At 39.0% G+C, this 129,192-nt stretch overlaps 3 protein-coding genes, 1 non-coding gene and 1 pseudogene across 9 annotated transcripts; 4 read left to right on the top strand and 1 right to left on the bottom strand.

The window, feature by feature from the left end:
- The first annotated feature begins 25,161 nt into the window (after positions 1 to 25,161).
- LOC100009728 (ubiquitin-like protein 5) lies at positions 25,162 to 25,414 on the top strand. The gene has a single exon (XM_001362082.4). The coding sequence runs from the start codon at positions 25,162 to 25,164 to the stop codon at positions 25,381 to 25,383; it is 222 nt and encodes a 73-aa protein (XP_001362119.1). The 3' UTR covers positions 25,384 to 25,414.
- A 16,825-nt stretch (positions 25,415 to 42,239) lies between these two features.
- TRNAN-GUU (transfer RNA asparagine (anticodon GUU)) lies at positions 42,240 to 42,313 on the top strand. Its single transcript has one exon. It is a non-coding gene; the product is annotated as a tRNA-Asn (tRNA).
- On the top strand, positions 46,986 to 47,221 carry VN2R507P (vomeronasal 2 receptor 507 pseudogene; annotated as a pseudogene).
- On the bottom strand, positions 50,879 to 74,561 carry LOC100010199 (zinc finger protein 501-like). Of its 2 annotated transcripts, XM_016432170.2 has the most exons (6): positions 74,474 to 74,561; positions 64,977 to 65,213; positions 61,498 to 61,592; positions 58,899 to 59,025; positions 57,842 to 57,931; positions 50,879 to 56,915 (listed from the first exon to the last, which is right to left on the bottom strand). In XM_016432170.2, the coding sequence occupies exons 2-6, from the start codon at positions 65,014 to 65,016 to the stop codon at positions 55,669 to 55,671; spliced, it is 1,599 nt and encodes a 532-aa protein (XP_016287656.1). In that variant the 5' UTR covers positions 65,017 to 65,213; positions 74,474 to 74,561; the 3' UTR covers positions 50,879 to 55,668. The 2 variants fall into 2 exon arrangements, with proteins under 2 accessions (XP_016287656.1, XP_056678391.1); XM_056822413.1 differs by lacking the exon at positions 57,842 to 57,931 and having other exon boundaries at positions 74,474 to 74,543.
- Positions 74,562 to 81,340: 6,779 nt separating this feature from the next.
- Positions 81,341 to 94,201, top strand: LOC100010291 (zinc finger protein ZFP2-like). Of its 5 annotated transcripts, none has more exons than XM_007489153.3 (6): positions 81,341 to 81,468; positions 83,480 to 83,894; positions 87,372 to 87,454; positions 88,539 to 88,665; positions 89,764 to 89,865; positions 90,683 to 94,201. In XM_007489153.3, exons 2-6 carry the CDS (start codon positions 83,642 to 83,644, stop codon positions 92,854 to 92,856), a joined length of 2,739 nt encoding a protein of 912 aa, XP_007489215.1. In that variant the 5' UTR covers positions 81,341 to 81,468; positions 83,480 to 83,641; the 3' UTR covers positions 92,857 to 94,201. The 5 variants fall into 5 exon arrangements, with proteins under 5 accessions (XP_007489215.1, XP_007489214.1, XP_007489213.1 ...); XM_007489152.3 differs by having other exon boundaries at positions 81,355 to 81,468; positions 83,477 to 83,894; XM_007489151.3 differs by having other exon boundaries at positions 81,368 to 81,468; positions 83,385 to 83,894.
- Positions 94,202 to 129,192: the final 34,991 nt, after the last annotated feature.

Below are 129,192 nucleotides of genomic sequence, written 5' to 3'. Positions count from 1 at the left end.
TCAGAACTTTGGGAAGGGAAAGATTTTAAAATCAAGCAAGACTTAGAAAGACTTAGAAAGAGTCACAAAATGTAAAATAAATAATTTTGATTACATCAAATTAAAAAGCTTTTATACAAACAAAACCAATGTAAGGAAAATTAGAAGGGAATAACAAATTGGGAAACAATTTTCATAACAAAAACCTCTGACAAAAGTCTAATTACTCAAATTTACAAGGAGCTAAATCAATTGAACAAAAAATCAAGCCATTCTCCAATTGATAAATGGCAAGGGACATGAATAGGCAATTTTTAGTTAAAGAAATCAAAACTATTAATAAGTACATGAAAAAGTGTTCTAGATCTCTTATAATCAGAGACATGCACATAAAAACAACTCTGAGGTATCAATTCACACCTAGCAGATTGGCTAACATGATAGCAAAGGAAAGTAATGAATGCTGGAGGGAACGAAGTTTTGAATTAATCCAACCATTCTGGAGGGCAATTTGGAACTATGCCCAAAAGACATTAAAAGACTGTCTGCCCTTTGATCCAGCCATAGCACTGCTGGGTTTGTACCCCAAAGAGATAATAAGGAAAAAGACATGTACAAGAATATTCATAGCTGTGTTCTTTGTGGTGGCAAAAAATTAGAAAATGAGAGGATGCCCTTCAATTGGGGAATGGCTAACAAATTGTGGTATCTGTTGGTGATGGAATACTATTGTGCTCAAAGGAACAATAAAGTGGAGGAATTCCATGAAAACTGGAACAACCTCCAGGAATTGATGCCGAGTGAAAGGAGCAGAACCAGGGGAACATTGTACACAGAGACTGATACACTGTGGTATAATCGAAGAGATCTATGAGAAAGAACACTATCCACATTCAGAGGAAAAACTGTGGGAGTAGAAACACCGAAGAAAAACAACTGCTTGATTACATGGGTCGATGGGGATATGAATTGGGATGTAGACTCTAAAGGAACATCCTAGTGCAAACATCAACATCATGGAAATAGGTTCTGATCAAGGTCACCTGTAATACCCTTTGGAATTGAGCATCGGCTATAGTAGGGGTGGGGAGAGGGATGGGAAGAGAGGAATATGATTTTTGTAACCAAGGAATGTTTGAAATTGACCAAATAAAAATTAAAAACAAAACAAAACAAAAAGTTCTTCCTTTGAGGGGAAAAAAGCTTTCTGTCTGAAGTTTCTAATCAATCTTTCTTTTACAAATATAGGATATAGGAGAATAAATATAGGATCATGATCTAGTTGGAAAGAAATTAGGAGGGCAGCTGAGTAGCTCAGTGGATTGAGAGATGGGCAAGTCCTGGGTTCAAATGTTGACTCAGACACTTCCTACCCTAGGGAAGTCACTTAATCCTCTTTGTCTAGTTGGAGTTAATACTTTGGTTAACAATAACTTAAGTACCCCTACTTAGTACCTCATTAAACCTAGCTCCTTCAGTACCTGAAATGTTAGCAGTTTCACTGCCCAAGCATTTCCTTTCCCTATTAGGACCTATAACTACTCACAGTATACCCTTCTAACATATCTTCAATGCCATTTTAGCAACCTCACCATTGAGTCATCCTTGTATAAATCCCCTCTTGTCTTTCTGTGGTTATTTGCACAATTATTCTTGGAAAGACTATTGCAAGGCATTAATTTCCACACTAGCCTCAGAAGGGGCAGTCTCTAGAGAGGGCCAAAAGTACTTTCCAAGTCCTGCTAGAGAAAGTGAGTGAAGTGAACAAACAGATAGTGTGAGAAGCAAAGAGCCATATAGAAATAGGTAATTTGGGCTTCTTGTTTGTTTGTTTGTTTGTTTTCCAACCAGAAGAACAATCTATCCACCCCTGCTTGTTGACTCTGCCCACTATCTCTCCCTACTGCCCCATCCTTCTGAAGAAAAGAGTCAGGACTAACATCAGCATGAAGCTGCTGCTCCCTCACATGGGAACTGAAAGAAAAGAGAGGACAGGAAAAGACAAGAACAGAGCCAGTCCTCTGTTCCCTCTTCAACTCTGCTCAACCGGAGCAGGAAGGAGACAAGAGGGAAAAGAGGCTAACAGAAGGGTAGGGCTAAGCTTTGACTCCTCTGCTCAGTCCCAAGGGAAGAAAGGGAAAAGGCTATTCCCTTGTGGACAAAGAGAAATGGAGTGGGAAAAGGTAAAGTTAATACTCTAGAGGGTTTGACTGATGCTTTAAGTCAAATCAGATACATGCTACTAGTCAACAAGTGCTATATTATTACTAAAGTCTAAAGCTTCTCAGCTTCTCCAAGGGTGAAGTGATACTTTAATATATATTTGTATATATGCATATATTTGACAGTAATAGTGATGTGTTACATACATGTTGTGACATATTATGAGAGTTATATAATCAATTTGGAATGAGAAAGCCTTATTCAATTAGGTCCTGGGGGCCATCAGACCATGATGCCTTGACAGAGTTATGGGTGGTAGCTGGGGAGACCACAGAGTGGTCCTTAGCAAGATGTGACTGTCCACTCTATTCCTTTTACATGACCTCTTTCATCAATGCCCCTTACCTATGAATTGACATGATTATTATTCCCCCTAGTCTCAAAAGAAATAATGCAAGAGCAAAACACCTGTACCCTAATTCTCCAAAACATCACCAAAAGAACAGACTGTCAAACCTAATTCCCAAAGGTTATCATGGGTTAACTTTTACTTAGGTACATAATTCCCAACAAAACCGCAGCTACAGGCCAAGCCCAAAACTTTCTCATGAAGTTAGCACACAACTCAATCATAGAGGCCCATACAATACATACAGGTACAGTACAGGTACACTAAGCTTCAATATGCCTCGGTGACTCAATTACACAAATCAGTAACTCAAACTCCCTAGTAAGCCACCGGTGAGGATCATTTCTCTTGTATTCTGCCTGTAATCACAATACAAAAATATAGAATGTTAATCAAGTGAGAATTGTTAAAAGTTAATGTATCACTTTTCTAATTACCTCTCTTTGAACATGTGTGTTAGGTAATGTGATCTGCATGCCAAGAAAATGGGTATAAAAATAAATCCCAGGCCTGGGAATGGGGAGCAGCTGTAAAGATGCAAAGCAGTCCCATGGCCATCTAAGCTGTCTTCCATTTGTTATTTATTTTATTTTTTTTATTTTGACTGATCATTTGCTACCTGTCAGGAACCCTGGAGGTGTGAGTGAGGCTGGACCATAACCGTGGCAATTAGGGAACAGGAATCTATCTTTTCAATTCTGTACACCACTGAGAACCTATGATATTCATAATAAAAACCTGTGTTCTCAATCTATGACCTAATGGTGACCATCTTAGATATACCAGCAATGGGGTAACCTTTTAGAGATGAAGTTCCTGGTCCAGCCCCCACCCCACCCATCTATTGTCACCTCTGCCATAGATTCACCAACACTGATCTATACTGATTGGATTTGCTTTCAAAGAACTAAAAGATAACAGTTTTTAACTATGTTATTCCCAAAGATAGAAGAGTTAAAGAAGCCTCTTTTCAGCTGTCCAGACCACTTGTGTTCAAATAGAAGTCCATAATATAGTAATAAGTCTTGGAAAGTTCTTTGTCATTTTCTTTGTGTCTGGAGACAGAAGCTGGCTATTGTTATTAGATGAGCAATATCTGACTCTACACCTCTCATCAAGAAGTAACCAACCACCACTGGGGTGAAAGGTATGTTCAAGAAGAACTAACACCTCTGGTGTGAGGGCTGGTTAAACTCTTTTCAGGGCTGCTCATCTACCTTTATTGCCTGCCTTTTACTCAACTTTGACTTGTGGTTTCAAGAAGCATGCTCAGCAGTGGCCATACCTAACTAAAATCATCTCTTCAATGGACTAAATACTGAGAGTCATCTTCCATAGAGAAGCCAATAAGACTCCCTTTTAAATAGGAGACAGGAATGATGGAGAGCCAAGGGAGTGGGGCTCTGCCAAGAGCCAATCTATTAACTACAGATGGTTAGTTGACATCAGAAGATGACCCATCTTGATTCAGTTGATAAAATAGATTGGTCAATTCTTGCAGAATGGAGTCCAACAATAGGATCTTAGTCTAAGGGACAGGTACCTACCTATTCCTGGACAGAGAGGAAGAATTGAGTCCTGAGACTGCATCTTTCCTGATTGATATTCCAACTATGAAACCCCTAAGGGAATGTAGATAATAGACATAGCCTGTCTTATTTGGGGTTAGGGACAATAGTTGTCCTCTTTGGCCCAGGATTGCAATAGCTCATTAATCTGAAATTTCTTTCTGGTCCCTTCTTTACAATATCTTCTCTCATTTAGGAAATAAAAGATCCTGAGTTCACACATTTTCTTGGGGAAAGACCTGGAATATTGTGTACAGAGGAACTAGAACAGTGTGAATTCAGTCCCTAAGGAGAGATGAGAATCTAGATTGCCCGTAACTTGCCTGGATTCACACATCTAGTATCTATCAGAGGCAGGATTTCATGTAAACTTTTCCACCTGGATTTGGATCCCAGCTCCCCAGCCCCCCAAATCCTATCTTCCATCTTAGAATTATTGATTTTAAGGGAGAAAAATAGTAAGGTCAAGACAATGGGAGTTAAGTGAATTGCCCAAAGTAACACAGTTAGAAAGTGTTTGGGGCCAGTTTTGATCATAGGACCTCCCATTTCTGGGTCTGGCTCTCAATCTATTGAACCACCAAGCTGCCCCCTCCCACCTGGATTTCTGAGGGGCTTTCTATTCTATCTATTACTCTGGGTGGTCTCGGATATATAAACAAGGAAAAACTAGGTCAAGTCTTTGTTGAAGACATCAGTAGGGAAAGAAAAACACAAGTTCACACTTAATCTGTGAGCATTCAAAGAGTTTTTTGTCCCACCTATTTCCACTTAATTACCTTTTGTGTTATCTTGATTGAAGGTCTAGGACAGGTATTTATAGGAGGATCCCAGAGCTTTTCCCCTACTTTAGTCTTCAGCTCAGTCTCAGTAACTCAGCTCTGCTCAGCTCTGCTCAGCTCCTGCTTCAACCTCAGAGCAAGTGAAAGATTGTTATAAAGGATGGACTCCAGCACCTCTCCTTCAAATTCAGGTAAGCATCCCCTGATCCTTCAGCTAGTAAGGACCCAAGTGTGGTGTTATATAATTTTGAAGAAGGGTCCTGGGACTCCAGAAGCTCAGAGCAAATGGAAGCCAGACTGGAGCAGTCTGGAGCTCAGGTTAGCATACTTGGGGGAAACAAAAGTGGGGAGTCTCCACACTCACTACACAATCCAGACTAGGGCTGATATCATAACCGGAGATGGCCACCTGGTTGCTCAAGGACACAACCCTTTTGGGAAAAGAATTCTATTTTTTCCTATTCCAAGTCTCTTTTCTGTCACATCCTCACTCCCTATCCAGGTCTGCAAAGAGGAATGTAAGCAGTAAAGGCTAAAGTTGGTGGCTGTACAGGCTGTTTCTTCAAGTGTGTGGATCCAGGTGGCCTAAAGATTTACTATGAACTTTGTAGTTTATAAAATACTTTTTGTGGGGGCAACTGGATAGCTCAGTGGATTGAGAGACAGGCCTAGAGTCAGGAGGTTCTAGTTTCAAATTTGGCCTTAGATACTTCCCAGCTGTGTGACCCTGGGCAAGTCACTTGACACCCATTGCCTAGCCCTTACCACTCTTCTGCCTTGAAGCCAATACAAAGTATTGACTCCAAGACAGAAGGTAAGGGTTTATTAAAAAAGAAGAAGAAGAAGAAGAAATGATGGGAATTCCATTCAAGATAAACAAGTATTTATGCAGCATCAACTCTGTGCCATTTACTAGGTTAAATTTTGGGAATGTAAAGACAAAAGTGAAGTAGTCCCGGTTTTCTAAGAACTTAAAATCTAATGAAGAGGAAAACATGTGTATGTGTGTATACGTATGCTATTGTAAAATGACCAAGCTTGATTTTGTTTTGTATATATATACATATTATACATGTATGTAAAATATAGCATAGTATAATATACATTCATGTATGGTGAAATAAATCCAGGTAGCCATGGCTGGTCATTATATATAATATATGTGATATATGATTTTGTGACTTAGTAGTGGGCAGACATTTCATCTCCAGGATCTTAGTTATTACTACATTTGATTTCTTATATGTTAAAACTTCTGGAGACTTTTAAAAAACATAATTTCTTACTTGGTATGTTACTGCAAAGATCATTCTTGGTTAAGAAAAAACCTAATTGGACAAGTATTTTACATGTTTTCAGTGAAGACAGGCTATGACAATGATGTGCTTGAATCCAAGTAGTTGCCATCATATTAGTAAAGACAAGCCTACTGGTCTACTGTTGTTGTTTCAGCCATGTCTGACTCTTCTGTGACTCTGGTGTTTTCTTGACCAAGATACTAGAGTGGCTTGCCATTTTTTTCTCAGTCATTTCTCAGATGAGGAAACTGAGTCAAAGAAAAGTTAAGTGGCTTGCCCATCCTCTCATAACTAGTGTCTGAGGCCAGATTGGAACTCAAATCTTCCTGACTTCAAGCCCTGTGCTCTATCCACTGAGTCACCCATGACAAACAGTTCTCTGTCAATTCAGCATATTCATTGTGTAGACTAGCATGGAAGGCAAACAGGTGAATCACTACTGCTGCTGCTCCTGGACTATTAAATTTTCTTCTTTGAATCAGCTCCTTGTATGAGCATCATAGAGCAGTTCTCCAGAAGCAGGCTGGAGAACAGAGGCATGGATTCACTCTCTATTCTTCCAAAAGCTTTAGCAAAGGTTTTTGATGCTTGATAAGTTCCACCAGTGCAAATATTCAAGTTTCTTTGGGGTAAGTAGCTATAAGACCTAATCTTAGATAATTTTATGTTATTCTTCTTTTCTTTTAGGTTCCTTATCCCCTACTGATCCCAATGAAGTCCCTTGCCATTCAACAATATCTTCAAGCAAACATTCATCCCCAGAATCCAATACCCAGTCCAAACCCTTGAGCAACATTTCCAATATGGAAAGGAAGGAAAGGAAGAGGATAACCTTCAACCAGGCTCAGCTTGAAGAACTACATAGCCATTTCAACAGGAATCCATATATACAATCCTCAGAGATGGAACACTTAGCTAAAAAACTGCGAATCACACATAGGTAAGTCAGCAGAAAAAATTTAAAGATTCAAACTGCAAAATTTTACAATGAAAAACAAGAAAGTATCTCAAATTCAGTTTATTTTGTTAAAAACTGAGCTTAAAGTATCTTCTTGGAGGGTCTCAGAGTACAAGCACAGGAAGGAGGTGGTCTAAGTGGATAGAAGGAGGTAGATAATTAAATGTCTTCCACTCTGAGACGTGTCTATTCAAGAAAACCTCTTGAACATAACTTTAAAAAACAAACAAACATAATTTATTTGCATAAAATTAACAAAAATGAGCTGACCTGCATATTACTTTTTTTCCTGAATGGATATCTGGACAACTGCCCTCTCTCTCTCTCTCTCTCTCTCTCTCTCTCTCTCTCTCTCTCTCTCTCTATCTATCTATCTATCTCAACTACAGCAGTGATGGTGAACTTTTTAGAGATGGAGTGCCATGCCGCTCTCCTCTTCCCCCAACTAGTACCAGGCACATCCTGCCCCTCTCCCCAACTTACCCCACACAGGGGAAGGGAGGAAGTGCTCCCACGGGGCTGCAGGTGAAGTGAGGAATGTCCTCAGCAAGGGTAGAGAGGAGGAGTGGAGTGACCTGAGTACTCTGCTCCCTTCCAACTCTGCTGCCTGTGAGTCACCCACCTTACACCCTGTGTGCTCCCATTGGACTGCACATTTCATTGATGTGAAAAAATGTCATCAGGCACAGTGGAGAGGGGGAGGGGAGCAGCTCCACCTGAGTCCCTCTGCCTTTCTAGTAACAAAGTCTTGAGGAGCATGGAAGGGTGGCCACAAGCTCACAGAGAGTACTCTGCATGTTATCTTTGGCACCTATGCCATAAGTTTGCCATCACTGAACTATAGCATCAGGGAAGGAGAGTGGATACCATTTGAGGATACAGTCAACCAATTCATTTGCTCTTATTTTACTGGGGCTACTTCAGAAAGCTAGCACCTCTGCATTTCGGGGCTTTTCTCTGTCTTCCTCTTATCCATCGAGAACTATTTTAATCTGAAAGTATCTCCATTGTGTCTTTTTCCTGGAACTGGGTTCTCTGTACAAAGACAAGGCTGGCTATAGTCCTCTTAAACAAGCTGATTGTTTCTGCTGCACTGCCAGGACACAGGTAAAACTACAGGAGAGCAGAGGGAAAGACTCATATAATATATTTTTTGCTGGATTATCAACTGCCTTGTTCTGGTCATCACTTGTCTCCATGACCTTGCACATTCTTTACTGTCCGTTAAGTCTTTTAAAAATCTCTCTCACATCCTAGGCAAGTAAAGAAATGGTTCCAGAATACGAGGATGAAGAAGAAAAAACAGATGGTTGCTTTATCTCACAAATCTCGTATACAAGAGGTAAGATTTTAGTTGATTTGAAGGAAGCCAGTGGGGAAAGATGAAGAGGGAGACACCTGTAGCCACAGGGGACAACAAATAAAAATATAGAGTAAGGAGATGGAGTGTATTATGCAAAAAAAAAAAAACAGAAAGGGGGCCAGTATCACTGGATTGTAGAATATGTGACTGGGGTACTAGAGGTGATTAAGTGTAAGACTGGCAAAGTTAGAAGGCGTTAGGTTATCAAGGGTTTAAAAAGCCCAACAATTGGGTTTTACATTTGCTCCTGTATGTAATAGGAAGGCAGTGGAACTTAGTGAGTAGAGGAGTGCCATAGTCAGAAATATACTTTAGGAAGATGACTTTGACAGTTTAGTGAGGGATGGACTAGAGTGAGGAGATACTTGAAGCAAGAAGACCAATGACCCAAAGGCTAGGTGTGAGTTGCTGAAGACCTACAGTAGGGTGCTAGCATTGTCAGAGGAAAATAGGGTAGTTTATAAGAAATGTAATGAAGGTGAAAGGAGAGAAGGAAGAAAGCCTTTACAGAATACTTAGTCTATGCCTGGCTTTGGACTAAGCATTAGGGATTTAAAAATGAGATACAAAGAGGGAACCTGTCCCTCAAGGAGTTTACTTTCTACTGGGGAAGAAAACACATCAAATTGAAAAGTTGAGGTTAAAGATAAGAGATACTCATGGAGGGCAGAGTTATTTGTTTATTGTTGTTGTTTTTGTTGTTGCTGTTGTTTGTTTTAATTTTAACCCTTACATTATATCTTTAAATCAATTCTGAGGCAGAAGAGTGATACAGTCTATGTATTGAGTTCTATGACTTGCCCAGGGTCACACAGATAAGAAGTGTCTGAGGCCAGATTTGAGCCCAGGCCTTCCTGACTCCAGGTCTGGTACTCTATCCACTGTCCTCCCTAGCTGCTCTTTAGGGCATAGTTTTAAAGTCCAAAAGTCAGGAACAAGAGCTGGTAGAAGAATGGCAAAAAAAAAAAGCAGTATTTGGTATCAAATTGGGTATGGGAGATGGATAAGAGAAATGGAAGGGTGACTTGGGTGACTGGGAAGATGATGGTGTCCTCTTAGAGAATAATAGGTCAGTTAGGAAGAGGGAAGAATTTAGGGGAGAAAGTTGAGTTCAGTTTTAGACATATTGTTTAATTTGCATATTAAATTTTTTTTTACATCAGTAACTACTTATGTTAAAAAAAAAAGCAATAGAGGCAATGTCAAAAGCTGAATATAGGTCAAAGAGGATGAGGACCAAACACAAGATTCCCTATGTGCATAAATAACAGAGTACAATGATATTATGCCCTCTGTACATGAAACCTTTCAAGAATGTAGAATGTATCTTTCCCCAAGTCACCCAAGTCACCCTTCCATTTCTCTTATCCATCTTATCATGAATGATTTCTATTTAATCCTTAAAACAGAAAGGCACACAATTATTCCTGGAAAGAAGATCATAGTAGACTACCTCTGCTAGGCCCAATTGGACATTTTTCAAATGGAGACAAGGAAATGAGGCATCATCTAGGTCTTACAGGGAGGAGAAACATATAGGATGATAACGGTGCAGCTGGAGGGAATACCCATGTGGATGAGATTATGGGTTTATTAAAGATGAGAGATGAAGAAGAGAGAGAAAGACATTTACAATAGATGAAATAACCCCGATTTTGCTTTTATCAGTGAGACTTTTTAGGGTTCAGGCAGGAATAGAGGAATAGTAGGGATGAATTCACCTAGGACTAAGATGTAACACATTGGAAATGGCAGGAATTTTAGAGGAGGAGAAAAGTAAAAGTTTTTGGATGGATGGAGGATGGAGTTTTTGGAAGGAGGATGACTAGGAAATGCTATTGAAAAGCAGTGTAGAAAAGGTTAGTTATAGATACAAATGAAGACTTGGAGAGAACCTGAGGGTTTAGTAATGTGATTTTCAAAAAGATGATGAAAGCATTCTACATTCTTTAAAGGTTTAGTGTGTAGAGAGGGCATAATATCATTGTCCTTTATTAGTCATGCACATAGGGAATCTTGTGTTTGGTCTTCATCCTCTTTGACCTATATTCAACTTTTGACACTCCATCTACTGACTCCATGTATTTTCTTTTCTTAAATCCTTACCTTCTGTATTAAAATTGATCCTATAGTGACTTGCCCAGGGTCACACAGCTAGGCAATGCAGGACTTCTCATCTCCAGGTCTCCATCCTCATCGGTCTTCCTGGCTTCCCTCAATTCTCAGTTTAGAACTCCTGTTTTGTAAGAAGCCTTTCCTAATACCACTGATGCTATTTCCCGTTCATCTTTTGTCCATCTTATGTGAACACAATCATGCACATGCCCTCCCCCCCCCATTAGAATGTAAAGTTCTTAAGAGGAGAGAAAGTTTTATATATATAGCCTCTTTTGTATCTCACATGCTTAGCATAGAGCTAGATGCATAGAAACTCCTTTAAATGTTTTTTGATTTGATCTGACTTTATTACCCTTTTTCCTGAAATTCCTTTTTTTCCTTAGCCTTCTATGACACTGCCTAGTTCTGGTTCTTCTCCCTGTCTGACTCCTCCCTTTTGGTGTTCTTTGCTGATTACTGTTCCCCTTCCTACTGTTTGAACGGGGTATCCTTCAAGTGTCATTATGCCTACTTGTCCACTCTCTACATCATGTCTCTCTCTTCCTACATTCATTCAATCATTTGCCAATTTGGTTAATTTTCTCTCCCTAACCTCATGGGTTAAATCTATTGCTACTTCCTACAAGAAGTCTTTCTTGATTTCCTCCAATTGTTAGTGTGTTTGATATTTCCTCATCTCTGTACATGTAGTTTCCTCTTCCACTTGATGGAAGAACTGTTTTCTGGTTTACCTTCAGATCCTGGTCACCAGGTAAGTGTTTAACATTCATTGAATTGAAAAAAAAAAAAAAGAATTATTTCCAGCACTTCTTACCCAAGCTTTTCTATCTGGAAAAGGGGAATGATTGTTCAGGTTTGTTGCTGGGTATGTAGGTCTTGTTATCACATCAGTTTTCCATATTGACATTGGAGAACTCTGTCAAAGTACCAACTAATGATATCCTCTCTTGAATTTTCAGAATTCTTTCCAGAGGTATGATCCATCAGTGCTGAATCCCAACACTACTCCAGGGATTGCCCAGTCCACTGTCAACTCACAACAAGATTCTTGGAGTAATTATCCTAATCATCAAATGATAAGGGAAAACCAATCCTGGAGTTTCTTCCAATACCAACAGAACTCAGCTGAGTTTCAAAATCATTATTACCAAGCAACTGTTCCTACCAATCCCAATTTTTCTGTTCAATCCAACTATAGAATGAACCAGTCACAGAATCGATGGTCATATGACAACTCAACACAGCAACCACATAGTGCAAATTACCAAACTGGACTAGCTTATGATCACCCTAGGACCAACTCAATGCCTGGAGGACCTCCATACCCCCTTGGATTTTAATACAATCATAAAGCCCACTCATGGTGCTCATATACTTCCTATCTCACTCTCCAATCTGCTCTACTGCCAAGGGCAAAGTCCACCCTTGCCCATGACTCCAGGGTATCCCGACAGGTGGCGAACAATCAGTCAATAAAAATAACAATCAGTCAAAAATAACAATCAGTCAATAAAAATAATAATTGGAAGCCAGCTTAATCATTACAGCCATGGGATTGCTTTGCATCTCATAGCTGCTCCACTATCCTGATGTCTGATCTTCATTTTTATACCCATTTTCTTGGCATGCAGATACACAATATCAAAGAGAGATAATTGGAAAGGTAATACATTAGCATTTAAGAAATCACTTGATTAACATTCTATATTTTTATATTGTGATTAAAGACGGAATGAAGTTTGCACACAAGATAAATACCCTGTGAGAAGTTTTGAGCTTACAAACAATGAAGGAAAATTACTTATTGCTTTTAATAAAATAGAATAATTAATCAGAAGTTCTTAAAAGACAATTCAACAATCATATCATCGAGACTGAGGGGTGCTGGGAACACAATTCAAATTTAGACTGGTGGCTTCTAGGGAGTTCTGAGTTACTGACTTGTGTAATTGAGTCACTGAGACATACTGAAGCTTGATGTACTTGTGCTTATCGCTTGGGTCTCTGTGATTGATTTGTGTGTTGACTTCATGAGAATAGGCTTCTGTGAGTGGGAAAGTTTTGGGCTTGTCCTGTAGCTGCGGTTTTGCTGGGAATTATGTACTTAAGTAAAAGTTAACCCATGATAGTTTTTTTGGGATTGGGTTTAAGGGTCTGATCTTTTGGTGATGTTTTGGGAAATTAGGGTACAGGTGTTTTGTTCTTGCATTATTTCTTTTGAGACTAGGGGGAATAATAATCATGCCAATTCATAGGTAAGGGGCATTAATGAAAGAGGTCATGTAAAGGGGGTTGGGTGGGCAATCACATCTTCCCAAGGACCACTCTGTGGTTTCCCCAGCTACCATGCAAGGCATTGTGGTCTGATGGCTCCTAGCACTCTACCACCCATATCAATTACCTTTTTCCCTTGAACTTTATTTGGAGGCTGTTTTGAACCAGTTCATCTTTTCCTGATCCTCTTCTCTGTAGTCCCTTGCCTGCTTATCCTATGGCTTTACTATGTCTTGCCAAGCCTCAGCCTTTTTGATTTTTAGATATTTTATTTTATTTTTTTATTTGGTCAATTTCAAACATTATTCCTTGGTTACAAAAATCATATTCTATTTCTCCTCTCCCCCTGTCCTTCACATAGTCATCATGTAATTACATTGGGTATTACATGTGACCTTGATCAGAACCCATTCCCGTGTTGTTGATGTTTGCACTACGATGTTTTTCATTTAGAGTCTACATCCCCAATCATATCCCCCTCTACTCATGTAATCAAGCAGTTGTTTTTCTTTGGTGTTTCTATTCCCATAGTTCTTCTTCTGAATGTGGATAGTGTTCTTTCTCATAGATCCCTCTGGGTTGTTCAGAATCACTGCATTGCCACTAATGGAGAAGTCCATTACATTTGATTATACCACAATGTATCAGTCTCTGTATACAATGTTCTTCTGGTTCTGCTCCTTTCGCTCTGCATCACTTCCTAAAGGTCCTTCCAGTTCCCATGGAATTCCTCCACTTTATTATTCCTTTGAGCACAATAGTATTCCATCACCAACATATACAACAATTTGTTCAGCCATTCCCCAATTGAAGGGCATCCCCTCATTTTCCAATTTTTTGCCACCACAAAGAGCACAGCTAGAATATTCTTGTACATGTATTTTTCCTTATTATCTCTTTGAGTTACAAACCCAGCAGTGCTATGACTGGATCAAAGGGCAGACAGTCTTTTAGTGCCCTTTGGGCATAGCTCCAAATTGCCCGCCAGAATGGTTGGATCAATTGATTTTTAGATATTTTAGCCAAACAATAAGACTAGATCTACCCTATGGAGGGGATGAAATGAAGGAGAACAAGTATTTATTAAATGCCTACTATGTACTAGGTACAGAGCTGAGCACTTTAGGAATATGATTTCATTTAATTCTCACATAATCCTGGGAGGTATGTGCTATGATTATAGACTGTTTATATAGACAGGCTTTGGGTTGTTTCTTCAGCATTGCCTAGGTAGTAAGTGTTTGATACTGGATTTGAACTCATTTCCTATGATGCCTAGTGGTACCTAGCCCAGGAAGGGCTGAGGCCAATTCTGAATTTGTCTATTTGTACCCTCTAAGAAAGGTGAGCATTGTATAGTTCAAAGAGCAGAAATGTGTTCTAAAAGTTGACAGATAGCAGCCACTCTGTATCATTGATCTCTTTGGATTTTTTGGTGGATAACTTATTGGGCAACTAGATGACACAGTGGATAAACTGTTGGACTGGAGTTAGGAAGAGCTGAGTCCCAATGTGACCTCAGACACTTATAAGCCATGTGACCCAGGGAAATCATTTAACCTGTTTGCCTCAGTTTCTTCCACTATAAAATTAACTGGAGAAAGAAATGTCAAACTTCTCCAGAATCTGCCAAGAAAACCCCCAAAGAGGCTTGTGGACATAACTGAAAATGACTAAACATCTCACTACAATGACTTTCTCATTTCTTTTTCATCTTTTACTGATCACTGCAATGTCAATAATTGTTCTAGTTTGGTAGTTGTCATAAAAGCTCAGCTGCCAGTGAGATTGGACCCAAGAAACAACTGTAAAACCCCTATTTGCTTCTTATTTTCCCCCCAGTTGTTTGCAGAACTTGACTCAGTGGGTTCCAAGATCTAATATCACTATTCCCCCCCACCCCCATCTACTAGTCTGGGCTGTTTTGGAGATGAATGGGAAAAGTAGTTTCTTTATAGCTTTGTTATGTGACAGTGTCTTTACAATACTCACTAGCCAATTTTAACAACCCATAATGGCATTTAAAAAATCAATCATCTGTTTCTATGAATAGATTTAAGAGGAAGTCTATCAACTTTGGAGCAATAGTAGAAACATTGAGAGAGAGAAATTAAGCTTTGCATAATTCTCACATTTCAAAGTGCTTTTCCATTCTTTCCTCCTATGATACAATTTGAATTTAGCCAGCACAGAACTACAAAGCTGACAGTACCTATAAGAAAAGAAGGGAAAACAGTCCAAAGGTTGCTAGGTGAAACATTCCCTAGTGAGCAGTTGGGTTACTTTAGCAGTGGGGAACATCCATACTGGTACTCTCTCTCTCTCTCTAAGATTCTTACCTTCCATCTTAGAATCAATACTGCATATTGGTTCTAAGGCAGAAGAATGGTAAGGCAATTGGGGTTAAGTGACTTGCCCAGGGTCACACAGCTAGGAAGTATCTGAGGTCATATTTGAATCCAGGACCTCCCATTTCTAGTCCTGACTCTCAATCTCTGAGCCACCTAGCTACACTCTTGTAGTTTGTTTGACAGCACTTGACTGGTGGCTTCAAGTCTGGGTTACTTGGTGGTTAAATTATATACAATATTGAAGTGTCCACATTTTAGTTTAATTCAGGATAAAATAATTTTTGCTTTGCTTAAAATTTTTTTCATCCTGTATTTAACTTGCATATCGTTTGTATATCCTATACATTTGCCTTGTGTATTGTTCCATCTGTATATTGTAATTAATAAAAATTAATCTTGGAGATATTATACTAAATTTCTAAGTATTTATTAATAAAGAGAAAGAAATGTGAGAATTAAAATTAATATGCAATACCTCAAGTATTATATTTATAAGATTTATTAAAATAAAAAAAAACAGAGTTAAAAGGGAGCTAACTCACTTAAGCCATGAGAAGGAAAGAGATGGAGAGGGTGGAGACACCAAACTATATACAAACCTGACCATACAACATGGTGGAGAGAGGAGAGGAATTCTGGGAAATACTGAAGGACTTCTGGGGAATGAAGTCCAAGGGTTCAAAATTCTAATTAATACAAAAGAAAGCTAGAAGTAAGATTTCCAGCCTTTTTAACTTAAAGTCCACAGATGAGTTACTTCTGCTCCCTCAGGTCTGAGATTCTCCATGTGCCCTGGTGCATTTCATAAGCTGGGGCATGGAGGCCCAGATACCCATATGGTCAGGCTGGACAAATTAAGGCCAGTCAAGGTATGGACTTGAGTTCAAGAAGGGACAGGAGCCCAAGAGACCCAGTCCTGGGATTCCCAGTCCACTGTGGTCCAGGCCGGCTGCTACTTGCCAGAGATGGCCATGATGGCTACAAGAGAGCTCCTTCACAAGCCCAAAACATGGAAGAGAGAGTAAAATCATTGTGTGTACTGTCTTTTCAAACTCAGTCCAAAACCCTCCCCCAAGATCCTCCAAATGGCCAAGATTTCACCTTAGTTCCCATATGTTACATCCACTGACTTCAATGACTTTTTCTGGTCAGGAATCTCACCCACCACACTGGCAAATTAATACACATAATTCTATGATGTCATAAGATTTATGGGCCTGGTAAATGAAAGGAAAGGGATATGCACTTTCTAGACTTTCAGGTCTATCCTAGAAAAACCTACTCATGTGGAGACCACATGTTCTTAGTTAACAATACTTATTAGAAGTTTGTTCACAGTAGAAACACAGGAAAAAAAAATGCTTGATCCCCATGTGTCGATGGGGACATAATTGGGGATTTTGACTTTAAATGATCACTCTATTGCAAATATCGATAATATGTAAATAGGTCTAGATCAATAACACATGTAAAACCCAGTGGAATTTTATGTTGGCTAGGGGAGAGGGGTGCAAGGAGGGGAGGGAAAGATCATGAATCATGTAACCATGGAAAAATATTCTAAATTAATTAAATAAAAAATTCCAAATTTAAAATCAAGGAGTTTGTTCACATGTGCCTGATACTATAATCAGTATTAACTTGGTAGGATTGCAAGAAGGGTGAATGTCCTATAGAGATAGGAATTGGCTTTAGACCTGGATGATCCAAGTTCTTCCCCTTCCTCCAAGAGGAGGCCAAACAAAGTTGTAATAACAAGCTGACTGTGTCAACTGATGGCTGTCACTTACAAAATTTGTCCCAGGGGACTGAGTCAAAACTAAAAATTCTTGGGCTCAAGGCTATTTTGGTTAGTGTGTCTGTGAGAGAAGTCTTTAGAAATGGATACCTTACTAGAACTGAAATGATATTAAGTATTATCATGCTATGCTAACAGTCACTGTGAAGATTGGAGTTGGCTCTTCCCTGATTGTAACAATGAAGGTACTTAGGTCTTCCCTGATTGTAAAGATTTACATTGTAACTCATGTCTTTTTTTAGATTTTAATCCCCATAAGTGTAAACACCCTACTTAAAAGTTAAGTATGGAGACCTCCCTATTTTTAGATTCAATCACAAAAAGTGCAAGCACTATACTTAAAGTTGAGTGGGAAGATCTGCCCAGGTTAGATTTAATCACCAAAAAGTTTAAACATCCCACTTAATCATTTGGTGGGAGGTCTGTGACCCATGTGTAAAATAGTGGGTAATGAATCAGAATCAACTAACTGCCTTCTGGGAAATCCTAGAGCAGAGCCTCAACTATGATTGGTAGATGTGGAATTATGGGAAGGCACAGGAAATGACACAAGAGAAAATGTCTTTAGAAAGGACTCTCACTTCCTGGGGGACTTGGTGCTTCTGGGAGTTCAACTTGGAAACACTTGCAATAGAATCTCCTGTGAGAGGGCAGGTCTTCATTTTGGAAGTGGGGACAGGAGTCTTGTAGTGGAACTTCCTGTGAGAATTCAATTCTTCATGGTTGTCCTCTTTGGTCCAGGATTGCAATAGCTCATTAATCTGAAATCCCTTTCTGGCCCCTTCTTTACAATATCTTCTCTCATTTAGGAAATAAAAGACCCTGAGTTCACTCATTTTCTTGGGGAAAGACCTGGAATATTGTGTACAGAGGAACTAGAACAGTGTGAATTCAGTCCCTAAAGAGAGATGAGAACCTAGATTGACTGAATGTCTTGCCCCATCTCTGCATGAGCATATTACTGTAGAAAGAGGCCACTTATTTGGACATATATTTATAATTACATGGATGTGTATAATTAGAATCTCCTATGGGTCAGAAGCTGAAAACAGACCCAATTCTAGGAAAGACCATTGTGAGTCAGGTGATGAAGAGAAGATAAGGAACTACAGTTGAGGGTTTGAAAGCAGTATGCTGTAAAGATTCCAGATTTGTATTTCAAGAAGCCCTTCTAAAACGGGCAACCTTGAACACCATAATGGTAGGAAACTCCTATTTTTTTTAATTTAAAATATTTAATTAATTAATTAATTCTGAATCTTTTTCCATGGTTACATTATTCATGTTCTTTTCCTCCCCTCCTTCCCCCATATCCCCCTTTTCCCCCACAATAGCCAATGAGCAATTCCACTGGATTTTACATGTGTCATTGATCAAGACCTATTACCATATTAGTGATAATTGCACTAGGGTGATCATTTAGAGTCTCCACACCCAATCATATTCCCATCAACTCATGTGATCAAGCAGGTATTTTTCTTCTGTGTTTCTACACCCACAGTTCTTCCTCTGAATGTGGATAGTCTTCTTTCTCATAAATCCCTTAGAATTGTCCTGGATCATTGCATTGCTGTTAATAGAGAAGTCCATTACATTTGATTGTACCACAGTATATCAGTTTCTGTGAATAATGTTCTCCTGGTTCTGCTCCTTTAACTTTGCATCAATTACTGGAGGTCATTCCAGTTCACATGGAATCCCTCCAGTTCATTATTCCTTTCAGCACAGTAGAATTCCATCACCAACAGATACCACAATTTGTTCAGCCATACTCCAATTGAATGAAATCCCTTCATTTTCCAAATTTTTGCCACCACAAACAGCTCAGCTATAAATATTTTTGTATAAGTCTTTCCTCCTGTATTGTGAAAGGGAATTCTTGTCTATTCAGAGTTTGTACTTGTGAAAAGGGGATCCTTTTTTTCTCTTTGCCTAGTTGGAGTTAACACTTTGGAATAACAATAACTTAAGTACCCTTACTTAGTACCTCACTAGACTGAAGACAGGATTTTTTGTCTGCTCCTTTGTCTGCTTTTGAATTACCCAACAAAAAATTAATTCTGAATATTTTTCCATGATTACATGATTCATGTTCTTTTCCTCCCCTCCTTACCTCAAATCCCCCTTTATCAAACAAACAAACAAACAAACAAAAAAACCCGAACACAACCATACTTAACCCTAAGAGAAGTCCACAAACTCTTACTCCTAGGAGAGTTAACACCTTTGGAGGTAAGAAGCCAGCAAAATACTTGGAAGAGCTCCACCATTTTTTCTAACAAACAGCCAGAATTTTGATTTCTTTTTAGAGTTCATATACTCAAAAACATGTGAATCCAAAGGTGAGAATTCAGGTATAACAATTTTGTAAACTGTGATTGGCCCCTGTGAAGAGGGGCAGGGCTAGGAAAATACCATAAAAGCCACAAAAATCCTTTGCCTGGGAGGCTGGTGAAGTTGAGTCTTGTGGAGAGTGTATCCTGGAGATAGTCTTAGGGGGAACCTCATTGGAGATTTGCAGTGTGGATCCTGACTTCATCTTAGACTCTGTCTCCTAGACTAATTGGTTGGGTAAGTGAAAAGGCTGCCTCCCTTCCTAGTTTCCTAAGAAACTAGCTTCCATCTTGGGGGAGTTCACATGATTACTCACTACTGGTCCTCCTGGCTGAGGATTAGTATAGGTATTTTCTCTAACCTCTTTCACATTTCTCTACTTTATTATTTCCCCTCAATTTGATAAATAAACTGTGTCCAGCCATTAAATTTAACCTTTATAATGATCTCTTTGGGGTATAAACCCAGCAGTGGTATGGGTGGATCAAAGGGTGGGCAATCTTTTAAAGCCAAATTGCCATCCAGAATGGCTGGATCAATTCACAACCCCACCAGCAATGCATTCATATCCCTATTTTACCACATCCCTTCCAACATTTATTACTTTCCTTTACTGTCATGTTAGCTAATCTCCTAGGCATGAGGTGGTACCTCAGAATTCTTTTGATTTGGATTTCTCTCATTATAAGAGATTTAGAACACTTTTTAATGTGCTTATTGATAGTTTTGATTTCTTTACCTGAAAATTGACTATTCACATCCCTAGGAGACTCTTATGAAAACCAACAATGATATCTTTTGGGAATCTTAGATCCTCTCCAAAACAAGTAAAATGAAACTTTCAAGTCCATAGTAGAAAATGTTGTTGAATAAGTCAGCAGAGTCTATAGTGCTACTGTTCTAGGCTTGACTGCTATTCCACCTCATTGGTTTACTTAAGGCTTAATCTCACCCATTTCTAACTAGAACTAGTTGCTGAAAAGCTCCTTTGAGGTGCAGTAGTTATAATTCCACCTTCTTCATCCTGAAATTTGTTATTACTGGGTAGCTGGGTGGTACAATGGATAAAGTCATGGACCTGGAGTCAGAATATTATTTTATGAGTTCAAAGCTGGCCTCAGATACTTGTTAGCTGTGTGATCATGGGCTAGTCACTTAACCCTGTTTGCCATTCCAGGGCTTTGGTTAAGAAAACCCCTATGCATTAGTACTGTCTGTTGAAATTTTCCTTTGAGGTGCTATAATACTCTTATAATTCCATCCTGAAGAGATATTTCTATTTATCTTTAAAGAACTCATTTTTGTTGCTGGTTCCTATTCCCTAGTTCCCTGGCTCCATTGCCCTATCATCAACATGAGAGATACCCTGGCAAGCCTTTTGTCTGAAAATTCTAGGTAAACCTTCTATTAAACCAGAAACCTGGTACCTTCAAACAGGGAGAATATTCCACTTCTCTTGGCTACTACTCTTATGCTGTCCAGTGAGAGTGGGACCAAGGACCATCTCCTAACTTCTCTAATGATCTTGATGGGAATATCATCTTCTCAGTTCCTCAAGCTACCAACCTAGATATCTCCTTCCATTCAGTCACAGAGTAATTTTCCAAAAGCAGAGATCTGATCATTTCATCCCTCTTACTCAATAAACTCCAGTGACTCCCTATGACCTCCAGGATCAACTATAACATTTCCTGGCATTCAAAGACCTTTATAACCTAGCCCTTCACTACCTTTCCAGATTTTTAAAAATGCTTAATTCCTCCCCAGGAATTCTTCATTCACTGGCCTCTTGGCTGTTCTTTGGACAAAACACTCCATTTCTAGGCTTAGACATTTCTCTTTGACTATCCTTTATGCCAAAAATACTCTCTCTCTCCTTTGCCTGCTTACTTCCCTGATTCTGTTAAGTTCCAACTAAAATCCCACCTTCCATTGGAGCCCTTTCCCAACCCCTCTTACATCTAATACCTTCCTCTTTTATTTTCTACTTACCTTTTTAATAACTTGATTATACATATTCATTTGCTTGTAATCTCCCTGTTAGATAGTGAGCTCTTTTAGGGGAAGGACTGTCTTTTGCCTCTTTGTATCCTTGGTGTTTGGCATGGTGCCCAGGACATAGTAGGTATGTATGTATCAAATCTATATTTTGTATGTAATTTTAGTCTATATACTGCCTTTCAATTTCATATCACCTTTGATAAAAGATAGGGATAGGGAATGGACTTGTGAATTTATTGCTATAAGGAGCTCTTGGATCATCTTGACACCTTCTCTACAATTATAGTCTTAGAGAGAGTGCCATTGGTAGGTTAAGTAACTTGCCTGGATTCACACATCTAGTAACTATCAGAGGCAGGATTTCATGTAAACTTTTCCACCTGGATTTGGATCCCAGTCCCCCAGCCCCTCAGTCTCCCAAATCCTATCTTGCATCTTAGAATCATTGGTTCTAAGGGAGAAAAATAGTAAGGTCAAGACAATGGGAGTTAAGTGAATTGCCTAAGGTAACACAGTTAAGAAAGTGTTTGGGGCCAGTTTTGAACATAGGACCTCACATTTCTGGGTCTGGGTCTGGCTCTCAATCTATTGAACCACCAAGCTGCCCCCTCCCACCTGGGTTTCTGAGGGGTTTTCTATTCTATCTATTGCTCTGGGTGGTGTGATATGGAAATCACTTTAAAAGACTGATATATATTAATTTAAGGTCGCCAAGGAATTCAGCTATGTAATTCCTAAATGAAAACTCAAGTCAGCAGTCAACCTTTTATGGAGTTTTAATTACAAACAGGAGGAAGAAAAGTATTAGAGGGGGAGAGAGAGAGGAAAAAGGGAGAGAAGGAGATAGGGTTAAATACCCACTCTGCTTAAGCTGAGCCAAAGGCCCAAGGCCCTGGATAGCAAAGAAAAGAGATCAGTCCCTATCACTCACGTGACCAAAAATGGAGAAACAGTCTGAGGGCTCCTCCACATCAAGCACCAGGCTCCAACCCCCACCTTTCCTCCATACAGGAAGCCCCAGAACTCCTGAGCTGTCCTCTACCTTGCTTCCTGTCTCTCAAATGTGCCAATGGTGGCTCTAGCTTGACCTAGGACTGAGCAGAGGTCTGTCCTTTTTGCACATGCCTGTTGAAGGCCATATTCTCAAATAATTAAATCTTGAGTTTTGCTGCAGCCCTTCCTAATCTTGTTACCATGAGTAGGGTGGAGATTGTAGTTTCCAAGACCTGATTCTGTTATTCCAAGTATCTCTATTGTTATTGATCAGGAAATAGCTAAATCCCATCTTCTAAAGAATGGTTTGAACAGGGTTGAGTAGTTTTGAAATTCAGTGGTCTCCCGATATATAAACAAGGAAAAACTAGGTCAAGTCTTTGTTGAAGACATCAGGAGGGAAAGAAAAACACAAGTTCACACTTAATCTGTGAGCATTCAAGAGTTTTTTGTCCCGCCTATTTCCACTTTATTACCTTTTGTATTATCTTGATTGAAAAGTCCAGTACCAGTATTTATAGGAGGATCCCAGAGCTTTTCCCCTACTTTAGTCTTCAGCTCAGCTCAGCTCTGCTCCTGCTTCAATCTCAGAGCAAGTGAAAGATTATTATTCCCAGTGGAAAGAATAGACAACCCCAGCACCTCTCCTTCAAATTCAGGTAAGCATCCCCTGATCTTTCAGCTAGTAAGGACCCAAGTTTGGTGTTGTATAATTTTGAAGAAGGGTCCTGGGACTCCAGAAGCTCAGGGCAAATGGAAGCCAGACTGGAGCAATCTGGAGCTCAGGTTAGCATACTTGGGGGAAACAAAAATGGGGAGTCTCCACACTTACTACACAATCTAGACTAGGGCTGATATCATAACCGGAGATGGCCACCTGGTTGCTCAAGGACACAACCCTTTTGGGAAAAGAATTCTAATTTTTCCTATTCCACATTTCTCTTCTGTCACATCCTCACTCCCTTTCCAGGTCTGCAAATGGGAATGTTAGCAGTAAAGGCTAAAGTTGGTGGTTATGCTGACTCTTCCTCCAGCTGTGTGGATCCATGTGACCCAAAGATTTACTAGGAACTTTGTAGTTTATAAAATGCTTTTTTTTTTCTGTCACCTGACTTAAAGAATGAAATAATAATAGCTAGCATTTAATAGTTTTTCCTATGTGCTAGCACTGTGATGAGCATTTCACAACTATTTTCTCATTTGTTCCTTATAACAACCCTGGGAGTCAGGTACTTTGAATATCCCTATTTTACAGTTGAGGAAAATTGAGGAAGATAGAGGTTAAATTATTTGTCCAAGGTCATAGAGTTAAAGTTCAAGGTTGAATTTTAACTCAGGACTTCTGGACTCCAGGTGCCACCTACTTACCTCTGTTTTGGGAATATTTTCTACTCCCTCTCCCCCATCAGAATGTGAACTTCCTACAGAAAGATGATTGTACTTATGTGACAGTAGGTCTTTAATGAACTCATTAAATCCTTTTGTATGGAAGAACTGGGAAAGGCTAGATCTGGAGCCAGGAGACTCTAGTTCAAGCCTCCACTTTGCCACTTCCCAAATTTGCGATCTTGGGTAAGTCCTTTCTGTTCTTTATATGGAATGCAGTCTTGTTTATAAACTTAATTAAGGGAAAGGGGCTGTGACTGGAGAAAAAGAGGTGGGTTCTAGACCAGGACTGAGATTGTGGCCTGGATCAAGGATGGGGAGGAATTTGGGCTGAATGTCTAAAGGTACTGCCAGAGCCAAGGGTCAAGCAGCTAGGCTGGGCAAAGGGGCCAGGGCACAGCCAGAGCCAGGAGTGGACCAAGGAGGTGGGGGTATCTGGGGTGAGCACCTAGGACAGGGGATGACCACATTACCAAGGAGTCTGGGGTCTCAAGTAGGGACAAGGACCTACTAACTGGATCTGTGAAAGAGAATTCTTTATTCTATTGTCTATTTTGAGTTAACACTAACTTAAGTGCCCTACTTAGTACCTCAGGAGACTGAAGACAGGGTTAACTCTTCTTTGTCTACTTTTAAATTGAATCAACAAAACATTGAACGCCCTACTTAGTACTAGGTGAGATTTAGAAAATTCACCCCCTTAGCGGTGAATCCTTTTGAGGAGAATTTAACCTTCAGAATGTGAGAAGGTTGATCCCACAGGAACTGCCCCCTCTGGGCAGTGCTAGACAATTTGGAAACTGACTGGCTCCTGTGAAAAGGATCAGGGACAAGAAAGCCCCAAAAAGCAAGCCCCAAAGTCCCTCAGGAGATTTTCTTTGAGAAGATAGTCCGAAGACATTGTCTTCTGGAGATAGTCTTCCGTCTGGGGAATCTTCCGAGGGAGCTTTGTTGGAGGCTGTGACTTGGATGGTGGGCTTGGAATTTGTCTTCAACTTAGACTCTGACTCCTGGACTACTTTGTTGGGTGAGTGAAAGACTGTCTCCTTTCCTAGTTTCCTAAAAGTTCCTGGTTTCCTAAAAGACTAGCTTCCATCTTGGAAGAGGCCACACAGTTACTCACTACCAGCCTTCCTGGTTGAGAGCTAATTAATAATCTTTGTCTGAATTAAGCAGATCCAGAATAAACATTTCAGTTGATAAGATAGATAACTTCTCTAACCTCTTCACATTTATCTACTTTATTGTTTCCTCTCCATTTTGTAAATATTTGTAAGTAAATTTCTGACTAGAGATATAATAAATATTGGTGACCATGTAATTTCATAAAATTATTGTCCAACCATTAAATTTAACTCTTACATTTCTTTTGTCACATCCAGAGCCATGATCGAGGTTGTGTGTAACGACCGGCTGGGCAAGAAGGTCCGGGTGAAGTGCAACACAGATGACACAATAGGAGACCTAAAGAAACTGATTGCAGCTCAAACAGGCACCCATTGGAGCAAGATTGTCTTAAAAAAATGGTACACAATCTTCAAGGACCACATTTCCCTGGGTGACTATGAAATCCATGATGGAATGAACTTGGAGCTTTATTATCAATAGAAGCAGCAGGTCTGCCAACTCTGCAACTCCCACCCCCATTTTACTCTTACTAATAAAAATCTTTTAAATTTTGTTGCTTCTAAAAAACAAAACAAAAATAAACTTAATTAATTTGGACTAGATGACCTTTGAGGTAGGAGAAACTGGTAAATGCTTAACAAGAGGTTCTCCAAAACACATAGACTCACAGTATATTTTTAAAATTCATCTGTATTAATACTTGTTCTCCATCACTTTCTTAAATTTAGACAAAAAAGAAAACAATCAAGATCTGATATGCGGCATTTCCCAATTTTCTTGATATAAATGAGAAATTTAGCATTTGGATCTCTGAGGTTCAAGCATATCCTTATCTGAGCTTCCTTCCAGCTCTGAATTGATACCAATTAGGCATAATCCAATTAAGTTACAATTTAAATATTGTGTAAGGCAGCCACCTTTTGGGCCTCCACTTAAAGTCTTTGAAGAACAATATGAAATGGGTGGATCCCTCTGCTTAGGTTCAGTAATTTTTTTTTTCATTCTGATTCTTCTTGATCTATTTTGGGGTTTTCTTGACACGGATAGTGGAGTAGTTTGCCATTTCCTTATTCAGTTCATTTTACTGTTGAGGAAACTGAGGCAAAAAGGATGAAGTGTGCATTTCTAGCAAAAAAAATTTTTTTTTCTAGATTTTGAACTCGGGAAGATGAATCCAGGACTGGCATTGTTGAGTAAAGAAATCTATCCCAGGATTGATTTTTCGCTTTTCATTTGATGATTAGGATAATTTTTCCAAGAATCTTGTAAATTAGCAATGGGCTGAGTACTGGGATTCAACACTGATGGGTCAGACATATGGGGAGTGTTCTGAAAAATCAAGAGAGGGCATCATGGTTGGTATTTTTGACAGAGCTCTCCAATGTCAATATGGAAAATACATACCCAGCAACAAACCTGAACAATCATTTCCATTTTCCAAATAGGAAAACTTGGGTCAGAAGTGCTGGAAATAATTCTCTTTTTCAATCAATAAGCATTTGTAAAACATTTACCATGTGACTAGGATCCAAAGGCAAACCATACAATTCTACCATTATCTAGCACTGGAGGAATACTAGGGAGGGAGAGACGATTTAGCAGCCTAGAAGGTGTTTAGAAATGTCTGATCCTAGGAGATTGTCACCTAAGAGAACAACAGATGGTTAGAGCTGAGTTATATTTTGCACTGTATTCATTCAACACCTATCTACTGAGTACCTCCTAAGGCATTACTAAATCCTCTATCAGATTTAAGGAATATGTCAGTCAATAAATATTAAACACCTACTTGGTTTCAGACACTGCTAAAGCACTGGGGATACAAAATTAAAAAAGGCAAAAACAGTTACTCTCAAGGAATTCAGTCTAGTGGGAAGACATCATGCAAACAATTCTGTACAATCATTTGGAAATGGTCATCAAAGAAAAAACACTAGAATGAAAGAGACTCAGGAAGGCCTCCGGTAGGATTTTTCTAGATTTGAAGAAAATCAAGGAAAACATTAGGTTGAGCTGAGAAGTGAGATTCCTGCAGATCTGGGTGGCAGCCAGTGGAAATACTGGGGAGAAGAATTACTCCACTTTGAAGTGCTGCTCTCTCTGGTTTCCCCTGCACCAAGCCCTCCCCTGCCAAGTCTCAGCCTTTTTGATTTTTAGATATTTTAACCAAACAATAAGACTCTAGATCTGCCCTATGGGGGGGGGGGATGAAAGAGAACAAGCATTTATTAAGTGTTTACTGTGTACAAGGTACAGAGCTGAGCACTTTAGGAATATTATCTCATTTAATTCTCACATAACCCTCAATTAAATTAAGATGTGGACACTTCACTATTGTATATAATTTAACCACCAAGTAACCCAGACTCGAAGCCACCAGTCAAGTGCTATCATCAGAGAAAGTACAAGAGGGTAGCTAGGTGGCTCAGTGGGTTGAGAACCAGGCCTGGAAATGGGAGGTCCTGGGTTCAGATATGACCTCAGACACTTTTTTAGATATGTGACCCTGGGCAAGTCACTTAACCCCAATTGCCTTACCATTCTTCTGCTTTAGAACCAATATGCAGTATTGATTCTAAGATGGAAGGTAAGAGTCTTAAAAAGAGATAGAGACAGACAGACAGAGAGAGAGAAAGAGAAAGAGAGAAAGAGAGAGAGAAAGTACCAAGCAAAGTAACCCAACTGCTCACTAGGGAATGTTTCACCTAGCAACCTTCTTTTCTTATAGGTACTTTCAACTTTGTAGTTCTGTGCTGGCTAAATTCAAATTGTATCATAGGAGGAAAGAATGGAAAAGCACTTTGAAATGTGAGAATTATGCAAAGCTTAATTTCTCTCTCTCAATGTTTCTACTACAATGTTTCTACCAGTCCTTGACTGGGTGTGACAGCGTCAGCAGATAATGAGTGATGGGAGACAGTTGGAAGTGTCAGCCTGGGTCAGGCTTTGCATGGAACTGCTCCACTACACCCAGGGTTGGCTTTATTTTTATACCCCAATGATTACATACTTTCTTGGCACTCATCTATATTATTCAACATACATGTTCAGATGCAGATAATTGGATAAGTGATATATTAACTTTTAACAAATCTTTTGATTAACATTCTGTGATCATTCTATATACTTATATTGTTACTATTGATTCTGACAACAACCTACACAAAGCTTTTGCAAAAGATAAATGATTTTGTCACAGGTGGCGTAACTAGAGGTCAGTTTTTTCATTAACCTGTGAGGTGCTTTGGACTTGTGAACAATCCAAGAAAATCATTTGTTACTTTTAATAAAAATAGATAATCAATCAGAAGTTCTTTAGAAAACAATCAACAAACACTGAAGCCAAGTTGAGGATCAAAGGGGTAATAGAAACACAATTCAGTTTTAATATTAGGCTAATCATTTTCCAGTGTTTCATGGGGAGGTTCCAAGATGGATTTTAGTTGGTAAAATCAAGTCACTGAGGCATGGTGTACTGGCCTCTCATTAGAGTGATTGATATACTGGCTTAGGAGAATTGTTCCAGACCTGTACATTGGATGGTGTACTAGAAGGGAATCAGGAACCAAAGCTTGACAGGTCTCTGAGAGGGAGGGAACACTACTTCTCCCAGACAGAGCTGCCTCAGAGAAAGTGAAATTGGATCTCTGTTCAGAGCTGAAGGGAAGAGGAAATACCCTTAAATCTCTGTTTTCTGTCTCTTCTCTGGATGATTATTATCTTTGATCCCCTCAGTACATGAAATGTTTAATTCTCCTATAAGTTATAAGATCTATTTATTGTCTAGAGCCTTAGGATTGGTAGGTTAGGGAAAGAGGAAAAACAAGAAGTCCCTAATTTTGATTTCACCCTAAATTCCCTTTAGAGGTTGAGGACTTTGGGTCCCTGAGGATCATTGTGGAGTCAGGCAGGTGTAATTTCCTGATATAGAGATAAAGCTTTGAAGTGTGGTAAAGGATGAAAGGTTTGCAAAAACTGTCACAAAAACTGAGAGATGAAAACCTTAGAGAATGATTGATAGGAGCATGTGACTAAGGGTCACATGGGATCCTGAGCCTTGGGAATCTGGGAAAATTCTATGCCCAATGGTTGCTTCTTCTCAGAGTCTGTTCTCCTGGAAGTACCTAAGGCTTTAAGAGGATTTTCTCCTGTGACCAACAGAGGAAAGGGGTTTTCTGGATCTGGCTGCTGACAGTATCAGTAAGAAGATCTCTGGACCTACTTGGACATCTACCAACTTAAGATCCTGGCCCTATTTGATTGGACTCCTGGTGTGAGACTTGGATATTGGAAAATTAATGCTTAGCTTAGTAATATAGTTTAGATAATTAATAGATATTAGCTTTTAAATTAAGTATAAATTTACTCCTAAACCCATGTTCCTTCCTACCCTTCCCAAACAATAAATTTGAATTTATTTATATGTCCCTCTTGTTCTTTCCTCATCCCAAATCCTACCATAATAGAAGATATTGGTGGAAAATCTTCTGGGTGGACAGTCTCTTGCCTTCCCCAAAGGGAAAAAGTCTCTATCTACCACTTAAGAGGAAAGATGGCTATCTGGGTCTCTTCAGATCAATTGAAGGATTATAGCAGGCTAAGCTCAGTGAGGTTGCTCTTTCCCCTCTCAGTTCAGAAGGGACAAGAATTCCTTTGCAACTGTCTCCATGCTTTTCTTGGCTGTAGATTCCAGTCCCATCCCCCATCATCAGCCAAAGTTCCATTTCCTTCCTGCATAAGGTTTTCTTGCAAAATCAAGTCTTTGCAATGTATTCTGTATCTCTCTCATGTCCACAGTAGGGATTTTTGAGTACAGCTCTGTTAGAAGTTAACCCATAAGAGTCTTTTAGGTTTGATTTCATAAGTGTGATCTTTTGGTGATATTCTGGGGGATGATGTGGAGCATTAGTATTAATCCTTCAAGTATTTTGCTCTCATATTATTTTTCCTGAAACTAGGGAGAGAACAATGATCACTGCAATTCCAATAGTAAGGGATGTTAGTGAGAGAAGTCACACAGAAGGGGGCTATATGGATTTCTCCATCCTTCCAAGGAGACACTTTGTGACCTCCTGGTTTCCACAAGTGACTGTGTCAAAACATCATGGCTTAATGGCCTCCAGCATGTCCCCCTTTTCTGTTTTTTAGTTGAAGTGATTTCAGTTCAATTTGAACTTGGCGAATGGTAGAACCTAGTGATCTGATGATGACTGGAAAACAAAAAAAAAAAAAAGAAAAATAAGACAAGAGCAAATCCACAAACAATAAGGGTATGAATCAAATCATTATTGGAAATGAAGGAAGAGACATTATCATAAAAAGAATTTGCAATGGAGAAGACCAAATAAAGGGAAGAGTTGGAATGACTAATATCCATAATTTATTTATATAATGTTTTTAGATAAACAGAGAACTCCAAATGATTCCAAATAACAAACATGTGTTGTATGTTTTCCCAAGGAACATCTGATTGATTATAGGGAAGGGGAGAAACACAGATCCATTTAAAGTCAGCATGGCCTTTTGACTTGAACCTCACTTTTATATTTTGTAATTGGTTTCCAATATAAGGAATAGCCTCTTCAAGGACATTAATGCAAGCTTCCAATCCTTTATCAATATGTTCCTGGGCTAGAAGAGCCAGAGAAACATTTTTTGAAAGATTATCTACATGTTGAGCAGTGTGGACTTCCTGAATTAGAGCTGTTGTGGAGGCTGCTAGAGATGCAATGATAGAGATGAGTGCAGTAATACCCAGAATAAGGGATGCAATGAAGCATTTAGAATGTCTTAAATTGTGGAATTGTGGACAATTAATTGTAAGGCATAAATGCCTGGGTTGTCATACCAGTCAGTAGTCATATTAACAGGAAGCATAAAAAAAAGGTGCTTGTTTAACAACAAATACAGTTTTATTTGTAGCAGGGTATGATAGGGTATGGTAGCAGGGATGGAAGGATTAAGAAAATTTGTTAAAATACATCCTGAATAAGAAATTTTAAAAGTCATGGGGAAGTACATTGTAAAGATGAAGAACCCTTAGTTCTTTAGAGAAGTAATGCATAAGGGGCTCTAACACAAGCCTGAATGGATCTGAAATCTTTCTTGCTACTAGGGTGCAGTAATACAGCAGGGCAGAGAGAAGCAATAATCTCCATAGAGAAAAATGAGTAATGGGGAATGAAGGGTTATCAATGGCAGAGATGGGGGGGGGGGAGAGGGGAGGTGGGATAAAAAAGGTCTAACATGGCAAGAAATAAGGCAGCAGTACAATCAGGAGGTGCAAATCCTTGCTTGTCCACTTTCTTTCACTTGGGCTGCAAGTGTCTTAATTTGTCCCCAAATTGGTAGAATGTCTTGTTGTTTTAGCATAGTCTCTTTGTATCTGCATTCTCCCAAGCTTGTTGTTGGGGTGGGAGTCATGGCAAGGAAGCACAAATCTTTCTGGAATTCAAATGTATGTAGGAGTCCCTGGGGGGGAAACACAAACAGATCCTTGGCCCCAGAAGAGGACTGGGAGCTATCAGAGATTAATAATGATATCTTTCCCAAACAACCCTTTGTCTGGGGAGTATATGGGATTCCTGTCTTTAAAATTAATTTGAAGTTAGTGAGAGCTTTGCATGTATACACTTGGTCATTATCTGTCTTGAGGGCTTGGGAAATACCAATAAACTGGAATGTAGAAAGTATACTGCTTCAGTAGTATGGATAGAAGTAAAAATTAGATTAGAAAAGGTATCCATAGATACATGAATGAAAGAGGAACATCCAAATGAAGGATAATGGAAGGGAGAATTGGTGATGAAAGAAAGTTATGAGATGCACAAGTCTTGAAAGATAAGTAACCATCACGGTTGCTGTTTCCATCTTCATTCCTCCCAAGGACTCCCTGCCATGTCTGATAGTTTGTGCCTACTCTAGAGTTAAAGTCACTCAAAATTACAAGCTTGACTTTTTTTGGCACACTAATTGATGAGGGTCTCCAGGTTTTCCTAAAGTTCTTCTTTGACACTATCAGGGTTTGAAATGGTAAGAACCTATCCACTGATGATGGTGGTACACTTTCTTGCAAGTGGCAATTATAATGTCATGAGCTTGTGAGAATTTATTTTTCGCATATTGTAATAATTCTTGTATTAGGCCCTATATATTAGAGAGAAATACTGAGTCAAAGTCTTAGACCTCAGGTGCTAAGCAGTCTAAAGATTTCTGGTTTTATTTGTTATTAGGAATATGTTCCTTGTGGAAATAGAAACACAGAAGAAAAACAACTGCTTGATCACATGGGTTGGTGGGGATATGATTGGGGATTTGGACTCTAAACAATCACCCTAGTGCAAATATCAATAATATGGAAGTAAGTCTTGATCAATGACAGATGTAAAACCCAGTGGATTTGTGGGGGGGAGGGGAGGGAGAGAACATGAATTTTTTTAACCATGGAAAAATATTCTAAATTAATTATTAAATAAAAATTCCAAATTAAATAAAAGGAATATGTTCCTTTCACAAAATCTTTACAAAGATTCTTTTCCTACATATATGACATCATCACCTGTAAGGAGAAGGTTTTAGAGTCTGATGGACTACCTCCTAATTAGCTATTTATCAGTGAGAGATGTCTTGGGATATTTAAGGGAAGAGATGAATTATGAGTTCCCAAAAGTGGATATAGGTACTCAATTCAGGACCTTCAAGGTCTTTGGTCATTGAGAGGACCAATGACTGATGTCACTTTATTGGTTATGATGCTGACCTAATCAATAAAAGGATAATCATACCCCAAATCAGTCTCTCAAAATAATATTAATTGTAACAATCATGTTTACTCCTTTTTAGATGTATACAAGTTTGTTGACTAGATTAAATTTGATTGTGAAATCTGCCAGGACCCCAGATTAACCCCTCATTAATGCTTCTCATTTCCCTGAATTGTCATATTCTTCAAGCCCAGACCTAGCAGCTAAGCATATCTCACTCAATCAAGATGTGCTGTGAGCTTGGCATAACAACAGTCCTTTGTACTAGTATACTCAAGATGAACTCAGTTGCAATCAATCTATTACTGTCAAAACCACTGAACAAACTCAAACCAAACAACCTGAGGTTGAACAAATTCAAACTTGCACCTGCAGGAATTGTGTCCACATCATGAAGTGCTAAGAACAGTTTCTTTATGATGGGCTAACTCTATCTTGTCACTAAGCAAACTTTACCATTGTTCTTCCTTCTTGTTTTTTGTTTTGTCCCAACTGTACATATCAAGACTTCACCTCATTGCCTTGGGTTTGGTTTTGTTATAGGGAATTTAGGAAAGGGGGAAGGTTGTAGGAAAGGGAAAACACACAATTATATAAATAAGTTTATTAATAAAGGAAGGGAATGATGGGGAAGGAAAGGAATTAATGGTCCATCTGACTATTAAAACCCCAGATACTTAACCCAATATAGTTTATATACTAAGCTTAACCTGTCTAAACTAAACTAAACTAAACTAAACTAAATTAAACTAAAGGTTAACTAATAGTTAAAGTCTAAACAGGAATCCCAGATTCTCACTCTCTCCAGAGTCCTTGGTGAGTCAGGCTGTAGTAATCCAGTTGTAAAGTCTTTAGAAGATACAGGAAAAGGAGAAATTCTCTTCCAAAATCACTCTGACTACCAGAATGAATGGAGATTTCCTCCCAATCTCTTCTTGATGATAATCTAAGGCAGGCAGCTTGAAAGATGGGTTTTCCAGGGAGAATCCCAGATTCACAGCTTTAGTGTTGAACTCCAGCTTCAGACAGACAGTTGAAAGCTGTTCCTTCAACAGCTTAGAATTTTGACTCATTCAGCTCTCTTACAGAATCCAGGCTTGAGAGCTTCAATCAATCCTTGCACTCTACTTTGCACTTCAGTTTGCTATAGTTTGCATTCAAGTCTTGGTACAGCTGTGTTTTGACTTCTTCCAGAATAAATTTTACTCACTTTAAATCACCTGCCTTCAGTACTTTGGGTTATTCTATGTCACGGGAAAAGTCCACCCTTGCCCGAGACTCCAGGTATCCCAACTGGTGGCAAATGATCAGTCAACAAAAATAACAAATGGAAGACAGCTTAATCATAACAGCCACAGAATTGCTTTGCATCTGACAGCTGCTCCCTTTTCCCAATGTCTGATCTTTATTTTAATACCCATTCTCTTGGCATGCATATACACAAAATCAAAGAGAGATAATTGGAAAAGTGATACATCAACTTTTAACAAATCCCTTGATTAACATTCTATATTCTTGTATTGTGATTACAGACAGAATAAAGGTTGCACACAAGATAAATGATTTCATCACAGGTGGCTTAATTTTATCATTACCCTGCGAGAAGTTTTGAGCTTACAAACAATCAAGGAAATTTATTTATTACTTTTAATAAAATGTAATAATTAATCAATAGTTCTTAAAAGACAGCTCAGTAATCATATCATTGAGGTTGAGGGGTCTGGGAACTGTGAATCTTAATATTTCTCAGACTTGTGAATGTTAAAAATTCTCAGACTCTACCTTAGAACATTTGGTTAAGACCATTCCCCATTTTAAACAATGAAGGTACCGGGGATCAGGAATGTGAGACCTCTAACATTACTCCACCCATACTTAAGCATACTTTAGGGGAAAATAAAGTTGTGAACTCCTTACTGAACAATGAAAAAGTACTGTAAACCTTAAAATTTCTTAGACTTATGAATGTTGGAAATTTCACCATTGGGAAACTTCATACTGGAAAAAATTTCCTACTGATAGTAAGAACTCTATTGGAATGTGAAACCCCTTGGCATGGGAGGATCTTTCTCCTCCCTACTTAAGACTACTTTAGGACAGAAACCTTTTGCTAAACAATGGAAAGGGCTTTGACCTATGCTTAAGCATATAACAGGAAGTTCTTTGAGTCATGATTGATTTTAGAATTGATACAATAGAGATACTTGGAATGACAGAACCAGGTCTTGGAAAATACAATCTCCACCCTACTTAGAGTAACAGGATTTAGGAAGGGCTGCAGCAAGATCAAGATTTAATTATTTGAGAATATGACCTTCAACAGACATGTGCAAAGCCACAGACCTCTGGGCAGTCCTGGGTTAAACTAGAGCCACATCGACATCGACAGTGATTGGTAGATGTGAGACCTGAGGGGAGGGAACTTAGATGGTTTCCTTAAAGAGAGTGGGGGTCTGAGGAGAGGGTGGAGAGAGTTTTTTGCTCTGAGAGGAGGAGGTTTTGCTCTGAAGGAGGCTGAGAGGAGAGAGGTCCTGGAGGGAGAGCTCCTGGAGAGGTCTTGAAGGAGGCTGTGGAAGGAGAACTCAGGAGGAGTCAGGAGGAGAAGGCTCTGGAAACATTTCTTGAAAGGAGGCTCTCTTGAAGGTGGAGCCCGAGGGTGGCATGAGAAGCCTTACCTAGAGAGATCTTGGGTGAGTGATAAAACCAACTGACTGATTTATTCATTCTTATTCCTTTCTTACTTTCTCTCTTTTTCTATTGATTAATCAGTGTATTATAAATTAAATTTCTCTATAAAACCCAGTTGGCTTGGGCATATTCATAAATTGGGAATATATTCCCTGGCGACCATCTTATATTTATATAAACCCAAGACACAGTAGAAAACATATTTCAGCGGTCATAATTGTTATATATTTCCCTTGCTCCCAAACATTTTAATTATCACAGTACTTAACTCATACTTATAGTAAGGCAAAAGCCCTTAAGCTAAGTCTATTTTTAGATCTAATACAAAAAGGGTGCTAAGTACCTATAAAGCTCAAATTAATAACTAAAAGGTCAGGCAACTTGCAAACTTGCAAGGGGCAAAGAGGTGTGAACTTACTCAGAAGTTTTAGTCTACCCAGAGAAGTTGAGAACTAAAGAAGATGTGAATTAAGAATGGTCAGTCCTGTGAAAACGTCTACTGTGATTGGTAGATGTGAGAACTTAGGGGAGATGACATAGAAGAAAATTCTCTTTAAAAGGAGGTCAAAAAAGGCCTCTGATTGAGGGAGCTTGCCAAAGATGAATTGGAGGGCTCAGTGGCTGAACTTAGTGGAGCTGAGGAGCTAAACTGGAGGGTCTCTCTGAACACTAGAGTTTTGCTTGGAAGGATATTGTGGTGAGTGATTAAAGACTGACGTAGTCTCTCTTAAGGCTCAGGCCTAGGCCATGTTGGCCTAGGCCCTTCAAACTATATTTCTCTTATTTTCTCTCTCCTTTTCTTAATTTCTTTATTTGTATTAATTAAAATCTCCATAAAACCCAGTTGACTTGGATATTTTAATATTTGGGAATTTTCCCATGGCAACCACTTTATATTTGATTTAACTCAAGACACTGTCTTGAAACCATATTTTCATGGTCACAGTTTATGACAACCACTCTTTTATTTGTAACAGAACACAATTCAAATTTAGACTGGTGGCTTCTAGGGAGTTACTGATTTGTGTGATTGAGTCACTAAGGCATACTGAAGCTTGATGTACTTATCACTTGGGCCTCTATGATTGATTTGTGTGCTGACTTCTTGAGAATAGGCTTCTGTGAGTGGGAAAGTTTTGGGCTTGGCCTGTAGCTGCGGGTTTGCTGGGAATTATGTACCTAAGTAAAAGTTAACCCATGATAGTCTTTTTGGGATTGGGTTTAAGGGTCTGATCTTTTGGTGATCTTTTGGAGAATTAGGGTACAGGTGTTTTGCTCTTGCAATTATTTCTTTTGAGACTAGGGGGAATAATAATCATGTCAATTCATAGGTAAGGGGCATTGATGAAAGAAGTCATGCAAGGGGGATAAAGTGGGCAGTCACATCTCGCCAAGGACCACTCTGTGGTCTCCCCAGCTACCACACGTGACTCTGTCAAGGTGTTGTGGACTGATGGCCCTCAGCAATTCTATGTCTCATTTGAGTAGGCAGTCTACAAACCTATATTAGCTTCATAAGTACCACTCATGACAAACATGTATCCAGCCCTGACTTTGATAAGCTGACTTCCATCTACCAGCCTTGTTTCACTCAGGGTTGCTATTTGGATGCAATACCTGCTGAGTTCCCTCACAATAAGAGCTATTCATCTTTCAAGTCTACTGGATTTCATGTTGTCCAAAAGAGTGTACACATTCCATGTACCAATGATGAGTGGATTCATCTTCACAAAAGTTTTGTACATTTTTCTGTGTTTTGACTGCAAAGTAGAATCCCCATCTGCCTTGGTAAAAAGGTTAGGGTCAGGTGAAACAGACAGTTTCAAGAAGATAATTTTTAGGGCTCTTTTTCTAGCCACTTCTAGCCATTCATGCAGCATGGTCCTCAAAAAATGCTTCAGCCACCCAGGGGACTGTCAAATCCCACTGCTGCTTCAAGTGAGAAGATAACCCTATATTCTGGGCCTCCTGTGTGCAGTGTTGTGATTACAGCTTCCAGGGTATCCTCATATGATGCTTTGTCACTTGCCCATCACCACAGGACTTTTGAGGTAGAAGTAAAAAAAAAATTAAATAATAGGAGCAAAATAGTAAAATGGTAAATGGTAAAATAGGGTGAGTGATGTCTTTTGACTAATGCATAAATTGGATTTATGTGAAGCATTGTTGCACAAAGTTATCACCCTCACACTCTCTTCCAGTGGCAAAACTAAAGTCAGAGAGACTAGTGGTAGCTGGGGATACAGTGGAAGACCTTGGCTTCTTTGTGGTCTAATTAAGTTCTAAGCACTCCACAGCACCTGCAATAGCCACTTTCACAGCCCTTTTATTTTATTTTTTAATTTTTATTTAGAATATTTTTCCATGGTTACATGATTCATCATCCTCTCCTTGCCCATTCTCTCCTACTCCCTCCCAAAGCCAACAAGCAGTTCAAAACATGTTTCTATGTTATTTGCATTTGCAGTAGAGTGATCCATCAAAACCCTAATCACATCCCTATCGTACTATGTGATTGAGCATATATTTTTCTAATGCATTTCTAGTTCCACAGTTCTTTCTCTGGAAGTGGATATTGTTCTTTCTCCCAAGTTCCTCTGGATTGTCCTGGGTCATTTCATTGCATTGCTACTGGCAGAAAAGTTCATTACATTTGATTGTGCCATAGTGTATCTGTCTCTGTGTACAATGTTCTCCTATTTCTGCTCCTTTTCCTCTGCATCAATTCCTTGAGGTCATTCCAGTTCATATGGAAGTTCTCCAGTTCATTATTCCTTTAAGCACAATAGTATTCCATCACCAACATAAACCACAATTTATTCAGCCATTCCCCAATTGAAGGGCATCCCCTCATTTTCTCATTTTTTGCCACCACAAAGAGCCCAGCTAAGAATATTCTTGTACAAGTCTTTTTCCTTATTATCTCTTTGGGGTACAAACCCAGCAGTAGTATGGCTGGGTTTTCACAGCCCTTTAAATGAATTGTTCTCATCTGCCCATTCTGTTGAAGGAAAGCTTCAAATGCTTGAGGTAGATATTCCTCTAAATCACCAACAGACTTTAGGCTCATTGGTTATCCTGAACATGGCTTAGCCCTCTTGACAAGATATTTTACTGGAGTGTGGCCACTACAGCTTCTTGGAGCCATAAAAGCTGGGTGGCAGGTAGACACCAAAAGGAGGAAAGCAGCACTTACAAAGGTGGTGGGGACTAACAAACCTTCACACCAGAGGCATGAGTCTTTCCTGAACACCCTTTATTTCCCAGAATTTATTACTAAAACATACTCAAAAGTCTGAATTTCCCATTAGAATAAATTAGAGCCCATCACATATATGTATATATCCTATTTTAGAAAAAAGTCTGATCTTGCCTACTATTTTCCTCAAAATTTACTATTCCATTTAATTGGAAAGCTTTGACAGTACATCTTTGTCTTATTACATTCCTATATTATAATTTGAATTCAAATGTTGTAGTATTAATTAATTTAACCAACAGATTGAGCACTACAATTACTACATGTGGCAATCCTAACTGTATGTATCAAATACATTTCTACAATCTCACCAGCCTGATTGTAGAAATCTGCTATGAAAGGAAAGGGAGGGTCATGGTTATGACAGTATGGAAACTTGTTCCCTCAAAGGCACAGGCTGACCTGACATAAGTCATAATAGGAGAAAATTCCTTAGCTCTGCTTAATTGTAGGCATGAATCATATTTAACAGTCTTGGTCATATAGCAAAGTTCCACATTATTCACAAGGTATCAAAAAACAAATTCAGAATTAATCAGGTGGGAAATTTCCTGTTCAAAAAAGAAAATAATCTGCAAATGGGGATAAACTAGAAGCCTTCCCAATAAGATCAGGAGTGAAACAAGGATGCCCATTATCACCTCTATTATTTAACATTGTGCTAGAAACACTAGCAGTAGCAATTAGAGAAGAAAAAGAAATTGAAGGCATTAAAATAAGCAAGGAGGAGACCAAGTTATCAGATGACGTGATGGTCTCACTTAAAGAATCCTAGAGAATCAACCAAAAAGCTAGTCGAAATAATCAACAACTTTAGCAAAGTTGCAGGATACAAAATAAACCCACATAAGTCATCAGTATTTCTATATATTTCCAACACAGCTCAGCAGCAAGAATTAAAAAGAGAAATCCCATTCAAAATCACCTTAGACAAAATAAAATACTTAGGAATCTATCTCCCGAGACAAACACAGGAACTATATGAACACAAATACAAAACACTCTCCACACAACTAAAACTAGACTTGAGCAATTGGAAAAACATTAACTGCTCATGGGTAGGACGAGCCAATATAATAAAAATGACCATCCTACCCAAACTTATTTATCTATTTAGTGCTATACCCATTGAACTTCCAAAAAAAATTTTTTTTTACTGAATTAGAAAAAAACATAACAAAGTTCATTTGGAAGAACAAAGGATCAAGGATAGCCAGGGAAATAATGAAAAAAAAAATACAAAGGAAGGTGGCCTTGCAGTCCCAGATCTCAAACTCTGTTATAAAGCAGTGGTCATCAAAACAATTTGGTACTGGTTCTTAGCCTTTAGACAGAAAGGAGGATCAGTGGAATAGACTTGGAGTAGGTGACCTCAGCAAGACAGTATATGACAAACCCAAAGACCCCAGCTTCTGGGTCAAAAACCCACTATTTGACAAAAACTGCTGGGAAAACTGGAAGACAGTGTGGGAAAGATTAGGTTTGGATCAACACCTCACACCCTACACCAAAATAAACTCAGAATGGATGAATGACTTGAACATAAAGAAGGAAACTATAAGTAAATTAGGTGAACACAGAATAATATACATGTCAGACCTGTGGGAAGGGAAAGACTTTAAAACCAAGCAAAACATAGAAAGAGTCACAAAATGTAAAATGAACAATTTTGATTACATCAAATTTAAAAGTTTTGTACAAACAAAACCAATTTAACCAAAATGAGAAGGGAAGCAACAAATTGGGAAACAATTTTCATAACAAAAACTTCTGACAAAGGTCTAATTACTCAAATTTATAAAGAGCTAAATCAATTGTACAAAAAATCAAGCCATTCTCCAGTTGATAAATGTGCAAGGGACATGAACAGGCAGTTTTCAGCCAAAGAAATCAAAACTATTAATAAGCACATGAAAAAGTGTTCTAAATCTCTGATAATCAGAGAGATGCAAATCAAAACAACTCTGAGGTATCACCTCACACCTAGCAAGCAGATTGGCTAACATGACAGCAAAGGAAATTAATGTATGTTGGAGGGGATGTGGCAAAGTAGGGACATTAATTCATTGCTGGTGGAGTTGTGAACTGATCCAACCATTCTGGAAGACAATTTGGAACTATGCCCAAAGGGCGATAATGTCTGCCCTTGGATCCAGCCATACCACGGCTGGGTTTGTACCCCAAAAAGATAATAAGGAAAAAGATTTGTACAAGAATATTCATAGCTGCCGCTTTTTGTGGTGGCCAAAAATTGGAAAATGAGGGGATGCCCTTCAATTGGGGAATGGCTGAACAAATTGTGGTATATGTTGGTGATGGAATACTATTGTGCTCAAAGGAATAATAAAGTGGAGAAATTCCATGGAGACTGGAACAACCTCCAGGAAGTGATGCAGAGCGAAAGGAGCAGAACCAGGAAAACATTGTACACAGAGACTGATACACTGTGGTAAAATCGAACGTAATGGACTTCTCCATTAGTGTCAATTCAATGTTCCTGAACAATCTGCAGGACCTAGGAGAAAAAACACCATCCACATGCAGAGGATTGTGGGAGTAAAAACACAGAGGAAAAGCAACTGCTGGACTACAGAGATTAAGGGGACATGACTGAGGAAAGACGCTAAATGAACACACTAATGCAAAGACCAACAACATGGAAATGGGTTCGAATCAAGGACACATGTGATACCCAGTGGAATCGCGCGTGGGCTATGGGAGGGGTGGCAGGAGGGGGGGAGGAAAAGAAAATGATCTTTGTTTCCAAGGAATAATGTTTGAAAATGAACAAATAAAATAATGGTAAAAAAAAAGGAAATAGCATCATGGGGAAACTGAGTGAACAGGATCTCCTTACCTTTTCCTGGGGACAGACACCCACTGTAGCAGTTCCCAGACCACATTCCCTTTGCCCGACATATTCTATTTTCACCTCGAATGGTTGTCTATTGAGTATTTCCTCCCATACTTTCTTTTTCCAGCTTCTTACTGGCTCATTGAATCTCTGATGAAACCACCGCCCAGCAGGAGTTCCAGGGGTAGCTCGGGTAGTGCTGTCATTGTGAGGGAAAGCTCGATCTTACGGACCACTCCGTCCCTTTTCCTTAGAAGGGGGTCCTACCCTGGAAACCCTGCTGAGCAGTGGTTTCAGAATGTCATCAGAGATTCTGTAAGCCAGAAGGAAGTTGGAAAAAGCAAGCATGGGAGAAATACTGTATGAGAAGAGGCTGGACTGCAGCCTAACGTAATGAAAGGCTTTTTAATATGTTTCTTCTTGAGATGATTTGTTTTATAAAGGCACAAATGTTTTAAAATGTTCAGAAAACCGAACTGTCTTATTCTGTTGATAGGTTTAATTGCATGTACGTCTGTGAAAGCCCAGAGGTTTCGTGGAGCCTTGGGACTTAGGTTAAATCGAAAAAAGAAACGGAAAACCTGGACACGGTGGTTCATACCTTCTTTTTCTCTCTTGGTTGGGCTTGTGCTAAGACGTTGAATTGAAATATATCAAGAACACCTGTTACATACATACATACTTTTCACTTCTTTGGAAACATATAAAGCCCAAAAATTACAGTCCTTTTTTATGAATCAAATAGTACTTAAGCAAGACTCTTACAGACAACGTCTCTGTGGCGCAATCGGTTAGCGCGTTCGGCTGTTAACCGAAAGGTTGGTGGTTCAAGCCCACCCAGGGACGTGTTTTACAAGCCTGAAAATTTAAACAAAATATTCAGCGTTTCTGCCCGGAGAAATGCAAAACTCATCTCCCAAGTCTATCTATTTACTCTAGCATTAGTAAAGTGGCTCCGAACTTAATCTACCAGAGCTTTTGGACGCCGTTTGTACTTTCTCCTCTGATAATGTCTCAGATTTCTCTCCATTTGTACTTTCTCCTCTGATAATGTCTCAGATTTCTCTCTAGAGTACGGATCCCATAGGGAAATGACTACTATTACCGGTTACTACGGTACTTCCCACGGCGCCCCTTTTCCAATTACCGACAGAAGGCACTTATGGACTGGTTGATCTCCGTCAGAGCTTGGAGTTTCTCCCAAAAGTATGCTTCAGCCTCTTCCTCAGGGACTACCGATTATCCTCTCAAGGGAAATTCCATGGTCAACAAGCGCCGGTAGTGCGACCAAGACCTGGTAGGACGCTGGGACAGGACATTCTAGTTAAGTGAACTCTACCTTGCATCCCCAACCACCAGATCCTGCCACCCTCCATCTCACTCACTGCCAGTTGGTTCTCTTTTTTGCCGAATACATTTATTGACATAAAGCAGCGTGGTGAAGTGGATTGATACCCATGGGACTGGACAAATCCCTTCAGCTCTCAGTGTTCTAGGCAACAAAGAAAAGGTTTGCCCATTGAGGGAGATCTGAGTTACTTCTCCAGGGTGGATGGAAAAGAACTAGGAAGTGCCAGAGAGGATCAGTCCGAACTATGTCTGAAAATAGTCCATTCTTACAGGTTAGTCTTCCAGGAGAATGGATCCAAGAAACCATTGGTCATGGGACCTTTCCAGGGTAGTATTAATTTGTCATGGACACGGCTTCCAGGAGGTTAGACAATTTGACCTGGACAGTCAGATGCACAATGATGCGACTGTTCTTCAGTAGGGGCAACCCTTTCACTCTAAAATATGAGAGTACTACTTTGCCAGTTGGGATCAGGAATTCTCAGCTGCATGTCAAGCACTGTCCACAGAAACGTCTTTGTAGAAAAAGAAAAACAGTAATATGTAAAGACTTAAAGTTGTCATTCTTTGTAGATCATACCTATATTTGCTCTCTAAAAGTAGATCATTAAAACAGACTCCCTTGATTGTCTCTAAAATAGATACTACTGGGGTAGGCAAAGCATTCTCTGCCTATATATTAGGGAAAGGAAAAGCAGCCTGTCTCTTTGCAATAAATTAAATTATCAGGGTGTTGAAGAGTTTCCACAGGCTGCCTTGCCATATCAATCAAGTTGTCATATTTCATAGTTTCTTATTGATCTTTTTAAAGTCACCTGTCAAGGTTTTCCATACATTTTTGATTTAGCAGAATTCATTCAAACAACTATAATGTAGGGAACTTAGTGGTCCTTTCTCTAGTCATATTCACTTCTATAGGAAAAAGGTAGAGTGGACCATGTGGAGGATTTTTTAATCTCCAACATAGAGATTAATTCCCCCTCATCCCCATTACTTCTATCTGTATGTTCCACACATTTATCTTTTAATGACTGATACCCACCAGTTAGTTGTTAGTGTAACAGAAATCCCAAGTACTTTTTGTTGGAATTAAAGTCCATAGAAGTTTGGACACACAATATGTGACAATCTGTTTAACAGATAGTGCTAGGTCAAAGGGTATGCATAATTTTATAGCCTTTTGGGCATGATTCCAAGTTGCTCTCCAGAATGGTCATACTAGTTCATAGCTTCACCAACAGTGTATTTATTAGTATCCTGATTTATTTATTTATTTATTAGTGTCCTGATTCCCACATTCCCCCCAATATTTATCATTTTCCTTTTTGGTCATATTAGCCAGTAGGTATGAGGTAGTACATCAGAGTTGTTTTAATTTGCATGTCTCTAATTAATAGTGATATGTATTTTTATATGACTATAAGTAATTTTAATTTCTTCACCAATGCCCATTAGAAGGGATGTTTCTTTCAGGTTTCCACCCACTATAATGTGGCTGTATAAAGGAGATTTCAGTTAACCCTGAGGAAGGATGGTGAAGATAGATTGGACTCTTTCCCAGGTAAAAGCAAATTGTTCCTGATTAGTTTTAGCCAAAGAAGCAGAAGAAAAAAGCATTGGCAAGATTAATAGCACCTTTCCACTTAACTTGGGCTTGGGCTACAACACTGAAGAACTCAAGAAAAGCTGAAGACTGATGACTTTGTTTAGCTTCCCACAATCTGCTTCCAGTAAGCTTCTAGGTACCAACTGCCTTCCTTACAGATAGCATGGAGATATTTGGTACAAAGGTACAGGTAGGTGTGAAATAGATAAGAGCACTAGGCCTGGAGTCAGAAAAAACTCATCTTCTGAATTCAAATCTAGTCTCAAACACATATTAGCTGTGTGATCCTGGGCAAGTCACTTCACCCTGTTGGCCTCAGTTTCCATATCTCTAAAATGAACTGGAGATGGAAATGGCAAAGTATATTTGCCAAGAAAACCCCAAATGGGGTCAGAAAGAGTTGGACATGACTGAAAAACAACTGAATAATAAAATCCCCAATCAGATGGAGGCTGCTAGATTGATTGAGGGACACAGCACCTAGCCTGAAGTCAGGAAGACAGGAGTTTGAATCAATTTGTCAAATATCTTATATTTAAAGTATCTAGAATTGAATTAAGTTTTATATATTTAGTCTAAAAACTATGTGATTTAATTAACTTCTTTCCTCTTTACTTGACTCCTTCCATCAAAAGGCACAGGAATGAGAGGTGGTTTTCACTTTTTTGTTTCACTATTTTAACAAAAATTTATTAAGTGCCTATTGAATGTCAGGCACCACTCAAAACTCTGAGGATAACAAAAAGACAAAGACAGAGGTAACAGTTTAATGGGGTAGACAACATGTAAACAACAATGGACAAATAAGTGACATACAGGATAAATTGTAAATAATCTCGGGGGTAGGAACAAGTATTAAGGGGGATTGGGAAAACCTTCATGTAAAAAGTAGGATTTTAGCAGGGAGCTGAAAGAACCCAGGGGAACCAAAAAGTAAAGATGAGAGGGAGAACATTCTAGGCATGAGGAATATCCAGTGAAAATGAATAATCAAAAGATGGAGGGTCTTGTTTGAGGAATGGTAAAGAGGTGTTCTGGATCCATTGTCCCTGGATCAAAGAGTTTCTGAAAGGTGGAAAAGTAAAAAAAAATAGAGAGCTCCATTTTTCATCTAGTGTTCAGTCTGGTTTCAACTCCATGGAACAAGATGCCCCTCCCAGGATAAACTCATCTCTTCTAATCTAATCATCCTGTTTCTAACTCAAATTGACAGCACCTCCCTTAGCCTCCTCTCCTCTGACCGGAGGGTGGAGTATCAAACTCCTCCAATTCATTTATTCAGTAAACATTCATTAAGAACCTACTATGTGCCAGGTACTGTGCTAAGTACCTTCTTTCCTAGGATACAGAAACTGGACTCTACATTTGCTGTTCTGCCTAGTTTCACCTCCCTGGCATAAGATACCACCATGCCATATATCCCCTGCTCTTCTTCCTCATTGTTCTTGCCTCTTTTTTGTATTTTGTCCCTGCCCCCATTATATTATAAACACCTTAGGGGCAGGAATGTCTCTCTCTTTTTTTTTTTTATCAGTTGTATTCAATGTTTAGAACCATTCCTGGCACAAAGTATTTATTGGGTTGGATTTTCTGGAATTGACTTATGTAGGGTCTCCAAAGCCAAGCAAAGGGTTTTATATTTGATCCTGAAGTTAATAAGAGAGCTGTTGAAGATTATTGAATAGAGTCATGACATGGGCTTGTATACCTATGGAACCAGGGGCACTAGTTTGAACTGATGTTACTATTTTCCTGATGGAAGTATAGGGAGAATTTACTCAATGTGGGACAGTGTCTATATCCTGATGATCTGGATCATTGTGTAAAGTTCCCAGGGAAACCAGCAAATAGATGGAGTGATTACTGCCTCCCCAAAGCATAGCTCTTCCTGGGCACTGCCTTTGAGATTTACTCTGACTTGTGGTTCTTTCTTCCTCTGTCATCAAGGTTGTTCTTGGCATTTTGTGAAGTACCAAGACACCCTCATAGTCAAAGTTAAGTAACTCCTGTCTACACTTTCCTTATCTCCCTCTCTTTTTGTTTTCTCTGCTTCTTTTTCTTCATTGGGCACCCAACCTTAGAGATTCCTCTCTTTTTGGAATTATTTTCACTTTGGCTGTTTTTTTTTTCCTTGCCAAAACTATTACTGGCCAAAACTGTGGTTCTGACCTTCAAGAACATGAGGTCAGGAAGCAGAACCCCAAAATGAATTCAACCTAAAGTATCCAACTCTTTTGCTTTTATCTGCTCTGTGAAACATGTGACTTTCTGTAGCATCTGGCTGAGAACCTTTCTTTGATTCCCAGCCAGAGACCCATACTCTGAGCCTGGCTATGTCATCATTGAGTTTAAAGAGGTGTCTACCCTTGCCTTCTCTCTTTTTATTTTATTTTATTTAATCGATTATGAAAAATTTTCCATGGTTACTTGATGCATGCTCTTTCCCTCCCCTCTTCCCACCCCCTTGCCTTCTCTCTTTTTATTTTATTTTATTTAAGAAAATTTTTCCATGGTTATATGATTCATGCTCTTTCCCTCTCCCCTTCCCATCCCCTTGCTTTCCTGGGCTATATGGGCTTCCTAACTCTGGAGAGCTTCATTGTGGCTTTTCTAACCAGAAAGCTTCCTGACACCTTCAATGAAGTCAAGTTCATCATGCAGCTTGCCTACTAATATTCTTCAGAGGCTGGGTCTCCTTCCTCTCCACTTACCAGAGCCCCAAAGGAAAGACCATCATGGTTGCAAAGATCTTTGCCATTTGGGCCACCAGTGCTGGGTTACTAGCACACATCTTTATTTTGTAGCAATATTTTAGATTCTAATTTTGTGTTTTGGGCTGCCATTTCTCCTAGACTTGCAGGAGGAAGAGAATTCAATCATGGCATAGCAGTAGCACTTGAGAGTACCTCAGTGACATCAGAAGAATGCATCTAATCAGCAAGCAAGCACAGAACTGATTCAGACCAGCACCAGGCATTTCCTGCCACTGCTGTATCTTCAGGACTTGCCTTTCTTGGAGTTCTTCACAACATGCATGCCCTGGGTCCAGCAATATTTGTGTCATGAGTTAAGCAGTATTCTAAGTAGCCTCACTCCTTGACTTTGCTTCTTCCCCTGCCTCTCTCTAGGTTGTCTTGGAGCATGCTGCTGGGGCAAGTTATGCTTTCCACTTCATCGGCAATGTCCATACTTTTAGAGAATAAACACTTAGCTTTCCTATCAGCAGGACTCAGTTTTTCTTTCATTAGTTCTTTTGGGACATTCAGAACCAGGTTCTTTGACAATCTCCAAGTGCTTTGTGATCACATTGAGGCCAGGTAGGAATGTCCAGGAAAAGTTAAAGTGCAGAAATCATTCAGAAATTTTGCATCAGAGATACTAGTGTAATAAAAAAAAATCCTTATCTAAAAAGGAAAAGTCAAGGTAACAAACTTCTGAGATAATTTGATTTATTATAAGGCCAGAGGTTACCATAATCCAAGTCACTGGCTTCCAGATAGTAGTATATAATTTGGTCACCAGATGGTGCTCTGAAAATACCCAAGTGGCCTACTCTTACTTTCTTTTGAGGATACCAGCAGCTCCCAGTTTCTCAGCCTCTGGCATATTGAGAGAAAGTGTATGTGAAAATGTTTAGATCAATTATTTCATTGCTAGAGTGAATTATATGTATGTTAACATGTGAATGTATATGTATCTCAAGAGTTGTTCACCCAAGCTTACAACCTACGTCTTCAACTCAACTGTTCACTCTTTCTCATCCTTCCATATACCATCAGTAGCTAAGCTCAACTCTAGTATAGATGCAGTCATCTCCTCTGACTCTTCCATTACCTTGATGCAAACCCTTAATTACCTTTCATCTGGATTATTACAAGTCTGCTGATGGGTCTCTTTGCCTCAAGTCTCTGTCCATTCCAGTCCATCCTCCACTCAGCTGTCAAATTTATCTTTCTTGAGCAAAAGTCTCCCATTCATTGAACTCCAGTGGCTTCCTATCAAATATGAAATCTTCTGTTTGGTTTTCAAAGTCCTTCATAACCTGGATCCTTACACCTTATGCCTTCCCCTCCACCCCACCAAATATTCTGCAACCCAATGACATGGGCTTCCTTGCTGTTACTTATATCCATCCTCAGAGGCTGAGCTTTTCCACTGGCTGTCTCCTGTGCCTGGAATGATTTCTCTATCCCTCCTTTTCTTCCACCTCATCTCCACTTCCTAGCTTCCTTCAAGTCTCAGCAAACAGACCACAAAGCAAGGTTTTCTTGATCCCCCTTTGTGCTAGTGCCTTCCCTCTGTTCAGAGAAAACCAGTACCACTGGTGTGCAAGCTTGCCAAGCCCTATTCAAGGCTGTTCTCCTTTGGTGTTCACCTGTCCCCTAGTTCTCTCCTGTGATTCCAAGAAATTATAACATTAAAAGCAGCCACACCCAGGAAACCATCTAGGTAGGCTAGCCCAGGTTAAGGGTAATCAAATGGACCTTAAACTCATTGGTGAGTTAGGGAAATGGCTACCCCAGGCAAGTGAAGACTGATCTGGGAGGAAGAGACAGATAAGAACAGGAACAATTTTATTACCTTTTCTTTGTACTCTTAGCTTTTAGCACAATGCCAAGCTTTCAGTGGGCACATAATGCTTTTTGAAGGAGAATGGGAGCCAGATGCAGCAAGCATCTAGCATGCTTAAGAGAAGGCAGGGAAAATTAGGCCATTTTTATGTTGTTAGAGCACCATCAGGTGGCCAAATTATATAACGTACCCTACTCTGGTGAAAAAAAGGGATAAACAGAGACAGAGTAGGAAAATTTCTCATCTTTGCCTTCAATATTTCTTTTCAATATTTGGAAACTTCCCTTCTTATTCATATCCCCCTCATTCATATGATTCAACAATTTACTTTTTTTTCTTAATGGTCATACAATTTATTAAGACATTTTTAGGGAGCTAAAAGAACACTAGCATGATCACACAAAATCAAACCGTTAAAAAACCACAATCAGCTAATTTTGAGATTTGCTATAATTTAGATACCTCTCCTTCTTACCTACCAAGCCTCCTACCAGTTGGTAAAAGGGGGGGGGGGAGGAAAGGAAAAGATTGGTCAAGTTTTAAAATTCACCCTGGCTTGCCTCACTGTGCTCTGTGAAGGATGTGAAGCAGTGGAATTGGCTGCCTGTGTGGCTCTGGACAAGTTCTTGACTTCTGGGGAAGATTAATTTCCTCATCTAAAAAATGAAGACATTGGAGAGCCAGCCTGGCATAGTGGGAAAGTAGCTGGCCTCAACCAGAAACATTCAAATTCAAAATTACAACTGTCACATACTGGCTGGGTGATCCTGGGCAAATCACCTAATTCCTCAGAGACCCCAGACAACTCTCTAAAACTATAAATTATAAAGATGATGCCAATTTGATTTGGTAGAAGTCCTTTACTAGGAGTTTCCTAGACCAAGGAAATCATAGGACCAGTCCAAAATTATGAGTTTTGAACTAAATTACCTCATACGTCACCATCAGCTCTAGATCTCTGATCTTGTGTTTACATGTATGTGAACCTATAGTCCCTCATATCTTTGGGGTATATAACTAGCAGTAAGATTTCTAAGGGTTCATTGGGTAACTTTTATAATTCCAAATTGGCTTTTTTTGGGGGCTTTTTTATGTTTTTTAATGGTTTAACCAAATGGACACCTCAGTCTGAATTTTTTTCCCCTGATAATTGTTTATTTTTTCTGGTTCACTGATGCAGTTTTTATGATTACTGTTTTATAATACAGTTTGAAATCATTCCCCCTTCAGTCTTTTAATTTTTTTCCCTTAAGATTCTAAATATTTCTTCTCCAAATGAATTTTTATTTTGTCTAGTTTTGCAAAATATCATCTTGATAATTTAATTGATATAGCACATGAACTATAAGGTAACTTAGGAAATATCTTCATTTATATTATATTGATGCAGTCCAACCATGTGCAATTAATATTTTACCAATTGTTTGTCTTGGTATATTTATGTTGGTTTTGAAATCATGTTAGAAGACTTGAGAATATCTTTTTCAGTTCATTCCCAGTTATTTTAAGCCTTATGCAGCCATTTTACTAGTGTTTCTCATTCTATCATTTCCTCTGACTTTTATTATCATTACATAGAAATGCTGGCAAATTTTTGCCAATTAATTCTGTACCTTGCTACCTTATCAAAGTCATTAATCACCTTAATTTGTTCATTTGAGGGCATAGTAAGCATACACTCATACTCTTGTGATATATACAGTATATCCAAGAGTGTGTTCTCTGGATGGAACCACTACCACCTCTCAAAATCCCTCACACTGCCCTTGGTAAACAGTACTTCCTTAAGCTTCTGGCTTATTTCCATTGACCAGCCAGCTTTGTAAAGGATAGAGGTCATACATTTGCCCTCATGACCCATCAGAATGATCATTCAAGAACAATTCAATTCAGGAGCAATTTATTAAGTGTCTGTACAAAGCCTTGTGCTAGGATGGGATTACAAAAACGGGGAAATAGCATGCAAGGAAATACATCACGAGGGGATAAGATAAGATGTATATTAATAAATATATAAGGTAGAATGTGCTGAGAGGTCACTGTCAGAAGGGGCAGATTAGGGAAACTTTCATGGAGGAGGTGGCATCTGATCTAGGCCTTTAAGGAAGAGATTAATTTCAAAAGCAAGGGATTCAGAGGGTGTTTCACGCAGGCTGCACAATCTATAGAAATGTCCAGAGGTGTGAAAAGATAGGATAAGATTCGGAAACAGCTTGTAGAACAGCATGGTGGTAACATACTAGGCAATGTAAGTAGCATGAAATATGGCTGTAAATGAAGTTGGGGTCAGTCTGAAGAGGGCCAAAAATCTGTTTTGCATCTTATATAGATATTGGAAAGCCAATGATGGTTTTTGCCAGAGACAGTTTCATGGTCAGTCTAAAGTCAGATAAAGGATGGACAGAAGGTAGACCAGAAACAGAAACTAGTTAGAAGGCTAAATACCAGGCAAGGGATGATGAGAGTTTCCTAATAGTGGAAATAGAGAAAAGATATATGGCATTATGGAAATAAAATGAGCAGAATCTTGAGACTCTAGATATCTTCACTGCCTAGCTTTCTTAAGTCTCAACTAAAATTTCATCTTCTATAAGAAGGCTTTCTTGATGTCAATGCTAGTGCCTTCCTGCTAGAGATTAACTCTCATTTATTCTTGTTTATACCTTGTTTGAACTTAGGTGTTTTAATGTTGTCTCCCTCTTTAGACTGTGAGCTCCTTGAGAGTAGGGAACAACTTTTGACATATTTTGTATACCTAGTGTTTAGCACAGTGCCTGGCACATAGTAAGCACTTAATACATTTTTACTAATTGAGGAGTGGAAGGATTGGATCCATTGGATCCAATGAACTTCAAGAAGAAAGGTTGAGTGGTGGTATAAAATGAATCCAAAGGTAGCATTACATGTCAACTGCCCCTGCTAGTCCTATGTTTTGGGGGTTAGGGGGGAGCAATGGAACACACAAAGAGGAGGGACCAAAACTGAAGAGGTTGGCAAAGGATAGTGTATATGGGCAAAGTTAGATCACTTGTAGGAGTGTATAAAAGATCCAGGTCAAATAGTACTTGGCCACTAATAGCAGATGTTCCAAAGGCCATAGTAGAAGGGAAAGACTGATATAACAAGGGGTAGGGATGAGGGTTGGCTTGATCTACAAAGGAAAGAGTTTTCAGGAAGAGGTAGAATGGGGGAAAGAGATTTCTAATAGGGAAAGTGGTTTTTTGGAATGCCAGCAATTAGCAGAGCAGAAACTGGGCTTGGCTAAGCATGCTGCAGAGGGAATACCAATCAAGTAGGCAAAAGCTTGGAAATTTTACATTAACCCCATAGTTCTAAATGGAATGTTGGTATTAAAAAAAAACAAAAAACCTTTATCAAACCCATCACTCCAACTTGGCTGAAGCAGAGAAAGGTTTGTTCCAAGGAGTGGGGAGTCAGACCCCAATCTTTTTGATGGCCTGGATTATGTATATTGGGGAAAGCGGGATAGATAGATGGTGATGACAGCTAAAAGAGAAGCACTGGCTATTTCAGGTGGCAGAAGAGGAATTATAAGCAAAAAGAAGAATTAAAAATAAAATTAGAGTGGTCACTGTCTTGAAGATGAGTATCCTGAGATTAGTTAAAGTAGTCATTTTCATCACATCTAAAGAAAAAGAAAAGTTGCAGAAGTTATGAACTAATTACGAAAAGAAAAATAGAATGAGGCCCAGTGGAATCAGTAAATGGTTAATATCAATCCAACCCCCATCCCTACCTCTAGCCACTTCTCTTCTCCTTCCACTCTACTGTTTGGAACATCTGCCATTGATAACAAATACTCTTTGACCTGGATCTTTTATATACTCCAACCAATAAATAATAAATAGAAAGTATACAGATACATATGATGAGAAAGAAAGAGACAAAGAAGAGATTAGAAACCAAAAACGTAAAGAAAAGTAGAAGAAAATATATTGCCAAGAGAGGGGCTGGTAGTGATATTGTACCACAGACATCTTCAGGCAAATAAGAGGATGGATAACAATGGATATGATCTTGTCTTAGAGAGGCACAATGTGGCATCCATAGAATACAAAGGTAAAAAATATGCAGGAGTGAGGCTGGGGGAAAATTCCCAAAAGGTCCCGAAGTAGGCAGACATGAGCCTGTTGAGTCCTGGTCAGTACACATTGATTAGGGCTGGTGGAAGCATGCCACAAACTCACAATAAAACTCCATAATAACAGCCTACTTAGGATGCCTCTCCTCCAAGGGCTGATCTAGAAATCTGCTGAGATAGCAACTCCAATGCTTTTCTATTCTCCTACTTACCTGAGAGGTTGATAGAACAGAAGGGAAAAGCTTCATATGATCATAGGATTCAGAGATGGAAAGGAACTTGGAGATCATCTATACCAATACCCTCAATTTACAAATGAGGAAGCTGAGGCCCAGTGAGGGTAAGTGTCTTGCCTAAGGTGACACAGTTTATAAATAACACAGGTGGAATTCTAAGAAGACCTGTGACTTCAAATCCAGAGCTAAGGAAAAAAAGAGAGTAACGTTAACTTCCAAAGATCTCCACTTCTAGACAGTCTGGGGAACTAGGGTGGTCCATCAGTTTAATAATAAATAGTATTCCTTTTTACTTCATTCCACGCCTGGACTCTTCCCATTGGCACCAAGTGGACCAGAGGAATGCTATTCAATCTATATTCCTATTGAATTCACATGTAAAACAGGATGGAACCCTTGGGGACTGGAAATTTACCTGAAGATCAAATGAGGCATGGATAGAGAAAGCTGTGGAAAAAAAAACAATTATCTCTTGGGCAACACTTTGCTGGAAGCTCAATAGATCCTACATTAGGCCAAAGATTATTCTACCACAATACTCGTGATTTGCTTTATTATGGAGTTGGAAATCCTAAAGGGATAATGGGATGGCGTTTTTGTATTTTGATTTCTGCTTAGGGGTTGGGGATATACCTGTTGGGAGAGATTCTACCATTATGGTATTGGGAAGCTCAAATGAGATTAATATGTGCAAAGTTCTTCAAACATTTTACAATACTATATAACCATCAGTTATTATTATTACTACTATTGCTGTGAATATTAAGGATATAAGAAAAAAGTGAGGGGAAATTGCAGCAAGGGTGTTATTTGGACGTAAAGGACCTTATGTAAGGTCAAGACATTGTGCTTTGTTACAGGATAGACCAAAAAGTACGGGGGCATAATGGGGCACATAGGCTGGGAAGTGGTTTGTGAAAAATGGAGTGGAATTAGGGAGAAATTCAAGGAAAAATTAAGAGGGATGGCAAGTGGGTAGCATGATGGAATTCTACGATATGGTTTTATTTCTGCCACAGAATTACAAGCCTACTGAAGCCTATCAGGCACCAGAATCAGGTGACTAATAAAAGCCCTGTGCTTGCCAAAAATTGACCTCATAGTCCACATATGCCTTGATATCATTAGAGTGGCCCCTTATGCACTTCAGATTAACTGTAGACTCAGCTCTGTTGCAATCACCCTTAAATATAGCTCCCATGTTCAATCAGTTATGCTCAAAGCTCATAGATGCTCTCTTAAGCTGGATTCTCCTGGAAGCTTCCACCTCCCCTAGTGTCAGGAAGTAGAATGTAAGACCCCCTTCCTCATTCTCAGCCAGAGTCTTAATTGCCAAAGGAAATGATCTAATTTAAAGGCCTTTCCAGTTCTGATACCGTATGCTTCTCTTCCAGACTTCAAAGCAGGACAACGGACTTAAAGTAGACCAAGCTAGGCGTAGGAAGAATTTGTTTCCATCTCAGAAGGCCTCCCATGTAAGTAGTTTCTAAGCACCTCTCCCCTGCCACACACACACACACCCTCTCAAGCAAGACAGCTACCTTAGGTTATTCCTCTACCTTTTTTAGTCTTTTGTTCTAACAGGTTATTAAAGTTGAATCAGTCTATTAAGGAACCTTTTAATGGTTTAGGCATGACTTCAGCTCCTAAATCAGCATAAATGCCGTATTCACCATAGGTGACTCTATAGCCACCCAGTGGCAACTAAAATGTCTAACAGAAGAGAGAGACAAGAAAAGAAAGGATTATCTTTCCCTTCAGATGATCAACAAATATTATAGATGGTGACAAACTAGGGAATCTTTATCCTCCATGTGTGATGTAGTGTACAGATGAATGGTGGCCTTGCATCCAGGAAGACCTGGGTTCTTGTCTTGTCCTAGATACATACTGGCTTGGTGACCCCAGGCCAGTCCTCTAACCATCCAGTGCTCTGGGAAACCATCAAAGACCATAAGGTGCAAAGGAGGCACTGACTTGCATTAATCAGTAGAGGAGTTTCCTCACTCAGGAGTTCATTATATCAATGAAATCACAGGTCTGGTCCCCATCCCCTATTTAACAGCTCATAATGTTTTCCTTTTAGCATCCCTCCATGGAGTTAATCTCCAGCATGGCATATCTGATGCATAGACCTAAAGGTCTTCACATGGTCAAAACATTCCTCAGGCTTTCTTTTCAGTACAATGATCTGATGTTTCAAATGGACTGACAGCTGATGCTGAAGACAACCCTTCCTTAATCATTCCATTGAAATTCTGCCCAGGAATGAGTCCTCCAGAGCTCTAAATAACATGTCACCTCTCTTGCTGAAGGCTTTCTCACATTTAGAACATTAAAAGGATTTTCCTCCCATGTGAGTTCTCATATGTTCAGTAAGATTTCCTCTCTGCCTAAAGGCTTTTCCACATTCATTACATTCAAAAGGTTTCTCTCCAGTATGAATTCTATAATGTAGGGTAAGGGATGAATTCTGGCTAAAGGCTTTCCCACATTCGTTGCATTCATATGGTTTCTCACCAGTATGAATTCTCTGATGATAAGTATAGGATGATCCATGGCTGAAAGATTTCCCACATTCACCACATTCAAAGAGTTTCTCTCCAGTGTGAATTCTCCTATGTTGTGTAAGATGTCCCTTCTGGCTGAAGGCTTTTCCACATTCGTTACACTCAAAAGGTCTTTCTCCAGTATGAATTCTCCGATGTAGAATAAGAGATGAATTCTGGCTAAAAGCTTTTCTACATTGACTGCACTGATAAGGTTTCTCACCAGTGTGAATTCTCAGATGCTCAGTAAGATGTGCCTTCTGGCCGAAAGCCTTCCCGCATTCGTTACATTTATAAGGTTTTTCTCCAGAATGAATTCTCTGATGTTCAGTGAGGTGACCCCTCTGGCTGAAGTTTTTCCCACATTCATTACATTTATGAGGCTTCTTTCCAGTATGGACATTCTGGTGTTGATTAAGGTAGGAGTGTTTACTGAATGCTTTCCCACATTCATTACATTTATAGGGCTTCTCTACAGTATGGATTCTCTGGTGGTCAGTGAGGTGTGTAATCCAATTGAAGGCTTTTCCACATTCATTACATTCATAAAGTTTCTCTCCAATATATAGTCCATCATATTGAACCAAGTCTAAGTGGTAACTGGTGGGCTTCCTGCATTTATTATACTTAAAGAGTTTCTTCCCTAAGGAAATTCTATTCCATTTAATTAGCTCTGAAAACTGTTTGAAGCTTTTTTCAAGCATATCACATTGATGTAGACTTTTTCCTGAAGGAAATAGCTGCTGTGGATCAAGGATGGATCCCAAACTGAAACCTGCCCCATATGTATTACCTTCATTAACATTCACTTTACTAGCAGCTTTTCTGGGGATGAATATCACTTGCCTGGATTGTCTCTCCTGGTTGTCTGAATCTTCCTCTAATCTAACATCATATTCCCATGAAGATCCCAACTGGAAATCCCAGTACCCATCTTGTGTGAGTTGTAGTTCTTTAGATGGCTCTCCTACACAAAACCTGGGCTTTGGAACTGAGTCTTTGTTTTCCCACTTAGTCTCCTGACTAAAGGAACCTGAAATAAAAAGAAAAATGTCAATGTCCCTCTTCTCTCTGAGAAAGCAAATTGCTTTATGATATATCCTATTTTCCAGAGTTCTAGATAAAGAAGTATGAATATAAATCTTAAAAAGGGTACAATGGGCATTATTAAAAGACAATTGCAGCCCAAGATAGCAGGGAAGGTAGAATCAGCACACAGAGCTGCCCAGTTATTAAATTAATTATATTCTAGCACACTGAAAGAACTCATTGATATTACTGGAAAAGCAGAGCTGGTAATCTTTGGGAAATGTCTAACTTTTTGGAAAGGGAAAATATTTCTGTAAATGACATATTGATAAACCCTGAGAAAATTATGGAATTTATATTATCAAGCAAATGGTTTGGTTCTCTTAAATAAAACAAAAATAAAAAGGTCTATCTTAGACTAGAAGATATGAAATGAGAAAAGTGATTTTTTTTGAGTGAAAGATAAAGATACATGAGAAACATGCTGAGAAGTCTCAACCTTTCTCCACATGCTTAAGGGACCTATGAGAACTCCTTTCTACATTTCTTTTCTTTTCATCTTTTTTCTTTAAACCCTTACCTTCTGTCTTAGTGTCATTTTAAGAGAGAAGAGCAGTAAGGGGTAGGCAATTGGAGTTCAGTGATTTCCCCAGGGTCACACAATTAGGAAGTGTCTGAGGCCAGACTTAAACTTAGGATCTCCCAACTCCAGGCCTGGTTCTCCATCCACTATGCTACCTACCTATTTCAAAGATACTGCCCACTAAGTGGAAAGCTGAAGTCTTTCTTAATAATTACTCTCTGATGAAAAATATCAGAGTATACTTTAATCTTTGAAAATTCAGATAATGGTACATTACCATAAATAAATGCAATTAATTCCTTCTTTTACCAAAAAAAAAAATTACTCTCTGGTTCTCACTACCTCACCTTGACAAATGCTTCTTGGGACCTCTGGAATCCATGGGGCTTCTCCTCTCTCCAGCTGGGAGATTACATCTGGTTTAAAAACTGGAAGTCCTGCTCATAGAAAAAGAAATGGGAGTTTTGGGGACAGTCACCTGAGAATCTAATCCTAACTTCTTTCTCTTGAGAGAAAGAAAACATGCCAGGAAGTTCCAAAGGAGGTCCAACTCCAAGGGTAGACCTTTGAAAGGGAATGTGAACTGTATTCAAGTTTAATACAAGAAGTTAAAAAAATATTTCAATATACTAAGGTACTGTACTACATTCTGGGAAATATGGAGATAATGGGATCCAGAAATGAATTAAGCTCAGAAAGAAATTGATGTACATGACAGTCTCTGCCTGCTAAGAGGATGGAAACCTTTTCTCTTCAGATAACTGAAGTGAGTCTCTAAGGGAAAATTATTTGACTTGGGGAACACAGAGTAGAGAATGAATAGCCTCAGGGATAGCATAGTGAAGTTATGATTTCTAGCTATACAGAGTAAAGACTTTGCACCTGGAAATAGAGAGCATAAAGATCTAGTTCCTATGTAAGGGGCTGCTTTGAGAGCTAGTGGGCTCTGGCACATTGGAGAGACTCCAAGCAAAGGCTGGATGGCCAAATGGCCAGGTATGATGTAAAGGAGTTCCTGTCCAGGCATGGATTGGGCTAGATGGTATTTTCCAACTCTGAGAATCTGTGATTCTTGACCCTAAAGGGATCATAAGATCAGAGAACTTACTTATTACATGATTGCAGGATCATGGATTCAGAGTTAGAAGAGGCCTCATCTTACAAAAGAGGAAACTGAGGCAGTCAGGTTATATGGCTCGGTTCATATAGCTATAAAATGTCTGAGGTAAGATTTGAACCCAGATCCTCCAGAACTCTATAGACTATGTCATGCTATATCTCCCTATATTCCAGGTACTACTGAATATTTCTACAGAGAAAGCCAAAACAGGTAAATTCTCAAATCAAAACATTTCATTCACCCCTCTGAGAAAATTCTGGGATGGAGTTGGATGGTGTCCTTACCCAAAGATACCAAGTTTCTGTAATTCTCCAACATCACATCCCTGTATAAGTCCCTCTGTGCAGGGTCTAGCTGCTTCCACTCCTCCTGTGTGAAGTCCACAGCCACATCCTTGAATGTCACTGATTCCTGAAACATCAAACACAATGTACACTTAGCCTGAGACAACCCCTAATATGGGCTCGGGGGAGACATCAAAAGGATAGGGTAATAGTAGAGGGAGCTGTTCCCATGGTGTTTAGGGTTTCAAATGATTCAAGTCCAATCAACCATGCATCTCACTTTGTATTAGACCCGGAGGACTCATGGATAGATAATTTTAGTTCATTCCTCAAGAACACACTTAAAAATTAAATTCCAAAAGGGGTCTCAAGCACTTTTTTTTAACCTCCAAACCATATCATTAATATAATTACTTACAATCCTAGAATTTTAGAGTCAGAAAGGACCTTGGACCAAGAATCAACGAATTTAACTCTACCATTTCACAGATGAGGAAACTGAGATCTGGAGAGGTTACCTGACTTGCCCAAGGTCAAATGGAGTTTGTAAGTAGTGGAACCTGAAATTAAAGCCAGATTTCCCTCTTCCAAACTAGTGATTTTTTCATACTACATCTCCATAGTTACTTCATACAAAGAAAGCACTATTCCAGGTACTGGGGGAAGAGGAACACAAAAACTAAATAAAATGGCCATTGAGTAAAAAAACATACAAATTTATAAATTATACACCAGGGTGAGGGTAGTTAATAGGAAAGAGAAAAGGTGGGAGGGAAGGAAGAATTTTTAAAGAATCTATTATATGTGTCAGGCACTGTGCAAAGGACTTTACAAATATTGTCTCATTTGATCATCAAAGCAACCCTGGGAGATAAGTGCTATTATTTATCTCCATTCTACCTTCAGAAAACTGAGGAAGACAAAGGCTAAGTGACTTGTCCAGGGCCACACAATTATAAAGTATTTGAAGACAGATTTGAACCCTGGTCTTTCTGATTTCAGGCCTGATGCTTATCCACTGTGCCATCTAGCTGCTTCTTATATATGTGTAAACAATACAGATAAAATAAATCTACCTAGTTCCAGACTGCCTAGCACAGAGATAATCATGCTAGAAACAAGATACCCCTTGGAGAACTGTAATTAGATAAAGTACATCAAACAGTTTAAAGGCCAAATCTGGGACTGGAGAGAATGATAACAGAAATAGGCTAGCTAGTTGGTGCAGTGGAGAGAGTACTGGTCCTGGAGTCAAAAAGACTCATATTCTCAAGTTCAAAAGTGGCCTCAAACTCTTACTAGCTATGGAACTCTGGGCAACTCACTTAACCCTGTTTGCCTCAGTTTCCCTGACTGTAAAATGAACGGGAGAAGGGAATGGCAAACCACTCCAGTGTTTATGCCAAGAAAACCACAAAATACTTTACCTAATTCTTATTCTAGTGAGCTTCTTGAGTTCCTTTCTGTGCAAAATGAAGGGACTGGTCTAGATCAGGGATGTTTAACCTTATAGCCTGGTGATGTTTATGAACCCCTTTCAGAATGTTTTTAAATCCATAAAATAATAATAGTATATAATGTTAAATTTATGGTTGGACTGAATATATTTAATTGGTCATCAGGGTTTTAATTACTAAATCCCAAAATGAATTACTAAGGTCAAATGGAATTTATGGTAGTTTATTTTACAATAGAGGGAAGATATTAAGGAAGAGAGAAAGAGAAGAAAAGGGGAGAGAGAGTGAGCTCCAGCTTCCTCTGAGCCAGGTTGCGATTCTAAGGCCCCAGCCAGGGGAAAGGAGTCTCCAGACGATTGGCCTTTCCCGGAGGTTCACCCCTCCAGAAAGGGCAAGGAAGGAAATCAGCCTTTACTCTCATCATGTGTCAGTTCAATCAGTGAATTCTTTATCAGCCTCAACTCCAGCAGGCTCCACTCCAAGTGTGTCTCTTTCAAACTCCCAGAAGACCAACCACAACAACCAACCCCCCTTGTTCAGGCCCTTGTCTCTTTTAAAGATGTTTTTTTTTTGTGTCACTTCCCCTAATTCCACATCTGCCAATCACAGCTGATGCTCTGCTTTAGGACTGCCCAGAAGGCAGTTAGTTGATTCTAACTGGTGTACATGTGGGTCACAGATCTCCCACTTCATGATTAAGTGGGATATTTACACCTTTGGTGACTAGATCTAACTTCCCACTCAACTTTAAGTACTCTACTTATATTTTTGGAGATTAAATCAACTAATAAGACAGAGGATTACAATTTAATCTTCACAATCAAGGAAGAGCTAAGTACCTTCATTGTTACAATCAGGGGAGAGCCAAATCCAATCTTCACAATAATATATGGAAACCAATTATATCTAAATATATTAAAAAAAAAAACCCAACAAAGCTGGAGACAGCAGTCTGTCACATCTAGATAATCCCTAAGTTTCCTGCCTGCTCTGATATCAGCTCTGTGGTATCCCTCAGAATAGGGATGAGGTTTCTGCGTGAAGTAATAGACTAAACTTGACAAGATGATGAGCAAAGGAAGAAAGGGGATCACACTTGAAAACTGAAATGGCATTTCAAAACAGAGGGAGCTCTAACTCACCTGCATTCTGGCTGTCAGAAATCCAACTGTGTCCTTCTGGTTTTCTTCTTCTAGACTCCTTTCTTGGGAAAGAGCAGCTTCTTCAGAAAGCAAAGCTGGGGATGGAAAAAAGGAATCATGAGAGACCAGTCTGGCCTTTTAGCTCCCAAACTTATCAGGATAAATTGTCCACACACCTCTAGGAGGGGCTCCATAGAGTGAGAGCTCAAAGGGACACAGAAGTTGCATAGAAAAAGGTCAGGGGACATAATTTCTGAGACCCTTTCATTCCATCTCTGTGACCAGACATGGTTTCAAAAGTTTTGTCCAAACATGAAGTCTGGGATTTAGGCACAGGTTGAACTCACAACTGTGTCCTTTATGTGCTGTATGATATAAGGCCTATAACTCAGACTTTCTGTGCTTTTGGTGGTGGTGGTGGTGTGTGGGGGGGGGGTCCCAAAATTGTGAGGAATAGCTGAATGAAGTTAAGGGGGAAGAGTGCACTGGAACTTCCCTTGGAGATGATGCATCACTACATATAAACAAAACTGCTCACATCTAGTGATGTGCAGGGCATGGGTAGGGAGGTCACTTGAGACTGGGAATGAATTTTTTTTGGGGGGCACTTATTAAGTATTTACAATGTGCAAAACACTGTGCTAAGAGCTGGAGATACAAATAGAAACATAAGAACCCTTGCCCTCAGGAAGCTCATCTTCTAATGAGGGAGACAACACACAAGGAAGGTTTTAACTGGAAGTCAGAAGGAAAGGTCCAATGATGCTTAGGGTGCAGTAGCAAAGCAGATGGGAATGTTTCTTCTTTCATATCATTTCCACTGATAAAATTGATTTCAGTGTCTGGTGGTGAACCATCTGTCCGTGCCAAGATGGCACAAAGTAACAAGGTCTTTCTTTTCTAGGTCCTTAGTTGTTGTGGTTCTAGCACCTGCAGAAACAGTTGCCATGCTGCATCTCTACTGGAGTTGCTTCCCAGACTAATGGCTAGAAGTATGGCTATTCCCCAGGTTCTTGGGTTCAAGGTCCTGGGCTGATTCCACTGCTTTCTAAAGGAAGCTTGTGGTCAAGATGGTGGGGGTAGTAGTTTGATTTGCTTGGCACATATTGCCTTCTGTCTCTCCCTGAGCACATCCCACTTTTTTCAGCAGGTAGAATTGCCTGCTGAATGTTGAGGCAATGTTGAGGCCAAGACCTTGCTTCCCTTGTGTCTTGATTCTGGTGAGCTGGGAATATTCAAAGATTTCTGCATTGACCCAAGTGATTCTGGCAATAAATGAAAGGCTAAGGTTTGAATTAATTCCTAAAGCTCCTATCTGAACTATACTCACTGTCCTTACACTTATTCCTTATGTCCTCAAAAAAGAGTTGTTTGAGAGTGGGCACTAAGATATAATTGTATTCAAGGGCATCTGTAAGATAGGATGAGAAAGACTTTTTTGCCAACAGCAGATTAAAAAAAAAAAAGCTCCAGAATAACCAATCTTTCTATTTATGTCATGTCTGATGTGGTAACAAATTGCTCTGAGGCTAATTTATCACCCAATTAAAACTCTGTCTAGGAAATCTGGGACAAGATTAAAGATGGCAAAGTCCAATATAACTAGTAACAAGTAAATGTCAATTTATTAAAATGTGGATTCAGTCTTCAGAGGATGGACTAGAAAGCTTGATTTCAATTACTAGGAAAATTCTACAACATATTCTATTTTCAATAAGATAGGGATTTAATAGAAAGGAATTTCTTTTATCAATGCTGATTGGTATCTTCTATACAACTTAAAACTTAAGATTGCCTGGATCACTGAAAGCTCACAGTCTTGGAGAAAAAAGAACAGAAATAAACAAGAATTTATTAAGTCCCTACCATTTATCAGGCACTATGCTAAACAGTTTACAAATATCAACAATGTGAGAACACAGGTGCTATTATCATTCCCATTTATAGATGAGGAAATGGAAGCAGAAAGAGATAAAATGACTTGCTCAGCGTCCCACAGCCAAAGTGTCTGAGGTAGGATTTAAATTCAGGTCTTCTTAATTCTAGATCCAGTGCTATCTCCAGTGTAAACACCTACCTCTCTATTCATTAAACCAAAAAGAAAAGGTGTGGATTTGGTGTTCTCCAAATCCAATTAGCCTTCTAATTCTCCTCTTGAAGAAAGTACTCAGAAGGCCAAAGCTTCTGAATAAATTATAAGCTATTGGCTTGTTTCATGTCTTAATCACAAACCACATTTTCCAACTTTGTCTTTACTTGAGCCCCATACGGCATTGAAATCACCAATATTAAGGAATGTGTTTGAATTGGTTTGGAGAATCTTACCAAGTTATTATTAGAATTTTTCTACATTCTCATCCTCTGTAAAAGACATTGGTGCATAAACTATAACTATATTTTCCTGGTGGTCCCCCCTTGCATATATGTTCATCAATCATTAGCTCTGCAAGGCAAGATAATAAATTGTCCCATGAAATGGTACACAATGAAACCAGCTCCACCATCTCTTTCACTCTATCTCCCATAAGAGACTTGGAGTCATCCTTCTGATTAGATGCAACTTCTTTACATCTTCTGGTCTCAGGGTGTCAATAATAATCATATACAAATAATCTAGAAATAGTATGATTCTTGGCACTTTCTGCCACCTTTTCTGACAATGGGTGGAAAGAGGTTGCACAGAATTACAGAGCATTTTGTATTTCTATCTGTTTCATGGGTAACTGCTATCACAGAATTCATCACCAATTAACTTCTCATTAAGGAACCTCCTGATACTTAGTTAGGCTGGTCCTCAGAGAGCAGGAACAATCTTTTCTCCAGCATGTACTTACCAGTTTAGTTGAACTTTAGCTTGTTCCAGAGCTCAGAGTTATCTCCATGCCATGATGAGGCATCGGAGTAGATTTTATGGAGGGAGATAAAATTAAATAGGGATAGTTTTGAAATCTTGTATTCTGGTTTAAAAACTCAACTGCACAAGTTGAAGGTGATGTATCCCAATGTTCATCGGGGAAAGAACTAAGGTTTTAACAAAAGACAAACTCAACAATGTAACATGGCATCCAAAAAAAGCTACAATGTCTATGTATGTATGATAACAGAAATTAATTGTTAAAAAATTTTTTTTCTCTTGGTTTCTTAGTGCAAGTAACTCCTTTGAAAAATGGTAATCTCATCTCGGTTTAACAAAGAAGAAAATGGATATTTCCACACCTTGGGCATGACAAAGATGGGAAATCAGCATGTCCTTAGAGACCAAGGTTGTTACCTGGCTGTGGATCCTGACCAACTCGGGGGCCAGAAATCACAGGTCACACTGGGGCATGTAAGTGTACATAAGCTGGGGAAGAGAGGAATAGGAAGGGAAAGAGTTGGCTGTATATATTGTTCTTTCAAATAGCCTGCCCTCTGATATGTTTTCCTCTCCCATACTAGACAGATTCACACCCACTTCACCCTGTCTCTGTAATTCTTACCTCTCTCTTCCAGCAAGAAAGCCAAAGCCAAGTCTTCCATAATTGGGTCCTCGGTGTTTCCTGAATATTCTGATTTTGCCCAAGAATTATTTCCCACAAAAGATGATCAAGACTTGTTCTAGCTCCAACAGATCCAGTATCTGCTCCTACATAGCAGTTTTTGCCCCAAGCTCAGAAAATGTGAGGTGGATCTTCCTAGATCAGTTCTTGTTCTTCTACTTTCACCTTCCTGCAGGACTTAAGCAGGGAAGAAGGGGGTAAGACAGGGGACACCAAATACAAGATTACTTTAATTGGGACCTCTACCCTGGTGCTCAGATCTATCTGCCCAGCATGGATAATGTCTCTCTGCCTCTAGTACCCTCAGTCTAAGGCTTCTGGGTTGATAAGATCTTCAGGGATTGGTCAGCATTGGCAAGAGAAGCCCAGCAGCATCATCATACATTCCAAACCTGGATCCTACAGAGACAGGCAGACCTGCAAATGAGCACATGATGAGTTTGTTTCATTCCATAAATAATTCATAACCTCACAGAATTTAGAGCTAAAATGGCCTTAAAGGTTATTAGTCAAGCCCTCTCTTTTTACAGTTGAGAAAAGGGAAGCTCTGGAGGGATGGGGCTAAGGTGGAGACACAGTCTGTGTGTGCCTGAGAAGAGACCTGTTTATATATGACTAAATAATTTTTTTCTGCATAATTGGGCTCACTTCTATGCACAACATTTTAGGAAAGACAATAAGACATTGACAAACTGGAAAACATCCACAGAAGGAAGAGGGAGCAGGATGGCAAAGAACCTGGAATGCCTTGGGAGGGTCAACTGAAGGAACCAAGCACATTTTTAGTCTAAAAAACAAAAGATGTGGGAGACACATCACAGTTTTCAAGTATGTGAGGGGTCTTCATGTGGATAAAGGATCCTGTAGAACTAGAAGGAAAGGAAGGAAACAGGAAAAGGAATAAGCATTTATACAGTGCCTATTATACTTCAGGAATTTTACAAAATCACAAAATTTTACAAAATCTACAAAAACCCTAACCCTAAATTTCTCATTTGATCTTCATAATTCTGTGAAATAGGTGGTGTTATTACTATCCCCATTTTACAATGGATAAAAATGAGGCAAAGGTTAAATGACTTGCCTAGGGTCACACAACTAAGAGTCAGAGGCCAGATTCAAACTGAGGTCTTCCTAAATCTAGTTTCAATGCTCTATCCACTATATTATCTGTCTAGAAGCGATGGGTGAATGTTGGAAAGGAAGATTACTTTATAACCTAAAGTAAGGAAAAACATTCCCTAACAATTAACTATTAAAATGAGGAATAGTTAACTTTTGGTAAGGCCCATACCACCTGACTGTTTTTTAGGTATGTTGTTGAGCAAAAGTTCTCTTTTTTGTATGCCATGGATCCCTTTAGGAATCTGATGAAACCTATGTACTCCTCAGAATGATTGTAAATTCATAAAATAAAATGTATAGGACCCCAGAAGAAACCAAAAATGTTGAAACACAGTGACAATATATACACATTTTTAATCCCGTTATGTAATTAGGTAGATAGATCTCTTTATATGTTTACACACACACATATCAACATAATAACACATATTAACAGGGATCTTAGATACCTGTTAAAAACCCTTGTAGAAAAATTTATTTTTCAGGTAGAAGCTAAACTGGGTAGACTGAAATTTTTGCTAACTCTGAGATTAGGTAATTCTGTGAAGTGATAAGCCCCAAATCAGAAGTGTGAATTTTAAAACTACTCCACCCTTCTCAGACCGTACTTTAGAAGATCTGATTTAGCTATCTCCTGATTAGTAACAATGGAGGTACTTGGTTTAACAGAATCAAGTTTTGGGAACTCTACATTTCTCCACCCTACTTCGTTTAACAAGGTCAGGAATGTCTGCACCATACTCAAGGATTAAGTATTTGAGAAAATGGCCTTCAACAGACATGTGCAGAAACAGCAGACAGACCCCTGGGCTGCCCTAAGTCAAGCTGAGCTAACATTGGTACAGATGAGATGCAGGAAAGTGATGTAAAACCATCTATATAGGGCAAGTCACTGGCTCTCTTCAGCCTCTTTTTCCCCGGAGAGGTGGCTCTGGCTGGCAGTGTGCTAAGCGGTAGCAGCTATTTGTCTGGGTTTTGGTGGTGAGTTTGCCCTTGAGCTAATTCAGGTTCAGGCATCTTGGCTGAGTCCTCTTGGAGTTCAGGCTGATTCCTTCCTCCTTCACACTCCAAAACCTTACTTTCTAGATCCCCTAATCTTCCCGCCCCGCACAAGCCAGGAGGGAGAAATCCTACACCCTTTCCTTCTCCCTTCTTTGTAATTTCTTTCCACTATATTAATAAAATCACCATAAAATTTCAGACTGACTTGGTATTTTTATTATATTATTTGGGATATCCATGGCAACCAATAATTAATATAATTTAGGTCACAAAGCTAAAATTTATCCTTTACAGAAGCAAAGGCAAGATTCAAACCAAGTACTCCATCTCCAAATTTTCAAATTTTTTTTCTCTAAGTTGAATGTTAATGTACTGCAATAGTAGTACAATGTTCTGTATTAGATTATAAGAGTCATATTTTGAGTTTGATGTTTGCATGCAAGTTATGTTCATCTTTTGTTTGATGCTATTTGCTGTTTTGCTTTTGCTTCTGTTTCACATTTGTACTTGTTCATTATTTAATTCCTTTTCCTTTTTCCTTGTTAAATTTCCCAGAATAGGTTAGTATTAGTTAGATTAAGATAGTTGAGTGTAGGTTGTTTGTTATTTTGGATAGATATCTTAGTTCAGGTAATTGGTAAGTATTTTAGATTGTGCACAAATGCAAAAATAGTGTTTTCAACACAATCTATGCTTTGTGTAAATGGGGGGAATGTAGTAAGCAAAGGAAGATTGCAAAATGATTTTTTGCAATATGAACTTCCATTTGATTGACAGGGACATGAGACGGAAGGTCACATGGGGAGCCTGAGTCAAGAATTCTAATGTCCCAACTGTAAACAGTCTCCTGGAGGAAGATTTTGGAGATTGTAGATTTTCCATCTGTTCTCCAGGCTTCTGGCCCTTTGTAAGTATCAGCTTGAGTGAGAGGAAAAAAACCTGCTTGGACTGGCTGCTGGCAGCTGGACAGAAGACCACAGAAGAACCACTTCTCTGCTGGACCTACTTTGGACATTTTCTTCTGGGATCTTGGCTCATATATTGGACTCTATTTTGTGAGACTGTGTTTGGGGGAACTTAATTTAGCATAGATAAATTGGCCATTAAGATAGTTTTAAGGGAATTAGTTTGGGGTTTAAGATCAATAACCTTCCCTTACCCTTTTACCCTCCTTCCTCTCAACCCTCACATCAATAAACTTAAAATATTTAGATGTTTTCCCTCTTTTTATTTCCTCTAACAATCCCACAATAACAAAATCCAGTTCTCTTCCTACTACCTTACACTGTCAGACAACAGGTATACAATACAGTCCATTGTCAGGTGGATAGTAGAAACCTAAATAGACTAGTAAATTATCAGCAATCATATGAAAGCACATTCCAAATCATTAATAATAGAAAAAATGCAAATAACTCCCAGAAAACTGACAATGATGGTACAAAACAAAAACTGTGTATATCGGAGGGGTGATGGGAAGATAAGCAGTCTATTATACTCTGGGTGAAGCTGTGAATTGCTCCAACTGTTCTGGGAAACAACTTGGAATTTTGATTTAGTGACAGGAAAAGTCACTAAATTATTCATTCCCTTGATCTAGAGATACCATTTGTAGGCATATCTAGGTATCTATTGTATATATTGTAGGTATCTAAAGGAGATGCAAAACAGAAAGGTTCAGAAATAAGAGAAGATACTTCCTCTGCAAAAGTGGGAGGATTGGGGGCAGCTGGGTAGCTCAGTGAATTGAGAGCCAGTCCTAGAGATGGGAGGTCCTAGGTTCAAATCTGGCCTCAGACACTTCCCAGCTGTGTGACCCTGGGCAAGTCACTTGATTCCCATTGCCTAGCCCTTACCACTCTTCTGCCAATACACAGTATTGACTCCAAGATGGAAGGTAAGGGTTTAAAAAAAAAAAGTGGGAGGGTCACAAGTAAAAAGCATCATATGTAAATATGGTGCTTTTTTTTATCAGTTTTGATTAATTTTTATTCTTCCTTTTTTTCTTTGCAAAAAATTCTCTACTATAAGAAAATGGCTCTCTTATGAGGGATGCAAGTGGTAGTTTGGGTGATTGAAAAATAAATGTTATATATCTGGTCATGTCACTTAATCCCAACTGCCCTTACCATTCTTCTATCGTAGAACTGATGGTACCAGTTCCAAGATAGAAGGTAAAGATTAAACAAAAAAAAAAGATACTGATAAATATCTATTTTTAAAACAACATAAAGTTTCAATGTGTACCAAAATATATATATCACCAATTTTGTGAAAGTAAAGAACTGAAAACATGGCAGATGTCCACAGATTAGAGAATGGATGAACACAGTATTACAGGAATATAATGGAATATTGTTGTATAGTAAGAACAATGACCAGTACTGGTTCTAGATTCAGAGGCCCTTGGTTCAAATTCTATCTCTGATGCTTGCTTGCTACCAATGTGGCTTTTTAATATCCATAGATTTCAAGTTCCACATCAACAAAATGTGAGGGCTGGACCAGATATCTAGGCATCTACAAGAAAGCCTCTTGAGTTTTCTTGTTGCAATCTTAGGAATATGAAAATTCAGAGAAACATGTGAGGTTTCTAGGAAATAATGTCTGGTCAAATAAGCAGAACCAAGAGAATAATATACTAAATGTCTACAACACTAGAAATTAATACAGCACTAAAAAGGAAGTGGGTCTCTGAAAAGCTGAAAAAATAGTAAATGGTCTCAGAGATGAGGTAAGAAACACCTCCTTCCTGATGGCAAATAGCACAAGAGCTAGAAGGATCTCAATACAGGTTGTTTTTACTTAACTTTTTTTTTTTAGTGGGAAAGAAAAAATGATATAGGATGGGGAAAGGGAAGAACCTAAAAAAAGCAACAGTAAAATTTCTTTTAAAAAAAGTAATATTCCAAAAACATTATAAAGAAATGTGATGTGGTAGAAACAGCATTGAAGTACAGGAGTTGGAGATCCTATACGAGACTAGGGAAGTCACTTCAGTCTTCTGGGTCTCAGTTCCCTTATCTGTAAAAAGAGGAGTTTTGGCTCAGACGATCTCAAATCATAGAACTACAATCTTATGATTCTATGAATAAGTCGTCTCTTTTAATGGAAATAATATGGTATAGTGGACAAAGAGCCAGCCTGGAAGCCAGAGGGACCTTCAAGTTTAAAGACTTAGATTTATGTCTTGCCTCTGAAACAAACATCCTGGCTGTGACCTTAACATCACTAAGCCTATAAATGACAGAGAAAGTGCCAACCTGAATTGGTAGGTGCAATTTCCTCAACTGGGAGTTCCCTACATCAATGAATTCACAGGTTTAATCCCTATCCTCCTTTAACAGGTTGGGGACCATGAACTAGTACACAGTGCTGTGGTTGAACAGCACAAATCTAGTACCTGAAATGAGTTCAGATTCTCAGAGTTGGAAGAGGCCCAAGAGACCATTTGGCCTAATTCAAACCTAAAAGATTCCATGTGGTACAAAAGGAGCATTGACTCTGTTGTTGGAGAACCTGGGTCCAAATCCTACCTCTGATATTTATTTGTGACACTGGGGAAGTCATTTAACTTCTCTGAACCTTAATTTCCTCATTTGTAAAATGAAGGGTTTGGATGAAATGGTCTGTCTCTGAGGCCTTCTCAAGCTCAAGCTCAATGATCCTAAGAGGTAATGTAGATTTTATTAGAAGAATTCTGTGGAAAGGGAAGCCCCTATCAATGGAGGAACTTTATTTCACTTTTGGATAATTCTAATTATTAGGAAGGGTTTTTTTTTCTTTTTTTTCCTTTACACAAAACCAAACTGCCCACTATGAGTTTTGCCTCCTGAGACCATGTAGAATATATTTAATCCCTTGCTAATCAATAGACATTTATCAAGGAGCTACTATTACCTGTCAGATGGTGTGCTAGGTGCTATTGATACAAAGATCAAAACAAAACAGATCTTGTTATCAAATTCCTGTGTATTCTACAAAGCAAATAATATGTGGTGAGCTGGGGGTGGGGGTGCACTTAGGTAGTATAGAGGGTAAAGGATTGGGCTTGGAGTCAGAAAGACCTGAGTTCAAATTTAGTATCAGACACTTACTGTGGACAGTGTTAGACTATGCAAGTCACTTCACTTCTGTTTGCCCCAGTTTCTTCATCTGTAAAATGGGATAATAATAGCACCTACCTCCCTGGATTGTTGTGAGGATCAAATGAGATGATAACTATAAAATGCGTAGCATAGTACCTGGTACATAGTAAATGCTATATAAATGTACCCTATTATTATTGTTATTATTTATAAACACAAAATATATACAAAATTATCCTTGCATACTGATTACATTGTGGTTTACTTGGGAAACTCTAGAGAGGCAGAAAAGAAACTAATTGATCATTAATGGCTTGAGTAAAGTAGCAGAAATACAAAAATCATCAATATTTTTATAAAGTTCTGGGAAAACCAGGATGGAAGGATAGACAGATATATATACATACATATATATATATATCCTATTCCTTTCTATATATATGTATATACACACATATATGATTAACATGTATTATATATTATGACATATATAATATATGTATTGTGTCATATATTATACATATAATATATATTATAAATACATTTATTAAGTGCTTATAGGTTCAGGAGGCAACAATAAGAGAAATTCCATGAAAAACTCCTACAAAATATACTAAACATCTAGGAGTTCATCCATTACCTAGGTGCTACTCCTTCAACTCTCCTTTCTTGCCAACCCCTCCCCTCCAATTTGTTGCCAAGTCTTGCTGTTTCTACCTCTATAATATTTCTTTAAAACATCCTCTTTCTTGACTGATCCTGCCAGTCCTCTAGTGCAGATCTGCCACCTGCCACCTGGATCACTGCAATAGGCTGTTGGTCTCCTTGCCTTAAATCTCTCCTCACTCCAGTCCATCCTCCACTTAGATGTCTGACCATGTTACCTCCATATTCAATATATTCAGTATCACATATAAAGTCATCTGTTTGGCTTTAAAAACCTTTCATGACCTGGTTTCTTTCCAGACCATACCAGTCCTCTTATACTTTACTTTCCCTCCCCTCCCCACATATTCTCTGATCCAGTGTTGATGGCTTCCTTGCCGTTTCCCATGTAGATACTACATCTCCCATCTCCAGACATTTTTTTACTCCTTATCTCTGCTTCCCTTCAAGTCTAACAAAAATCCCACCTTCTCAGAGAAGTCTTTTCTGACTTCTCTCCCTCCAAGGCTATGCTCTATTTGGCATTCAAAGCCCTTCATACCACTCCTTACTTTTTTAGTCTCCCAATACCTTACACTCCACCAGATATTCTATCCAGTAACACTAGTCTTCTGATAGATCCTTGAAGAATACACTCCATCTCCCAGCATTTTTTCTGGCTTTCCTCCCATGCCTAGAGCCCTCTCTCTCCTTCCATTAAAGCCCCAACTAAAATTCCATCTTTTACTGAAAACCTTCTCCAGTTCCTCTTAATTCGGCCTTCTCTCTGTCAATTATTTCCTTTTTGTCCTGTTTATTTCTTGCTTTGTATATTTGTTTGCAAGTCATCTCCACCACTGGATTGTAAGTACCTTGGAACTTGGAAGCCAGTCTTTTGCCTTTTTTTTATACTCTAGTGTTTAGCACAGTTGTCTGACATAGAACTAAATAAATGTTTATTGATTGATTGATTATCTATAATTTATCCATTATTTATCCTTGCCCATTGTTGTTTACACATTGTCTCACTCATTTGACTGTGAGTTCCTTGGCAGGGACTGTCTTTTGTCTTTCTCTGTATCCTCAATGCTTAGTGCAATTACTGACACATACTAAATATTTTAAAACTGCTTGTATAGGGGGCATCTGGGTAGCTCAGTGGCTGGGTAGCTCAGTGGTTGAGAGCCAGGCCTAGAGATAGGAGATCCTAGGTTCAAATCTGGCCTCAAGACACTTCCCAGTTGTGTGACCCTGGGCAAGTCACTTGACCCCAATTGCCTCGCCCTTACCACTCTTCTGCCTTGGAGCCAATACACAGTATTGACTCCAAGATGGAAGGTAAGGGTTTAATAAAATTAAATTAATAAATAAAAAATAAAACTGCTTTTAGCCTGAGTGATTAATAAGCACAAGGCTTACTGTATGCAAAGTATATATAAAATAGTAAAGAGGATAGCTGTTAGCAGCTATAAAGGTCTGCATATATAGCATCTGTAAGGGTCTAATGTAGAAGTCACTTGAGCTAAGTTTTGAAGCAATTTAAGGGTCCTAAGAGGCTTTGGTCTACATTCAGTCAATAAGAATTTATTAAGCCCCAAGCCCCAGGAATAAGAGTGAAACAGACAGTTCCTGCCCTCCTGGAGTTCAGTCTAATAGAGGAGACAGGAGGCAAACGATTATATACAAGCAAGTTCTATATAGATTAATAGGAGATCATCAGAAGAGGGAGGGTACTAGCATTAAGAAGGATCAGGAAAGTCTTCCTGGAGAAGGTAAGATTTTAGCTGAGATTTGAATGAAACCAGGGAAGTCAAGAGGTAAAGATGAGCAAGGAAAGGGTTCCATGTACAGAACACAGTCAGTGAAAATGCACAGTCAAGGGATAGAGTGTATTGCTGGAGGAAAGACAAAGAGGCCAGTGTTATTGGGTGAAAGGTGTAAGAAGGCTAAAGATGTGGAGGCCAAGTTATGAGGGGCTTTGAATGCCAACCCTTCGAATACTTAAAGTCAGGTATTCCATTTCCCTCAATCTTTTCTTCTCAAGGTTAAACATTCCCAGTTTCATAAATTGCTTGTCCAATGGCCTGATCTCTATCCTGGTTGACCACCAATGGATCTACTCCAGTTTATCAATGCCCTTCCTAAAATATGGCGCTTAAAACCAAACCCAGGACTCTAGATAAATGATAAGATCAAATATACACAGGTATATAAATCTAGGGCTCTTGCACCCAGACTCAGAGGCTGGAACAGCTCCTCCCAAAGCCCGCCCAGGCTCCGTCCAGCCCTCAGAAGAATCCTCCCAAGACTTGCCCGGACTCTGACGTCAGTCTTTTCCAACTCTGCGGGCCCCGCCCTTCTCCGAAGTCCCTACATAGCGGGAGGGCTGACGTCAGACTTGCCCTGGTCTACCTCCCCCCTCGCCCCCGGGAATCCTCCTCCACAACCATACATCCCTGAGGAGTCCCCTCATCCAAATTCTTCTCAGTCCACGTCTGTCTCTGGACCGGTAACTCCCAAGGGAAGTCACCTGGAGCCAAGCAAGCAAGAAGAGCCAGGACCAGGGACAAGACTCACCTTCCAGTCGCCAGAAGAACAAAGAGCCGAGATCCAGCTCTAAGGACTACTGCGCCTGTGCAGACTAAGCCGCGGGACTACAATTCCCAGAATCCACTGCGCTCTAAAACTATCTGGGCATGCCGATGTGCGTACATTTGTGCAGGGCTTTTAGAAAATGGAGATTGGTCCTGGTGATGTGATGAAGAGCTGCCACAAATTGTTCTGGGAAATTAAGTACAGAGGTTACTGCGGACAAGCGGGAAAGCACGTTCCCTATAACCCAAACAATTGAGTTTAATTAATTAATTGAGCAATTACTACACGTCCAACCTTGAACAAGCCTTTCCTTGGGATGTCTCGAGCCCTGCCTCTGACTATTTCCCAGAGGCCTTCGCGGTTCTTCTTTTCAAACATCTGGAACAGGATCGATTTAATTATACTAGACATTGTGCATACCAAGTGAAGAAGAAATAATTTCTGCTCTCAAGGAGCCAGGGTTCCCCTACGGGAAAACAACATGTAAAAAAGATGGGAAAATACAAATTAGTGGAATGGAAGGCACTTCAGCTGAGACTCCAAGGAAGCTAGGGATTTCAAGAAGTGGAGATGGTAAAACTGGGAATTCTAGATAAGGGAAAAGGATGGCTCTAGGCTCAGGGCTTCCCAGTGACCCAGGTCTTTCCTCACTTTCAGGACATCTAGAAAAGAGAAATAGTAGGCTGAACAGAAGGTGGTAGGTTGGTTATAATGTACCATAGGTAACACACTAATACTTTTTTCTATTGTTTGAATGTGCATTAGAACCAGAATTTGAAACTGGCAACAGTCACCATTCTTCAACAGTATGGAGGGAGAGAGAACATGTTTACCTCAAGCATTTAAGAAATATGAGCACAAATGAATGAGTCATGAGCTATATGTAATTAAAACTTTGGCATTAGGAATCAGGGTGTTTTATCACAGCATTCAGGGGGATCAACAAAGTGCTTAATGTCAAAGGAATGAAACCATAAGAACTTAAGCAGCTTTGTCAAATAGACACTGAAATATCCTATATTCAGCATATAACTCTCCATGTCTATTCTTTCATACTGGCAGCAACTCTGAAAGGGAAGGAAGGGCTAAAGTACTCTCCTTTGTACTTTCTATTTAAAACAAAACAGACTATTTAAACAGTCTTATTTACGTAAACACAATTTTTAAAGTACAATATATGTGCAAAATAGGGACTAATAGAACAGATGATTTTCAGAAGGAGCAACCTCATAGTCACAAGAATTCAACAAAATTTTTTTTTTTACTTTTTAAACATTATTTTATTTGGTTATTTACAAACATTATTCATTGGAAACAATGGTCATTATCTTTTCCTCCCCCTGCCCCCCTCACACCACTTCTCCCATAGCCGGTGCATAATTCCACTGGTTATCACATGTGTTCCTGTTTCTAACCCATTTCCATGTTGTTGGTATTTGCACTAGAGTGTTCATTTAGAGTCTCTCCTCAATCATTTCCTCTCAGTCCCTGTAGTCAAGCAGTTGCTTTTCATCGGTGTTTTTACTCCCACAGTTTATCCTCTGCTTGTGGATAGTGTTTTTTTAGATCCCGGCAGATTGTTTAGAGACATTGCATTGTCCCTAGTGGAGGAGTCCATTACCTTTGATTCAACAAATATTTTAATAAATCATGCAAATAGTTTAACAATAGGGCCAAACTCATTAATGTGGGTATAGAAGTACTCATAACTGGGGAACTCAGCTTAGGTCTTTTACTTGAAGTAACTAAATTGAGCTTTGAGAAAGTTAGGGATTCTAAAAGATGAAGTTGAGGATGAAGAAATTTTCAGGCATGGGGGAAACAAGTAGGCCAGTTCAGATGGAATGTCAAAGGTAGGGAGGAAAGAAAAATGCAATAAACTTGGAAATATCCTTCTTTACATAGGCCCCCAGAATTACTAGTTCAGGTTCAAGATATTCTCTAGTTTCATTTCCACTAAAAGGTATAAGCCCCCACAGTCCCCACAGATGTGTTCCTTTTTCTCTATTCAGCCAAAGAACATAAGTACTTTAAGAAAAAAATTTTTTTAGAATATTCCCCTCCTAAACCTAGGCCATACTCTCCCACAAATATATACTCTGTTGGTAATGGAAATGGTCATGCATAGGGATCATACATAAGGGGTACAATCATTGGTCCTTTTCAAAAACAAAGGATAAATATAAGGGATATATATATATATATATATATATATATATATATATGGAATATTTATGGCTAGGGCATACACACAGAAGAGCAACATATGCTTTTGATGATTCAGTATCATAGATGTTATATCATGGCTTTGGCCTTATTGAATTTATTTGGTGATGGCTGTGACATCTAATCTCCTGATAAGAATTGCTTTGTAGGTGTCCTGGTAGCCAATGATAGCTAGATACTGTGAAAAGAAAAACTGAAGCAAGTTTTGGACTTTCTGCCACTCAGGTGGAACAAACAGCAGTTGGAATATTAAAGAGAAGATATTGACAAGAATGATGGTTGGTGGGGGGAGGGGCTTCTGGGAGTGACAGTTGGTCTGGGGTCTCTCTTTCCTGGCCCTCAGACTGGAAGGGGCGCTCTCTCCCTGTCTTTGGATAGAAGTACCTCTGTTCCTGGACTTTTCCCAACTGTGTGCTCTACCTGGATTCCTGTGATTGTGTCATCAAACAAAAAGATTTAAGGGGAGCAGTTTGAACTATAAGGCTGGTCTTTAGGGGTGTCAGCCCGAAGAGACAGACCCAACCAGCTCTGAAGTCAGAACCTTTTCTTCCTCTTGCTGTCTATTGCTAAAGACTTTGAACTTAAGAAAACTAGCATAGATTAGCTTAGACAGGAATAAAAGAAACCCTCTACCAGCCTGCGAGGCCTGTCCTCAGCTCAAAAGCTGAGAGACTCAAACTCCATCTGGGGAAAAGTATAGGGAAATCCTTTTTCCCTCTACCCTGATACCTCCCAATCCAAACTTGTTATTAAAATTCATCTTTATTTAAATAACCGCACTCAGATAAGAAGACTGTCATTTCAGGGGGACAAGAAAGCCATTGAAACATAAATGATCTTTATTGGATCTCTCCTGGGCAAACTTTGGAGGGAGGAGGCTTGTCCCTCAGGGGGGGTCCATGCTTACCTGCTCTGGGGTACTGTCAACATCAATCAATAAAGAAGACATTCTCTGAGGCTATCATACATGGTCCATTTCTCAGGAATCCCATTTTTCAAAGACAGCCTCTCAGCAGGAGGTATCTCTCTCCTTTTACCTCACCAGCATCCATATTCCCTCTATTCCTTCAACTCCTCCACTACCTGTTACAAAACCTTCCTTATTCCCAGAACCTCTTCAATCTCCTCTACAATCCCTTTATACATTACAATACCCACTCTGTGCTGGCTGCTAATCCCTACTTCCAGATTCTGAGTTTATCTCCTCATTGACCATTTTAGCTTCAATTACCTAGAGTCTAGTGATTATTAACTAGATCCTAGGGCTCGACCAGTCTTTAAGTCAAAATTACCATACCCAGCTAACAAAAGAAGGAAGAGTACCCTAAAGATAAGACTACCTTTTTTTGTTCCCAATTTTGCTTCCTTGCAGAATCAGAGCCCTTTTAACATTCTTAATTTATTCCTTGGCTTAGCCTGCATGTAAAATGGGAAGATAAAAAATAAGGAAAGATTATTACACACTCACCTAGATAATACATATCTATCAGTCACAAAGCCCTATAAGTCAGTTTGGCAGCTAAATGGTTAAGAGCACTGGGTCTTGAATCAGAAAGACACATTTAAATCCAGCCTCAGACATTTCCTAGCTGTGTGGCCCTGGGCAAGTTACCTAGATGTGGGAGAGCTTAGAGGTGGAGCTGTGGATTTGGGACAGGTGCCCTTGACAAACTCCAGTTATTAGCTTAAAAATGATAGATTTATTAATTTGAAAGCAATGTTAAACAGTTAGGAGACAGGTGCAAGAGTAGACACTGACTCCTCAAGAAAATGGGTTCTGGGCTTCTTATACCCTTTGGACAACAGGGGTTACATGACCAGAGATGAGGAAATCGGAAGATGTTACTACGCAAGCAGAAGTGGGCTGTGAAATATGCAAATGGTGGACCTGATAAAAGTCACTAGGTTGGACTTTGAGAATTGGTCCAGTAATTAACTCAATGGAAGCTGAACATAAAACAAGTCCAGATGTAGGCCTCAGTTCCTGTAGGATGATGACAATTCGATCTGAATGCTTTTTCATGATGATATAAACAAAGAACTTGGTTTATTTCATAAAACACAGAATGGGTAAGTGGACCAGGGAGATGGAGTCCCAATTTCTAATAAGATCTTATCTCCTCCCCCCAGCCTGACCTGCAAAGGTCTCTTCAGCCCCAACAAAGTTGGGCTACGCTTACTACACTCACTATTTGCCTAAAGTAATTTCCTAGTTATCTATTCTTGACTAGTTGGTCCACTTTTAAAACAGATACACAGTACAGTTTGTCAGATAGAATGGCTAAGGCCAAAGGCCTGAATCCAGTGGTCTGGCTCAAGTTAGGCTAGATATTCAGGTACTTGCAGCTCACCCTCAAAAGATGATCCAGATGAGAAACAGTGTCACAGGGTTCAGGGTCACAAAAGGTTTCTTGATATCAGGAACCTCCAAAATCTCTCAGGAACTTCAGTTATCTCCTGAAACCCAATTCAAAATGGCAACAGGAAGTTCGCCTCTGCTCTCCTCAGTGTCCAGAGATCAGTGGATCAAGTGCTATCAAGATCTTATAATGTTAAACTAATACAAAAATACTGCTCTCTAAAAAAAATAAAAAGATGTATAAAACTAGAAGAAAAATAGATAAACTTACATTAAAGCACAATGGAGCATAAGCTTGTACACAAAATACAATCTAACAAAATTGACTTATGCAAAATGCATTTTAAAACCCAAATTTTATCCAACAATTCAAGACAAAATCTTTCTATTTTACACTATATTGCTAATACATTTAACCAACTTTCCTATATTGAGCCATGAACTAAATATCCTATCTTATTATTTTAACTATGCAATCTTTTTAATATAATCTGTACATATACTTACATATCTATATACATGTCTGTATGTTACATATGTGCACATGTACAAATTTGTAAAACGGCATTGCAGCAACTATAGACAGCTCATTTACATATATACATGGACAGAATAAAACTCATATATACATTACTTATATTATAATTATGGACAGAGCTATATACATGCATGTCTGTAATATGTAGTCTATGTACTCTATGTTCTGTAGGAAAGAGCTTGGCAATTTGGAATGTTGAAAGCAGGGACAGGAGTGACATTTGGAAGGAGCAAGGTGGCTTGTGGGAAATAGAACAAAGGAGGGGGTCTTTTGCTCACTTGACTAAGAGGAGATGGGAGTGGAAGATGGGAACTCGGGACCCCAAAACTGAGTTACCTGAGATTCACTTCAGTTGCCCCTCACACTGAAACACAGAAAGATTCCTGACATCATTGAATGAACTCCCAAAGGAGCAGAGATACCAACATTTATTGCTGAGGGGCAATCAACCCTGGGTAAATCGCAATCAGATAAGGTTGTCTCTAGAGGATAAAGAAAGAAGAATAAAGGGGAACAAAGAGGGAATTGGAAAAGGCTGACTACCCAAGCTTTGGTCAAGCAAAGTCCAGAGCTGACAGTCATTCATCCTTTTCCGACAAGACCGAGACAGAGAGGTTTTCTTGGGACCCAGGCACTAGCTTCTTGGGACCCAGGCACTAGCAAGGCCCTGGGAAAAAGTCTGTTCCTCAACTCACAGAAGCCCCTTGCCTGGGCAACAGTCTCTGTCCATCCCTGCTCAGTCATCATCACAAGGATACCCCTCTTATATGTTTTAATGTGGGAGAGGGAGATCTAAACAGATCTTCACTCACCATTGGTCATCTTTCTGCTTCCTCATCCTTTATTCCTTTCTCCTCCCCTTTCAACTGTTATAATCATATATCTATCCTCCCCTTAATAATTTCTTTCACAGATGACTAAAAACTTGTTCGTTTGTAAGTGTTTTTTCAGTATAACAACTATTATAATAATATTTGGTCACCTCATCTTTTTTCCTAGAAAAGGTTACATTTGCTCATTAGTGTAACAAACTCAAGTCTGCTACATAGGAAATATTCCCCCAGGAACTTCTTTCTTTCCATTGGTCAATTTCCCCTTTCTCTACCTCTTAGGCTTTCTTGTGAAATGATTTATTTATGTATCCTAAATTGCAGGCAGAAAGAATGCTGGTGGTTGGTTTTGTCTTCTAGCAGATCGAAAGGTTATATCCCAGTCAGTGGTAGAGTCTCCAGAGAGAGGTGGGGGGAGAAGGAGGAAGAGAAGACTGAGAGGCAGAGATAGACAGAGACAGGGAGAGATGGGAAACGTGCTTTGGTTTGCGAAATCACCAGGATGACAGGCGGCTTTTTTGTATTGAATAATTTCGTATTAAATAGTTTATAAATGAAGAAAACCAGAACCAGACATGTAAATTCCCTAAAGTCAACAATCCCTCAAGATCATGTAAAAAGGACAGTACAGAGAATTCACGCATGATCCTGCTCCTATGGATCTATCTCCCTTTTTTTGTTTAAGACTGTTTCTGAGATCGCTTGATTCAATCGCAGGGTACGTCTCCCAAGGTAGAAAACTTAGAATGGTTAAAATTGGTTCCTTCTGCATTAAACGCCATAGTCCCATAAGCCAAGAGTCTGCGCACTCAGTGGTCCTTCGCAGAGAATTCCATTTCCCACAATCCCACTAAGACCCCCTGGAATCCCAGGGGAAGCGGGGCGCAGGCGCGAACATCCCCGGGGCCTTTGGGAAGTGTCAACTGGCAGCTCCACTTGCGCGTGCGCGTTCTCTTTTAGGCCTGGCTCTAATGGAAAGATGCTTTGTCCCGCTAGCTGGGAGCGGTTGCGAGTGTAGGCTGGGGTGAGTCCTATTGGGGAATGGAGCTGAGGGGAGTCGGAAAGTGAGGAAGGTCCATAGGGGCAGGTTGGAGAAATGGAGCTTAGCTTTGGGAGGGGAACTAAGAGGAGATAGAGGAAGGACTGTATGGGGCGCGGGAAAGGGGGCGGGAGAGATTAATTAAATAAATTAAATAACTGCGACAATAACAATAGTGATATAGACGAGACCTTGATTGCTTTGCTACTGGGAAACTTCCTTTACCACTGCAGATGGTCACCCACAGCTTAGAGTCTCGGACCTCCGAGAGTTCTAGTGATTTCCCTGCCCTGGGTTACATAGCCAACGTGTGTGGGAGACAGCACTCCACCCCAGGTCTTCTTAGCTCCAAGGGCAGCACATTATGGCACGATGACTTTCTGGCAATAATAGCAACCTATGCTTATTTCGCACAGCATATGATCTATAGTACAGAATAGTGTATAGTTCAGTATCTCCCCTAGTCCTATGAACAGTTTTGAGGCAGCTCTATTTTAGGGGCAGCAATTAGGTGCCATGGAAAAGGAACTAAACTTGGAAGGCGGCACTTAAAGGCAAGTGACCTGGGCTCAAATTGCTGGCTCTGCCACTTAACTGTGTTCCCCTGGAACAAGTCACCAAATCTCTCTAGGCTTGAGTTTCCTTTTCTGTAAAATGGGTGAGGAGGGCCTGGATGAAATTATCCCCCAAATCCCTACATATCTGCTATTTGATTTTATGATATTTTATTAGTGAGGAAATGAGGCTCAGAGAGTTTAAGTCAATAACAGCCACACTATAGATAGCATTTCAAGGTCTACAAAGCCCTTTATGTTAACTCATTTAATTAAGATAATAATTCTAGCCTTGATTCTAAGTAAAATGGCCTAGTTGGAAGAAGGTGTATGGGAAATAGGGGTAGAGATGGTGCTGAAACTATTGTCACCTAATTGGACTCCTTTCCCAATTTCCTCTCTATCCTGAGGCTGATCCATACTTTAAGCTCCTTCTCCCTCCATTTCCCATCATACTTAACCTTTTCTTTTAGTGAAGGGAGGAGGAGTGTGGAATTGGGGGCAATTCTTGGGCAAAAGTCTAGTCATTGCCCCTTGTATGACCAAGGCTACCACTTCTTGGTAGTGTGGTTGTATGCATTCCCTTTTCAAAAATCTAACTCTTCATATCTACCTTTGTAAGCAGTCACAGAAATTTGAACAAAAACAGTACCTTGAAGATTCTCTAGACCTTCTCACTTATTTTATAATTGAGGAAATAAGAAGCACAAAAAGTAGAGTGATTTCCCCATATGTTTGAATAGGGGTTTTGAGCCCAAGTTCTCTAACTCCAATTTTATTTTTATTTTTCCATTATACCAGTTTGGTTCCCAGGATTAATGGGACATATACTAACTGTGTGATCCTGGATAAGTTAGTTACCCCTGTTGGCCTCAGTTTCCTCATCTGTAAAATGAGCTGGAGAAGAAAATGGCAAACCATACCAGTATTTTTTCCAAGAACACCTCAAAAAGGGATCTGGAAGAATCAAACATAACAGAAACTTAACAACAACGATACTGAGAGGGAATCTGTTGTATGCCAAAACAGTACATTTCACCTTTGGAGAGCTCTAATTGTTAGAATATGATTACAACCACCTCATTTTTACAAATGAGGAATCTGAAGTATAAAAATGGAAAGAGACTTGCCTAGAGTGATATATCTTTAAACTAAAAACAGTGCTAAGATACTACCTAGTCCAGCCTTCTAATTTTATAGCTCAGGAAAACAAAGTCCAAATGGAAGTAACTTACCCAGGACCACATAGCTGAGGCATGACTAGAGCTCTGATCTCCAACTTTCCAGGCTAGGACTTTCTTCACTCCATAGTAGCATGTTAACTTGTGGAGTATTTCTTTGTTCCAGGGTTTCAGCCGTCTTCAAAAGGCCTTGAGCATGTGTCTGTAGGACTGGTACTTAGCTCCTCAAGCTGATTTCATCCTATCTCTGTTTCCTAGCAGTCTCTAGTCCTCAAGGGCACAGCCTGAGGCTGAGAGAGGACTTCTTATGGTTCTAACTGAGATTAGAACCTCAGAGAACTCTCACGGGAAGAGTTACTTCCATTGAGCCTGCACATCCTGGCTCCACAGATCAGACCAGATTCTTCAGAAATCAGAATTGGAATGGAGAAAAAAATAGAAAGGAGTTGGATGAGAGAGCCTCCAGGGAGCCAGGATTCTCTTCAGGAAAAAGCATGCTGCTCCCCAGACCCTCTCTTTAGAAAAATAGAGCCACAAGAAGGAGAAAATCCAGAAGCTACTGGTGCTGAAGTAGTTTCTATCCAAGGAGATCAGAACTTCATTGTTGCCAAGAAACTAGAGGAATATCAAAGAAGGATGACTATGGCAGATAAGACTCATATTCTTCAGAAAAGAGGTAAGAGTTAGAGGTTTTGGGAAAAGAAAGCACAATCATTCTGACTGGGGAAGAAGTTAAAGGTCTCCCTGGTTCTGTGGATATGGTTGGCTCAGTGTCAGAGAAGATGTTGGGGATTTACTAGGTCTCTCATCCTGTGTCCCATAGACTTTCTTATTCAGCTCCTTCTGTGTTGGAGACCCTCAGGGTGGCTTGAAAAGGTCACTGTAATGGGGCAGCTGGGTTGCACAGTGGATTGAGAGTCAGACCCAGAGATAGGAGGTCCTGGGTAGTATTGATTCCAAGACAGAAGATAAGGGTTTAAAAAAAAGAAAAAGAAAAGAAAAGAGTACTGCAGAGAATCAAGAATGGGGTTCATCTTCAGAGGCTTTACTCTGAAGGAAGAGGCAAAGTGGACTCTACATACTCCTACTATGTGTTATTCTTTTATCTCTATTCTTCCCAATCTCTTTCTTCCCTTTTCCAGACCCATACCATTTTCTTATTACAATTCCTCCTTCTCTTTTACTCTTCATTTACCTAATAGTAGGTGGAAGCCCAGGGAAGAGAAAGAAGGAAGGGAAGAAAGAAAAGTCCCATGTTGAATATCACAGTGCCTAGCTTTCTTGACTCCTGACCTGGTGCTATCACTTCCTTTGTATAGATCTTTATGTATAACTTTGTTCATCTACATGACTGTATTTGTGAACGTGTCTCTTTGTGCATTGGTATGACATTTGCATAAATGTCCTTTTTAATATCTGTGAGACTATCTTACATAAATATAGATTTAGATACAGCATTTTACGAACATGAATCATTACCATTTCAATCTTTTGCATATAATGGAAGTTCCTTGACAGTAGGGATTGTTTCAGTCTATGTACTTGTATCCCAGGTAACTAACATATAGTAGGTACTTAATAAATGCTTCTTGATTGAGACATTAAAGAGCCCTTTATTGTTGCCATCAATATTCAGGGCCTTAATGCATTTGTGTGTGTGCTTTTCTGGATAAATGTGTTTTTATAAATGTGTCTTATGTTTTGGGATATATGGTGGCCCTATACATTTTTACTGAAGGGGAGATGAATCTTTAATATGTAGTGAAACAGTGATATTCAGAGAAAATATTCCTAGACCAGAAATTAGGAAACTTGGGTTCCAGACTAGGTTTTGCTACTGACTTATATGAGGCCTAAAACATATCATTTTTTTTTGTTGTCTTCACTTTCCTTTTCTGTAAAATGAGAGCTAGATAATCTCTGGTTCCTTCTAGCTCTGAGTTTATGGTTCTGTCTTTAATCATACTTTATACCATGGATCACTTCAATAATTGCCTCTACACAACACTATTATCTCATCTTCTGCCCTATTAACCTTCCATATTTGTTAACTCCAAGCATTTACCTTCAATCCAAAAGTTGCAGAACACTCCCAGAAGAAACTGAAGTCAGTTGCCTGATTTCATTAATATTTATACCATCTAACCTCAACTAAGTCCTCACTACTCCATGGTAGTTATTAATTTCTTATTGATTTTGTGTCACATTTCCCACAACAGTTATCCCAAGTCTTCTCTACTCTCCTTTAGTCCCTTTCTCCCCTGTTCCCTTACTTTTAGCTTCTTTCTTTTCTTAGATAGAATCTCAGATGTGAATTCTCTCAGCTTCTCATCTTAGTGCTTCTGTATATATTGCCCTTATATTCTCTCCTTCTCTTTAATCTCACAGAAAATGGTGTCCCTCTTCGTTCACTGTTTTCTTCTTCTATCCCCTCTGTGATCTTGTTTCATCAGTCACCCCCTGTCATTCATTTTCAATCTTTCTTTCCCTGTTGTATATTTCTCTCAAGCCTTTAAACATAGTCAAATCAGACTTTTCCTTTTCCTATCCAGATTACTCGTTCTGAACCCCTTGCCTCCTGACTTCAGGCTCAGCACTCTATCCAATGTGCCACCTAACTGCTCTATATTTTAGTGTATGTGGTACCTTTCTTTGTATTGTTGAAAATTTTAAAGTTGAATCTCTGGGGCAAAAAGTATTGCTGACATTTTAGCCATTTTATTTTCATAATTCTAAATTATTTTCCAAAGTGGTTTAATGTATTAATGCATTAATATATCTGTCTTTCACAACCCCTCAAGCATTCCTTTTTCTCTTGTTTCATTAGGAATTCATCCCCTATCTACAGCTCTGAAAAGTATATGATCTGTTTTTCTTCTAAACATTTTTCTTGTGTCATTTTAAATATTCAGGCTATATGTCTATTTTGAATTTATTGTGAAAATAGTTAAAGATATTGTTCTAATCTTAATTTCTGCCAGTCCATTTTCCAGTTTTCCCAACAACTCTTATCAAATAGAGAGCTCTTTTCTTAGGTAGTTTATGTTTGGGGGGTTTTCAAACATTGAGTTTTTGAATTCAGTTATCTTTGTCTAATCTGTTTCATTGATCTTTATTTTGTAACCAGTACCCAATGGGTCCTTCTGCATTAATTTGACCATTCCATCCCTCTGTCTTTTGCTGACACTTCTCCATGCCTTATTATATAGCTTTCCTGAGTTATTGTCCCAGAAAATTTCATCAACCTGTGACTTATCCTCTTTCTACTTCTTTGAATGTGAATACATTACAAAGTTAAGTTTTTGGTTTATTTCTCTATATTCTTCCTTGGTGAATGAATTAATTTCCATGTATTCCATTACAGTTTCTTTATAGATAATGCTTAAATCTGTATCTTCACTATCAATTTCCACTCAGTGCTTCATGCCTGGATTTCCCATCACCTTGTTTATATAATTTACCTGGATGTCTCAAACTAAGCTCATTATCTTCTTCTCTACCCTCCCCCCCCCCACATGCACACACTCACTCATGTTCTATTTAACTCAGACTGAGACACTATCTTTAGGTGATTTCTTATCTTCGCTTAACTTCTGACCTTTATTCATGCCACTAACTAGGTATCAAATACTATTTCTTTCCCCTCCATTTCCACCTGTTGGAGTCTTTTATTTCTTTTTTTCTTTACCCAATTTGGATGCTGTCACTTTCAGGAAGCCTTCCCTGATATCCCTTAATGGACTTTCCCTCTTAATTCTTTCATGTCTATTTTACTTCTATCCATGTTTCATATTTTGGTTTCTCTAGGCCATCAGAAATTTTCCTTCTCTGTCTTGTCTCTCCCTCTAGATGGTGATGCATAATACAGAACATAATAAGAACACTTCATGCCATAGTCCTTTTAATGAATATTTGTTGAGTGATCTGAATTGATATTAATTATCATTAATTACTAATTAAATACTAATAGGTTAACCTATTGGAACTTCAGGGACAGAGACAGAACCCCAGGTCACAGTGACTATGGGTTTCATTTCTGACCTTGAGAGAAGACAAAGAATGGGTTACAAACAGATTTGAGGGAATGCTCTGGGGAAGCTAGAGGCCACAAGACTAGAGTGCTCTCTCTCACTATAACTTCTCTTTCTGATAGCTCCATGGTCTCTGAAACCCTCCCTTCCTCAAAAGTGGATCACAGAAGAGGAGGCAGTGGCTTCCAGATCTGTCCTTTCCTGGGTAAGTTGGGTTCTCCATCATCTCAAATGGAACAGTGTCCCAGATCCCCAAAGCATGGATATGTTGTTTTTCTTCATACCTGAGTGTCTCTTTCCCACAGAGTCCTCTTCAAGTTCTTGAATCTCAAGATTTTATCCTCACCTTGGGGAGAATAGACCTGTCTTGATGAACTTTTGTCTCCTTGGGAGATAGCATATTTTGATGGAAAAGTCTTGGGAGTCAGGAAATCAGAGTTTAAGGCTGTCATTGACAAGCTGTGTGACCTTGAGTAAGCCACTTTGCCTCTCTAGTTTTCACTTTCCTACTCTGTAAAAATAAGAGGGGTTGAATTACAGAAAGTGACCTCTGAGAGCCGGATTAGTTCTAGAATACAGAATTTGTTATACACCCTATGTCTGAAGGCAGAAGGGAACAAAAGACAAGAAGCTACTATGGCATGTTAACTTCTATGAGCAAAGGACTCCAATAAAACTGGGACCACACGACCCTGACTAGATGGCACTGAAGCCCATTTCTATCTTTATCAGAAAATGAAGAAGGGATTCTAGTTCAATACCATAATTATCTTGAGTCAAATGATTTACCAAAATGTATCCAGTATGTCAATGGTATAACTTGATTTTGAAAGAGTTCACAATTCTGCCAATCGGAATATGCCTTAGGAGATACTCTCTCCTTCTAAACACTTTTAGATCTAATTCGTATCCATCCCATAATAGTATTGATGACTGATTCTTTCCTAAGATTTTGACGTTTGCAAAGCACTTTTCATATACCATTTCATTTGAACCTCAAAACAACTCTGTGAAATAGGTGCTAGAGATATTATTTTTACCATTTTACAACTGAGGCTCAGAAAGATTAAACACTTTGCTGATGGTCACATCAGCTGTAGGATGTATCAGATGTATCAGAGGTGAAATTCAAAAGCAGATGACTCCTGACTCTAAGCCCCAGCACTCTTTCCACTATATCATATTATAGTATATTCACCTTCCCCACCCCAGGGGAGTTCTGCCACCTTCAGCCTACTGTGGGCATGTTGGGGGATGGCCCCTGGGCCAGCAGGAATCTGGTATTTCAGGAAGCAGTGACATTCAAGGAGGTGACTGTGGACTTCACCCGGGAGGAGTGGGAACACCTGGACCCTCTTCAGAGGGATCTCTACAGGGATGTGATGTTGGAGAACTATAGGAACCTGGTCTCCCTAGGTAAGGTTGTCTTCCCCTTGTGAATCAGGTCTTCCTTTGAGGACACCTGTTATTAAATGCTCTTGGGCTTCCATTATGTTTAGCCAAAGCAATTCTGCCTTCCAGGTATCCTAATAGTCTTTATACTCAAAGAGAGTGGTATCTGGAATTTCAGTAAATAGTAAAGTAAAAAGGATTCCAGAATAGACTTGGAAACCTATAACTTTTTGTTCTGACCCTTTCCCATTTCAGGCCAGAAAAGGACTTATGGCAAGACCCCAGGGAAGAAGTCTCTGTAGTTTGGAGAATCCTATCTTTGTGTCTGGGAAAGACAAGCTAAATTTCTTTGTAATCCCTTACCAATCATAGAATGTTAAAATTAGAAAGGAACTTTGAGATCATTTATTCTAATATGAAAGTAGAGACCCAAAGAGAGAAGAAAGTTATATCATGAATCAGTGAAGTGTTGGGACTCAAACCATATCTGAGTCCAGTATCACTTCTATTACACCATGCCCATTATAAATATGAGGAAATGGGATGAGAGCAACAAATTAACTTCTCTATTGTTGGGAGTCAGTCTTTAAGTAGATGGAAGATTATCCATGTAAGGTATATGGTTTAGGAGGGGCAGGTAGGTGGTGCAGTAGATAAAGCACTAGGCCTGGAATTTGGAGGACCTAGGTTCAAATCTGGCCTCAGATACTTCCTAGCTGCATGATCCTGGGCAAGTCCCTTCACACTATTTGGTTAGTTCTTGCTACCTTGCCTTAGAATTGTTATTAAGACAGAAAATGAGAGTTGGTTTTTGTTTTGTTTCGTTTTTTTAAGCTATATGGTTTAGGGACAATTCAGTTTTCAGGGCCAATTTGGATGAATAAACCTTTCATGCCCCTTCCACTTTCCAAAGACTATTTAATTTGTCTAGGTAACACATTGAGCTGGTGACTGAGCCAAGACTCAAACTCAGGTTTTGGAACTTCTAGGGAGAGCTCTTTCCACTGTGCCACTCTACCATGTGGACTATCCCACTATCCCACTTTGGAATATAATCCTGAATCATTTTGTTTTCTATTTCTTACATATACAGAACTTTCTTGTTTCCTTCCCTGTAAACAGGACTTATGGATTCGAAACCAGTAATGATCTCCTGGTTGGAGGATTGGGAAGAGCTGCAACAAGGAAATGAAAAAGAAATTATCTTAACTGGCATCAATCCAGGTGAGTGTGTTCCATGCACATATGAGTCAGTGGAACTATCAGCCGGTTATTTATTGAAATGTGACTGCCTTTGATATATTGGATGTACTAAATGGGCAAAGTTTGAACTTCAGCATCTCTAATGTATAACTGAAAATCTGTTACCCTAAAAAAGAACTACATTTCCTGAGAGCCCACTGACTTCCTGTCATTACATACTTTCTATAGACAGGGAATAAATATCCAGGGAGTAGTCCTGCTCCTCCTCTTTCAGCATGATACAGCAATCAGCAGTGATGGTGGTGAGTAGGAATTTTTAAAATGGCTAACCAGCCATGGGCACATGGTTTTTATTTTGTATCCTCTTTATTCTTTGATTTCTAATGATCATTTAATAAACCTCCTAAACTAAATTTTACACTAAAACAAGAAAAGTCTTTACTTACGATCCTGTGACCTTTCTGTCACAAGAGGAAGATAAATATTCTCCTAATAGGCTCTTCCCTTGCAAAAGGCACAAGGTAACTAACTCATTATGTGGCCTTGGTAAGTCAGTTAACCTCTCTTGGCCTCAATTTCCTTATCTGTAAAATAAATATCGATAGGACCTTGTTTTAGGCACTAAGAAAATACAAAGATAGCCATGGACCTACTTATATCATTTGGATTAGATAATCAATCTCTAGGAGACTTTTCCATTCAAATGATAAGTTAACTCCATGTTTACAGATGGAGGATTCCTCTTCCCATAAGGGTAGGATTGAATTTCTGAAGTCTTTCCCCCTTTATCTATTCCAACATCAGAATTCTTATGATTTGCATTCACAATTTTTTTCAGACTGGGAGTCTAAATACCAGACCCAAAAGTCATCTCCAAAGCAGGACTTCACCGAAGAAGTTGATCATCCAGAGAGATTAGTGGAGTTGCTCACCAGAGAAGTTGTTCACACAGGTTGCATGTTTGGAAAAGCTCCTAAACAGGGGAGCAGGTTTTTGAGCCAAAGAGAAAACCTTGCAGATGAAACTCCAAAGAATTATGACAGCCAAGAAATTGATTTCCTACAAGTGATAGTCTCTAACAAAAAAAACTTTGCTATACATAAAAACCATAATGAATTTGACAAAACTTTCAATCAGGGCAGCTGCAAACAGATAAAAAATTGGAATTGTAGTGAATGTGAGAATATATTTAGTTATCACCCAACCCTTACTCAAACTCAGACACTAAATGGAAAAGAGAAACCCTGTCAATATGAGGAATGTGGGAGAGCCTTCAATATTAATGTAGAGCTTGGTGAACATAATCAAATACACACTGGACAGAAACCTTATGAATACAATGATTATGAGAAGGATTCTAGCCACAGCTCATTTCATATAAAATCACGGGGAATAAACATTGGAGAGAAATCCTGTGAACATAGAAAATATGGGAAAGCATTCAATCAGAGAGCAGACTTTGTATATCAGGGAATTCATACTGGAGAGAAACCCCATGAATGTCATAAATGTTGGTATTCCTTCAGTCAGAGGTCTAGTCTTATTCACCACCAGAAAATTAATTCTAGAGGGAACCCGTATAAATGTAATGAATGTGGAAAAGTCTTCAGTACTGGTGGAAGCCTCATTGAACATCACCAAATGCATTCTGGAGAGAAACCTTATAAATGCAGTGAATGTGGGAAAGCTTTTAGCTACAAACCATATCTTATTCAACATCAAAAAATTCATACAGGTGAGAAACCTCATAAATGTAATGAATGTGGGAAGACCTTCAGGACCCGAACACAACTTAATCGACATGAAAGATTTCATACTGGAGAAAAACCCTATGAATGCAGAGAATGTGGGAAGGCCTTGAGTGATAGCTCATCTCTGATTGAACATCAAAGAATTCATACTGGGGAGAAACCATATAAATGTACAGATTGTGGAAAGTCTTTCAGTAAGAGAGCCCGTCTTACTCCACATCAGAGAATTCATACTGGTGAAAAACCCTATGAATGCAATGAATGTGAAAAAGCCTTTCGAGATAGCTCATCTCTTATTAACCATCAGCGAATTCATACTGGAGAGAAGCCCTATGAATGTAAGGAATGTAGGAAAGCCTTCAGTCGGAAAACAAACCTTACTGTTCATGAGCGAATTCATACTGGAGAGAGACCCTATGAATGCCATGAATGTGGGAAGACATTCAGTCAGAGGTCTAGCCTTATTCACCATCAGGTAATTCACCATGGAGAGAATGGCTACAAATGCAATGAATGTGGAAAAGCCTTCAGTATTGAAGCACACCTGATTGAACACTGCCGAATGCATACTGGAGAAAAACCCTATGAATGCCATGAATGTGGGAAAACTTTCAGCCGAAGTTCATCACTTACTCAACATCAGAGAATTCATACTGGACAAAAACCCTATAAATGTACAGAATGTGGGAAGGCCTTCTGTAGGCGCACACATCTTACTCAACATCAAAGAATTCATACTGGAGAGAAGCCTTATGAATGTAGCAAATGTGAGAAATCCTTCAGTGACCGATCATCCCTTAGTCAACATCAGAGAATTCATACTGGAGAAAAACCCTATGAATGTAAGGAGTGTGGAAAGGCCTTCAGTCAGAGAACACAGCTTAAGAAACACCAGAGAATTCACACCGGAGAGAAGCCCTATGAATGTCATGAATGTAGAAAAACCTTCATTCAGAAATCTGGTCTGTCTTACCACCAGAGAATGCAGTCTGAAGGGAACAACTATATCTGTAATGAATGTGGGAAAGCCTTTAGTAGGAATTCTTGCCTTATTTATCATCAGTTTATTCATGATAGGAATAAACTTTATGAATGTAAAGTATGTGGGAAGATCTTCTCTCAAAACTCATCTCTTATGGAGCATCAGTTCATTCACATGGGAAAGAAATCTTTTGTATGCAATGAGTGTGGAAAATCCTTCTTTTTGAGCAAAAGCCTTAAAAGACATGAGAGAATTCACATGGGAAAAGAAATCTCATGAATGTGATGCATGTAGAAAATGTTTAGTTATGCATAGTCCCTTTTAAAAAGAGAATAAAAGGTGAAAAAATACTTCCAGTGCAGTGGATATGGATAGTTCTGTTATAATTTAATGGGTTTCAGTAGGAAGAAAACTGGATATGGAGTTAGAAGACCTGGGTTTATGCCCAGACGTCAACATTCTTTCACTATGTGATCTCAGGAAGCCTGCTTCATTGCTCTTGTGCCTTGGGGTTATATTGGAAAAAAAAGAGGTCTGTCAGATTGAGACTCAGTTCAATGAATGTGTCCAAATATGTAAATATAGATATATCTAATATATATGTATATATAGTTATATTCTTTAAACTTTGAGAATGCAAAGATGACAGGCACCTTACTGTCAAAGAACTCACAATCAAATGGATTGAGGGATAAGCCAAACGCATGTAACAGTGATGTAAGATGGAATAAGTGCAAAGGAGAGCTACATGTGAAGTGCTATGGGAAATTTAAGGTGAAATGAGAGAATATTTTATTTCTGAGGTTTAAGGCAAGCTTTTATGTAAGATCAAGAAGGTAGAATGGAGTTGGACCTTGATGGAAGCAAAAGGACTTCAGTAACTGAAGGTAAACCAAGGGGCCATTTGTAGATACTAGAGAAGACTGACAAAGAAGAGGCTAGGATGAGAATAGAGAACCATGAGTAATCTTTATTTGGCTGAATCATGTAATATCTGAAGGAGAATATTGTGACACAATGTTTCAGCTTTACTCACTAGGCAATGGATAACACCTGAAGGTTTCTGAGTAGAATAGTAAGAGAAATCCATTAAGATTAGAGGATTGTAGAGTTAGAGCTGAAAGGGATCATAGAATCCAACAAATCTAATCCTTTTTATTTTGTAGGTGAGGAAACTAGGATCCAAAATGTCTTGCTCAGGGTCACACATCAAGCAAATATCTAGTGAGGAGTAGTGAGGAGGAAGAGATTATAACCTAATGTTGGCAGAGAGAATGGATGAGAGAGTTGTTGGGAGTATAAAACCTACTTCACTAGACAACAGGTTAGATATAGGCAGTAAAGGAGAAGAAAGAGAAAAGATGCCCCCAAGAATGACCAAAAAGAAGATAGTTATTTTAAAAAAGGATTCCTAAGGGGACAGTTTTACAGGTAAGATAATGAATTCAGTTTGGGACATGTTGAGTTTGAAGCACAAGTAGGATATATGGGTAGAAATACCAATAATTTCCCACTTTCATGACACAGTGATGTAGATTGATTTTTGACTGAGAATTCAGGAAAACCTAGATTCAAATTCCACCTGTGACAAACTATTGGTGTAAATAAAATAAGTTACTCAACATCTCACAGTTGTCAAGTAATTTATTAATATTATTTTCCATACTAGAGATCCCCATATCAGTGAAACCTCAGGTTTAAACAACAAAACAGACTTACACAGTTGCTTTTACCCCTTTTTCAATTATTTTCATCCTACCCATGTTGTCAGTAAGGGATACTCTGCAACTGATTACTGATTCTTGACTCATTCATAGGCACAGCAGCAGCAAACTACTCCACAATCCAGTTATGATCTCTGAAAGCAGTACCTGATATTGTTTATGGCAATGCTGGGATTTCCAGTTCTTGGTGATTCTGATTGGCCTGTTCCTATTCCCTTGTTTCTAAGTCTTTCAGAATAATGGTGCTTTGTTTGAATAAAGCAAGAGAATCCAGGTAGGACCAGTACCTAAAAGACTTCTACTTCTGCCTTGTCTGGTGGTCTACTGCTGACACTTATGTATTAGTATTGTAAAGATTAAAATTTGGGGGAAACTGGGGCAGGTAGAAATTAATTTCTCTCTGCCAGGAGTATTATTTTTTTAGAGGTTTATTAAAGGTTAAGGATTAAAGAAAATACAGAATAAGAAAGCATGTGTCTAGGCTCAGAGAGGCCTAGACAACCTCACCTACATTATGAAAAAAACGTATCTGCTTGGAAGCAGCAACAGGAAAGCAGAGAGACCTGACGTAGGCAGAGACCCTTTAAATAATAATTTGCTCTCTTCCCAGGTGAGAATTCGGTGAGATTACAAAGCATTCTGGGGAAATGGAGCAAGGACTTCTGGGGACTGAAGTTCTGGATTCAAGACTCCATTTTTACAGTATGTTTCCTGGAGACACTTCTCTTAAGAACTGATCCTTCTCTATTTCTGGAGAACAGGAAACCCTCCTGGTCTTCTCTCTGGTCTTTTTATGGAACAGTATCATAGAATCATAGAGTTAGGAGGGAAATTATCTAGCACACTGTGTTGAGTATTCAAAGGAAAAAACATGTCTAGAAATGAAGTGACCAACAACTCTAGGTCACATAGTAAGTAGAAGTGCTGGAACTTGAACCCGGGTCTTCAGAGTGCTAGTATTTTGGGGACTCTCCCAGAATTCACCTAATCCTAGCTGTACTTAATTTGTCATCTTTCTGTTAAGTAGTCTGGATAAATTTAGCTTCTGATTGATTGATAACTTCCAATGATAGAAATCTGTCTCCTGAGGACAACTTGGTCTACTGTTGGACAGCTCTAAATTTCACATCAAGCTTACTTCTGCCTTTGCAGTTTCCACTTAACTGCTACTGTTTTTGTCTTCTGGGACCAAAAATGACATGTCTAAATCAGTTTCTACATAATAGCACTTCACTTACTTGAATGCAGCTATCATATCATCTCTGAATTAAACATTTCCTGTTCTTTCAGAAGATCTTTGAGTTGCATACTATGTAGCCACACCACCCTATTCATCCTCTTCTGGACAATCTTTAGTACATCAATATAATTCCTAAACTGATGCCCTGAATTAACCATAATACTCCAGATGTGGTCTAAATAGTATACATTACAATGGGTTTCCCTCAGCCTGGACTGTAGTTAGATTAATGCAGCTTTTAAAACTGTCATATAATATCTCATTTCCCTTTTTAATTAGAGTTACCAAATTAGTAGTATCTCAGAGGAATGTTGTAAGCATAGTTTCCATAGACTTACTAAGTGTTTGACAAATTCCTCATACTATTTTTGTGGAAAGCATAGAGAAATGTGGGTTAGATGGCATTATAATTGGATGAATCCAGAACTTACTTAGTTAATGGCTAGTTGCCACATGCTGGCAGTACCAACTCTTGTTAACTTGGCAAGAGCTCTCCAGTGGAGTACTCCAGGGATGTGTACCTGGTCAGGTGGTGTTGAAAATTTTTATCAGTTATTTGGATAAAGAGGCATATCAATTATTCAGATGACAAAACTAGAAAGGATATCCAATACACTGGATAACTGGAAACCAAAAAGGTCTTGGCAAACCAAAACACTGGGTTGAATATATGATTAAATTTAATATAAATTGAAGTTGGGTGAAAAATTTGACTTCCCAAGTAAAAAATGGGGAAGGTGTGACTGACATCATTGGGAAGAGATCTGATGACTTCAGTGAACTGCAAGATCACTATAACTTAGTAGTGCAATTAAGCCAGTCTTGTGCTGCATTAAAAGATGCATAGTATCTAAGGACTAAGAAGATCATAGTCATATTCAGCCCTCAGTCAGATCATATTCAACAACACCATATTTAATTCTAGGCACCATGCTTTAGTTAGGACATTGAAAAGATGGAAAGCAGACAGGATAGTGAAGGGACTTCAGACTATACCATGTGAAGATTAGTTGAAAGAACTAGATGTATTTAGTCAGAAGACAGGACAAATGTGGTTGCTGTCACATATGGAAGGGAGAATTATTTTAGGGCACCTAAGTAGCATGGTAGTTATAATGACATGCCTTGAGTCAGGAGGACCTGGGTTGAAATCTGGCCTCAAACACTTCCTAACTATGCAACCCTGGGCAAGTTACTTAGCCCAGATTGCCTGACTCTTGATGCTTTTCTAACTTAGAATTGATTCTATAAAGGGAAAGGGTTTTTTTAAATTAAAAAAATATTTTTTAGATTACTACATTTTAGGGTATATAGGTGGCTCAGTAGATAGAGAAGCAGGCTTAGAGATGAGAGGTCCTGGGTTCAAATATGATCCTTAATGATCATTACTTGTCCCTGGACAAGTCACTTAACCCCAATTGCTTAGCCCTTCCTGCTCTTCTGCCTTGGAATGGATACTTAGTATCAATTCTAAAACAGAAAGTTAAGAGTTTTTGAGAAAGAGAATTACTTGGCTCCCCAGAGTTCAGAACTAGGAGCAATGGGTAGAAGTTACAATAAGGTTAATTTAAACTTTATTTAAGGAAGAACTTCGTGACTATTAGCAATATCCATAAGTAGAGTGGAGTGTTTAGGAGATTAAAGATCTTTAAACTAAAAACTCATTGAAGGTGTTGTAGAGGAATTACTTGTTGAGTATGGGTTGAAGCTTCTTGCCCTGAGATTCCATAATGTCAAAGTTGCAATGAGATCTTTTTACATTCTTGCCTAGCCATTCTTCTATCAAGTACTTGGGCAGGTGTGTGTTTGTACCCAAATGTAGGTAGGACTTTCCTTTTGTTGTGGGGGGCTGGAGATTAACCCTGGGTCCAGGGAGGGTGCCCTTTCAAGAATGACAGACTCCAGTGTTTATTTAGGTGTAATGTTGGGGAGGCAATATGCAGGACCAACTGCTGCCCTGAACAGAGAAAAGTTCAGGATTTTTATATCCTAAAGGGATGGGGTCTAAGTGACTTGGAAGGGAAGGATGGGGAGGCAGATGAGCAATGAAAACAAACAAAGAGGGCAATCAGGGGAGAATAGGCAACAGAATAGGTGCCTTTGGGTCTGGGGGCTTAACATCCTGATCATAGAGGTGGGTCTTGTGATAATTAAAATGTTTTGGGAGCAAGGGAAATATATAACAATTATGACCTCTGAAATATGTTTTCTACTGTGTCTTGGATTTATATAAATATAAGATGGTCATCAGGGAATATATTCCCAATTTATAAATATGCCCAAGCCAACTGGGTTTTATAGATAAATTTAATTTATAATACACTGATTAATCAATAGAAAAAGAGAGAAAGTAAGAAAGGAATAAGAATGAATAAATCAGCCAGTTGGTTTTATTAATCACCCAAGGTCTCTCTAGGTAAGGCTTCTCATGCCAACCTCAGGCTCCACCTTCAAGAGAGCTTCCTTTCAAGAAATGTTTCCAGAGCCTTCTCCTCCTGACTCCTCCTGAGTTCTCCTTCCACAGCCTCCTTCAAGTCCTCTCCAGGAGCTCTCCCTCCAGGACCTCTCTCCTCTCAGACTCCTCCAGAGCAAAACCTCCTCCTCTCAGAGCAAAAAAACTCTCCTCTCCCCTGTCCTCAGACCCCCGCTATCTTTAAGGAAACCATCTAAGTCCCCTCCCCTCAGTTCTCACATCTACTAATCACTGTCGATGTCTCCCCTGTGCCAATGGTGGCTCTAGTTTAACCCAGGACCACCCAGAGGTCTGTGGCTTTGCACATGTCTGTTGAAGGTCATATTCTCAAATAATTAAATCTTGATCTTTGCTGCAGCCCTTCCTAAATCCTGTTATTCTAAGTAGGGTGGAGATTGTATTTTCCAAGACCTGGTTCTGTCATTCCAAGTATCTCTATTGTATCAATTCTAAAATCAATCATGACTCAAAGAACTTCCTGTTCTATGCTTAAGCATAGGTCAAAACCCTTTCCATTGTTTAGCAAAAGGTTTCTGTCCTAAAGTAGTCTTAAGTAGGGAGGAGAAGGATCCTCCCATGCCAAGGGGTTTCACATTCCAATAGAGTTCTTACTATCAATAGGAAATTTTTTCCAGTATGAAATTTCCCAATGGTGAAATTTCCAACATTCATAAGTCTAAGAAATTTTAAGGTTTACAGTCTGGAGGCATAGTACAAGTACACATTGTTTATGGCATCCTGATCATGTTACCCTTCTCGAGAAACCTTGGGATGTTTGGGATCACAAGTGATGTTTGAGATGTAGGGATCATAAAAGTGAGTAAATTATCTGGAGGAACCTAAAGTGTTTGAGATGTAAACATGAGTTTTCCCCTCAAGCCCAGCCCTTTATCTTAAGGCTAGTGTAAATACATCTAAAGTTTAGAGGTAGAGGAACCAATGTTTGTACAGCTGCTAGCCCTGCAAGGTGAATTCCTCATGTAATCTTTGGTCTGTGGTGCCTCTAGGAATGTTCAGGGTGTTCTGGGGGACCTTGGTGCCCACCATGCTTTCACTTCTATGTAATGTAATCATACTAGCTTTGGCCTGGGGTTCTAAATTGTTGAGATCTTTTTGATTTTGGACTCACCTAGACTTGGCTGCCAGCTTTGTGCCATTTGCTGATTTGACAAGTATGCCAGCCTTTTCTCTATTCAAGACATTGCTAAAATGTGGACTACTATAAGGCTAGGAACAAATCACAAGCACACTAAATTAGAGACTTTCTTCCATATTGACTTGAAGAAAAAGAACCAGGCAAGTATCTGACCCAGGTAAGTAATCTGGGGAGATGAGAGAAAGAGGACTTGGTGCTCCCCACAGAATTAGGATTAGGGAAGCAGCCCCAGGCTAGGCTAGCTGGATTTATATATGAGAGAGTAGTTCTTCCTCCAATCCCATTCGGTTTACTTTGATTCATAAATGGAGAAGTTGGTTCCCCCTCTTTTTGCTTCCATTTGCCAATATATAGAAATGATATTGGATTAGTGTATTAAGAGCACATGACTGAGTTCAGAAAAAAAAGGTTTGAATCTCACTTCTATCATTTACTGTGTGATTGGGCATGCCAGATGTTTTTTCCCTTCTTTTAGCTGGCTTATGTCTACTTGTATCTGCAGGTTATGTAAACCTTAAAATTTCTCAGACTTATGAATGTTGGAAATTTCCCCATTGGGGAATCTTCTACTTAAAAAAATTCCCTAGCAGATAGTGAGAATTCTACTTGAATGTGAGGGCTCCTTGCCTTGGGAATATCCCTACTCCACCCTACTTAGGACTGCTTTAGGACAGAGAGCTCCTTGAGAACAATGAAAAGTACTTTGATCCATGCTTATGGAAGGGAATGGAAGTTCTTTGAGTCATGACTGTTTTAGAATTGATACAATGGGATACTAAGTACCTATAAAGGTGGGGCAACTTGTAAACTACTTAAAACTAAAAGGATGATAACTTATTCAGAGGTTTTTTCTAATGAAATTTGTTGACACAGCAGCATTTTTTTCCTGACTTACTAAAGAGATTAAAACTACTAAGCTGTGAATTCAAAATGGGCGGTCCTTTAGAAACATCTACAGTGATTGGTAGATGTAAGGACTTAGGGGAGGTGACAGAGAAGATTTTGCCCTTAAAAATAAGAGCTCAGGGAAGAGCTGGGAAGTCATTCTGAAACATTCAGATTGGAGAGACTCATTCTGAGGAGACTGATTCTGAAACATTCAGATGGAGGAGGGAGCTGGTGAAAGCAGCTGAGATGCTGCTGGCCTGGTGTCATTAGAATTCTTTACTTAGACAGATCTTATGGTGAGTGTTAAAAAACTGATTCTTTTCTTGCGCGCTCTCTCTTTCTTTGATTACTCATTGTATTGTTAATTAAAATCTCTATAAAACCCAATTGACTTGGGTATTTGAATAATTGGGAATATTTCCCTGGCGACCACGTTATATTTGATTTTAAAACCCAAGACACTGTAGTGAAACATATTTCTGTGATCAAATTTACTCACCCTCTCTTATATCTATCACAATTTATATCTTCCACTATTTTAATCACTACAGTTTAAGACCTCAACTATTTTAAATTTCACAGTTATCAGTATGTCTCTGTAAATATGTGTAGGGTTTATGACAGACTGCTCTGTGTGTGTATAGTATGTAAGTATGTAGACTCTGAGCAGATTATGTTTTGATTTTGTCTTAAAGTGGAGATTGTGCCTTTTTAAGGTAGATTTATGTTTATAAATTATATGCAAGTATATTACATTTTGTATATTGTAGATTATTCTGTGCAAGTGTAGAATTATTTAGAAGATTATTGATTTTGTGTCTATGACTGTAGATTGTTTTTTATAGATTTTACATATATGAGTTTGCAAAGTCAAGAATATTGTGTGGATGTGTATATAGGTCATGACTGTGTGCTTGTATGTTTAGATAGACACTAGATTCCCCACTCTTAGCCTCCCTCATTACACATTCCTTCACCTTTGGGCAACAAATACATGCCATTAAAAAAAATCCAAGCAGTGTGTTGGGTGTCATTCTGTCCAACAAGAGTACTCAAAACTTAACATTTTTCTCTGGGGTAAAAGAACTTACTGACCTGTTCTGAACCCTAACCTTTGCTGAGGGCAGAATGTCAGAATTTCTGGGAGCTTTCAACTTATAAATCACCACAGATTTAATGGGTCCTCTGTGTACATTAGAATATTATGCTTAGAGCATGCCCTCCTCTGTATAATAGATTTGAACTGAACAATTTCAAAGGTCCCTTCATTCTCTATGATCCAATGACTAGGACTGATCCGAGTTGCAGTGTACTCAAATGTGGCTTTTTGAAGATGAGATTTACCACCCATCTCCCAATCTTAAATGGAAGGGAGCACACTTTTTCTTTTTTTTAAACCTTTGCCTTCCATCTTGGAGTCAATACTGTGTATTGGCTCCAAGGCAGAAGAGGAGTAAGGGCTAGGCAATGGGGGTCAAGTGACTTGCCCAGGGTCACACAGCTGAACCTGAACACATTTGAACCTAAGACCTCCTGTCTCTAGGCCTGGCTCTCAATCCACTGAGCCACCCAGCTGCCCCCAGGGAATACACTTTTCAAATGAAACTCTCAAATATTTTAGAGTCTCCATAGGTTTTAGTTGTTGGTCTCACAAATAATTCATTTAGGTGGTGTAAAGATTACAATTTAGGGGAGACTAAGGCAGGTAGAAATGAGTTTCTCTCTGCAAGGAGTATTATATTTTTAGAGGTTTATTGAAGATTAAGGATTAAAGAAAATACAGAATAAGGAAAACGTGCCTAGGCCAGAGAGTCCTAGACAAGGCCTCAACTACATTATGGAAAGGGCCATGTCTGCCCCAAAACGGAAGTCCAAAAGATCTCAAAAACCTTTGCAATCAGGTTAAATACCTTCTCAATCTCGGCCCACGTGAGAATTCAAAGCATTATGGGGAAGTGGAGCAAGGACTTCTGGGGATTGAAGTCCAGAGTTTGAGTCTATTTTTTACAGTGGTCTATGCCAATGGAATCCATGTGTTAAGCCTTTTGGATCAGTCTAGTTCCCTCTTGGGGAACAAACAATTGTAAAATCCCTAATCATCAGATGTAACCTAAAATGTATTCAAAAACAACTATTGTCATCTTAGGTTGCATTCAGAGTGCAGTGCCCAGAAAGGGAAGCATATCAAGGGAGGGGACTAGGGGGACTGACCTAAAGTAAATCACTGGCTTAAAAGGATATAGCTAAAGAAGAAAGGTCAGAACTAGGGGAAGATATCAAAATGCCAGGGAATTCACAAGTGACAATCATAACTTTGAATGTGAATGGGATGAATTCACCCATAAAACGTAGACAAATAGCAGATAGGATTAGAACCCCAAACCCTACCATTTGTTGTCTTCAAGAAACACATATGAGGCGGATTGATACTCACAAGGTCAGAATTAAAGAATGGAGTAAGACCTTTTGCGCCTCAAATGATAGAAAGAAGGCAGGAATTGCAATCATGATATCGGACAAAGCCAAAGCAAAAATAGATTTGATCAAAAGGGATAGGGAAGGTAAATATATTTTGTTAAAAGGGACTATAGACAATGAGGAAATATCACTAATCAACATGTATGTACCAAATGGCATGGCACCCAAATTTCTAATGGAGAAACTAGGAGAATTGAAGGAGGAAATAGATAGTAAAACCATATTAGTGGGAGATCTGAACCAACCACTATCAAATTTAGATAAATCAAATAAAAAAATAAATAAGAAAGAGGTAAAGGAAGTGAATGAAATCTTAGAAAAATTAGAGTTAATAGACATATGGAGAAAAATAAATAGGGACAAAAAGGAATACACCTTCTTCTGACCACCACATGGCACATTCACAAAGATTGACCATACACTAGGTCACAGAAATATGGCATACAAATGCAGAAAAGCAGAAATAATAAACACAGCCTTTTCAGATAATAAGGCAATAAAAATAATGATCAGTAAGGGTACATGGAGAGCCAAATCAAAAATTAATTGGAAATTAAATAATATGATACTCCAAAATCGGTTAGTTAGAGAAGAAATCATAGAAACAATTAATAATTTCATAGAGGAAATGACAATGGTGAGATATCCTTTCAAATCTTATGGGATGCAGCCAAAGCAGTACTCAGAGGAAAATTCATATCCCTGAGTGCATATAATAACAAATTAGGGAGGTCAGAGATCAATGAATTGGAAATGCAAATAAAAAGAATTGGAAGTGAACAAATTAAAAACCCCCAGAAGAGACTTCCGGGTAAACATGGCTGTAATCTAGAAGCGACTTGCTTCCCCTCCCCAGAACTGAACAAAATAGACTACCTCAAAAGAGCATAAAATCACCTTTGGAAGAACGGGGGGACTCTTTAGTATCCCACAGAAATGAAGGTATATGGGGTTTGAACATTTCCACACTATAAGGAGGAGGAAAAGCTTGCACAAAAACGTGAACTGAGCTGCCCCTCCCCCCCCCCCAAACCAGAGTAAGCTATCAGAGAGCTCACTGGGACAGCGAGTGAGTGAGGAGCATCTCTGTCTGAGGGGCCACACCAGGGTCCTTGGGATCTAAAGACGGCAAGGAAAAGACCTCTCAGGGCATTTTCACGGGAGAATCCTGCGCTGAGCACAGGGGGCTGAAGAACTGAACTCCTGGGTGGTTGCGCTGAGCATCTGGGCAGAGCTGAACACCTGGGTGGGCTGGGATGATTGCCTGGGCAGTTGGGCTTGAACACAGGGGCCCGCGCTCTAAGAAACCTTGGAGGCTGGGAAGAACTAGTCTGAGGCAACCTAAATTCACAGAAAACCTGCCTGTATCACCCAGACCACAGACCAAAAAAAGAAAGTGGAATAAAACCACCAAAGGGATGGCTCACATGTCCCAAAATCAAGGCTCCAAGAAGAAAGGGGGAAAAAAGTGACTATTGAAAACTTTTATGGAAGGAGTACCCAAGGAAAAGAAGACAATGAGGATGAAATCCAAACAAAATCAGAACACACCTCCCAAAATGGAAACTATCCACAAGCTCTGGAAGATCTCAAACTGGAGCTTACCCAAAAGATGGAAACCTTTTGGAAAAAAAATGGGAGAAAGAGATCAGCAGTCTGATAGACAAGACCTCACAATTGGAGAAGGAGCTGGAAGCATCTAATAGAAGGGCAGACAAAGCTGAAAAGCAAAACCAGTCCCTAACGTCCAGAATTAAGGAACTGGAAGACAGCGAGCATGCCCAAAAGATGGAAATGTTTTGGAAAGAAAAATGGGAGAAAGAGATCAGCAGTCTGATAGACAAGACTTCACAATTGGAGAAAGAGCTGGAAGCATCTAATAGAAGGGCAGACAAAGCTGAAAAGCAAAACCAGTCCCTAACGACCAGAATTAAGCAAATGGAAGACGGCGAGATTACAAAACAGCAAGAATCAATAAAACAAAGCCAAAAAATTAATGAATTAGAAGAAAACATGAATTATCTCACTGAAAAGGCCACAAACTTGGAAAACAGAGGAAGAAGAGACAACTGCAGAATTATTGGTCTCCCTGAAAAACCAGAGATAAACAAAAACCACGATGCTATTCTACAGGAGATTATAGAAGAAAATTTCCCACATGTTCTAGAGCAAGGGGGTAAAATAGAAATAGAAAGGGTTCATAGAACACCCTCTATACTAAATCCCCAAAAGACAACCCCCAGGAATGTAATCGCCAAATTCAAGAGCTTCCAAGAAAAGGAGAAAATCCTACAAGAAGCCAAGAAGAGGAGCTTCAGATATAGCAGGGTTCCCATAAGGATCACACAGGACTTAGTGACTAACACACTAAGAGACCACAAAGCATGGAACACGATATTTAGAAAGGCAAGAGAGCTGGGTCTCCAACCAAGAATCAACTACCCAGCAAAACTGACTATATACTTCCAGGGGAAAGTATGGGCATTCAACAAAATAGAAGATTTCCAAGAATTTGCTAAGAAAAGACCAGAGCTTAGTGGAAAATTTCACATCCAATCACAGAAAGCAAGAGAAACATGAAAAGGTAAATATGAAAGAAAGGGAAAAGCAGATAAATCTTATCTTTTTCTTTAAGTCAAACTTGCTTCTATAAGGACTACATTTATATCAAATTATATATATTAATATGTGGGGAAAATGTATTGTGTAACTCTAAAAATTGTATGCATCATAAGAGTAGTTAGAAGAATTATGCATAGGGAAAGATTGGGGCATCAAGAAGATTTGGTGAAAGGGGGGCAAAGAAAGAAAAAGGGAGGGGGGGAATTGTCGATAATACTAACATTTACTTCAAGAAATGGTGGGGGACTAAATAGAATAATCTTTCCCATACAAAGATACACATGGGATGGGGAGGGGAAGAACTCTCATATGAGAAGGAGAGGTAGAGAGCGTGAAGTAGAATTACTTAAACCTTACTCTCAGTGAAATCAAATCTAAGAGGGAAGAACATCTAGATCTATTGGGATCCTGAATTCTATCTTATCCAACTGGGTAATAGAGAAAGGAAAATCAAGGAGGGGGAGAGGGGAGGGAGTATAAAAATGGAGGGAAGGAGAGGGGGGAGGCAAAGAGAGCATAAAAAGGGAGGGGCTAGAAAGGGAAGCATATCAAGGGAGGGGACTAGGGGGACAGATCTAAAGTAAATCACTGGTACAAAAGGATATAGCTAAAGAAGAAAGGTCAGAACTAGGGGAAGATATCAAAATGCCAGGGAATTCACAAGTGACAATCATAACTTTGAATGTGAATGGGATGAACTCACCCATAAAACGTAGACAAATAGAAGATAGGATTAGAACCCCAAACCCTACCATTTGTTGTCTTCAAGAAACACATATGAGGCGGATTGATACTCACAAGGTTAGAATTAAAGGATGGAGTAAGACCTTTTTGGCCTCAACTGATAGAAAGAAAGGAGGAGTTGCAATCATGATATCAGACAAAGCCAAAGCAAAAATAGATTTGATCAAAAGGGATAGGGAAGGTAAATATATTCTGTTAAAAGGGAGTATAGATAATGAGGAAATATCACTAATCAACATGTATGCACCAAATGGTATAGCATCCAAATTTTTAATGGAGAAACTAGGAGAATTGAAGGAGGAAATAGACAGTAAAACCATATTAGTGGGAGACTTGAACCAACCACTATCAAATTTAGAGAAATCAAACCAAAAAATAAATAAGAAAGAGGTAAAAGAGGTGAATGAAATCTTAGAAAAATTAGAGTTAATAGACATATGGAGAAAAATAAATAGGGACAAAGAAGAACACACCTTCTTCTCAGCACCACATGGCACATTTACAAAAATAGATCATACACTAGGTCACAGAAATATGGCACTCAAATGCAGAAAAGCAGAAATAATAAATGCAACCCTGATCATAAAGCAATAAAAATATTGATCAGTAAGGGTACATGGAGAGCCAAATCAAAAATTAATTGGAAATTAAATAATATGATATTCCAAAATTGTTTAGTTAGAGAAGAAATCATAGAAACAATAATTTCATTGAGGAAAATGACAATGGTGAGATATCCTTTCAAACCTTATGGGATGCAGCCAAAGAAGTACTTAGAGGAAAATTCATATCCATGAGTGCATATATTAACAAATTAGGGAGGTCAGAGATCAATGAATTGGAAATGCAAATCAAAAAACTTGAGAACAAACAAATTAAAAACCCCCAGAAGAAAACCAAACTAGAGATCCTAAAAATTAAGGGAGAAATTAATAAAATCGAATAAAATCAAAAGTGATAGAACAATTGAACTAATAAACAAGACTAGAAGCTGGTACTTTGAAAAAGCAGACAAAATAGACAAAGTACTGGTCAATCTAATTAAAAAAAGGAAAGAAGAAAGGCAAATTAACAGCATCAAGGATGAAAAGGGGGACATCACCTCCAATGAAGCGGAAATTACGGCAATCATTAAAAAACTACTTTGCCCAACTATATGTCAATAAATATACCAACCTAGGTGATATGGATGAATATCTACAAAAATATAAATTGCCTAGACTAACAGAAGAATAAATAGATTTCTTAAATAATCCCATATCAGAAACCAAAATCCAACAAGCCATCAAAGAACTTCCTAAGAAAAAATCCCCAGGGCCTGATGGATTCACCAATGAATTCTATGAAACATTCAAAGAACAACTAACCCCAATACTATACAAACTATTTGACATAATAAGCAAAGAGGGAGTTCTACCAAATTCCTTTTATGACACAAACATGGTACTAATTCCAAAGCCAGGCAGGCCAAAAACAGAGAAAGAAAATTATAGACCAATCTCCCTAATGAATATAGATGCAAAAATCTTAAATAGGATACTAGCAAAAAGACTCCAGCAAGTGATCAGAAGAGTCATTCACCATGATCAAGTAGGATTTATACCAGGGATGCAGGGCTGGTTCAATATTAGGAAAACAATCCACATAATTGACCACATCAATAAGCAAACCAACAAAAATCACATGATTATCTCAATAGACGCAGAAAAAGCCTTTGATAAAATACAACACCCATTCCTATTAAAAACACTAGAAAGCATAGGAATAGAAGAATCATTCCTAAAAATAATAAACAGTATCTATCTAAAACCATCTACTAATATCATCTGCAATGGGGATAAACTAGATGCATTCCCACTAAGATCTGGAGTGAAACAAAGATGCCCATTATCACCTCTGTTATTTGACATTGTACTAGAAACACTAGCAGTAGCAATTAGAGAAGAAAAAGAAATTGAAGGCATTAAAATTGGCAATGAGGAGACCAAGTTATCACTCTTTGTGGATGACATGATGGTATACTTAAAGAATCCTAGAGATTCAACCAAAAAGCTAATTGAAATAATCAACAACTTTAGCAAAGTAGCAGGATACAAAATAAACTAACATAAGTCATCAGCATTCATATATATTTCCAACACATCTCAACAGCAAGAATTAGAAAGAGAAATCCCATTCAAAATCACCTTAGACAAAATAAAATACTTAGGAATCTATCTGCCGAGACAAACACAGGAACTATATGAACACAACTACAAAACACTTTCCACACAACTAAAACTAGACTTGAACAATTGGAAAAACATTAACTGCTCATGGGTAGGACGATCCAATATAATAAAAATGACCATCCTACTCTAACTCATTGTAGCAGTCCACCCCTAGCTATGGGCAAGGGGAACAGTTGGTATGTGAAGATTGCCTTAAAAGAGAGCATGCTCAGTCTTGAGCATGCTCAGTATTGCACATGGCTGGGAAGGCCTCTGACCCTTGACCCCAGCTTCCCCCAGGTTAGGCGGGAAAACAGGTTTCTTTGTTCTGGCCTGGTTAAGAGAAACCACACCTATGCCTTGTCATTAACCAATGAGGATCATCCCTATGTACTGTGTATCAAAGGGTATATGTAGCCCAGCAAGCTCCGCCTCTCTCTCTCTCTTTCAAGCTAGCTGATGGCTGTCCTGGCAGGAGCTCCTGAATAATTTCCTGTAGTATTATGTCCAGGCTTTTTCTTTTGTCATAGTCTTCTGGTAGACCTATGATTCTTAAATTGTCCCTTCTCGAACAATTTTCTAAATCATCTGTTTTGTGAATGAGATGCTTCATATTTTCCTCAATTTTTTCATTCTTTTCATTTTGTTTTATAGTGTCCTGTTGCCTTGTGAGGTCACTTAATCCCAGTTGTTGTATTCTTGTTCTTAAAGACTGGATTTCATCCCTGGCTTTTTGGTCATCCCTCTCCTTCTGGTCTGATTTTCTTTGGAGGTCATCTTTCATCCTCTTTACCTCATCTTTCATCTTCTTCACATAATCTTTCATCTCCTTTGCCTCATTTTCCAGCTGGTTGATTTTGGCTTTCAAGACACTATTTTCTCATTTTAGTTCAAGTGCCTCAGTTTCCAGATGACTTATCTTAATTTTTAAGTTCTTTTTCTAATTTTCTTCAGCCTCTCTTAATTGTGTTTTGTGTTCTTCGACAACCTGTATCCAATTAGCTGGGATTTCTGATTTATTGTTTGCTAATCTCTTCCCCTCTGTTCCATTTGCTGAGTAGAAGCTATTGTAGTTTCTTTCTTCTTTTTCTGTCGTTTGCTCAAATTCACCCCTTCTTTATTCCCCGTATTTGTGCTCTTGCTCCTCTCATTTTTTTTTTGGTTTGGGGGCTTCTGTCAGTCTCCCCACTTGGAGCTTTAACAGGAGATCTCTTGGTGTAGTCTCTGGTGGAGGTTTGTTGGGGTTGAGCTTCCCTGTCCTCTGCAGGCTTTTGATTGTATTAAAGTCCAGCAGTCAATGAGGATGGATGTTGAGCCTGGGCTTCACTGAGTTCTGAAGACTTTTGATGGGATTAAGTTCAGTTTAGTTGGGCTGGGTGTGCTCTGAGTCCAAAACTTCCTGTAAGGCTAGAACAAATATGGAGGATCTCCACAGCTCTGTCCAGGCTGCCAGGTCTATTATCCCTCTCCAGCTCCTTCCCCGCTGTCTGTGTTGGAGACTCTGAACTTATCACAGCCCTGGTTGCAATGTACGCCCTCCAGACCAGCACCTTTGCCTGCCCAGAAGTTCCCACTGCCTCTGGGGTCTGGGAGTCCCAGAGCTCTGGGTGGGAGGGGGGATGGGTCCTGGGACCTTCCTTCTGTCTTCCCCTTAAACCCGAGTGTTCTCAGATTCTGGCTTTTTGGGGGGCATACCTTTTGTGACTTTTTAAAAGTGCTAATATTTTGACAACTCTATAATAGTTATATGTATTTTATCATATGCATTGAAAATTCTTATTCTAAGAAGGGGAGCATAGACTTCACCAGTCTACAAAAGGCTCAATGGCAAAAACAAACAAACAAACAAAAAAAACGTTTAAAAATCCTCATTCTAGAAAATTCATAAAGTCCTTTCTGATTCTGAAATTCTATTCAAGAGGTCCTCAACTGAACTCACAATCTAGAGCTTTAGTCCCATTTTGCCTATTTGAGATGAATAAAATTTTGTTGCACATTTCCAAATGTTTCCCAAGCTTTCAAATTAACATTAACAAAACTTCCTTCTATTCTTTCTTCTACTCCACCACACACCCATAGCTGCCTGTTATTATATCAATAAATGGCTTATCATCTGTGAACCTCATTTCAGAAACCTGAGTGATCTTTGACTCCTTGTTCACTTTCTCTTTCCACTCCACCTGATGATATATACACCCACATCCAAATAGCTGCCATGTCCATTTGTTACTCCTGAAATATCTTATCTCTGTGCCACTTTCACTTTTACATCCAGATTAGACTTCATATCTTCTCAGTTGGATTTTTAAAAACTTAATGTTTTTTTCCATATTACATGTTAATACACTTTAATAATCACTTTCTGACATTTTATGATCCATGTTCTCTCCCTCCTTCCCACTTCTTCCCCCTCTTCAAGTGTATAATTGAAAATCTGTTACCCTAAAAAAGAACTATATATTCCAAGAGCCCATTGACTTCCTGTCATTTCATACTTCCTATAGACAGAGAATAAAGGGAGTGGGCTTTGAGGCTCCTCCTCTCTGATGTAGAATCAGCAGTGATGGTAGGGAGTGGGGATTTTGAAAATGGCTAACCAACCATGGGCACATGGTTTTTATTCTGTATCCTCTTTATTCCTTGATTTCTAATGATCTTTAATAAACCTCTTAAAATATAATATTTTTTGTTATTGAGATTTAATTTTAACTTTTACACAAGACAGCAGGTTGATATAGGTTGGACATATGCTATCATGCAATACGTATTTCCATGTTTGTCATCTTGTAAAAGTAAAAACATGAAGACCTGCAGCCTCTCCAAGAAATTCTCACATGGGTTTAAGTACCTAGAAGAGAAGCCAAGAACTAGGAGACTATGGGTAAAAGGTTTAAAGATTAAGGAAGTGATGGCATAGATAAAACAAACACACAAGACACCCAGAGATGTTCCGAGTCATGTCAGCAAGCCAGCTCCCCCTCAGAGAGTCTGAGAGAGAGAGAGAGACCAAGTACTGATTTTATTGTAGGATACTAGGATTGGGGGGTTTGTGGGATGTTAATCAAACAAGTAAAACAACAGAAGTATTACCATAATATTGACATCCATTAAAAGATAAAGGAATGGATAGCAACGCAATTGTACAGCAGGGTGACCAGGAAAGAAAGCTCACTTCAAAGTCCTTCCTGACTTAGATCAAACCTTCTTTTTCCCAGAACACTGGTACCAAACTTATTTAGATGTTAAGTGTAGGTCTTAGACATTACAAAAGACATTTGCAAATTACTTGGTAGCCTTCCAGACTGCAGATAATAATAGAGGCTTAATTTTTAAGTTCAAAAAAATTTAAGTCCCATCCAATTTAAGGATTCAGAAATCAATCATATGAAATATTAGAAATATATCCTTAAGTCTGGTTCATGAACTCTTTGCTCATTAGAGTCAGCTTTTGAATACATCTTTAATATCATCATGATGTGTTATAACTGAAACCCTTCAAAACATATTGCTTATACCAGAGAAAAAATTGTGAAGGAAATAAAGTGAAGAATGGTATTCTTCAAGCTGCATTTGGACTCCATCAATTTCTTGTGTGGGAGTAAATAGCCTTTTTTGTCATGAGTCCCTTGAAGTTGTCTTGGATCATTGTATTGCTGATAATAGTCAAGTTATTCACAGTTGATCATCACAAATTATTGCTATTACCATGTGCAATATTCTCTTGGTTCTGTAATAATTAAAGTATAATATTTCCTGCTACCCAGAGATATATATTTTATAAAGTTTTATTAGGAAGGGTAGACAATCATTCCTAAGTAACTTGATTCATGGAGTCAAGTTATAGCCCTTTGGACATGGTTCCAGATTACTCTCTAGACTGATTTCATTAGATATAACAGCTCTACCAACAGTATTGGTGTCCCAATTTTCCCACATCTGCTCCAACATTTATCATTTTTCTCTTTTGTCATATCACTCAGCCTAATAGGTGTGAGGTGGAACCTCAGAGATGTTTTAATTTGCATTTCTATAATTAATAGTGATTTGGAGCATATGATTAAAGATAGTTTTAATTTCTTCATCTGAGACATGTCTGTCTCATATCCTTTGACCATTTGCCAATTGGGGAATGCCTTGAATTCTTATAAATTTGACTCCATTCTCTATATATTTGTGGAAAAGGGCCTATGCCAAAAACATTTGTTACAAAATCCTACACACACACACACACACACACACACACACACACACACACAAAATTTGTTGTTTCTCTCCTAATCTTGGTTGCATTGGTTTTGTATGTGTAAAACTTTTTTTTTATTGGCAAATACTATTTATAGCAAATACAAGTAAGGATTTTCTAAGTATTAGATGAGATTTGAGACATCAGTTATATTGTTAACAACAACAAGAATCACAATAATAAGGGCTAATATGTATATGGCATCTTAAGATTTCTGAAGCATTTTACATGCAAGTCCATTTGACCACTATAACAATCTTGTGAAGTAGGTCCTATTAATATCTCCATTTTGCAGATAAGGAAACTGAGGCTGATAACCCCAATTACTCAGAAAGATATCGTAGTAAATGCCACACAGAATTTGAACTCAGTTTCTGCTGATTCCAAGTCTAGTACACTATCTTCTTCTTCTTTTTTTTTACTTTTAAACATTATTTTATTTGGTCATTTTCAAACATTATTCATTGGAAACAAAAATCATTTTCTTTTCCTCCCCCCATTTCCTGCCATCCCTCCCAGAGCTGACGTGCGATTCCACTGGGTATCACGTGTGTCCTTGATCCGAACCCATTTCCATGTTGTTGGTATTTGCATTAGGGTGCTCATTTAGAATCTCTCCTAAATCATATCCCCTCAATCCCTGTAGTGAAGCAGTTGCCTTTTCTCAGTGTTTTTACTCCCACAGTTTGTCCTCTGCTTGTGGATAGTGTTTTTTCTCATAGATCCCTGCAGATTGTTCAGGGATATTGTAAAGCCATTAATGGAGAAGTCCATTAAGTTCGATTGTACCACAGTGTGTCAGTCTCTGTGTACAATGTTTTCCTGGTTTTGCTCCTTTCGCTCCGCATTACTTCCTGGAGGTTGTTCCAGTCTCCATGGAATTCCTCCACTCTATTATTCCTTTTAGCACAATAGTGCTAAATAACCAACATATACCACAATTTGTTCAGCTATTCCCCAATTGAAGGGCTTCCCCTCATTTTCCAATTTTTTTGCCACCACAAAGAGCACAGCTATGAATATTCTTGTACAAGTTTTTTCCTTATTATCTCTTTGGGGTGCAAACCCAGCAATGCTATGGCTGGATCAAAGGGCAGTCTTCTATCGCCTTTTGGGCATAGTTCCAAATTGCCCTCCAGAATGGTTGGATCAATTCACAATTCCACCAGCAATGAATTAATGTCCCCACTTTGCCACACCCCCTCCAGCATTCATTACTTTCCTTTGCTGTCCTGTTAGCCAGTCTGTTGGGTGTGAGGTGATACCGCAGAGTTGTTTTGACTTGCATCTCTCTGATTACCAGAAATTTAGAGCACTTTTTCATGTGCTTATTAATAGTTTTGATTTCTTTAACTGAAAACTGACTATTCATGTCCCTAGCCCATTTATCAATTGGAGAATGGCTTGATTTTTTGTACAATTGATTTAGCTCTTTATAAATTTGAGTAATTAAACCTCTGTTAGAGGTTTTTGTTATCAAGATTGTTTCCCAATTTGTTGCTTCCCTTCTGATTTTAGTTACATTGGTTTTGTTTGTATAAAACCTTTTTAATTTGATGTAATCAAAATTATTGATTTTACATTTTGTGACTCTTTCTATGTCTTCCTTAAGTCTTTCCCTTCCCAAAGGTCTGACATGCATACTATTCTGTGTTTGCCTAATTTCCTTATACTTTACTTCTTTATGTTCAAGTCATTCACCCATTCTGAGTTTATCTTGGTGTAGGGTGTGAGGTGTTGATCCAGACCTAATCTCTCCCACACTGTCTTCCAGTTTTCCCAGCAGTTTTTGTCAAATAGTGGGGTTTTGTCACAAAAGCTGGGGTCTTTGGGTTTGTCATAGACTGTCTTGCTGAGGTCATTTACCCCAAATCTATTCCACTGATCCTCTTTTCTGTCTCGTAGCCAATACCAAATTGTTTTGATGACCACTGCTTTATAGTATAGTTTGAGATCTGGGACTGCAAGGCCCCCTTCCTTTGTATTTTTTTTCATTATTTCCCTGGATATCCTTGATCCTTTGTCCTTCCAAATGAACTTTGTTATGTTTTTTTCTAATTCAGTAAAAATAATGTTTAAAAGGGAAAAAAAAGGCTCCAAGAAAAAAAAAGAAACAGGAAATCTAAGAAGGAATTAATTAATTACCCTCAGTTGGAGGTTTGTATAGAGAATGTTTACCTACTCTGGGAAGTTGGAATTTCCCTGGAGGACAGGTGGCTATTAAATTAAAGGCAATCAACAGAAATGTAGCAATAATTCTTATGGGTTATTCCTAATAACACTGCAGCTCACGAGACCACATAGTTGTATTTCCCATTAAAAAATCAGCCACTAATAAGTGACATAATCTGAAAATACAAAGCAAAACATATTTACATGACATTTCACTCACAAACATGAATGAAACTGTTCCCCTAATGCACAGTGTCAGTACAGAGAGGAGACACACTTAAAATCAAATCCCAAGTAGTGTGGCACCCAGATAGGGAATACATGTGGCCAGGACAACTCATAACTCTAAAACTATAGACCTTGATATCCTCATTTTTTAGCCATTATTATTATTATTATTTAAATGTTATTATATACCTAGTAACCATCCACAACAAAAATATTTAAACAAATGCAAAAAAAACCATACAAAACCATGAATTCCACATTGTTTATAATTTGTTTAAAATATGTGAATTATATTTGTATCTTCTGTTTTTTCATGCCCTTTGGATTTATTTTGATACTCTCTTCTCTTGATTTTGTGAGTCATTTTTTAATATAATCATAATATGTATTATTCTTATTCTCTTTACGGCTCTTTATATATTTCCCTTATTTTCTTTTTATTTACAATATTTGTCATTTCTAATAATACTATCCATTACATTCAAATATCACCATCTATTTAGCCATTTCCCCCAATCATTGCATTTGTGTTATTTTGAATAATTTTGTCATCACAAACAAAGCTTCCATAAATATTTTCATACATAAACAGCTTTTTTCCCTCTCAATAATGCCCTAGGGCCTAATCCTATTAATGGGATCCCTAGATTAAAAAGCAGAAGCCATTGATATATATATTTCTATCTTGTTTTCTAAAAAAAACCAATTCATAGCTACTCTAACAATTTGATGTTAGGCTTTTTTTCTCCACGTTCTTATCAACATTTAATTTGATCAACTTAACCAGGCTGGTTCTCAGATAACATATTTAGTTAGATTGGACATTGGCAGACATAATCTGTTGACTGGACCATACTCTCTGTAGCAGTCCAATCCATAGGTATTATGGAGAGACAAGGATTGTGAGTGAGCACATGACCATCCTGCGCATGGCAATGGGCTCTATTCCCAGCGTGACTGAGGTTAGGGCCCGAAACCTTGCTTCCTCTTGTCTCACTCACCTGAGGATAATAACCCCACCTTCACCTTGTCATAATTTGCAATTATCCAATGGCAATATACTAGGTAACTCATCCATATGTATTGAGGCATCATGTAACTTATCAATATGTATTGAGCTCAAAGAGAATAAAGGGAACGGGACACAGCCAGCTCAGCCACTTGGAGGACATCGACAGGTTTGCAAAGGAGCAACTTCTCCCCTTTCTCTCTCCTCTCTGTCTTTCTCCCTGAGGCCTGGCCTTTCTGCCAGGCCTTCCTGTCTCTCTCTCTTTCTCTCCTTCAGGAGCTGATGGCTGTCCTGGCAGGAGCTTGGCCTCTGGCCAAGTTCCATCTTTAAATCTTCTCAATCTCTCTTTTCCAATGCTAATACCTAGCGTTATCTACCTCCTTTAGTTTCTAATCTCCTTTCCTACTGAGCTAGCATTATCCTCTGATCAGTGCAGTGTTAAATTGGGATCATTGGAATTGGAATAGCCTGAATAGTAATGTCCAGTGGTCGGAGCAGGCTGTGGCTCCCAAATATTAATAATTGATTACTGACTCGGTTATTTACATCTCTAAAGCCGGCTCGTTCACGCCCTTCGCGGGATCCAAAACTTCTATCCTGTTTCTATTTTCCTTCCTTAAAACTTCTCACGGGCCGGGAGGTTTTACTCTCCAAAATCAAGTCTTTCCAGCTTGGTCCTACCTAGTGGAACTTTTACTCCAGTGCCACAACCCCTCAGGAATGCAAGATTACCTCCATAGTATGATGAGTATTAAAGTAAGATTTTACAGAATCATGTTTGGATTATGTGTATACTCAGGCTTAGATCTACTGCTAGCTCAAGCAGGTATGTGGGGGCCCAATGTGAACCTTACACTTAACTTTAGAGAAAACAGTAGGGTGGAGGATGATTCACTTTGCTAGAGGATCTAATGCTAGGCTATTCCATAGTGTTAAATTTTATATAAGAGAACAAATGAAAAATATTTTTAAATAATTCCAAATAATTGCTTTAATTTCATCTTAATTTGGTGGTATATTCACTCTTTTTATCTTTAATGCTATTGATTTGGGGTGTTTTTTTTATCAGATTAACCAGTTATCAATTTTGTTGATATTTTCACAAAGCCAACTGCTTAATTTATTTATTCAATGGCTTTCTTACATCCAATTTTATTGATCGTGGGGAACCAAAGAGTTAAATCCCCCTGAACTCTCCCATCTCTGTCCTGTAAGTTCACAAAGAGGACACAGGTGCCAAAAAGAGAGCATCTGTAGCCTTGAGAAAGAATTTATATATTTTTAAAAAATATATATATATGTTATAATATCTATTAATATATATTCACTTCCTAGTGTTCCCCAGATTGCCCAAAGGGGAAACACTAAGATACTCCATGATTTTCCTCTCAAATCCAGGGCTGAGAGCCAAGAGAGTAAAGCAGCTTGCTAACCCTTCCAGCCAACTGAACTCCTGCAGCTCCACTCTGTCCCATTCTCAACCTTTCACAGAATTCACTTGCACCAGCCTGTCTAAAGCCTCTGAGATAAACTTCCAATTTCCTTAACTATTAAGCTTAACCTTATCAAAATATATTTTTCTAATATTGCTCCTATACCCTTCAAAAGACCCAGGCAATGATGCCATTTTCAAGGGCCCTAGATAACAATTTCCCATTCAAAAGTAAAACATTTTGACCTTTTGGGTCGCATGATTAGTCTTTCATAATTTCCTTTGTATTTTTCTTATAGATCCAATTTTCAACCGAATTCTGGGATTTTCCCCAGTAATAGTTGAAATTCATTTAGTTTGCTAAATATTTTTTTTATAATTATGCTCAGCCTGAAAGGCTTATTACTGGCCATATAAATAAAGGCAAATACTTGGGAAAACATTTAGCAATTTTTCCGATAAGGGTTTGAAAATGATAACACTGAGAGCCACTCCTTGATGAATGAACAGACAAAGGCCATGGTACATGTCCTTTGACCCAGAGAAGTTCTATATGTACAAAAAATTTTTATAATAGCTCTTTTTTTAGTGGCAAAGAAGTGGCAACTTCAGCCTCAGTCTCCAACACAGAAAGCCAAATCTTCACCAGAATCCAAAGTCTGAATCAGGAATCCAGAGTTGCAAAAGAACCTCACCAGAGCTCATGCCCATGAGGCAAAAGACCACACAAGCAGCCCAGGGTCCCAGAGGCTGCCACTTACACTCAATTTTCTCCATCCATCAGAGCTCTCCTCCTCACATCCCAGGAATCAATCACAGTCTCCCAATTTGCTTGGCACTGGGGGGGGGGGGAAGGGGGCCAGTAGGTAAGTGCCAATGACTAAGTGTGAAAGGCGGGGCACTCCAGGTTCTTGATTGATTAACTTAAAACAGACAAAGAAAGTTTAAATTCTCTTTCACACCACTATGTCTACTGGAGAAAGAAATGGCAGACCACTCCAGTATCCTTACCCAGAAAACCCATGGATAGCTATGGTCCATGGGGTTCTGAAGAGTCATCACGACTGAATAACAATTCAGATGAATTAACAATCAGTGATACCAAGAATAATAATGTGTATATAACCTTACTTGTAAGAAATGAGTGATGGAGAACTCTTAACTAGTTACCATCTATTATAAACAGAATCCAAATGAATTGTATGCTCTTTAACAGCAATATCAGTGCCTCAGGCTAAATGCTAAGCAGAAGCCCGAGCATCTTCAATGCCAAATTCTCCTGAAGTGGCCTCACTTGGATTTATATATGACTTGTATTTTCTAAAATTTCCTAAATTTTATATATTAAAAAAAAAATTAGAACAGCATTGAAATTGAAAAGGTTGTAGACAAGAAGAGTGTGAATTCTGACTTCTTTTGACTGACAGTCTTGGAATGATGGATCTCTAGTCTGTCTTCCTCTTTGTCTTTCTCCCTGTGCTAGACAGGAAAGGGACTTAAAAGCTGGGAATTGAGGTCCTTGACATAAATTTTCTTACATTAGGTAAAGGGAAGAAGTAAAGAGCCCTTTCAGTTCTACCATACCAATAAGCCAGCCAGCTCTCCATAATTTCTGGCCATCTCCCTTATCCACCACTTTTCCATTTCCACATCAATAACCTGCCAATTCATTTCCAGAGTTTCATATGGAGGATGAGGTGAGGAATGATACTTACAGCAGGGGATACCTAAACCTAGGACCTCCTATCTCTAGGCCTGGCTATCAATCTATTGAGCAACCCAGCTGCCCTCAATAAACAATTTTTTCAAACCCAGACTCCTTCCAAAGTCTCTTATCCTTGAAATCTCACATCAACCACAGTTTTCTGTCATGTAACCAGCTCTCCTGTCAAACCCATTTAAGAGCTTTCCTTTTGTACTTCTAGGAGACAGGTTTCCATCTGCACTCTATCCTTTCTATCCCAATAGGCTTGACTCAGTGGGGCCAAGATGTCTGGTGCACTGGAATTATACACACACACACACACATACACACACAGAGAGAGAGAGAGAGAGAGAGAGAGAGAGAGAGAGAGAGAGAGAGAGAGAGAGAGAGAGAGAGAGAGAGAGAGAAAGAGAGAGTCATCCCCAAGTCCCCTCAGGAACTTATAGCTTTCTTCTCTGAGGGAGTATGGGAGCTGGAGCACATGTCTAAGTACAGAAAACACTTGAGGTTGGGATTCTAAAGATCTGCTGGAACTATGGTCTCAGGTAGTGGAGAGGTGGGAATGCCTAAAAGAGGTAGGAGATCAAGATGGCAAATAAAGGATGGTTTCTCTTATTGTCTCCTGATGACACAGGCATCAAACCAACCTTTCCCAGGATGAATGGGTGTGTTTGTAGAGGGGAGGGGTTGGGCAGATGCAGGGGTGGAGACTCTGAGCAGCCTGGGTAAGGCATCTGGGATTTGTGTATCAGATCAGGAACTTAGAGGCAAGACTACTCTTCTCTCTCAAGGCTCTACTGCCCTGACAGCAAGCAACAAGGTAAGCCTTGGGTTTCCTCACAACTCTTTCATCTTCTACTCCAAGAAGGTGTACCTTGGTGTAAATCCCAGTAGAGACCTGGGGCTTGTACGCCATTCTGGGGATACAGGCTTTAGATCTCCCAACTACCACCCTCTTAGGGACTCATTCATCCACTTACATAGACCTCACTCCCTTAGGGACCCAGGTTCCTTATCCTTTCAAAAATCCCTTAGCAGGGGGCAGCTGGGTAGCTCAGGGGATTGAGAGCCAGGTCTAGAGATGGGAGGTCCTGGGTTCAAATCTGACCTCAAACATGTCCCAGCTGTATGACCTTGGGCAAGTCACTTGACCCCCATTGCCTAGCCCTTATCACTCTTCTGCCTTGTAACTAATACACAGTATTGATTCCAAGAGGGAAAATAAGGATTTAAAAAAGAAAGAAAGAAATCCCCTAGCATCAAAGCCCCCAGATTTCAATATCCAAGCTTGCTAGTACTTTGAGGGACCTAGAAATCTAGGCACCAGCCCATTCCTCTTCTAGGAATACAGATATCTGGGTTTCCTTGGCCACCCCCCATGACCATTCCTAGACTAGACCATTTCCTATTCTAGAACTCCCCACCCCTCTTTCCCCATTCCTCAGGAGGATCTGGGAGGAACCCAGGAGAGATGACTCTAAGAGATGATATCAATTTTCATATTCAATTTAATTCAACAAATATTTATCATGCCCCTACTCTGGGTCCAGAACTTAGAAAGAACAAATCTTAGCAGTTGGAATTGGCTTGAGTTCCCAATGGACTACTCACTATTGCTGGGAGTAAGGGAGTAAAATCATATTTGGGTCTGTGATTTTTTAAAAAACATTATTTTATTTGGTCATTTTCGTACATTATTCATTGGAAACATAGGTCATTTTCTTTTTCCTCCCCTCCCCTCCTCCCGCAACCCCTCCCCTAGCCAACCCGTGATTCCACTGGGTATCACATGTGTCCTTGTTCTGAACCCATTTCCTTGTTGTTGGTATATGCATTAGGGTGCTCATTTATCGTCCTCTCTCCTCATTCATATCCCCTCCACCCCTGTAGCCAAACAGTTGCTTTTCCTCACTGTTTTTACTCCCACAGTTTGTCCTCTGCTTGCAGATTGTTCAGGGAAGTTGTAAAGCCATTAATGGAGAAGGCAATTACGTTGGATTGAACTACAGAGTTTCAGTATCTGTGTACAATGTTTTCCTGGTTCTGCTCCTTTCGCTCTGCATCACTTCCTGGAGGTTGTTCCAGTCGCCATGGAATTCCTCCACTCTATTATTCCTTTTAGCACAATAGTATTCCATCACCAACATATACCACAATTTGTTCAGCCATTCCCCAACTGAAGGGCTTCCCCTCATTTTCCAATTTTTGGCCACCACAAAGAGCGCAGCTATGAATATCCTTGTACAAGTCTTTTTCCTTATTATCTCTTTGGGGTGCAAACCCAGCAGTGCTATGGCTGGATCAAAGGGCAGAAAGTCTTAGTGCCCTTTGGGCATAGTTCCAAATTGCCCTCCAGAATGGTTGGATCAATTCACAACTCCACCAGCACTGAATTAATGTTCCCACTTTGCCACATCCTCTCCAGCATTCATTACTTTCCTTTGCTGTCCTGTTAGCCAATCTGCTAGGTATGAGGCGATACCTCAGAGTTGTTTTGATTTGCATCTCTCTGATTATAAGAGATTTAGAACATTTTTTCATGTGCTTATTAATAGTTTTGGTTTCTTTAACTGAAAACTGCCTATTCATGTCCCTAGCCCATTTATCAATTGGAAAATGGCTTGATTTTTTTGTACAATTGGTTTAACTCTTTATAAATTTGAGTAATTCGACCTTTGTCAGAGGTTTTTGTTATGAAGATTGTTTCCCAATTTGTTGCTTTCTTTCTAATTTTAGGTACATTGGTTTTCTTTGTACAGAAACTTTTTAATTTGATGTAGTCAAAATTTTTATTTAACATTTTGTGACTCTTTCTATGTCTTGCTTGGTTTTAAAATCTTTCCCTTCCCAAAGGTCTGACATGTATATTATTCTGTGTTCACCTAATTTACTTACAGTTTCCTTCTTTATGTTCAGGTCATTCACCCATTCTGAGTTCATCTTGGTGTGGGGTGTGAGGTGTTGATCCAAACCTAATCTCTCCCACACTGTCTTCCAATTTTCCCAGCAGTTTTTATCAAATAGGGGATTTTTGTCCCCAAAGCTGGGATCTTTGGGTTTGTCATAGACTGTCTTGATGAGGTCATTTACACCAAGTCTATTCCATTGATCATCCTTTCTGTCTCTTAGCCAGTACCAAATTGTTTTGATGATTACTGCTTTGTAATATACTTTGAGATCTGGGACTGCAAAGCCACCTTCCTTTGTATTTTTTTTTTCATTATTTCCCTGGATATCCTTGATCCTTTGTTCTTCCAAATGAACTTTGTTATCATTTTCTCTAATTCAGTAAAAAAAGTTTTTTGGAAGTTCAATGGGTATGACACTAAATAAGTAAATTAATGGCACTAAATAGATAGATCAGTTAGGGTAGGATGGTTGTTTTATTATGTTAGCTCATCCCAACCATGAGGAATCAATGTTTTTCCAATTGTTTAGATCTAGTTTTAATTGTATGGAGAGTGTTTTGTGGTTGTGTTCATATAGTTCCTGTGTTTGTCTCAGCAGATAGATTCCTAAGTATTTTATATTGTCTTGGGTGACTTTAAATGGAATTTCTCTTTCTAATTCTTGCTGCTGAGCTGGGTTGGAGATATATAGACATGCTGATGACTTATGCGGGTTTATTTTGTATCCTGCAACTTTGGTAAAGTTGTTGATTATTTCAACTAGCTTTTTGGTTGATTCTCTAGGATTCTTTAAGTAAATCATCATATCATCCACAAAGAGTGACAGCTTGGTCTTATCATTGCCAATTTTAATACCTTCAATTTCTTTTTCTTCTCTAATTGCTACTGCTAGTGTTTCTAGTACAATATTAAATAGTAAAGGTGATAATGGGCATCCTTGTTTTACTCCTGATCTTATTGGGAAGGCTTCTAGTTTATCCCCATTGCAGATGATGTTTGCTGATGGTTTTAGATATATGCTGTTTATTATTTTTAGGAAAGTCCCTTCTATTCCTATACTTTCTAGTGTTTTCAATAGGAATGGGTGTTGTATTTTATCAAAGGCTTTTTCTGCATCTGAGATAATCATGTGATTTTTGTTGGTTTGCTTATTAATATGGTCAATTATGTGGATGGTTTTCCTAATATTGAACCATCTTTGCATTCCTGGTATGAACGCTACCTGATCATAGTGGATAACCCTTGTGATGACTTGCTGGAGTCTTTTTGCTAGTATCCTATTTAAGATTTTTGCATCTATGTTCATTAAGGAGATTGGTCTATAGTTTTCTTTCTCTGTTTTTGACCTGCCTGGCTTTGGAATTAGTACCATGTTTGTGTTGTAAAAAGAATTTGTTAGAACCCCTTCTTGGCTTATTCTGTCAAATAGTTTGTATAATATTGGGATTAGTTGTTCTTTGAATGTTTGATAGAATTTATTTGTGAATCCATCTGGACCAGGGGATTTTTTCTTAGGGAGTTCTTTGATGGCTTGTTCAATTTTTTTTTCTGATATGGGGTTGTTTAGGTAATTTATTTCTTTCTCTTTTAGTCTAGGCAATTTATATTTTTGTAAGTATTCATCGATATCACCTAGATTGCCATATTTGTTGCCATATAATTGGGCATAGTAGTTTTTAATGATTGCCTTAATTTCCTCTTCATCAGAGGTGGGGTCTCCCTTTTCATCTTGGATACTGTCAATTTGGTTTTTTTCTTTCCTTTTTTAAATTAGACTGACTAGTACTTTGTCTATTTTATTTGTTTTTTTTTTCAAAGTACCAGCTTCTAGTCTTATTTATTAAATCAATAGTTCTTTGACTTTCAATTTTATTGATTTCTCCTTTGATTTTTAGGATCTCTAATTTAGTCTTCATCTGAGGATTTTTAATTTGTTCACTTTCTAATTTTTTTAATTTCCATGCCCAATTCATTGATCTCTGCCCTTCTTAATTTGTTTATATATGAACTCAAGGATAGAAATTTCCCCCTGAGTACTGTTTTGGCTGCATCCCATAGGTTTTGAAAGGATGTCTCACCATTGTCATTTTCTTCAATGAAGTTATTGATTGTTTCTATGATTTGTTCTTTAACTAGCCGGTTTTGGAGAATCATATTGTTTAATTTCTAATTAATTTTTGATTTATCTCTCCATTTACCCTTACTAATTATTATTTTCATTGCATTGTGGTCTGAGGTTGCATTTATTATTTCTGCCCTTTTTCACTTGTTTGCAATGTTTTTGTGCCCTAATACATGGTCAATTTTTGTGAATATATCATATGCTGCTGAAAAGAAGGTATATTCCTTTTTGTCCCTATTTAGTTTTCTCCACATGTCTATTAGCTCTAATTTTTCTAAGATTTCATTCACTTCTTTTACCTCTTTCTTATTTATTTTTTATTTGATTTATCTAAATTTTATAGTGGTTGGTTCAGATCTCCCACTAATATGGTTTTACTGTCTATTTCCTCCTTCAATTCTCCTAGTTTCTCCATTAGAAATTTGGGTGCCATGCCATTTGGTGCATACATGTTGATTAGTGATATTTCCTCATTGTCTATAGTCCCTTTGGGGTGTATGGGGTGCCCAGGGAGGGGTAATATCTCTGGTATGGAGGGCTTGTCGTGCCCTTCTAGGGCAGCTCTCCATCCACTGACCCTCACCTGACACCCAGCTCTCACTTGTGGCTCCTAGTAGCTGCTAGTATGCGGCAGCGGCCACACCCTGGGCAAAGGCTTCGACAGGCCAGCTAAACCTCGTGAGGGTAGCCATCGGGTCGACGTCGACCCCTGGTGAACTAGGGCTTTGCTCACCCAGCATGTGAAGACTGCTTCGGAGGAACAGGTGGAAGAAACCAACAAGAAGGTTCAATGGCTGAGATGGCGATGCAGCAAGGCACTGTGGTGTGCTTAGGGCATGATGGAGCACAAAAGACAACACGGCCATCCAATGCAGCTGAGGAAGTCTCCAGGTGTAATGACTTTTCGTGCCAATGGACCCAGGCTTCCAATGCCGAGAGAGTGGGACTGTCTCTGTGCATCGACTTTTCCACTTAAATGTTCATGCACAGGTGTCTTTGTGCACAAAAATGCACAAAGACAATCGTCATCCTCGGTTCGAGAGACAACCAACAATCGTCCCTTTTAACAGAATATATTTACCTTCCCTATCCCTTTTATTCAGGTCTATTTTTGCTTTGGTTTTGTCAGATATCATGATTGCAACTTCTGCCTTCTTTCTATCAGTTGAAGCCCAAAAGGTCTTACTTCATTCTTTAATTCTGACCTTGTGAGTGTCTACCCGCCTCATGTGTGTTTCTTGAAGACAACATATGTTAGGGTTTTGGATTCTAATCCATTCTGCTATTCATCTACGTTTTATGGGTGAATTCATCCCATTCACATTCAAAGTTATGATTGTAACTTGTGGATTCCCTGGCATTTTGGTATCCTCTCCTAATTCTGACTTTCCTTCTTTAGCTAAAACCTTTTAAGCCAGTGATTTACTTTAAATCAGTCCCCCTAGTCCAATCCCTTGATATGTTTCCCTTTCTAGCCCCTCCCTTTTTGTTCCCTTCCCCTCCCTCCTCTCCTTCCCTCTCTTTTTGTGTTCCCTTCCCCCCCAACGCCCTTGGTTTTTCCTTCTCCTTTACCCTGTTGGATAAGATAAAATTCAAGATCCCAATGGATCTAGATGCTCTTCCCTCTCAGAGTTGATTTCACTGAGAGTAAGGTTTAAGTAAAAACTCTCTTCCTCTCCTTCTTATAGGAGAATCTTCCCCTCCCCTTCCCATGTGTATCTTTGTGTGAGAAAGATTATTCTATTTAGTTTTTTTTTCTATTTCTTGGAGTATATCTTAGTACCATCAATGATTCCTCCCCTCCCTTTTTCTTTCTTTCCTCCCCCTTTCTCCATATTGTCTTGATGCCCCAAATTTTCCCTATGCGTGATTCTTCTTACTACTCTAATGATGCATACAATTTTTGAGAGTTACACATTACATTTTCCTCACATATTAATATATATGTACATATAATTTGATATAAATGTAGTCCTTATAAAAGAGAGTTTGAATAAAATAAAGAGAATATTTTTCTCCTTTTCCTTTTCCTTCATATTTCCCTTTTCATGTTTCTCTTGCTCTTTGTGTTTGGATGTCAAACTTTTCACCGAGCTCTGATCTTTTCTTTATAAACACTTGGAAATCTTGTATTTTGTTGAATGCCCATACTTTCCCCTGGAAATATATAGTCAGTTTTGATGGATAGCTGATTCTTGGTTGAAGACCCAGTTCTCTTGCTTTTCTGAATATCATATTCCATGCCTTATGGTCATTCAGAGTGGAAATTGCTAGGTCCTGTGTGACCCTGATTGGTGTTCCTTTATATCTAAATTGTCTTTTTCTGGCTTCTTGTAAGATTTTTTCTTTTGCTTGGAAGCTTTGGAATTTGGCAATTATATTCCTGGGAGTTGTCTTTTGGGGATTTAGTGTAGAGGGTGTTCTGTGAACTCTTTCAATGCATATTTTGTCCCCTTGTTCTAGAATCTCCGGGCATTTTTCTTTGATGATATCATTTATTGTGATATAAAGATTATTGTTTATTTCTGGCTTTTCTGGTAGACCAATGATTCTCAGATTGTCTCTCCTTCCTCTGTTTTCCAGGTATGTCACCTTGTCAATGAGATATTTTATGTTATCTTCTAATTCTTTAGTCTTTTGACTTTGCTTTATTAATTCTTGCTCTTTTGCAAGATCATTGTCTTCCATTTGCCTGATTCTGACCTTTAAAGGCTGGTTTTCCTTTTCAGTTTGGTCTGACCTGTTTTTTGATGCTTTAAGCTGTTTCTGCATTTGCATATTTTGGTCCCTCAGGTTGCTGAGTTCCTTTTGCATTATTTCCCATTTTTCCTGCCAGAAGGCTTCCATCTTTTTTATAATTTCCAATTTAAATTCTTCAAGAGCTTGTGGAGAATTTTCATTTCTTTTGGAAGGGTTTGGAGCATTTGTTTGTGTTTCTTCTTCTATTTCCTCTGTATTTTGTATTTTTGCTCCATAAAATGTGTCCAAAGTCACCCCCTTCTTCTTGCTTTTTTTGGTGTTTGGAGGCTGTTGCACCTCTGCACTGTTTGCCATCTCTATGGTTTTTCCTCCCCTTTCCAGTCAGAAATATGAGTGAGGAGGGCTGGCTCTCGGTGTATGCTTCTGATGATCTGAGGCTTTTGCCCCAGGCAAATTGTCCATTCTCCGCAGCTGTGCTGTCTTCCCGAGGAAACCCAGGTCTGCCCTCCCCTGCCTGCCGGCGTTTCTGGTGTTATTGCTCTCAGCTCTCTCCAGCTGCTTCTCCGCTGCCTTACTTCCATGCTCTGAGCCTGGCACAGCACTGTCCGCAAGGTACCCCAGTGCCTTTGCCCACCCTGAGGTTCCTGTCCTTTTGGGAGACCCTGAACTCTAGTGGGGGAGGGGTCCTGGCCTCCCTGAGATCTGAGGACTCCTGATGGGATTATGTTCAGCTGGGTTGGTCTTGATGTGCCCCAAAGCAAAAACCCCTGGTGAGACTCTGATGGAAGGACCCAGCCACGGGGCTACAGGCTCCCCCCCATCTCTCTCTCTCTGGCTGCTCCCCTGCCACCTGTGTTGGACTCCCTGAGCCTGGCCCAGGTTGCTTTCAAGGTGCACCCTTCAGAATAGCACCTTTGCCGGCGCAGAGGTTCCTGCTGCTGCTGGGGGCTCAGATCTCTGGGTTGTGGGGAGGGGTCCTGGGACCTTCCTTCTGCCTTCCCCTTACACCCGAGTTTTCTAGGATTCTGGCTTTTGGGGGGCATACCTTTTGATTTAAGTCCAGAAGGAGGGGTCCCCCCTATGTCCTGTTGTTAAGTTTGAATTTTAGTCTCCTAGGAACATTCAGTTTGTGATCAGTAAGGAAGGGTTTTCAGAGGTCTGAACTTTTGCTGCTTCTAAGCTGCCATTTTGACTGGAAGTGTGTGTAAAACTTTTTAAGGTAATATAGTCATAGTCACCAAGATTATTATAAATAAACCCCTTATCTCTTTTCCTTACATTTAATCTTTTTCTTGAATCTCTTCTGCATGCAAAAATTCTAATTCATTTCCCTAACAGCCATGTTGGCTCCTGTTCTCAAAGACTTTCTCTGACTCCCTATTGTTTAGAGGGATTTAAATCCATTCATATACATATATGTGTTTGGCTATATCTATCTATACATATGTAGATAAGGACAGATATTCATATTCAGGGCATCCCCAAAGTGCAGTTTTAAGATATTAAACCTTAAATGTTTGAAGCATCTAGTTACTCCAACACAAAAAGAATAGAATTAACTACAATAACAATGAGAGACTTAAGTATTTAAAGTAATAACAATAATTAAGAAGCTATTAAAGCTTGAAGCTTCACTAATACCCTTGGGACACCCTGAATATGTATATGTTGTGTAAGAATAGGAGATTGGTGACTTCACTGATTTAGGAAATTCAGATAAGGAAAGCCTTAGACCAATCCAGGTTAACACCTATTCTACAATTTATAGCCATAGGGAGCTGCCAAAGATCTTTGAGAATTAGGTGATTTGCCCAGCATGTATTAGAGATCAGATTTGAAAGCAGGTCTTTCTGGTTTGGAGAACAAATCCAAAATATTCCACTGCTATATTCATACTTATGCATATACAAATACATAAAGGTGTGAGGAAGGGGATGGGGAAGAGACAGAGAGGAGACAGACAGAGAGATGGAAAAACAGAGAGAAAGAGAAATGGAAAGACATAAACACAGAGAGAAAGAGAGACAGAGACAGAGAGAGACAGAGAGAGAGGGGGGGAGAGACAGACAGACAGACAGACAGACAGAGGAGATATAGAGAGACAGAGAAGAGACAGAGGAGAAAGGGGGTGGGGAGGGAAGGAAAGGAGGGGAAGAAAGGGACATCAAATGCCATATAGAACTCCTTTTACAGTTGAGGAAACTGAGGTATACAGAGGTTATATTTTTTGCTCAGTGTCACAAAGGCAGAAAGCATCTATCAAGTTCTAAAAGAAACCAAACTTACATTTAGAGAAAAAGGTGAGGTCACAGGGTCTTTAGTCAGGATACTATACAAGGATACATTGAGTATTGTGGGAAGGAAATCACGATATTTCGTGTAAATTCATTTATTTCTTGGGGAGTAAACGGTATCCTATGTCTTAAAGTCACCACATCCCCATTCCGTCCTATTTCAGGTACTTCTCTTAGAGGAAACAGGCCTCTAGTTGAATTTTGTACCTGTGGGTCAGTTTGACAAGGACAGGTTTCTCTAGGAGGACAAGATCTCCTTTGCGTTG

The sequence above is a fragment of the Monodelphis domestica genome, chromosome 3 (genome assembly GCF_027887165.1).
Source record: "Monodelphis domestica isolate mMonDom1 chromosome 3, mMonDom1.pri, whole genome shotgun sequence".
Classification (NCBI taxonomy): domain Eukaryota; kingdom Metazoa; phylum Chordata; class Mammalia; order Didelphimorphia; family Didelphidae; genus Monodelphis; species Monodelphis domestica.
The sequence above is the reverse complement of the archived record's forward strand: the minus strand, read 5'-3'. Positions and strand labels throughout refer to the sequence as shown.

What these genes read in the sequence shown, in the direction of transcription:
- LOC100010199 (XM_016432170.2), bottom strand. Translation starts at nt 65,016, where the DNA reads ATGGAAGACTTGGCTTTGGCTTTCTTGCTGGAAGAGAGAG. An exon ending in TTTCTTGCTGGAAGAGAGAG is followed by an intron (nt 61,593 to 64,976) that starts GTAAGAATTACA and finishes TTCCATCCCCAG; the next exon opens with CTTTGCTTTCTGAAGAAGCT. An exon ending in CAGAAACTTGGTATCTTTGG is followed by an intron (nt 57,932 to 58,898) that starts GTAAGGACACCA and finishes TTCTATGAGCAG; the next exon opens with GACTTCCAGTTTTTAAACCA.
- LOC100010291 (XM_007489153.3), top strand. Translation starts at nt 83,642, where the DNA reads ATGGAGAAAAAAATAGAAAGGAGTTGGATGAGAGAGCCTCCAGGGAGC. An exon ending in CCAGATCTGTCCTTTCCTGG is followed by an intron (nt 87,455 to 88,538) that starts GTAAGTTGGGTT and finishes CTGGTATTTCAG; the next exon opens with GAAGCAGTGACATTCAAGGA. An exon ending in CTTAACTGGCATCAATCCAG is followed by an intron (nt 89,866 to 90,682) that starts GTGAGTGTGTTC and finishes AATTTTTTTCAG; the next exon opens with ACTGGGAGTCTAAATACCAG.
- LOC100009728 (XM_001362082.4), top strand. Translation starts at nt 25,162, where the DNA reads ATGATCGAGGTTGTGTGTAACGACCGGCTGGGCAAGAAGGTCCGGGTG.